The sequence below is a fragment of the Leiobunum rupestre genome, chromosome 8 (genome assembly GCF_980474605.1).
Source record: "Leiobunum rupestre chromosome 8, qqLeiRupe1.1.hap1, whole genome shotgun sequence".
Taxonomy (NCBI): Eukaryota; Metazoa; Arthropoda; class Arachnida; order Opiliones; family Sclerosomatidae; genus Leiobunum; species Leiobunum rupestre.
In genome coordinates this window covers 28,366,636-28,508,974 of record NC_143391.1, presented here as the reverse complement: position 1 = coordinate 28,508,974, position 142,339 = coordinate 28,366,636, and the positions used below count along the sequence as shown (strand labels likewise).

General features: G+C 37.8%; 10 protein-coding genes across 19 annotated transcripts in view; 6 read left to right on the top strand and 4 right to left on the bottom strand.

Moving 5' to 3' along the window:
* LOC149933023 (histone deacetylase 4-like) overlaps positions 1-38,525 on the top strand; it is an 81,548-nt gene extending 43,023 nt beyond the window's left edge. For 3 of the 10 annotated variants that reach the window (XM_090155658.1, XM_090155656.1, XM_090155660.1), the window contains exons 2-23: positions 22,971-23,033; positions 25,012-25,388; positions 25,565-25,670; positions 25,745-25,868; positions 26,448-26,605; positions 29,033-29,164; positions 30,384-30,499; positions 32,809-32,940; positions 33,031-33,350; positions 33,422-33,623; positions 33,696-34,170; positions 34,233-34,366; positions 34,441-34,558; positions 34,627-34,784; positions 34,851-34,906; positions 34,972-35,059; positions 35,124-35,243; positions 35,302-35,518; positions 35,582-35,651; positions 35,736-35,884; positions 36,137-36,287; positions 36,938-38,524. In XM_090155658.1, the coding sequence (XP_090011784.1) occupies positions 22,971-23,033; positions 25,012-25,388; positions 25,565-25,670; positions 25,745-25,868; positions 26,448-26,605; positions 29,033-29,164; positions 30,384-30,499; positions 32,809-32,940; positions 33,031-33,350; positions 33,422-33,623; positions 33,696-34,170; positions 34,233-34,366; positions 34,441-34,558; positions 34,627-34,784; positions 34,851-34,906; positions 34,972-35,059; positions 35,124-35,243; positions 35,302-35,518; positions 35,582-35,651; positions 35,736-35,884; positions 36,137-36,287; positions 36,938-37,010 (3,539 nt within the window). In that variant the 3' untranslated portion in view covers positions 37,011-38,524. Of the gene's footprint in view, positions 1-22,970; positions 23,034-25,011; positions 25,389-25,564; positions 25,671-25,744; positions 25,869-26,447; positions 26,606-29,032; positions 29,165-30,383; positions 30,500-32,808; positions 32,941-33,030; positions 33,351-33,421; positions 33,624-33,695; positions 34,171-34,232; positions 34,367-34,440; positions 34,559-34,626; positions 34,785-34,850; positions 34,907-34,971; positions 35,060-35,123; positions 35,244-35,301; positions 35,519-35,581; positions 35,652-35,735; positions 35,885-36,136; positions 36,288-36,937 lie in introns of all 10 variants that reach the window. The other 7 variants (XM_090155664.1, XM_090155657.1, XM_090155662.1 and 4 more) reach the window with 7 other exon arrangements.
* Positions 38,526-75,121: 36,596 nt separating this feature from the next.
* LOC149933022 (ESF1 homolog) lies at positions 75,122-78,762 on the top strand. Its single transcript, XM_090156734.1, has 10 exons — positions 75,122-75,209; positions 75,748-76,106; positions 76,170-76,265; positions 76,325-76,503; positions 76,627-76,935; positions 77,012-77,222; positions 77,289-77,632; positions 77,686-77,782; positions 78,098-78,315; positions 78,373-78,762. Exons 2-10 carry the CDS (start codon positions 75,755-75,757, stop codon positions 78,646-78,648), a joined length of 2,082 nt encoding a protein of 693 aa, XP_090012860.1. The 5' UTR covers positions 75,122-75,209; positions 75,748-75,754; the 3' UTR covers positions 78,649-78,762.
* On the bottom strand, positions 78,663-80,056 carry ND-PDSW (NADH dehydrogenase (ubiquinone) PDSW subunit). The gene is made up of 4 exons (XM_090156735.1): positions 79,816-80,056; positions 79,603-79,738; positions 79,407-79,543; positions 78,663-78,863 (listed from the first exon to the last, which is right to left on the bottom strand). Exons 1-4 carry the CDS (start codon positions 79,901-79,903, stop codon positions 78,754-78,756), a joined length of 471 nt encoding a protein of 156 aa, XP_090012861.1. The 5' UTR covers positions 79,904-80,056; the 3' UTR covers positions 78,663-78,753.
* A 99-nt stretch (positions 80,057-80,155) lies between these two features.
* Positions 80,156-88,115, top strand: LOC149933020 (uncharacterized). Its single transcript, XM_090156733.1, has 16 exons — positions 80,156-80,324; positions 81,665-82,212; positions 82,303-82,423; positions 82,502-82,924; positions 82,984-83,148; positions 83,218-83,757; positions 83,825-83,964; positions 84,027-84,138; positions 84,216-84,290; positions 84,352-84,513; positions 85,690-85,823; positions 85,887-85,950; positions 86,013-86,183; positions 86,258-86,358; positions 86,425-86,578; positions 86,642-88,115. Exons 2-16 carry the CDS (start codon positions 81,731-81,733, stop codon positions 87,068-87,070), a joined length of 3,273 nt encoding a protein of 1,090 aa, XP_090012859.1. The 5' UTR covers positions 80,156-80,324; positions 81,665-81,730; the 3' UTR covers positions 87,071-88,115.
* Positions 88,116-94,595: 6,480 nt separating this feature from the next.
* RpL3 (ribosomal protein L3) lies at positions 94,596-97,277 on the top strand. The gene is made up of 8 exons (XM_090155814.1): positions 94,596-94,711; positions 95,109-95,301; positions 95,366-95,534; positions 95,795-96,117; positions 96,192-96,454; positions 96,627-96,722; positions 96,898-97,017; positions 97,192-97,277. Exons 1-8 carry the CDS (start codon positions 94,709-94,711, stop codon positions 97,234-97,236), a joined length of 1,212 nt encoding a protein of 403 aa, XP_090011940.1. The 5' UTR covers positions 94,596-94,708; the 3' UTR covers positions 97,237-97,277.
* Positions 97,278-98,014: 737 nt separating this feature from the next.
* On the bottom strand, positions 98,015-99,324 carry nopo (TRAF interacting protein no poles). The gene has a single exon (XM_090155402.1). The coding sequence runs from the start codon at positions 99,207-99,209 to the stop codon at positions 98,112-98,114; it is 1,098 nt and encodes a 365-aa protein (XP_090011528.1). The 5' UTR covers positions 99,210-99,324; the 3' UTR covers positions 98,015-98,111.
* Positions 99,325-99,366: 42 nt separating this feature from the next.
* On the top strand, positions 99,367-101,611 carry LOC149933017 (uncharacterized). Its single transcript, XM_090155403.1, has 6 exons — positions 99,367-99,388; positions 100,216-100,496; positions 100,567-100,635; positions 100,707-100,961; positions 101,032-101,234; positions 101,295-101,611. The coding sequence occupies exons 2-6, from the start codon at positions 100,218-100,220 to the stop codon at positions 101,428-101,430; spliced, it is 942 nt and encodes a 313-aa protein (XP_090011529.1). The 5' UTR covers positions 99,367-99,388; positions 100,216-100,217; the 3' UTR covers positions 101,431-101,611.
* LOC149933016 (FAD-dependent oxidoreductase domain-containing protein 2-like) lies at positions 101,506-108,792 on the bottom strand. The gene is made up of 8 exons (XM_090155401.1): positions 108,471-108,792; positions 108,181-108,385; positions 107,301-107,467; positions 107,081-107,238; positions 105,945-106,223; positions 105,630-105,878; positions 105,002-105,331; positions 101,506-102,151 (listed from the first exon to the last, which is right to left on the bottom strand). The coding sequence occupies exons 2-8, from the start codon at positions 108,383-108,385 to the stop codon at positions 101,602-101,604; spliced, it is 1,938 nt and encodes a 645-aa protein (XP_090011527.1). The 5' UTR covers positions 108,471-108,792; the 3' UTR covers positions 101,506-101,601.
* A 5,016-nt stretch (positions 108,793-113,808) lies between these two features.
* LOC149933015 (putative sodium-dependent multivitamin transporter) lies at positions 113,809-117,076 on the top strand. The gene is made up of 13 exons (XM_090156107.1): positions 113,809-113,965; positions 114,030-114,372; positions 114,439-114,504; positions 114,568-114,687; positions 114,745-114,899; positions 114,959-115,099; positions 115,178-115,316; positions 115,394-115,610; positions 115,674-115,828; positions 115,904-116,118; positions 116,234-116,331; positions 116,395-116,483; positions 116,557-117,076. Exons 2-13 carry the CDS (start codon positions 114,034-114,036, stop codon positions 116,590-116,592), a joined length of 1,770 nt encoding a protein of 589 aa, XP_090012233.1. The 5' UTR covers positions 113,809-113,965; positions 114,030-114,033; the 3' UTR covers positions 116,593-117,076.
* Positions 117,077-117,665: 589 nt separating this feature from the next.
* Positions 117,666-136,743, bottom strand: LOC149933014 (uncharacterized). The gene is made up of 12 exons (XM_090157223.1): positions 136,593-136,743; positions 136,239-136,533; positions 136,091-136,173; positions 135,658-135,822; positions 135,083-135,405; positions 134,867-135,011; positions 122,659-122,962; positions 122,507-122,589; positions 122,281-122,448; positions 119,778-120,103; positions 119,506-119,712; positions 117,666-117,785 (listed from the first exon to the last, which is right to left on the bottom strand). The coding sequence occupies exons 1-12, from the start codon at positions 136,741-136,743 to the stop codon at positions 117,666-117,668; spliced, it is 2,370 nt and encodes a 789-aa protein (XP_090013349.1).
* Between the last annotated feature and the right edge of the window lie 5,596 nt (positions 136,744-142,339).

The window sequence follows — 142,339 nt, the reverse complement described above, 5'->3', positions numbered from 1 at the left end:
TTTGTCTAAAAATTAATTTAAATGAACGTGTTCGCGTTTCACTACCTTATTTCCAAAACCAGTTAACTCGAATAATTCGGTTTGTCTAAAAATTAATTTAAATGAACGTGTTCGCGTTTCGCTACCTTATTTCCAAAACCAGGTAACTCGAATAATTCGGTTTGTCTAAAAATTAATTTAAATGGAAGTGTTCGCGTTTCACTACCTTATTTCCAAAACCAGGTAACTCGAATAATTCGGTTTGTCTAAAATTAATTTAAATGGAAGTGTTCGCGTTTCACTACCTTATTTCCAAAACCAGGTAACTCGAATAATTCGGTTTGTCTAAAAATTAATTTAAATGAACGTGTTCGCGTTTCGCTACCTTATTTCCAAAACCAGTTAACTCGAATAATTTGGTTTGTCTAAAAATTAATCTAAATGAACGTGTTCGCGTTTCGCTACCTTATTTCCAAAACCAGTTAACTCGAATAATTCGGTTTGTCTAAAAATTAATCTAAATGAACGTGTTCGCATTTCGCTACCAGGGGAGCGTCAAAATTCTAATAGGGAATTCTTCTCTTGAGAAGAGTTCTTCAGGATAATTTTTCTTCCTGTGAAAAGTGTCAAGTGGTTTAAAAATTAATTAAAATAAAGGGTTCGCATTTCAGTGTATTAAGTTAATATACATAATGATTGAAAATTTGTTTAAATTTAAATTTAAAATTTAAAATATAGTTATAACATCATGCGTGCACTTAAATGTCCGTGACATCTTGTTATATTGATTCTCACGTGTCATGAAATCATCAGATTTGTAATATAGAAAGAGATTGCTTTTAGCGTATCGCACGTACTTCTCATAATACTACGAATCACGCACGACAAACGTTTTTAACTTGGCGGGGGGGGGGGTGGCAACGCGAGTTACATTATTTACATTCGCAATGCCTTCAAACTGCGAACAAATTTCTAACGTTCTGACAGCGAACAGTTTATTGATTTAAACTTTACTCTTCAGTTAGCTTCCAGAGAACTGTCAGCTATAACCCAAAAAGACTGTCAGGGAATTTTAAGAATTTTTTTAAAAATGAGGGAATTTTGAGTAAAAATAAATAGTTTTGTTATTAATTCGTTGATTATTATTTAGTCCTTTAATTTTCTTTCATGTTAAACGTGCTAACTCCAATAAAGAAAGGTTAAATTAAAACGCGATTTTATTAAAATATAAATTGATAGAAAGAAGAAAATATCAAGTGCCAAATTCGGATTCTGAAAATATTGTGGAATTAATAATAATCAGCTAGGCTAATACCCAAGACACCACCTTAGGCGACTTTTGAAGCCTTTAATTCAGGTGGCCGGGTTACAATGCGTAGGAGGGTGGTGGCAAGCCCTGCATGCCACGCGAGCCAACAGCTCCCTACACTCACTATTACCGTTAACCTCAACAAGTTTTTATGGAACGGGAAACATAAGAACTCGAGGGAAAACCCATTAAACCCGCGGGGAGAGAACTTGCAAACTCAACGCGGAAGGAGTTGTTCCGAGTTTTAACCCAGTGCCACAAGTTGGGATCGAACCCGGCTCCTCTTGCTGCGAGGCGAAAGTGCTAACCACTCCGCCACCCCACTATCCAATTGCCGCGGTATTGTTATATAACTTAAATTTGAAATTATTTTCGACTACTCCTACGCATTAAAATAATTGAAAAACAAAAAAAAACACTATTGCGTTGTGAAAGGATAAAATTATTTAATTTAAAATACGATTACACGACATGTTTCGAAAACCATTCGGTTTCATCGTCAGGTGTGTTAATGAAGAAATTTACAAATATTCATAAATCTATCGCAAGGGGGTACAAAAAATTAAAGATTAAAAATTATGAGGGGAACTATTTTAAGGGGGGGAGGGGTTTTAGTTATACAATAAAGATTGGGAGGAGGTAGGGGTTTAATTCCATAATGCAGCTAAAAATCTACCTGGGCCGCCATCGCTGTCGAAAACTCATTTTGCAGTAATTCCCTATGTAATAGTGTTTTTTGTTTGTTTTTCAATTGTTATATAACCCCTGTCAATATAGAACTTTCCAACGAGAGTTTGATCTAATAATTTTTCACCCTTTACGTTGAATAAGTAATGACGTCCGTAATTGCACACGCGTATAATTTTCCAACCTGTAAAGGGCTCTACCCCGCGTGACTTCCTAGTTACTAGCGGAAGAACACTTCGCTTATGACTGCGACGCTTTGACCGGCCTCTCCCCCCCCCCCCCACCCAGTAAAGTACCTATACGTTTTCGAAGCGCGTAGCGTACGTGATTATGTGACAGAATATTTTGTCGTCCCGACCTTTCTGCGAGAAACCCGTACCACCCTCGCGTTTAATTCCTATTTCAAACAGCGACTGTTCTATTTTTAGCCTTTGTTTACCAGCACGAACGGAAATCGCCTATTTTGAATAATCTTTTTATTTTTAGACTACGCGAAAAACGTTCCGCTGCTATTTCCGGATTAATAGATTCATATTTGCTAGGTAAAACATATTCCAAAGTGCTATTTAACAGGTGGTAAAAAGTGATAAATAGTGGATTAAAACGTGAAATATGTAAAATATAGCAGATAATGGTAAGTAAGCTACTATCAATTTTTTACAAAAACAAATTTAAATCGACCTTTATCAGCAATTCAGTGTGACCTGCCATACCATTTTTTATGTTAAAAATGTTGCAAGATTTCAGGGACCCCAGAGGTCCTATAATTCCTATAAAATCCTATATTTTCCAAAATGTCCTATAACATCCTATATTTTTAGCAAAATCCTTCAAAAGTCCTATAAAATCCTATAATTTTGATATTTTGCCCAATGCCCATTTCAAATCCAGCCACTGAGTTAAATTGCTAGATTTAGCTATAGGATAAATTCCTATACCAAGTCATTCTAGTCTATACTTTTGTTATTGTTAACATGGTTAGCTACTAGTATATTTTTGTGATAAAATGGTTAAATAGTTTCTATTTTTTAAGTGAAAATCAAAGATTTATTTCTCTAAATATAGATTTTGTTTTTAAATGCATAAAGTTAGTAAATTTAATAGCATATATAGTCCTATTAAATCGTATAATTTTGTAAAAATAGTCCTATAAAGTCCTATATTTTTTGAAATATAATACTATTTTTCCTATAAAAAAATTGAAGATTTGAGTGGGGGCCCTGAGATTTTCCTTTTACCGCAACATTATTCACTATTAACCTATATCTACCATTAATTACCGAAATTTCGGTACTTACCATTAATTACCGAAATTTCGGTACTTACCATTACTTCACAATATTCAATTGTGTGGTTTTTTTTAGAACAGTAACATTTCTGAAAAATATGCGAATGGTTTCGATATCGATATAGTTCTTAAAATGATTTGGTAATTTCAGTATCCGTTTTGGCATTCTTTTCGACAACTTTCGCATTTTGGCATATTTAACTAAAAACCATTTATGAATTATAGTAACCCATGCTATAGCGAAAACAATTGTCACCCCCCTTTTTTTTCAAAATGGCGGCCAAATCAACTGACTTGTGAGTGATAGTGATATAGGTAGTTATGTTTTTTTTTTAATTTAATTATGAACAGGGTTGCCACACGTCAGGGAAAACAGGGAAATCAGGGAAAAGTCAGTGAATTTAAAAATTGGCCTAAAAAGTCAGGGGAATGTGAGGGAATTTTAAGAAATTTTAAGAATTTGTAAAAAGTCAGGGAATTCAATTTTCTTTTGACACTTTTGGAAGGTAAAATTTTTTATTCTAGATTTATGACAAATTGTATGATTATCATTTATTTCGTTGAAATTTTGGCTAATTTTTTCAACATTGCAATAACCTTTTTACTAAAATATAAGTCCATTTAAATATAAAATATATAATAAAAGATTTGGCCTTAAAAAGTCAGGGAAAATCTCTTAACATGGTCAGGGAAAACAGGGAATAGTCAGGGAATTTGAATCTCAAAATTTTGTGGCAACCCTGATGGAGCATAAACGGATTTCTATTGTATAAATATAATTCCGGTATGTATTAATGCACCGTGCGGGGGTATAGAAATCAATAAATGATTGTATAAATTCTGTAAAAGAACCTTGTGATAAGAAAGGACGTCACATTTTCCTAAATCGAAAAATCGTCTGCTAGCGCAATCTGCGACTTGATTTCGAACGTAACTAGCGGCAATGGCCCCTAATTAAATCACCTTGAAACTTGCAAAAATCGTGATATAAAAACATGACGTTATTTACGTCATAATTCAATAATTCTTTGACCTTCTGAAACCGTCGATTTCTCTTTAAAAGTATACTTTTCTTTAAATGCCATTAAAAATACATTTATCTTTGAATGTACTGAGATAATCCTATATTCGATTGGCAAATACAGTTTTTTATTTGGGTCGAAATAAACGTTACGCAATCGTAAAAGCAGCGGATAACGTATCCGAAATTTCGTTTAAATTAAACTTTAGCCGAGTTCACACTAGACTCTTTGGAAACGTTTTAAAACGGTTTCGAAAGAGGGAATTGTAAAATTTTGGTGTCGAATGTATTTATCGTACGTCTATTAATCAAATTCAAATTCAAATTTATTAATTTTTTTTTAGTAATACATAAGTTGTTAGAGGGCCAAGTCTTCAAGCGACTTATAGCCCTGCCACATGCTATTAAAACAACAAATTTAATTAAGTAAATTTTTTTTAACATATCTAATATTAAACCGGAAAAAAACAACATTAAAAAAACACTTTAAAAAAAAACATATAATATTCAAACACTATCTTACAGTTTCATACAAAAGTTTTATTCATTATTATATTTTTAAACGCATTAAAGACGGCGCCCACTGTTTTTATTCCCTCAATACTGATGTGATACATATTATATAATATTACGCCTTGATAAAAAATAGTTTAGTTTTTTTGTAGTGCGGCATAGTGGCGGTTTTAACAAATTTTTTAACTTAGTTAGACGGTTTTTAATATTAAAAGTAAATAAAGGGATTGACACGGTAGTAATATTTTTATAGATAAATTTTAAACATGAAATTTTATACATTTGTTCAACATTTAAGAGTTTATTTTTAACAAAGAGAGGTTCCGATGGTGCCAGCCAATTTAAATTGTAAATTCCTCGTAAGGCCCTTTTTACCGAAAATGTTTAGTTTGATCTTTTGAAATCGTTTCCAAAGTGTCTAGTATGAACGCGGCTTCTATAAAGTTCAATTACGAATGTAGTACGTTTCGTGTAAATTTGTAACTTAACCTCCCTTCCCTTCGTCTCGAAATGGGAAAGGTTCGCCAAGAATGAATTAATGAACGGAAGAGAAGTAACAAAAACTCTTCGTCTTTTGTACGCGAGATCTACACACAGGGTGCTGCGCCTCGCCTCGCGCCAGAGTATTACGCAGCGTTCGTACGGACGAGGGAGCTAGATGCTCCGTAAAGAGGAATTACAGCCAGTGGCTCTCTTTCCCCCGTTGGTTCGTACGGATAAGACTGTACACTGGCCCTCGACTCAAGTGGGCCCCAAATTGCTTATAATAGTTTTTTTCCTAAAGGTCCTTTAGACGCGTTTGACGTTGCAAATTAATGTGCACGTAGAACCTAGTACACTTTAAACGTTATTTGTTGTCCTATAAATACAGTGTTGCCACGGTACCTGGGAAAACCTGGAATTCCTGGAAAAGTCTGGGAATTTAATTTCGGTTGCAAATAGGAAACTTTTACTAAAATATAGGTTAAAAATTTTAATACAATCTTGGCACAAAATAATTCAGGGAAAATCTCCGGAGATGGTCAGGGAAAACCTGGAAAAGTCAGGGAATTTGATTGTGAAAAAACCGAGGGGTCGGACATGTACCAAAATCCCGTACACTTTGTCTAAAATCGCAAAATCTTTTAACTCTCTCTATGGTAAATTAACATTGAAATCCCAAAATCACTTCAAAAAGTAATGATAAAATCGGCAAAATCTCTACGAAAACCCGAAATCCCGTACAAAATAATGGCAAGTGTCCGACCCCTCGGAAAAAACTGTGGCAACCCTGAAATAACCATTTAGACTTTTATTCCATACCCCGCCCACCACCCGGTAAAGGGGCCCCTCTTTAGTCTCAAGCCGAGGGCCCCCGAAGAAGCCAGCCCGGGCCTGACACCGGCGAACCCTCGATACGCCGAAGTTTGTCGGTGAAGTTCGCGTTGATCCAAGGGGAACTCAACACGCGGTACATCCTATAAAGAGATTCGGTCGAATGTGTGGGAGTAAAGAACGAGAAGTCGAAGTAAACAGCCTCTTCTTCAATTATGAGAAAGAAGGGGGGGTCTCGCGAAGAGGTTGAAGAAAGGGGGGGGAGAGAAAAGGTGGTGGTAGTAGGCGTAGCGCGGCTGTTACTAAAAATAGCGCCTTGTTTCGGATCGATCGTCCCCCCCCCCCCCCCCCCCCCGCCGTCCGAAGAGCGCGGAGGGGATTGTAGGCCGCCGCCGAAACGATACGCGCTGCCGGAGGTCGGCCGGAATAAAGCTATTTTTAGAAGACGGCGCCCCGTTCGTTCTCTCGCCGGAGATTCGAGGTGCGGGTCGAAGGAGGATCCCCGGAACACTCGGGATTTGGGACGACGAGCTGGACCGGCCCTATCCCCGCTATAAATATTCCTTGGCCCGGGTGGAAGGGGGGGGGGGTGGCAAACGATGACCTTCTCTCCCGGAATCTTCGATTTTTCCGCGTCTTCGCGCGTTTCATTCTGCCAAAGATACCCGTGGAAGAGCGTGCGCCAGAGAGAGAGGAAAGAAAAATTGAAAGGGGCTATTTTTAGATTATTCTCGATGTAGAGAAATCTTTTAAACTCTTTACAACCCTCTCTCCGTCGTCTCCTAGAGCTGTTTTCCTCGCATGCTCATTTTTCTTCCGAGTGTAAAAGACTTTGTCTCGACGGATGTCTTACAAATTTTTCTTTAAGTTGTCAAGCTAGTTATAAATTCTTCATCCGCTTCTCCCCCCACTTTTACGTACCTTTTTTTATTTTAACGTTAGTTATACGTTTAATTTAAAATATTTGTGAAAAGCAGAAAATCGTAACACTTGCCTCGACTCTTGACATTATATCTCATGTTTGATTAATATTAAATCAAAGACGTTCTTCTGAAAATAGAAAACGATGAAAAATTAACACGAACTTATTTTAAATGTAAATTAAAAGATATAGCGAATATTGGTCAAATATTTGGCATTCGTATTTTGCGGCAAATCCGCGTTTTATAGGTTATTAGATCATGAACTTATTCGTTATAATGATTAAAAACGTATCATTACTAGATACAGGGTTGGACTTGATTTAATTCAATTTTTTTATAGTATTTTTGAAAAAGAAAAACCTGGCCAATTGCTATAATTTAGGTTTAAATATAATCTTTCTTGTACTCACCCCCCCCCCCCCTAATGTTACATTGGATTCTACCTGTGGGTGGAGATTCTGTCGAATTTGTTTTGTAAAAAACCAAAATAGGTTTTAAAAAATAAAAACATTTATAAGATTATTAGCTTAAATTTAATAAATTCATTATAGATATATATAGATTAAGTCTTTAAAAATTAAAACAGTGGTTTTAGGTAAAATTATGATACTTAATTATATAAAACTTTGAAATTTTAATTAAAATCAAAAAAATCAATAAAAATCTGATTTAAATAAAAAAATCGATTTATTTGATTTTTTTAATCAAAAAATTGCCAACCCTGTATAGATATGATTTGTACGCTCGAAAAGCGTCCTTAAATAGAGGAGGGTCGACATTCGTACAAATCCCGTACACTCTAAACAACCAGACATCAACACGAAATTCGTGCTCTGAAATCTCAAAATCAGTTTCTGATTTTTAAAATCACTTTGAAATTCAAAATCCCGCCAAATTTTCAAATGTTGGACCCCTGGTTTTAAATACGTTAAAAGCCGACTACATAAATCTTCGGTTTACTCCGTCGTTCACTGGAAGTAGGCTTACTGCAATAGACGTGTGCCATGCAGTCAGCCTACTTCCAGTAAAAGACAGAGTAAACCGAAGATTGACGTAGTCGGCCTTTAAACTATTACTTTTGGCAGTATGTATTTATTTTTTATAATGATGAAGCGGAAGTTCTAATACGCGTCGAATAAAATCAAAACGTGTAGAGAAATGTTTTAATTTTCCTGAAACGGACGGAATATGGGAATTGATAATGCTAAAACGCGTTCTAAAATCTTAACGCAATTTTTTTAAATCTTTTTTGGCGTGTTTTGTATTGTCGGCGAAAGGTCGAAGGTCGACGGAAAAGAGGCCGACTTTCGTTCGGCGGAGTTAATTTATCGTTAAAAGCAATTTATTCGGAAAGTGGGAGTGACCTTTCGCCTTCACCCCGCCAGCCGGTACCTAAAAACTCTCGGCGCTTTACTAATAGAGCCAAAATTAGGAAATATTTAGTCTGCTAAATTCATTTAGTAGGAGAGCGGACGACTCGCCATATTGTTCAAATGTTAAAGTTCGTCAACTCAATTAGACTTCATTCCTACGCGAGAAGGGGGGGGGGGAGGCGAAAACGCGAAACAAACTATCGGAAGAAATAAAGGTTAAAAGTCAGAGTTCATTTTCGGTAAAATGGCGGTGAAGTATTATATGGTTACGCCTCCCTTTTTTCCTTCCCTCCCTTTCGCGATACTCCGCGTTTTGTTCGAAGCCAATTTCTTCCAGTCTGATTCGGCACAAACGTATATTACCTCACCAGAGAAGATTATTTTTGGATATGGATTATACGAATTTATCCGTCTGACATTTCGGACGAAATTGCGAATATAGTTCCGCTTCGTGAATATCACCGCGTCACCAAACGTTATTTGTCCCTACGGAGGAAACGTATAGGTTTATAGGTTTATTTTGCCGTACAGAGGTACACCCTTTTGAAACAGGGCGGCTCCTAGAAGGAGCGCGGCACAGTATACAAAATGAAAATAAAAGAAAAAATTGGAAAAAAAAACAAAAATACAATATGATTACAGGAATGCAAAAATAAGTAGAAAACCAGAAATGTCGCGATAATGGCGGCCAACTGTTAAAGCTACGATAGTGACACGTAGCGTTATTATCAACCAAACAAAAACTCTAACGTCGTATTTTTAAAAAACGTTGACTTTTTCCAACGATCGGCGTATTTTTGTCATTCTATTTCTATACAGGGTGTTTCAAAAGGTGATGCAAAAATTTTAAAGAGTTGTAGGGGGCGAGTTGAGAATTATTCCTGTTTTTTTGCCATTTTCCTGCGATGAGTTAAAAGAGCGCCAGATAGCTTCAAAGTGTGGCCTACTAGCTCCTGGAAGTAGGCTGCAACAAGTTCAAAACCAAGCAGCGGGGAAACGCGAACATTAAGGTTTGGCTTCGTGTGATAGGTAAAAAAGGACTTTGTAAACAAATAGAGGTAACCAGCGTAAAAAAATAAACTTAAACAGTATTTGAAGTCCCCGCTGCTTGGTTTGGCGCTTGTTGCAGCCTACTTCCAGGGGCTAGTAGGCCACACTTTGAAGCTCTCTGGCGCTCTTTTCACTCATCGCGGGAAAATGGGACAAAAACCGAGGGGCATGTCACTTCCTTGACGCACACCTCGAAAGATTAAATCCGATTTAATCGTGATTATTTTGATTAAATTCCATTTAATCATGATTATGTTGATTAATTCACGTTTAATCGTGATTAGAATGTTTAAATCTGATTTAATCATGATTAAATGATTTAATCATGATTAAATGATTTAATCATGATTAAACGATTTAATCGTGATTAAACGATTTAATCGTGATTGAAACGATTTAATCATGATTGAAACGATTTAATCATGATTGAAACGATTTAATCATGATTGAAACGATTTAATCATGATTGAAACGATTTAATCATGATTGAAACGATTTAATCATGATTGAAACGATTTAATCATGATTAAACGATTTAATCGTGATTAAACGATTTAATCGTGATTGAAACGATTTAATCGTGATTGAAACGATTTAATCATGATTGAAACGATTTAATCATGATTGAAACGATTTAATCATGATTGAAACGATTTAATCATGATTGAAACGATTTAATCATGATTGAAACGATTTAATCATGATTGAAACGATTTAATCATGATTGAAACGATTTAATCATGATTGAAACGATTTAATCATGATTGAAACGATTAAATCATGATTGAAACGATTAAATCATGATTGAAACGATTAAATCATGATTGAAACGATTAAATCATGATTGAAACGATTAAATCATGATTGAAACGATTAAATCATGATTGAAACGATTAAATCATGATTGAAACGATTAAATCATGATTGAAACGATTAAATCATGATTGAAACGATTAAATCATGATTGAAACGATTAAATCATGATTGAAACGATTAAATCATGATTGAAACGATTAAATCATGATTGAAACGATTAAATCATGATTGAAACGATTAAATCATGATTGAAACGATTAAATCATGATTGAAACGATTAAATCATGATTGAAACGATTAAATCATGATTGAAACGATTAAATCATGATTGAAACGATTAAATCATGATTGAAACGATTAAATCATGATTGAAACGATTAAATCATGATTGAAACGATTAAATCATGATTGAAACGATTAAATCATGATTGAAACGATTAAATCATGATTGAAACGATTAAATCATGATTGAAACGATTAAATCATGATTGAAACGATTAAATCATGATTGAAACGATTAAATCATGATTGAAACGATTAAATCATGATTGAAACGATTAAATCATGATTGAAACGATTAAATCATGATTGAAACGATTAAATCATGATTGAAACGATTAAATCATGATTGAAACGATTAAATCATGATTGAAACGATTAAATCATGATTGAAACGATTAAATCATGATTGAAACGATTAAATCATGATTGAAACGATTAAATCATGATTGAAACGATTAAATCATGATTGAAACGATTAAATCATGATTTAATCGTTTCAATCATGATTTAATCGTTTCAATCATGATTTAATCGTTTCAATCATGATTTAATCGTTTCAATCATGATTGAAACGATTAAATCATGATTGAAACGGTTAAATCATGATTGAAACGGTTAAATCATGATTGAAACGATTAAATCATGATTGAAACGATTAAATCATGATTGAAACGATTAAATCATGATTGAAACGATTAAATCATGATTGAAACGATTAAATCATGATTGAAACGATTAAATCATGATTGAAACGATTAAATCATGATTGAAACGATTAAATCATGATTGAAACGATTAAATCATGATTGAAACGATTAAATCATGATTGAAACGATTAAATCATGATTGAAACGATTAAATCATGATTGAAACGATTAAATCATGATTGAAACGATTAAATCATGATTGAAACGATTAAATCATGATTGAAACGATTAAATCATGATTGAAACGATTAAATCATGATTGAAACGATTAAATCATGATTGAAACGATTAAATCATGATTGAAACGATTAAATCATGATTGAAACGATTAAATCATGATTGAAACGATTAAATCATGATTGAAACGATTAAATCATGATTGAAACGATTAAATCATGATTGAAACGATTAAATCATGATTGAAACGATTAAATCATGATTGAAACGATTAAATCATGATTGAAACGATTAAATCATGATTGAAACGATTAAATCATGATTGAAACGATTAAATCATGATTGAAACGATTAAATCATGATTGAAACGATTAAATCATGATTGAAACGATTAAATCATGATTGAAACGATTAAATCATGATTGAAACGATTAAATCATGATTGAAACGATTAAATCATGATTGAAACGATTAAATCATGATTGAAACGATTAAATCATGATTGAAACGATTAAATCATGATTGAAACGATTAAATCATGATTGAAACGATTAAATCATGATTGAAACGATTAAATCATGATTGAAACGATTAAATCATGATTGAAACGATTAAATCATGATTGAAACGATTAAATCATGATTAGTATGATTTAATCGCCATTAGAAATTAGATCGAGAATCAAACACAATTGCGATAGAACCATCAATATTAATAATTAATATTAAATTAATTATAAAATCTCAAGTCGACCGATTATATTGATTAAAAGGATTGAATGCCGATTAAAAGGATTAAATCGTGATTACCCCGATTTCATTTCGATTACCCCGATTTCATTTCGATTACCCCGATTTCATTTCGATTACCCCGATTTCATTTCGATTACCCCGATTTCATTTCGATTACCCCGATTTCATTTCGATTACCCCGATTTCATTTCGATTACCCCGATTTCATTTCGATTACCCCGATTTCATTTCGATTACCCCGATTTCATTTCGATTACCCCGATTTCATTTCGATTACCCCGATTTCATTTCGATTACCCCGATTTCATTTCGATTACCCCGATTTCATTTCGATTACCCCGATTTCATTTCGATTACCCCGATTTCATTTCGATTACCCCGATTTCATTTCGATTACCCCGATTTCATTTCGATTACCCCGATTTCATTTCGATTACCCCGATTTCATTTCGATTACCCCGATTTCATTTCGATTACCCCGATTTCATTTCGATTACCCCGATTTCATTTCGATTACCCCGATTTCATTTCGATTACCCCGATTTCATTTCGATTACCCCGATTTCATTTCGATTACCCCGATTTCATTTCGATTACCCCGATTTCATTTCGATTACCCCGATTTCATTTCGATTACCCCGATTTCATTTCGATTACCCCGATTTCATTTCGATTACCCCGATTTCATTTCGATTACCCCGATTTCATTTCGATTACCCCGATTTCATTTCGATTACCCCGATTTCATTTCGATTACCCCGATTTCATTTCGATTACCCCGATTTCATTTCGATTACCCCGATTTCATTTCGATTACCCCGATTTAAACGCACCCAAAATGGAAGAGACCTGCCCTTCGGGAAAAACAGGCATACTTCTCAACTCACCCCCTACAACTCCTTAAAGTTTTTGCATCACCTTTTGAAACACCCTGTATATTCTTGGAATCATAAAAAGGAACAAAACCTTATCCCCCCCCCCGCAGTCGCGATCTTCTATTATTGATTTTTTGACTCTTCCGAAATAGAGAGACCGAGAAAGGGGCCTTTTTCGCCGATTGGGCCGCAACCTACTTCGCCAGAGAGCGAAGCGGAAGGAGAAGGTATTACGCTTTCTATTTTTAGAAAAGTCGCCTTTGCAAAGCCGAACTCTCTCTCTCTCTCTCTCTCTGCCCGCTGATCCATCTTCACTTCGGCACCCCCCGTTTCGCAACCCCTGATCTTAAGGTCCACCCCGGTAAGCCGGCTCCCGCGTCTTTGCCTCGGCGGACTACGCGGATTGAGACCCCCCCCCCTCCCGGTTTCTCTTCGCCCACTGCTGGCATTCAGTGAGTAAGAGTTCAAAGGTCAGCTTTCCCAATATAGATCGGGGCGCGTCTAGCGCTTCTCTCTCTCTCTCCCCCCCCCCCTCGCGGCCAACCCTTCATTCAATGCTCTATTTATATCTGGTCTCCCTGCCCCCTCGAGAATAGAACATCGGTGGCGAACAAAACACCAGCGCGGGGCTATTAATATCACCGTATCGCTAAACGTAATATGTCCTCGACGTATTAGGTTTCAACATGATTTTCTATCTAAATTACGTTAGGCCTTTCGCCTCGCCGGTTAACCCTTTTGTTTTTCCGATTTCGCGAAATTTGGAACTGGATCAACTTACTAGCTAAGAATGTAGAAGATCTATACGCTGCCTTTTCGTGTTTTTTTTTTTGGTTTCACATTTACCCCGGGTGGATTTCAAACGATATCTCCGTTAGTTACCATGGTGATGGTTTCGTTGGGTCCAGAACATAATCTATTCCGCTAGGTGGCGCCCTTAATCGTTTTCACCGCTAGCAGCTGCTAGTTAGATAATCCACGATTTAAGCCTCCCTGGTACAGGTTTTAGTTTTAAGAAATTATAAAATAGTCTTAGTCGATAGCTACGCCGCAAAATTTTCGTTTTGAAAACGAAAACATTTGAGAGAGTTGGCCGTTTTCGGTCTATCGAAATCTGGCAGCCTTGACTGCCTTCCGGCCTGTATCTCCATACCGAAAATGGCCGACGATTACGCCGCCGAAAATATGTTACTAAACTGAACGGCGGCGTTTTTGACCGTTATTTTGAATTATCGAATAAGACTATTGAAATAAAAGTGTGAAATATATGCAAAGGTATTTACAAATTTGATGGAATTAGATTTTGAATTAATTAATAAATCTTTATTTTCCCGTTTACTGAAATGAAATAACATTATTGAAAAAATAAAAATCGGGGTTCATACAGCCCAAGAAATCCTGAAAAACTGAAAAATCAGTGAAATTTAAAGGGTTCAGAAAAATTTCCCGAATGAGTTCAAATTTAGATTGAAATATTTGACTTTATTTCTTCTTGTATATGATAATATTGAACCAATTTAACTTAAATGACAATTTTGAAATGAGTTACTTAATAAATCTTAGTTTTATTTTATCTTGAACCTGGAAATATCCGTGGGATAACCTGGCAGGGAAATTGGGTTGCCAATTGCAGTATGAACACGGTAAAACGATATGTACGAAATAGTTTCAATTTAGCTCAATTGAATAGTTCTTTTTATAAAATAACCTTGGCCATATTGTTGAAATGTTGCCTCCCCGCTTCAGCTGTTGATCCGTTTTCTCTCCCACTAAAGAGTTTATGAACTCATTCTTAGGCATTAGCTGAACTATTCCAGGGCAACATTTCAACAAGTTGGGCAAGCGTAAAGACATTTTATAAAATCAACTATTAATTAATTTTTATTTTTCCACCCCAACTTTGGTCCCTTTTACACCAGGGAGGGGATTATTTATATTTTTATAACAAATATATAATAAAATGAAATAATCAAAGATATATATGTTCAAAATATTTACAAAAATGCTCAATTTAGTTCAAAAACCTTAGTTGGTTTCCTTTTCCGTGCGCTTCTCTCTAACCGAGGGGTAAGGCACTCTGCGAACTCGGTGTACACTGCCGTACCTTTGACAGTGCTAAATGGAACTCGCGAACTCTTGAAATGGAACTCGCGAACTCTTGAAAATATGTACCTTTAACAGTGCTAAATGCACGAACTCGGTGTACAGATTATCTGAGACTGTCGTACCCGAGGGTCTTACCTATCGTCTCTAACCACCATGCCTTCAGAATTGTGCCGCAGTGCTGTCGTTTCTTTGATTTGGTGTCGAGGGAGAAGCTAACTTCCAAGGCACACTATGACTTTAGTGCGAAATGCTGTTCGCGATGTCGACCCATCAACGTAAAAAAAAATATTTATATAACTATTCCGAAGGAAAGTCTTATTTTAGTTCAATTTATTTGGTGTTCAAGCAGAAGTTCACTTCTAGGGTTCAGGAATTTTGTAATTAATTATATATCGGGATCTTACCTTTTCTTTGAAAATATAATTTATTAAATTCAAGAAAATACAGAGGTTAATTTTGTAACACTAGCTTATAATAACATGATCTTAAGAATTCAAGTTTCTTGCGAAATTTGGTAGAGGTAATGGCCATGGCTCAGAGGCGGGAGGGAGGCGTGATTGTGGAAGGGGGGGGGGGTGGATCTTGCCTTCAACTACAAAGATGACGTCACGTAATTGTTACCTAGTTATTAATCTTTGCAAAAGAGCCTCGAATTAATTAAAATAAAATGAAATAAAATACTTATATTGCTCTGGAAGAAGTTACCTTTCAGGGTTTATTAAACAAGTTTGCCTGGAAAAGTCAGGGAATTTTATAAAATAAATCTAAAAATCAGGAATCGGGGAAATTGTAAAGTCTAGAAATCGGGGAAATTGTAAAGTCTAGAAATCGGGGAAATTGTAAAGTCTAGAAATCGGGGAAATTGTAAAGTCTAGAAATCGGGGAAATTGTAAAGTCTAGAAATCGGGGAAATTGTAAAGTCTAGAAATCGGGGAAATTGTAAAGTCTAGAAATCGGGGAAATTGTAAAGTCGAGAAATCGGGGAAATTGTAAAGTCTAGAAATCGGGGAAATTGTAAAGTCTAGAAATCGGGGAAATTGTAAAGTCTAGAAATCGGGGAAATTGTAAAGTCTAGAAATCGGGGAAATTGTAAAGTCTAGAAATCGGGGAAATTGTAAAGTCTAGAAATCGGGGAAATTGTAAAGTCTAGAAATCGGGGAAATTGTAAAGTCTAGAAATCGGGGAAATTGTAAAGTCTAGAAATCGGGGAAATTGTAAAGTCTAGAAATCGGGGAAATTGTAAAGTCTAGAAATCGGGGAAATTGTAAAGTCTAGAAATCGGGGAAATTGTAAAGTCTAGAAATCGGGGAAATTGTAAAGTCTAGAAATCGGGGAAATTGTAAAGTCTAGAAATCGGGGAAATTGTAAAGTCTAGAAATCGGGGAAATTGTAAAGTCTAGAAATCGGGGAAATTGTAAAGTCTAGAAATCGGGGAAATACGATAAATAAAAAATTGAAAGTCCACTTATTGTACAATAAAATTTTATTTAAAATTTTAAATTAAAATTTGACGACTAGCATCATATCAGGAAAATTGGGCTCCAATGCAAGATAAGAAAATGGGCCCCTGTGACATGCCAATTTTTGTGGGTTCCAATGTACGCGATTGGGTGCGTTGGCCTATTACTTCACTGGCTTCCAATATCATGATAATGACATCACGTTAATACTAGATATAACAAGTTGGTAGAACGCTCAACTGTCGTTCAAGAGGGCTCGGGTTCGAATCCCGGACGATTAAAAAATTATACTACACCCAATGACAAAAAGAGGGCGCTTTTGGAAAAACCTTTTCCCTGATTCTAAGAAACTGCGTACGCAGTGATTACCCTGCCTCGAAAATGCGAACGCGTTCGCAGGCCTGACAGACAGACCCACAAACCCACCCACCCACCCACAGACAGACAGACAGACAGACAGACAGACACGGTGGTTGTATAACCCCTCCTAGGGTACAAAGTCCCCTCGGAGAGGTAAAGATATACATGCATACCGCGTTCTTTCGTGACACAGCCGATAGGACAGTCGACTAAGTAAAAGTTTATGGACCCCTATGCACCGTATTGGCTGCATTGGCGTATTTACGCCACTGATATCAGGTCTGATGATGCTCCCGAACGGGTGGCGACACTAGTCGTGAACTTTCAATTTTTCATTTGTTGTGTCAAGGAATTTAATTTCGGTTGCAAATAATTTTTTTTTAAATATAGGTTAAAAAGATAATTATGTCACAAAATAAGATGGTTAGGGAAAACCTGGAAAAGTCAGAGAATTTTAATCTGGAAAAACCGGCAACTCTGTATTACGTTTTAGTATCGCGAATAAGTACAAATAATAAGTGAATTAATTGAATGTAGTTCTTTATTCTTTGGACCTTTTTCCTCAGATGCCATACGGGTCTTGTAGAATTTTAGGGGTTTCTTCCAGGGTATCTAACAAGACCCGCTATATTTAATTAGACTGAAGAATTTCATTTATTTTACTGGTAAACTTTAGTTGAATATCAGGTTGCGTCCTATCTATAACTATCACTACTATTTATATTATTGACTACAACTTTTTTCTAGTTTTCTACAACTTTATTTTGGGTCTTTACCCGTTGACGATTTACAGTTTATCTAGCCTATAAGATGGGGTATTTTCGGGTTATTCCCAGAAACTTTCCATACCTAACCCACCGGATTCTACGTCGCCAATTTTCATCTCCCGCTTGTTACAATGATTTCGAATACAAAAGAAAGGATATTGGGCCTTTCACAAATACATCAACATACATTTACAATGAGTTATTTATTTTTAACATTTATTTTTAAAAGATATACATATAACAATTAATTTTACTCATTTCAATTACACTATTAATACTAAAATTTAAGTTTAAACAATCAATTAATTCTATTCTAATTTAAATTCAACGCGTTTTTCAAGTTCTAATTTAAACTCGACTTTTTACTTTTCAGTGGCGCTTTTCTTAAACGAGAGCTTAAAGGAAGTATAACCCAGGCAGGAAAGGTCAAGCTTCAAACATTACTCACTCGTGTCGCGACAGTCTAGAACGTAGTAGAAAATTCCACTTATAAAGATATTTCAATACATCTCGCCATGTGTAACATAATACTCATAACATTTACATTTCAATGCCACCTTCTTTCACGCGGAATATAACAGGGTTGCCACACGTCAGGGAAAAGTCGGGAATTTAAAAATGGGCATAAATGGTCAGGGAAAGGTCAGGAAATTTTAAGAATTTGTTAAAAGTAATAATAATAGTCAGGGAATTTAAATCTGAAAATATTATGGAAACCTTGAATAAAAGGACCCAAAAATGCTAAAGTTCTTATAATCCTTGGGCTATAGGTGTTTCCTAAAATATAACCATAAAAAATTAAAAGTATAACATATTTTTCTCCGCGCCACGAGCTAAAGTTTTTTAATACAATATTAGTTCGCACGTTTCGCACATGGTTTTCAAATTCCAACATCTTGATCGACCTCGAGTGCATGCCCTCAATCTAAAATATTAGCGCTTTAGCTAGTGATGTAGAAAAAACATTTACAGTGGCGTAGCCTGAAATTCGTCAAGGGGGGTCAAACTATTTTAATTTTAAGTTGGTCAAAGTTAGGCCCAAGGGGGGGTCTGGACCCGGAAACCCCCCCTTGTCTACCCCAATCTTAATCAGCTATGCTAATACCCAAAGCACCACCTTAGGCCTAAGTCATCAAGCGACTTTTAAAGCCATTAATTCAAGTGACCGGGTTTTATTGCGTAGGAGGGTGGTGGTAAGCCCTTCATGCCACGCGAGCCTGTAGCTCCCTACACTAACTATTACCGTTAACCTCTACAAGGTTTTGTGAAAGGGGAAACCGAAGGACTCGGGGGGAAAACCCCTTAAACCAGTGGAGAGAGAACTTGTAAACTCTACGCGGAAGGAGTTGTTCCGAGTTTTCACCCAGTGCCACAAGCTGGGATCGAACCCCGGCTCCTCTTGCCGCGAGGCGAAAGTGCTAACCACTCCGTCACCCCACTTCTATTAAAAAGGTTACCATGGGAACGAAAATCACGTGATCGCTAGGCACGAGCTAAATTACAGATTGTCAAAGCTAGGCCGCGCGTATTCAAAATCGGCTTCACTAACTTTCTTTTCCCATCAGTAAAGTTGATGACGCGTTTTTCCTCACGGAGTTGGAAGTGACGTCATTAACGTTATATCCCACGAACAAGGTTTCATTCATTAAAATGCTTCTATGGCATACTTACGAGTGGTTAGGTTACATCGTATGTTCTCGCTGCAGAATGAACAAGATGTCACCTAGGAGCAACAGCGGCTAGCCTTTAAACACGCTTTGTGTACAAATTTCATTGGACGAACCTTTACGCTGCACGTTTTACGGGCGGGGGGGAAGACAATTTACGAATTTTCCCCTTCCGACGGCAGCAGGCGCTAAAGCGTCTAACCAATGAAAACTGTACACAAGCAAATGCACGACCTTTGACGGGTTGCGTTCTCCTGGTGTGGGGTGCTGTGTTTGTTGCTCCTAGATGTCACGGGCATTTAAGTACACACAATTCCCCCATGTATTAACTATATTTTAAATATTAAATTTAAATTTGAACCAATTTTCAGTCATCTTGTACATAAATTTAATAAACCCAAGAGGAATTTTATCGAAAATGAATTGTTCGAGTTGAACACGTTAATTTAGTTTTTCACTCAAGCCTAATTTTATCAATTGGTACGGAATTCAAATATGACACTAGTGCGTACGCGGGTTATGTGGTCCCCTTAATTGGCCAGAAATCTCACTTAAAATTAAAATTTCTTAATGCAACCGAAAACTTTGTTCCATAAGTCTTTAAAAATATATGTATGTAAATATTAAATTCGAATAGCACCAAGTTGTGAGCCCCGAACTCCAAAATTCATAGCTAACGAGGGCATGATATTTGCTTTCGATTGAGATATCACTCAGCGCCGGCCCTAGCCCTTGGTCAGGGTAGAGCGAGATTGTTTTTCGATTGTTGCCACGCCGCCCCGCGCCTCTCAAAAGGAATTTTGGCGCCCCTTTCCACCTGGCCGCTGTCCTGGCGCCTTGAGCGACCGCTCCACTTGCTCTACCCTAGGGCCGGCGCTGATATCACTGGCCAGTTATGTGGAATATGCGGCATCGGCTACACTGCACAAATTTTCTACTTTATTCTGGGTATTCGCTGTCAGAGCTATATTCCCTTTAAGCAGTTGAAAGAAACTTTGGCTATTTTGGAGGTTATTTACTTAACCTTTTGCTAATTATTTATCGACGGTGTCGGAGCGATTGGCATCGGTCTTTTCCGGCGTCGCGGAAATTACGCATTGGCGAGAGAGAGCCGGCGAATAAGAATCGTCTGTTGAACACCGAAAAGTACAGAGAAAGGCGCCGACATCCTCTCATTTCTCGTTATCGACATCACAATTAAAAAGTCTACCCGGCCGCGCTTTTCCGAGCTCCGAAACGGATTAGGCTGCCTGCTAAAGCCGCGTTCACACTTACCCCTTAAATCGCTTCGTTTAGATAACTAGTTTTCGAAACCAGCGTGAGAAATCGCTTCGTGTTGGTTCGGGAAGCAACTCGTCCAAGTCCGCTCGCTTAGAATCGCTTTCAAGACGACAAGGCGGGGAATTCAAATTGCTCGTATTTTCCAAAATAATGGGAATAAAATTCTAAATAATGTCCAATAATATTACTGTATGTATAGTAAACATGATTAACTAATGGTTTTGGGATACATTTTAGTATTTTCAAAATTATAGTCATAATTTGAAATGGCGTTAAGCCTTGGCTATAAGCGAACCGGGGTGAACCAAGAATTATCGTCAAAACTGGGTTTTAGGCTCTGGTGTGAACGTGGCTTGTTCCAAAGCGGCGAAATCGTACGTGTGGGAGCTCGCCGAGATAAGCGACACCGGGAAACCTCGCATTCGTTTCTCGGTATCCAGCGGGCTTTCGTTAAAGGACATTTTATTAAGAAATCAACGCGGGGATGATACTCGGAAAAGAGTTAGGCCTAATTATACGCATTTTTCTTTAAGGCGCGCGTGGATATATATCTTCCGAGAATTATAAGGAGGAAGAACTCGATCCGTAGAAAATGTAGAAGAGGAATAGCGACTAAAACTAGCGGTTTGTTGGGGTTAAAGGGGAACGGCCAAGCTTTTCCAAATATCGCCTTATTTGCATATCAAAAGATCAACAAGATGTTCAATATACTTACACGTACCTTATTTGGTCTTGAAAAAAATAGTTTTGGCCTAAAAAGTTGAAAGGCAAGTATTTGGGTTAGAATTTTCGCCGCCAGCTTAGGGTGTGTCCAGTGGCGTAGCTGAGAACTCAGACCCCCCCCCGCGCATATATTTCAATAGGGACCCCCTTTTCAATTTTTTTATGGTGAGCAGGCCGCCCCCTCCCCACGCTATGCCACTGGGTGTATCGCCAGCGCCAGCACGACCTTAGTGAGCGATTGGCGAACTAGCCCAACTTTTGAAATCTCGCTATTTAGGATTAGGTGTCGTATAACTGGAACGCGTGCAATATAAAAAAAAAACTTAAAAACTTTCGCGTCACCAGCAGCACGCGCTTATATTTTATTCTATTTTATTAAAAATTAACCGCTTAATATTTTTTGATGTGGTTTTCGCCATAAATTATAGTTTTAATGGGCTATAGACTATCTAACTGGTTAAAGCTTGACCGTTCCCCTTTAATATATATTTAAATCGACGAAGCTTAAGTAACCCCCCCCCCCCGCCCCCAAGAAGTTAAATCGTTCGAGTTTCTATTCCTCTTCTATATTTTCCATTACTCAGGACGCGGTACAGAGACTTTCTTTTCCATTGTTTTTGGTTTTGTTTTTTTTTTCGCGCAGCCGATACTTGGCGAACCCGTACTCTCCGACGATGTACGCGAGAGAGAGGGCAGTGGAACGGAGAGAGAGAGAGAAACATTTTCAGATATTCTGGCATCCTTCCAGTAAAGCGCCGCGAAAGTTAGCCAGCCACGTGTTTAAATTTGTATAACCCGGGTCGGACGAGTTGATACTTCCGTGGAGGCTCGCGGGTTGGGTAAAGTCGCCATCTTCTTTCGTTGAACGCGAAGCGTCAGTTGATTCAGAATGGATCGTTTTTGTTTTTTATTTACGCTTTGCCTTTATACTTGTATACGCCTTTAGGAAGGGAGGGGGAGCTCTAAATTTTTACTCGTCGAGTTTTTTGACAGTCGCTAAGGCGAAAGACGATATTCTTGTCCCGTTATTACGCAACTCTATTGCAAACACCTCGGAAACGTTGCGTGTGCTCTCTGGGAATTGATCTCGCTGGAGCATCTCCTTCATTTTTGGGACTCGTACTTTTCGTCTCTCTTGCCCGTATATTTCGCTGTCCATTACGCGTATTAACGGTCTCTCTTCTGGAGAATTGCCGCTTATATAAAAACCGAATTGTCAGATTTTTCCCGTCTATTTTTGAAATAGTGATGGTTTGTTGTAAGGGTTTTTATCACCGGAAGTAAACACTTGTTGCGGCGCATTTTTATCGGGTTTTAGCACATTGTAATTGAGTCACGCGTGCCTTCCCTTCTACCGTATTTCTAGCGGCCACGCTTAAAGTATACGCTTGTTTTGTTTTGAATCAGTTGATACCTCCCACATACGAGTGTATCGAGATAAACGTATATCTCTTTCGTTTGTTCCGTATTTTAATTTTTCAACAGGCTAGATAGCTTTTCGTTTTAATTGGTTTTTTGTTTTTGTTTTGTTTATTTTCAGATAGCCATAACCCTCACCAGCGAATGGAAATAAACTCGCGCTATAGCCTTTTATCCAGATCAGGTATGGCCTCACCGCGTTTCTTACCTCCTTTGAAAAGGGGCGTATCGAAGTCAATCGGATAGGCTGAAAGCTTTTGACAAAGGCAGGGCCGTGCAGTGACCTTTCGGGCCCTGGGGCCAATGTTGTCTAACTGGCGAAGTTAAAGACGATGGGCCCCTAAAAAGCGTGTTTGTGGGCTTTTTCCGTCGGGCCCCGGGGATTTTGGCCCCGGCCTCTGCACGTCCCTGGACATAGAAGAAGCCACCATTTTATTTAAAACCGCCAAGCATTTTCAATGTTTCCGTCTTCCCCGATTTGAACTTTTGTTTATATTTTTATGTAAAATATCGCTTAAAATAGCGTTAGAAGTTGCCTCTTCGGTATTTATTGCTCTCCCTCGAAAAAGTTTGTTTAAATTGGCGCCATGTTGTAAAATAAAAGTGTGAAAATCGGATTTACAAGTGTTTGTAACTATTTCGATGGCTAACCTTATTTCCCGCCTGGAATTTTTCATTACACGTCACACGCGCCTTATGTTTGTCGAAAGTAGTTTTTTTCGACTTAATTGGGTGGTGTCTTACGTCATTTGACCTCGAGAGAAAACCGCGAACGTAATAACAGGCTCGGCACTGCAGCTGTCTATAACGTTTGCGACGTATCGCCCCTACCAACGACTACTCTTGTCAGTTCTTTATATACGCCTTACGTACTAATAAAAGAACATAAATATTTGTAACTATTTAACTCGGTGGCGCTGACGACGACGGAGGGTAAAGTTACAGTGTAGACGGATAATTTACACGTCGTGTCGAATCAAATCTATTGTTAATAGTAACGGGGGGGGGGGGGGGGCTATGATTTCTTCAAATTGTTTGTGTTTACGGTGCCTCTCTTTCTCTCGCGCGGCCATTGACCAAATTTCCTTCTACACTTTATAATGATAGACCCTGTATTTGGCTCGCGTGAATTGAGGAACGATTGGGGTGAACACCGCCAAAAGTGGACGTTGCGAGTAAAGAACAACTACAGATTTGACTTATACGAATAGAAACTGAAGCTTTCCCGGCTGCGTTTCTAATTATTTCTATAAAAACTATAGAAATTTTAAAGCTATGAGAAAGCATAGCGCGATGTTACTCCGCCTTCCACAGTTCAAAAAAGCCAATTGCTTTAAGACCCCTAATTTTATTGAAAGCCAGTAGCAACTAGCAGCAACAAACACAAGGAGAACGCAGCTAGCCTTTAAACACGCTAACGAAGGGCTGTGTACGAATTTCATTGGACGAGCGTCACGAGCCTTTACGATGAACGTTTTACGGGCGGGGGGAAGACAATTTCCGAATTTTCCCCTTCCGACGGCAGCAGGCGCAAAAGCGTCTAGCCAATGAAAAACGTACACAAGAAAATCCACGACTTTTGACGGGTTGCGTTCTCCTTGTGTGGGGTGTTGTGTTTGTTGCTCCTAGGTAGCAATAACATATATTCCGAGAAGGAGTTCGAAAATCCAAGTTTCTACTCCTTATCTTGGAATTTAATGGCCAATTGAACAGCGGAGTCGCTAGGGTGTTGGCTAGAGGGGGCACTTGGGCCACCTAAAACATTTCTGAAACCTCTTCTAAAATTTTCGAAAAAACTCCTAGCAAAATTTTCGAGGCGTATTTATACTACTTGTGTGGTTTTGTGGATAGTTTTGCCCCGATCAACAACGAGACCTAAGCCAAAATGTACCGTTAATATGTTTTGCACTCTTCGCCTTAAGAGTAGTCCAAATGGGCGTAAAATATAATTCCAAAATTTTGAAATACACTACGTTGGCCCAGTGCTTTTGGCTTGAGCTACCCCGAACCTGAAACCCTGGCGACATCACTGCAATTCGATGGTGGTTTTTCGGATCTTTCTAATTGTAATGATAGTTTTTGAGTAAGGCGATTATTTGAAATCAGATGTATGGCGGGTAGTGCTTTTCGCGTATCGTCATCCTGTTGTTTTTCATTGTCAGATCTCGCCGGAGCCGGTTACGTAACGACAGCAGCGGCATTCCTCGGTGCAGCCGATCGCTCCGGTGGCAGCGATGTCCTGGTAGCCACAGCTTCAGTGGGAAGCGGAAGTCCGGGAGGAAACTCTCCCAGTAGCGCCAACAGTCCCGGAAGCGGACGCGGTGGAAGCGCATCGGTGACGGGAGCCGTCACCGCCGCCACCATCCCGACCACCCTGCTCGTCAACCCAATGTTGCAGGAACACCACCTTCAGTTTCAACAGCAGATGCAGCAACTGCGCCGCCAACAGCAGTTGCAGCAGGAACTGCTGATTCAACAGTTTCAGCAACAACAGCAGCAATTATCCGAGCATTACGCCAAGCAAATGCAAGCTAGTTTGGTGAGGACACTTTTCTCTCCGTTTTTCGCCCGGTGAAAGAATACTCTGGGAGTTGGGTTGGGTTAGCCAGTTGATAAGTAAGGAATTCTAGTTGGAAAGATTTTTTTCTCTTTTCCGTCGCGCCATTCTTCGTCGGTCCTCGACTGATCTCTTCGACCACCTTCATTCCGCTAAAGGAGTATTTGGAACAGCAAAAGAAACTGGAAGAACAGAAACAGGAGCGCGAAAGGCACGAACGCGAGAGGCTGGAAAGTCTCAAGAAGAAGGAGAAACACGAACAGAGTAAGATCTCGTCCTTCCACGATACAGCCGCGTCCGACGACCTCCGACCTCATTAACGCGGCTGTATTTTGCAGGTGCGGTCGCGTCTTCGGAGGTGAAACAGCGCCTTCAGGAATTCGTCCTCAACAAGAAACAAAGAGAAGCCGCGGCGGCTGCGGCCAACAGTGCCAACAACTCGCCGCCGAACTTCCGGAACTGGTAAGCGGCTCGGCTCGATTCCTCCGCCCGCTCCCGACACACCCAACCCGAAAGTCTCGCTAACCGACAGTACCTTCGTGGAATGCTAACTCCCGCTATTCCTTCGCTTATAGTGGCCAGCGCTTAATCTAATTAGACCAAGCGCGCGAAGAGGCGCTTAAGCCGATTTATGGAACGAAAAGTAGACCTATTAAGCTCTTAACTTTTCCTAACGCTACTCCGTAGCCACGAGTGACTCGAACCAGGTGTTTTTTCACTCAAAAAGGATTTTCCCCCGGCCGCCGCCGATCGTCGTTAACCATATAGGTTTGGTGGGATAGTCCGACTAACATTTCACGCACCCATTTCCCCGCACTGCCTGAAACCCGATTAACCAATTAATACAATTGTATAAATATGTTACTAACTACTGGATACACTTGCCTTTTTTCCCTCTCCGTCCCTTTCGCCGATTCTTTTGTCTGTTGTCTCTCTCGGCATCTCTTTCTTCCTTAATGTCCGTGTTCGACCACGTCCGGGGACTGCTGTCTCTCGATGACTGGGGACGGTGAACAACCCTCTTGTCCAAATCGGACGAAGGTCTCGTCAGCACCAGTCCCTGGATCAGTCGTGCCCTCCTTCTTCGGCCGCCGGATCTCCCGCCGGTGCCTCGTCTCACACTCAATCTGGAATCTCTTCTCGATACAGGCACGTCCTGCTCGGCAAGTACGACGATGACTTTCCGCTGCGAAAAACAGGTCAGTTTGTTACTACTCGTTACTTACTTTTCTCGCGAGACGCGACTCTACGTTACGCGTTGTCCGAAATATATCGTATTCGACTCCCCTTTACCGTTAATAGGCGCTTCAATAAATGACGCTCTCTCTTTTTCTTCCCTCAAATACGTGCATGCGCGAGTCACTGAATAAAATAGTTAGTTTTATTTGTAAGGCTAAAGTTGATAGCACGCGCGAATTATTTTCTTTCAGGAGGCGCGTGCAAAATTAAATGACACCTTTTATATTGAAATATTAAGCTCTCTGCATTACAACTATTCAAATCGCTGAACAGGTTTTATTTAAGCGTCTATTCGGTGTTCGTTCGTAGTGTCGTAGCGCTTGCTTATTTCGCCAATCCAGGCCGACGTCGTATCTAAACGCCCCCCCCCCCTCTTAGTTAGTGCTGATCATTTTGGAACTACGTTTACGGTTGCATTAACAAATTTTGAGTTTAAATGAGAATAATGGTCAATTCGCGGGACCCCACAACCCGCGTATACTCCGACTTCCATAATTCATCATTTTCGCATTTCGGAATAGCGTCGCGCACCTGTTTATATACCGCTATAGCAAGAACATCCTAAATCTATACGTAGGTAATTCTTATATGAGCTCAAATTAACGTAAAATTAAACGCTTACTGTCTAGCCTTCGACAGTAATTAGCCGTTTTAGTTTACATAGAGCCACGAAGCGGTCACCTTGAAAAGCTCATTAACCATTGGCGGCGCTAGGGGGTAGGCCAGGTAGGCCACTGCCTACCTTAAAATTTTGAGGGGTCCCAAATTGATCTAGAAAGGGTCTCAAAATTGTCCCAAGAGATAAAATTATTTATAAATAACAAAGAATCAAATGTCGATAATGTATTTAGAAATTTTTTAGGTATCTCCTAGTAAATAAAACCAGTTCTGTTATATTTGGACTCGTTTTACTGTTGTTAGAACTTTTTTGTTTGTCATTTACATGTCATTTACATCACTACTTTAGGTTATTGAAGCATTTCGTTGAGAAAAGGGGGGGGGGGGGGGTCCCGGGTCGGGGGCCCATTTATTTGTTTTTGCCTACCCTCTCGAAAATTCCTTGCATTGACTAGTGCGGCTGTCCCATGGCAAAACCTTTTAACCAACACGATCGTCATTTTGAGATATTTGACTTTTTCAAAACCTAAGTTATAAAATTTTAACGTGGTTTTTAATGCGAAAATTATAAAATCCAAAACCATTTTTTAATTCATAAATAGTTAAATATTTATGACTTTTACCTGAAACTTTTACAGTACTTTTGTACATGCCTTAGTAAAACTGATGCGTAAAAACCTAGTTTTTCAAAAATTTGGTGGTTATAAGGTTTTGCCATGGGACAGCCGAGTGGATTTTCGTCTGGTAAGCAGGCTCTTAGGTAAATTGAAAAGGCTAAAATTCGCTTTAATCTGTTGTAGAAATATTCAGCTAGAGACTTTTTTAAAATTGAGCAGTTTATTTGAATTTTGCCTTAATGGTCAGGGAAAACCGGGAATATTCCTGGAATTTAGATGAAACAATTTCGAGGCAACCCTGAAAAATGTGTGGGAAATGATCCGGAAAACGTCTTGCGTATTCAGGGTGACATTAATGGGTTCTTGGCAACGGCTTTAGCGTGGGCGCAGATTTCTCTCCGCGACTGATGATGTATTTTATTTTCGTTCCGTAACCCGGAGCTTTTCGGAGAGTCAAGTTCGGCTCGAATACATTTGCCTCGAATCGCGCTCTAATGACTTTCGCGGACTGACCGTGAAAACGATATTTCGCGCACACACTCGGTTTTCTCTCGGACATGGCCGCGCATTTTTTCGATTATTTAAACATGAATCTCCAAAGGCAGGCAGGCAACTGGTTAAAACGGGGACGCGTTTCTTAATCGAGATTAGCGCGTAGCGAAAAAGAAAGAGTTTAAACGCATTTCCGCATGCCATTTGCTATTTTGTAACGATAGAAACACGCACGCTAAATGTATGAGATTTCTTGTTTGTTTTGCGAATGTACTCGCGCCGTTGTCGCGATACTTACCGACCAGAAACTATACTGACTAACGTTTCCTACTTGGATTCTCGGAAGAGGCGTACCGTTTATTTTTCACCCGCCGATTTCTGGCTATAGTAAATCGATAATTAAACCTACCAACTGACTGAAGCCCCTTACGGTATACTTCGCGGAAAACACGTTTCTCCACTTGGCATAGCTTCCTTATTTCGCGTAACACTCCCCCGTCTAACCCGGAGGGCAATAGGGTATTTTTTAATGGCCCGAGTGTCCTTCGAATACCCGTGTATGATGAGATTTCTAAATTAACAAATAACTCGCATCCAATTTATCCCCGTTTTCCCCACTTCCGTTTCCTTTTCTATATTTTGTAATTCCGCGACTTTTAGCGTCGGAGCCCAATCTTAAGGTTCGATCCGTTCTGAAGCAAAAAGTGATCGAGCGTCGCAGCAGCCCGTTGCTCCGGCGCAAGGACCGCGCCGGAGGACCCATCCCGACCAAGAGGAGACCGCCTTTAGCAAGTACGAGAACGACTCAAAAACCAACAAGTTTTAATCGTCCGTTTAGTATCCGGAATGGCCGATGGATTCCCGGGGGTTATTGTTAAACACATTCGCGTTTCTTTGTGTATTTGCTGCATTTGAAATATTTGAACATTTTAACATTTTTGATACTAAACGCATGTATTAACACTAACAATCCTACACGTTGAGGGGGGCCAAAAGCGCTTTCTAGTTCCAGATCTACCATTTACAGCCCAAGAACTATTTTTACGTATAGATTCGTTAGAAAGAAACGTAATAACGTTCCACTAGCGCTTAAAATAGTTTTGGTTATTTTTACGTTATTAGTGGAGTATAAAGTTCCGTATTTATGATAGATCATATTTCTAGAAGCTTGCGGTGATTGGCCCTTTTTACGTTAAGAACTAGTACTAGCTCGTGCTAGCGGACGAGTTTTCGATTTAGTTTGTACCTAGCTTAATGATCTATTTATCAAGCCTCGCCACTAGTTTTTCAGTGAATTCGCCATCTTTATATTTAATTTCTTAAAATTAGTTAACTATTTAATTTAAAAATATCGTAACTATTCAAAAGCACTCTAGGAGTAAGGTAATTTAATGAATATTATAGCGTTTTCCATTTGACTGCTCTCGAGCGCTCTGGTCAACATTTTATGTTCCATTTGCGTGCTCGGATCTGCTCCGATCAAGTTTCGCGTGTTCCATTTCCCGCTCTCCGGTGCTCCAAGATCGCCCAAAACTGATCTGCCGATTTTGACAGATCAACGGATCGAGATCGAGAAAGGAGCACATTTTTGCGTGTTCCTTTTAGTTTTGTTGGCAAAATGGCAGACCAAGACGCGAAAATTAATATTACTAGCAGATGAAAAACAACAAAGCACGGGAATATGTTAATGTTATGTTTCATTTGCGGTTTTACTCTAGTCGATTGGGGCGAGATCTATGACGTCAGAGACAGATTCGGAGCGAATCTCGAGCAATCAAATGGAAAACGCTTTTAGTTTTACGAGGGTACTGGAACTAGAACTTAAGTGACAATTGTATGGATATCGTTATTTTCACGCAGTCCATCTAGTTGGTTCAACAATCGAATAAACCTTCTAGTTGGACCGCGCCAATGGATCTTTGTTTTTTATTTTACACATGGGGAGGTGAACCTAACAATTATGAAAATCGAGAGAAATGGAATAAAAAGCGTGAATTTCTCTTTAAACCAGTGGAAGGCAGTAGTAGCGGCAGTAGTAAGCCAGATTCCGGACCAGGCTCGCCGCCCAACGGCACCAACTGTCCCTCTTCCGTTCACTCCAGCAACGGGAGCACGCCGATTCAAGAAGTAAGCGACAAAGTTTCTATTACCTTTTCAGAGCGGAATGAACCTAGGTCCTATTAGCGATCCTATACGTAATCTCTCGGATAAAAATAAACTGTTTTTATCTCTCTTCCGAGGCAGACTCGTCGGAATATATTATTTCTGCCCCCGGGGAAAAACTAGTAGAATTAAACGGCGAAAGGTATTTCATCCGCGAGATGATCTCTCTCCTTCTGGCTGCGGTGACATTGGGAAAGGGAAGGGTTATTATTCGAGATGGCAGAGTGGCGTCTTATCGCGCAACCTCGCCGTCGGGATGAAACCAGTTTCCCTTTTAAACATTCTAATTTCCTCTCTTCCTCCTCCCTTTCAAACCTGTATTCCCAGAGACACCCAGTATTCGAAACGCTCGCGGCTACGTTTTCTCTAATTGTCGTTGAACGTTCGCGCCCCACCTCTCCATTACGAGTTCTTTTAAAGGTTGTTTTCCGTTTCTCCACCTCCAGCAGCGTCGAGGACCTCGCTACTTATTAGCCCTATTTTTGGCCAACTCTTCTACTTTGTACGCTTACATTTTCCTCCGAAACTAGGTAATAAAATCGAATGGAAATTAGGCGTATCTACGTATTTCCCGTCTCTGTTTTTTTTATCAGCCAATTACTCTATACGAATGTTAGAGTCGCGAATATTCTCCTTTTTACCTCCTCCCTTTTTCGTCTCCACGCAAAATTTATTCTTGGATGTTTGTTTACATAGAGCGGACTGACTCTGAGATGATGATGAGGGACTAGAATGGGGATGGAAAAAAAATCGCGAATTTCCGCTTCTAGCGAGGCGCCTTCAACCTGAAATAGCCTCAAATTATTTCGCCTTTTGTTTCTTTAATAGACCTTTATGGCAATATAAAAACGAGGGGCGGCTAGGAAAAAGGCTGCGAGGGGGGGGGGGTGGTAAATCTCCATCGTTTCGCTATTTCCATCCGAAAAATGCCGTAACGCTCCGCCGCCACCGCCACTTTTATATTCTTTACGGGCCGACTTTTTCTCTACGAAGATTCCCCGTCCTATATTTAAGAAAACATACTTAAAAGCCACGCGAAGAGGCTGCGGATCCCGGCGAAGGAATGGATGGGACGTTAAAGGATGGGAAGGGGGGGGGGAGGGCGAGGAGATTCAGAACGTTAACTGCGGGAGCCCATTGGAAATGGAGCAGTGGACCAAAAATAGCATCCTCTCTAAAAATTAGGTTGGGGTGGCTTGCCATTGAAATAGCGTTGTGTCTATTATTAGGAGGTGATGGAAGTTGGCGCAGTTTCCACGCTACTATTTCGGGGTTTAGGAGCCGAGATGCATTTTCTACCTCTCACACGCGCGCTCCTCTCTTCTCCACTGGCGTTTCGTCATTCCTCGCTTAAATGCTACAAATCTTTTTTCCCTCTTCAAACTAATTAAAGAATTTTGAATACTCGACCATTCTATTTACGCTGATGGAGCAACTGAAATATTTAACTACGTAGACGAAAAGTCCCCCTTTTTTTTTCGTTAAAAGACATAACTAACACCTAACCCCGTAGCTCGATAATAGATTAGTTCAGAAAAAATGTTATCCTCACGCGGTGGGGTCAAATCGTCGTTTTGACGTATTTGAAGATATATTTGGGGGCTGGTCTCTCTGTGTCTGACAGAATCGCTAGATTTAGCCAGACAAATACACCTTTCTTTAGCCTCGGATTTTATTTTGGGATGGTGGTATAACTTTTAGGAGCGTTTCCAAAAAAATAAAGATCAGAGACTCTTTATTTTTTTTATTTGCGCGTGTGATTTCAATCTCGAACACCTTCATCCATAAGTTTTTCGAGCTGATCTTTATCCGTTTCCCTTCATCATCTTTACGCGTTTCTCTTTCGCTTCTTTTTGTCATTTCAACAAACACTAATTAGTTTTTAAAGAACGCTTTGACGCTATTTTTAGTTGATTACTAACGATGGTAACTTGCAAAACACTGTCGTGGTCTTTAATTGTAATCGTGTAAAGAATATCCAGACATAATTCATTTCAAGGTGGAGTGAAAAAGTCTTTAGGACCTATACTGTACCTTACCCGTCCTTTGTGGCTGTTAGTAATATACAACGAGACTATTTGGGAATTTTATTTTTTCCTGTTTTAATTATTGCTTAACATATCTGGCTAATTGTGTCAGTGACCATAAGGCTATTGAAAAACCTGATCTACCCGTGTAAATTTCTTGGTGCCTAGTTTTAATAACCGATAGTGAACTAGCTATAGAGCCCTAAGTTTCCTTGATAAAGTAGATTAAAATCTCTCTTCTCATAGGAACCATCCACGTCACCCTATCAAATGGGCGAAGCTGGTAGTTTGAGTGATCTGACGTTATATTCCTCTCCCTCAATGCCCAATATATCTCTGGGAAGGCCGCCAATTCATGGTGGTGGTGCAATCACTGTGGTGAGAGTTTTGTTCTGTACTATAAGCTTTTAAAATCTAGTTTTAATTGGAAATGAATAATGAATTTATTACATTGTTGAATGTTACTAGGATGGTAAAGGAGGCGGCGGAGTTATCCACCAACCTTCAGAAGCCCAATTAAGAGCAATCGCGACTGCTCGTCTTGGAATGCCCCTGACGTCGCACATTCTACATCCCACTTCTGTACCTTTTTATCCTTCCTTACCAGAAGGTGAGTTTACGCCACCAACCAGTCCAAGCTACATGCCACAAATGAAAAATTTAGATCAAGCGAGCCGTATCAGTGGCACAGTAGCTGGACAAGGTCCGTCAATGCCTGGTTTTTATCCCACAGGCACAATGTTAACCAATGTTCAAGTGGCTCAAGCTAGACTTCATAGGTATAATAGGTAGGCTGCAACATTATATACTTACGTATAAACATTGCGGAATATATTTAATGCTCCTTCCGCACTTGTAGTCGCTCTCTCAGAAATATCCACCGTCCACTTGGAAGAACGCAATCCGCACCATTACCCCTTGGTCACCCCATGCTGAACCAGTCTACATCGGCCGTAGCGGCTCAGCAAGGAATTATTTTATCAGCCCAACAAAGTGAACAGTATCTTAGGGAGAAACAGCTTTACGAGCAACAGCAACAACAGCATCACCTACTGAAACAGGTGGTTATTCTAGAACCTAGCCATATTTCCTTTACTCGAAACTCTCGTTTTAATAGGCATTTTATTTTTTAGCACATTCGTCAAACTGTTTTAACTAGAGCAAACAGTAAAAATCAGGTAGAAAATGTAGAAGAAGAAACTGAAGCCGCAGTTGCTCAAGAAATGAAAGAAGCTTTGTCACCCGAGGCAACTGTACCAGCACATTCATCATCACCACCGGCATCCTCTTCACATCATCCCGAAGTTATTGATTTAACGGATATCAGAAATCAAGCTGAAAAAAATGCGGCAGCAGCTGCTGCAGCAGCAAGCAGTGAATTAGATCAGCAACAAAAAGATAGGGAAGCTTTTCTGCAGCAACAAAGAGATCTCATGTCCAGACATACTTTACAAATTAGCGAAGGTTCCGCGTTTACTCCTCGTCATCATCATCATGGTGCGCGCCCATTATCCAGGGCTCTCTCTAGTCCACTTGTCGCCCTCAATCCAACAGGATCTGTCAGTCCTCAGGAGACTTCTCCAGCTGTTCGACACACATTCACCACAGGTACAGAATATTACAAATTGCACATTTCGTTATTGTAATTCTCTACCTTTTTATTTTGGCAGGTCTTGTTTATGACAGTCTGATGTTGAAACATCAGTGCATTTGCGGTGATAACTCTTACCATCCGGAACACAGTGGTAGACTGCAAAGTGTATGGGCTAGACTGCAGGAAACTGGTCTTGTATCAAGATGCGAGGTATTTTATGAAAATACACTTACATGGTATAGAGGTGAAAGTTGTTACATAGAATTTTCATTATTTGTTTTTAGAGGCTAAGATCTAGAAAAGCCACTTTAGAAGAAATTCAGTCTTGTCACAGTGAGGCATATACACTCCTCTTTGGTACGAACCCACTTAATAGGCAGAAGTTAGATTTAACCAAATTAGGTAAGAGTTTCAATTACATTTACAAATCGCCCTTTACATAGAATTTATTAAAAAAAAATTTCCGTTAGGTGAACTCCCGATTAAGAATTTTACAATGTTACCGTGTGGTGGAATTGGAGTAGACTTAGACACAACTTGGAATGATTTACACACTGCGAGTGCCGCTAGAATGGCTGCCGGTTGCGTAACTGAATTAGCTTTTAAAGTAGCAACAGGGGAAGTCAAAGTAAGGCAGCTTGCGCTATAAATATTTTTCATCAGATTGTAACAGTATTTTTTCTTTTGTATTAAGAATGGTTTTGCTGTGGTGCGACCACCTGGTCATCACGCGGAGCACCAACAAGCCATGTAAATGTTTTATTTTATTTATTTTTCATTTACTCCCTGTCTTATATAAACTTTTTTCGTTTCAGGGGTTTTTGTTTCTTCAACTCAGTCGCTATCGCAGCTAAACTGTTGTTACAAAGATTAAAATTGGAGAAAATACTCATACTGGATTGGGTAGGTGGTTTATGTTTTTTAAATCCATAAGTTAAAGGAATTAATTAATACACCATTGATACAGGATGTTCATCATGGCAATGGACTTCAACAAATGTTTTATGATAATCCACGCGTTTTGTATATTTCACTTCACCGTCATGATGATGGAAATTTTTTTCCGGGAACGGGAGATCCCCAAGAGGTGATATATTATATGATTTTTATTACCTTGCGGAATCTCATTGTAATGTTAATATCAGGTCGGCGTTGATGATGGAAGTGGTTTCAATGTGAACATAGCATGGTCAGACTCTCTGAACCCTCCAATGGGGGACTCTGAATACATAGCGGCGTTCAGGTGTTTGGTTATGCCTATTGCCAAGGACTTTGATCCTGATATTGTTTTAGTAGCTGCTGGATTTGATTCTGCCACAGGCCATCCCCCGCAGTTAGGAGGATATACAATTTCACCTTCGTGTATGTTTTTTTAAATTTCAACCTGATTCTGTTGGTTAAAAAATAAAAAAATTCTTTTAACAGGTTTTGGTTATATGACCAAACAATTAATGCAATTAGCAAAGGGAAAAGTAGTTCTAGCCCTGGAAGGAGGGTATGTTACGCTACTAAACTGCAACAAGGAATATCTTAACTCAATATTACGAATGTTTATAATTTTGTTTCGTTCTCTTTTCAGTTATGATCTGCCAGCCGTTTGTGATTGCTCTCAGGAGTGTGTAGCTGTCCTTCTAGGAGAGGAAGGAACTCCTTTAAAAGAAGCGGAAATCTCCAGGAAGCCATCGACTAATGCCATAGAATCTTTACAGAGAATCATTTCCATACAAGGTTATTGAAATTTTATTTTCATTTTAGAAAACTACTTAGATACGTTCTCTCGTAAGTCCACTAAACACGTTTGATTTTTCTCAACCTGGTTTTATCCGTAATTCTTCTCATAATGGCTCAATTTGTATCCCAGAATTTATCTTGCTTTTCTAACCTATTCTTTATTATTGGTGTCTGTCTTTTCTCCAATTTGTAGATGTCTCAATATAACATCCGACATCCTCATTATTGGTTCTTTCTAATATTTTTCAGCTCATCATTGGCCAGTCATTCGTAGATGGGCGCACACTATTCAGTTTTCTCACTTGGAAGCCCAGCAGAAGGAAAATGAAGAAGTGGAAACGGTAACTGCATTAGCCTCACTCTCGGTGGCCGTGCACCCAACATCTGCTGCTCACCTCCAGTAAGTCCGGGTTTGAGACGCAAAGAAAAAAACAAAAAACCAAATAAATAGGGACAATTCTGGGTGAGTCAGCATCCCATGATATTTTCCAATATCCTCCCTTCATTCTACGTTTCATTTTGAAAAAACAAAGAAAAATTATTAAAGAGTATATTTTCAATATTAAGCCAATTGGCTTAAAAATGGCTAAATTTACCGTAAATTCGAGATCTGAGGTCGCTTATACTATTAAGTAAGGGATATGGTTCTTTATTGGAATAAGATTTATAATATTATCATTAACGTAGTTTTATAGCTTCTTTGCATGGGAAAGCTTTTTTGAAAAACGTTATGGTTTATTTCTTTGCACAAAGGAAAGATATTGAATTTACTTTTATATGAGATGATCGAAAGCTTGTCATTACTTTTGTCTTTTAAATTTGTGTATTTTATTAGTGACAGTAGCTTTATTATCATTATCGGCATTTTTTTTGTTTTTTTCTATTATTTTTAATAGTTTGTTTTTTTTTTTCATTTACAAGCTAGAATGTATCCATTTTATTTAATGAACTCTGATATGTTCTGGCTTTTTTTTAACTCATTGTTTTGTGGAATTTTTTAATGTAACTATGGACATTATTTATTTTTCCCTTTTTTAACCCGAAATATAGAAGGAACGAGTCCCTGAGTCTTGAGGATACCCCGGAAGAAGAGCCGATGGAGCAGGATCAAGAGATTAAGTGACCTACCTTTTCTGAGACGAGGATTTTGGGCATATATATGATAGAGGAATTGGTTGAAGAGGTCTAAACAATGATAAGATTCCTCTGAGAAAATTCTACCGCCTTGTTTATGTCAGGTTGGAATATAAAGAGTCTGATATAGCCTGATTCTCAAACGAGGGTTGAAGTCTCTCTGCCAGAGCAGCTCTGTGCTCTGAACAATAATTAGGTCTATCAATTAGTCCTTTTTGTTTCCATAAGGTAAAAAAAGAAATGTCTCGATGTATTGGTGACAATGTTACTAAATGTTTTAAATGGGGCACAAAATAATTCATCTGTTTTATGACGAAACTTTTCCCATTAGTTTCATGTTTGAACCACTTAACAGATGGTTTGTAAAATATTAACTCTCATTTAACTAAAAGTATTTGACTACTTGTATCTAATTCTCTCTCTATCTTTGTCACTCTTGCACTTACCAATTAAGTAGCTGTTTGAAACACATTGTTACATCAAAATGTTTTCCTTTGTAATTTTAAAGGAGTTTTTGGACTATCTCGTATAATTTAAAGATTTTTTTTAGATTTTTGGGTTAAGAAATAATTTACGTTCTTTGTCACGTTAACAGTACAATATTATAAAATAAACCTGGCCGGATCAGGTAATGTATCGGAGTTTTGAATTAAACTTTCCCTCCGCGCAAAGAGACCATCCATTCAGTATTGATAAAAATTTACATATTTTCTAAGATAAGCATTATCCCGCCAACTGGATACACTATAAAATTCAAGCTTTCAGACAATTTAAAAAAAAGGTTTATAAAGCTTTTTCAACTCCACTAAATTATACTTATGACAACCCTTTGAAAGAGCATTTTTATCAATTTTAACACTTTCTTCACATGAAGCGTTTAAGAATATTCCCTAAATTCCCTTTTTAAACCTTTAACTTTGTTAATGCTCTGGGAGTAAAATAATTTAATAAAGAATGCCCCCCCCCCTCCCCCATTTTTGCTTTATATAGCTTGTGAATACTTATGGCCATTATCACTTATTTCATTTCTGTATATCAACCATATACTTTAAGATTGTATATATTGAACATTTGAACTAAAAGAGGACTTTAAAATTTTGCTAAAATTTCTTCCCCGTTTAAAGAAAAATAAGTTTATCTAAATAGGAAGATTACATAAAAGTATATAAAAGCATTTTATTAGAATATGATACAAAAGAAATACATGTATCTAGTCAAATTGGATTGTGGAACATGTGTTATATATATATAAATATATATATTAAATAGATGTATATACTGGATAATGTTGATGTACATTTCCAAACTTTATTTTAGCTTGTTTTACGCTACATTTGGTCTGCCAAAATGATAAAAAATGTGTTATTATATTGTTGCCTGTTACTGTTAATGTTGTAAAATTATACACACTAATTGATTGTGCAATTAAATGTTTTCTCTTGTTTTTCGTATAAGTATATCAAAGGTGTTATTATTTTTAAATTGTAAATTTAAAAGGTTAATTGTCTGCCTTTGTTTCTTTATGAACAAAAGAATATAATGGATTTTTTATGAATAAACATTGAGCAGCACTGATTTGCTATTTATGTTTTCAAAACAACAGTAACAAACTTTATGAATTATTAACCATGGGAATGTAACCACTTGTGTAAAATATAATAACCTAGGGAAAAGTTTTAATGGGCTTCTATTTTGCCATGGCAACCGAATATATTTTTGACAACTGAATGGGAATTTCATGGATTTTGAAAGTATATTCGAAAATTTAAAATCTTTTGAAAAAAAATTTAAACTTAAAATTTATAAATATTTGAGTAAATTTAACTAACAAGGAGAGTACCCGAGGTGTTTATTGCCGATTTAGTTCAAAGTCGGCCGTAATGTGGACCTATATGAGATATGAAATTTCCCAAAAGGAGACGTTGCACTACCCATTCGATTTGCCATGGCAACCGAAAATGTTTTTGACAACTTACAAGCAAAATAACATTTTTCCCTTATTTTACCCAAAATTTGTTACAAATTTACCCTAAAAATGTTTCAATTTACCCAAGCTTGATGAAATTTACCTAAATGTGGTCCAAATTACACATTTCGTGATTTTCAAAATTTTCTGTGAAACCGAGAAAATCCCATGCTTTTTTAAATGGAGATTTTATCGTTTTAAGTGGTCAAAAACATTTTCGGTTGCTATAGCAAAACGAATGGGTAGTGCAACGTCTCCTTTTGGGAAATTTCATATCTCATATAGGTCTACATTACGCTCGACTTTGAACAAAATCGGCAATAAACACCTCGGGTACTCTCCTTGTAAGTGTGGACATAGAGGAATAGCCCTGGAGTGGTATTGATAGTTCTGATTGGGATAAGCACTGACATAACTCTTCAGAAATCGCGTAAAGGGAGATGTAGAAACGGGAGGGTATGTCGAGGTAGACTTTTATCTATTCATACATTCCAACAAAGGCAGCGCGATCTACCGGTTAGGGTTTGAATTCTTTAAAAAGTCTACCTCGACTTTCCCCCCTTTTTTCCCCCGCCTCGAACTGGCACTACGCTGTCGGATTTAGCGCCTTCTTTCCTTTCCCCTCCTCTACTATTCCTCCATGGTGTGGATAAATGTGAGAACAGAATGAAAGTTAATAAATAAAAAAATACCGCTTAATAATAAATATTTAATATTTTTTATACATTGGATAAAATTAGGTGAATCTGATGAAATTGGGTTCAATTTGAAAAATTAACAATTTTGTTTTTTTTCGGGTTAAATTAAGATTAATTTGGAAAATTTCAAGTATATTGGTTAAATTAGCTAAATTTGAGTGAGATCCAATAAAATGGTGAAAATGGATGAAATTGGATAAACTTGAAATTTGAGTTTATACCAGGAAAATTAAACCAATTCAAATTTTGAATATTTCAAGCATATTTGATAAAATTATTTAAGTTGCTTAAAATCCATCAACGTTTGGGAAAATTGGGTAAACACATATTTGGTTTTATCACGGCCAACTTGAATCTCTCGCGCTACAGCGGCCATCTGATTCGTTGACGTTTCTGTGTTAACCTATGAGCAAAAGATGTGTATGACGTGAGCGCCCCTAGCGGATTATTATTTTTAGAATAGATTTTACATTGAAGTCAATATAAAAACCGAGCGTGGCGCTGAACTCCTACACGTTATAGTACAGTTTATAGGGGAAAAATCCTCGCTCGCGGAATTTCGACGAATGTGTTGGCCGCTGTAGCGCGAACAGCGCGTGATCAAAATTGGCCGTGGTTTTATTCACTTTTAATTATTTTAAATGGAAAAATTAGTTATATTTTAAGTGTTAGATTTTTAACTTTGAAGGTTAGACTTTTTAAAAATGTAACAATTAAAAGGTTGAAAATTTAGTACTTTAAAGGAACACCGTCATTTAAACTCGATTTATTGGGTATTTTATAAGAAAAGTTATTTCACTAGAAAATTATATATAATTTGTAATAATTGGATAAGTATTCGACCCACAGCTAATGAAAATGTAAATAACTCTCGCGACCCCCGCCAAAAAAATTACTACCCCCTTTTTCTTTCACTTCCCCTACTACTAGCGCCAGAGCGGTCACGCGCGAAATTTCAAAACACAGTTAGCAGGTACGCTAGGAGAAGGATGGTCTTTACGTTTCTCGCGAGTACCGCTAGGCGGCGCAACTGTCTTACGGCTGCCGAACAACACAAACTGCCCAGCAGCTCAAGGTTCGTAAAAAAGGTGCCAACACCTATCCCTCCATAGTATACACTCTTTTTTGCGCCTTTATTTTACCCCTCTTACTTGCCTCCCACTCGTCGGCCATTGCCTCGGCCCTAGCATCCACTCTTTGGGTATCCCTAATGGAGGATGGGGCTGAAAGGGGGAAAACCAAACATGAACGCGCAAAGGAAAATACCGCGAAAAAGAATGTGAAACTTTGTTGAAGTTGGCTGCAATACATAAACAGTCAAATGGTTGACCATTTAGTTTTAGTCGTGGAGGGTTTTAAAGTTTCATATTGAAATCATATAATAATGGATCCACATCAAGAGATTACAGATTATGTAGTAACTCTAAGAAACTAGTACGAAAGCTTTTTAAGATGTTTCCATACTGAAGACATCAATGTTCTTGAAATTTATCACCGAAAATTACAAGAACATTTTCAGGCGAGCTTTCGTCACAGCCGGCGTTCCTTCCGTCCTTGAGCCTCCGGGTCTATCGCGGGACGACGGAAAAGCCCGGATGGGTTGACTTTGGTTCCCTGGTCTGGCGGGAAATCTCTAGTATGGGATTTCACTTGTACGGATCCCCTGGCTCCATCGTATCTGGCCTCTTCCTCCTCAGCCCCTCTCTGGGCCGCTACCCAGGCTGAATTCCGGAAGAAGGCAAAATACTCCGGCTTGGAGGACCGCTACATGTTTCGGGCCGTTGCCATTGAAACTCTTGGATCTTTCGGGGGAGAAGGCTTAGCCCTGACCCATGCCATAGGTCGGCGTCTTCGTGAGGCTACAGGCGAGCCGCGTTCAGTTGCTTTCCTCCTACAAAGAATAGCGATGGCCGTACAACGAGGCAACGTGGCCTCCGTGATGAACACTTTTCCTCCGGGGGCTCCCCTAGAGGAATATTTGCATTGTTAAAAGTATTTTTCTTGTACATATTTCTATTTACATAATAAAAGACTTATACTCCAGAACATCGATATATAATTGGACGATTTTTACTTGCCTTAAACCAAATTGCAAATACAAACGAAATCTCTAATAGATTACCTGATTTAATGGGAACATTACTAACGGCATTCAACTCTCATTTCGATAAAATTCAAACAATTCTTGCCTCACAGATCGATCTCAGTTCCAACCCTTACACCCAGTAGCGTCGCTAAGGGTGGGCTGAAGTGGGCTTTAGCCCCCCCTGCATTTTTGAGATGGGCCACATGTTTATAATTAAGAGGCCACACATTTTAATTTAAGAATTTTCTTTATCTCTAGAAATTTGTTTTATTGCCAAGAAACGTTTTTCTGGAAAAAAATCTTTCAAAATCAATTCGTTTACTCAAAAAGATAGTAGGGAGCGGAAATAGAGAAAGTTGAAAAGAAAGGGGCTTAAGGGAATTTAAGGAAATATCCCAGGCATGCACGTGTCCCCTCCAGGTCGGATACAAGGTCAGTAGGGGGTCCAGAAAACGCGACGAGAGCCGCAACAATAAAACGACCTTGCTATTCTCGCTTCCTGCAAAATCTGGGGTTTTTTCGATTTCACCATTTTTGCGAAATATGGTCAATCCAAGGTTCCCGCTAAGGGCCACAAAATTCTTAGGGGCTACAAAATAATTAGCCCACCTGTGAAAAAACCTTAGCGCCGCTACCAGCTTGTAACATAACTAGGGAACAAATATCTTCAGAAATATATGGCGTGCCATCCAGGACAAAATTCTCAAATTAACAAATTTATATGTCGAAACGCTGAATCGAGTTTTTTTTTTACATCGAAACCACGAATCGCATTTATTTTTACAAATATATCGACGTTTTACCAGATTTATTGGAAGCTTATAATAACAACTACCACAAATCTATTAAATGCAAACCCGTTGAAGTGAAGAAGGAAAATTCTAAACAAGTGTGGCAGAACTTATACGGGAAAGTCAATTTTTCACCCCCAGTCTCGTTCCCTTTTGAAATAGGTGACTTGGTTCGTATAAGCAAGAATAAAACCACATTCGAAAAGGGTTACAAAGCAAATTATACCGAGGAAATATTCAAGGTAGTGGAGCGCTTACCGAGAGACCCTCCGGTATATAAACTGGAGGATTTGAAAACTGAGCTCATTTCGGGTGTGTTCTACAAGGAGGAAATACAGAAAATCGGGAAAGACCTCGACAACTGTTTGTTTAAAATTGATAAAGTTTTGAGAAAAAGGACTAAACCCGACGGAACGAAAGAGCTTTTAGTACGTTGGCGTGGTTACAGCTCAGATTTTGACTCTTGGGTGCAAGAAATTGTAGTACTACGAGTTTCTATATAACGTTACCCTCGGACTCATCTATAGGTTATTTCAGGAACAAAACTTTAAGCAAGTTCAGGACGTATTTACCGGAACCAATAAAACTTGAGGGAGCGTACGAAGTTGGACTAGCCGAAATAAGTTATCCAAGAACGTGGAATAACGTTAATGAAGAATGTTTAGTTCAAATTTGGAATACTGTAGAAGAAAAAGATACTATAGACTCCTTGGAAGAACCTATACCCAAGAAGACTAAAAAAACAGTCAATCAAGAAGACGGCAAAGAACACCGAAAATTTTGTGAAGAGATATCTCGAAGATGAAATGCGTGATATAAGCATACTTATACCTCCCGGATATTACGGCTCTACCGAAGAATTAGATTATGTCACTCGATGACGATGGACAAAAAATTAACTCAAGGGTCGAGTTTTATTACAACAAACCTAATCGGCGAGTGGTAGTCGAAATTAAAGGAATGAACCAAGTTTACATACCACATGAAATCGCCATCATATTAGGATTCACGAGAACTCCAGGCAAAGATGTAAATGTAGTGACTTCCATGACGGCACCTTTTAGCTGTGATATGGACGCTGGGTTCATTCCTTTCAAACGTCGATATATTTTTGCGTATCTTTCTCCGTAAAATATCGGTTCATTCGAGACTTCAATGTTCGATTGAATCGTTCTATAATACTAGATTTTACTTCGGAGTGCGTTGCGAAAAACTTGATTCCCCTACGTTTTAATTCACCTTGAACTTCTTTGCATAGAAACTCGTTACCGTGATCAGTCTGTACAACCTTCGGCTGTCGACCTGATTCTAAAATAGATTTGAATGACTTTACCATAGTAGATCCTTTCTTATCCTTGGTAGCCACAGCGAATGTGTATTTGCTAAATACATCGATACCACATAAGATATATCGGTATCCACTATTGTGGTTTTTGATATCTTGCATGTCTGCCAGATCAAGTTGCCATTGTTCGTCTATCCCATACACTATCGTCTTGATTCTTCGAAAATTGTGTCTGACTGGTCTGTGTAACGTGTACGTATCTTGTCGTTTTAAAAATTATCTCACGTCGTTTATGGTCACTTTAATACCCTTCGTCCGGGCAGCCCGATAAAGACCACGAATGCCTCCGTAGCTACCGGCGTCCTTAAAGTTGAAGTATATTTCTTCTAGCCTATCCATTCATCGTACAGTTCATTTTCCGTTCATGATACCAGTACGCGAACTCGAATAGCTCGAAAACGATAATAATACATAATAACAAAAACGCCGTTATAATTTTGGGTGATTTTAAGTATGATATCGATAAAGATATAAATACACCCATAAATACCCAAAGTCTCTAGCAATTGCTTGATTAAAGGCGTCGATGACGTATTTACTGTTAGTTGGAGAAATCTGTCTAGCTAAATGAAATATCGCCGATTTGTCACGTGGTGTCTTGAAAATTATCAGATAGTGCGCGTTTAAATTTAACGTTCTAATTTCCTTCCCGGGATAATACAAATTTTGCATAAGTACAAAAACCGACGTGTTTTTATGATGAGAATCTCTTATAAACAAATTTGTGACATCCTTGTTATTTGATATTTCACAAGGTAAATCATCAAGAATTACAAAATTCTTGACATTTGGGTCTAAAATTTTAACGTCTAATAATCCTTCGTGAAATTCAACTGTGGGTGTATCATCTAATACCGAATTAAACAGTTTAGGTTGATATTCCGTATAGCACCAAATAATTATCTCTGGTGGGGGTGAAATACACGTAGCTTTATATTTGATAAGACTAGCCACGAAAAAGGATTTCCCAGACTGAGTGCACCCGCGATCAGACCGTTAAAAGGATGTTGCAACCTGAAATCCATTTTAAAGAATGACACATTTTTCCCTAATCAACTAGTTTTTATTCACAAAAGTTGTTTAGCGTTACAGACTATTTTAGCAATCATACATTTACAAAATTCATCATTTAAAAAGGTTTTTAAAGTAAAATTTTTATAAATCTCAATGTAGTCAAGATTTCTTATCGCAGTGTTATAGTTCATAGTAACACGCATATCCCAGTCTTCAAGACAGTTGTGTTGAGTCTGTGAGGGATGGTAGCAACACTGGCGGATAAAATACTGTCCTTTAAAAGGTTATATATCCTATTTGCTTCATTTAGGTATGTTACAACGTCCTTATACATATCCATTAACACTTTGGTGAGAGCGTAACCAATGGCGAAACCCTTCTTGGTTGGGAAAATATCCCCGTACAATTCACCGTACCCTGGAACCATATCCCGGATATCCAAAATTTTTCGATTCTGATACGTTCTTAAGTCAATACGTTTCGTCTCGGAACCGCTGAAAAAGCACGATGATACTGGGGCGTCATCCTTCTCGAAGAAAGCTAATATTTCGTCCTTCTTTCTGAATAACTCATGAAAATCGGATTCATCTAAGGTGATTCCCGTAGCATAGCTCCACACGGGTTGAGGCCCACCACTGTATAAGTCCTGGGACCGGCAGGATTACCCTACTCAATTTCTTGGAATACCATGCTTGACCAGGGGTGGACCCGGCTGATTGAGCATTCAAATATAACCTGCCTAAACAAGGCTCATTTAAAAGGCCTCATCGGCGTTTTGAAAAAATCGGGCTGTGCTTCAGGTAGCTCGAGCCACACAGGACCTCCTCTCCGATATTATACAATGAGCGCGTGCGGAAGCTAGCGCTGTAGCATAGCCAACGCGCACCTATGCTGGTTGGCGACCTTTTTTCAGAAGACATTAAACTTTATTTAATGAAAAGATTTGTATTACTATAATACTACGATAAACATTTTACTGGGTGGTATTTGACAAGAGCGTATCCAGGATCTTATTTCGGCCCCATCTTACTTGGGTGGGGGAAAACGGGGAACTTGCCTCCCGTGTTAGAGGAATAGGACGCTGATAATTTCGGTTCGTGTATTTCTGATATCTTGATGTAGGGACACTTTGGGATTGAATTGGACCAGGACTGCGGCGGTAATTGGAGTTAACGTAAGGACTATTTATAGACGACGTGTTGAGTTCGAAATGGTCGAAGAAGAAGAAATATCAGACGAAGTCCTTGACCGAAATATTTTATTTCTGTTAAATACAACTCAGAACGTCGGAGAAACATACGTAATCGGTGGTCTAAGAAGGAATGGCATTGCTAGAAGGGTTCCACGATGGCGAATGAGGGAGAGATTGAATATTTTAGATCCGGTCGGAAGAGCTCTACGTTTGAGATGTCCTATTATGAGAAGAAAATATAAAGTGCGTGGAGCTAATGCATTGTGGTGAGAACAATGGTTTTTGGCAGTTTCACTCAATGTTTATTAATTTTTTAGTTATGGTCCGAAACCGATCGGTATTATTCGATATAGAGATTTTACTGACATATCGGTTCCTTGCAAAATTATCGTTATTTTTTAAAATAAAAGCCGAGATAAAAGTTAAAAACCCCGATAATTTCACGGATTTAAGCCGATATTCTTTCTATGAGGCTTTAGTAAATTTCATCTTTTTTCTTTTTCTAGTAAATTAGAAAAATATTGATATCGGTAAAATATTAAAAAATAATATCGATAATTTTTTATGAATATTGGTATCAGATAAAGTTCGATATCGGTTTTGTAGAATAAGGCAGTGTTCAGACTATACAATTTTTAAATGACAGTTGATCCACCAAAGTGGTACAAGTAATTGCGTGTTGAATCTACAATAGTTTGAACAGAAAATGTGGTAACATTTTTTTAAGGCAGGAGCGGCTCCATACCATGGACCATTGAATCTTTAGAAGGACTCCCAGGGTAAACAATTTTATTCGAGGCGCTAAGTTGCGCTAACGGGAAACGCTACTGCTGGACATCAGCCGCTTAGTGAAGCTCTTCAATAATTCCGTCCAGTTCGCTTAAGCTTGACGCTTAGAAGTCGACTACAGCGAACCCAAGTTTGTCCAAATTGAACTAGAAATATGCCGCGACGGTTAGTTTCCCAGTATAAATACGTACTTTAATGAGCCCTTCCCAAGGTTCGTAAAAGAGCCCTTCCAGTAAGACAAGTCCTTCTACAGATTCATTGGTCCACGTCCAGACGAACATTAATTTTGGGGAGACATGGCTATAAATTAAGACGAACCACCGATGGACTGAATTCAAAGATATCGCGACAAAGTAGACAAGACCATCACAAAAGGGGCAAAAATATAAACCCTAACAGAAATTAAAAACATTTAAAAGACCCACGCCAAACTCGGACCTGATGGACCTTCGAGTCAAATAGGGCGAAACCGGTCTACTGTTGGTAATTCTGGCATTTTAGTTTAATTTCTATATTGTTTTCGACTCTAAGGCCTATCAGGTCCGAGTTTCGCGTCTTTCTTTAACTCTCGAAGACCTATCGAGTGACGTGTTAGTCTTTTAAGTGTTATTAATATCTGTTAGGATTTATCTTTTTTCCCCTTTTGTGATGGACTTGTCTACTTTGTCGCGACATAGCTATATATTGCCATGCGAAACGGGCGCCGATCAAGGGATTTTTAATGATGGTGTAGGCGCAACCCCCCCCCCCCCCCCAAACTTTTGGTTTTTGCCCCAGGCGCAAAACTATCTTACTGCCGCCCTGCCTACTTTGGCCGCTATATATTGCTGGTGCGGTGTAAGTGATCTAGAATTTGACCTTTAAAAATTGTTAAAGGGACTCCAAAGTTCGGTGGCACAATGTGTCAGTAAAGTGCGAAATATACGGTTAACTCTGCCCGCCTCTGGTAAGGCCGAGTGAGGGGTTGGGGGGAAGCAAAAGCATGGTCAATTTTCTTTTTTATGCCACCGAACTTTGGAGCCCCTTTAAGTGTGATCATCGCCTAAGACTATTTTTTGTTCTCTTTAAATCGGTTAATTTCACAATTTTTCTCTTTTTAGGCATATAGACAGTAACCATAAATTGATTTGTTGGCGATTGGTATTTCATGGTTTGGTTGATGGTTTTAGTCGGCTAATAGTACATTTACACTGTGCTACAAACAATAAAGCAGACACTGTACTGCAAATTTTCGAAACCGATGTGAGACAATATGGCATGCCATCAAGAATCCGTGGAGACAAGGGGGTAGGAAACACTCTGGTTGCACTCTTCATGATTGAAAATCAAGGATTGAACCGTGGATTAAGCGTCCATAATACTAGGATAGTATGACTTTGATAAATTTCGCTATCGGGAGCGCGCTCATTTTCATAAAAATGGGGGTTCCTCGGGTATTGTTTTAAAATTTCTTGGTCTGTGGTCAGACTCACTACATGGCGGGCCCGCCGGCGTGAATCAAGTGAAAATTGCAAACACAACTTTCCCACGCTTTGAACGAACCTCGGAAATCTCCAGTTCGCGGGTTGTTACCTTGCTGTTTAGTACTGTAATTTTACAATCCCTTAATTTAACTGATAAAGCGTGGTTTTTGGATAAATTAATTATGGCTGAAGAACATACAACTAATGTTAATAGTTCTGAAGTTCGGGAAATATTAACGGCATTGTCAAATCCTCGTCTGCTAAGCGTTTTGAACAATATCGTTGCTCCAGGGCCGTCTACAACTTCGGTACCCGTCAACGTTTCAAATCCTATAAGTAATTTTACATCAGCCAACGATGAACTGCGCTATATATTTCGACGAAACATTCAAAATTCACCCAGAAGATCAGGAGATAATCTATAATTCACCGGATCTTCACGCCCCGCCAAAAAGAAAAAAATTAAAGGGTAATTATTTTTAAATCTTCTAACAAAGTTGTTAAATATTTCGTTTGGTTTTAAATCTAGAGCCGTTTTATTTCAACATCCAACTTTTCAATCACCAGTAATTTTGTTGCCTGACAAAAATCTGAAAAAAGTTCCTCGTGGAAAGATTAAAAAAGAACTTAATGACAATGGATATGTACTATTTTCTGTTTCTCCGAGCCTCCGAGGAAAGACTGGAGTGAGCGTGACGTTAGAAACGAGATTTTTCGACTTTTTGCTGATAAGTTGACTGGACCCCTCGAGCGAGTAAAACATAATAGCCAATTTAATGTTCGTCTTAAAGACTGTGTAACCCTTGGGAAAATATAAACTATCACCGTGCCGTTTAAACAACACGTATGACGTCATATCTCCTGACCCTTCTCAAAGATATTTATTCACCAAGGCTAGGGAAGATCGCGACCAATGCAAATCGTGCCTTTCGTGGGATGAATCAAATCAGGGACTACGGTTACATGGAGCTCGGAGCGTCGACGTTTATTTTTCTCATGTAACCGCACGAACGTCGACGTTCGGAGAGATACGTCGACTTAACGAAAACTACCTCGAACCGTCGATTTAACGCCTTACGTCGACGTTCGGCGCTGCATGTAACCTCTTTACGACGACGTTTCCTTGGCCAGTAGGGATTTTTCCTACCGCATATCCGACTGTTCCGAAATAAATTCGTTTTAATTTAAGTTTTTTATATATTATTTACTATTTATATTTATTTTTATATTTATATAATAATTATTTAAATATTATTTTATGTACTTAATTTTATTTCCTATTAATTTATAAATAATTTCAAATATTTCGAAACAATTTACTAACTACAAATTGCAATTTATAATTTATGAAACTTTTTAAATTATACTGAAAATATAATGAACATAATTTATAATTAATTTATATAATAAATTAATCAACGTATGAAAGATGTCATTTTATATATTATTATTATATGAAATACTTGATATATTTATATTTAAAAATGTATTATTTTTATAATTGAATAGCAATAGAAACTTTACTTAAAATTATATACTAATAAAACGCGAGTAAAGCATATTTTTAAGGAGCGCGAAAATACCCTGTTTTGGAGGGAAAAATCCGAAGTATTTTTTGAAACGACGATCATGTAACCGGTCCCCTTTTTGGAACGTCGACGTTCGTCGAAAGTCGACGTTCCCTTACGTCGACGCTCAGAGCCCCATGTAACCGTAGTCAGTGAGAGGGAGTTACATACATGGGAAAGGGAAAAAGGGGAGAGATTCGGATTCAGAAAGGAAACAACTTTGTTCGCAAAAATCACAAAATCTGTATTTAGAGCAAAATAATAATATACCCTTGAAAAAATAGATATAGGGGGAAACAATTCGCGATATTTTCGATTTTTTAGGAATCAACGATTACTGCTAAACTCTTAAACGGCTTAGTTTAAGCGGGGGTTTTAAATATACACTCTTGACAATAGATTTATAAATTAACTTTTATCTCACGGCTTTCGATCGGATCGGTCCCTATAGTTACTTTAAAGGGAAGAATCCGGGTGCAAGTTCATCGCGACATTTTCCCGACTCAGCCGAACATTTTCGGGGAGATCCTCTTAGGACAGCATTTGAGGTCCACGTCTTTCAGTTAAAGGGAATATTACCGGCAAAGCAATCTTTACGGAAGACCCCTTCAATTTTTCAAATTACCCTGTACAGTGGCGCCAAAAATTTCTAAAGCCAAAGGCAAGAGCGGCCAGAGCTGCAAACGTTGGTGTTCCACACCAAATACCTGAGGTTATATTCCCTTTAAGACTTCAGTCCAAAACCCTGAAGAGCTGGGAGAACTTTGCTTTTGGGCTGCGCTCCTTGACTTCACTTTTTACAGTGGTCATTGGCTTAACTAGTTGTATGCCTTGGCTGTAGAACGGTTAATTTTTCGTTGGCTTGTGGATGCTACTAGTGACGTAGGTTAGCCCTTCCCTACTTTAAAAAGGTCGCTCGTGGTTGGCTTCACGTGGTTGCGGGGGGTCAGAGGTCTTTTGGCCACTTTTACTTCCGTTTTCGAAATAGACATCCGGGGATGAAACTCGGTCCATGACATTGGGTACAAGCGGGGGAAATTGGTCGCTGCAATCGAGGGGCTAACCACTCTCTGAAAATCTGTACACCGATTACACAAATATGAAAATGAGTACAGCCTTTGGTAGTGCTAAATCTGTACTCACTTACGTAATCATTTTAGTGCAGTCAAAGCTACAGACTTGTACACCGATTACGGGGAGTGATCAGCCCCTCGGCTGCAATACCAGTTCTTGTTGCGGGGAACGTGGTCTTGATCTCGGAGTAGGCCAAATTCGCTTCTTTTGTATCTTAATTTAGGGTTACCTGAAAGCCGAACGGAAGGTAGCCAACTCGAAAATATCTGAGGGACTTAATTTTATATTCGCGAGCGAATACGTTCTGTATAAATTATTTCTAGTTCTTATGTACCGTTCAAAAGGTATTCAAGTTTAAGTTAATGTTAATTCTATTTATTTTATTATCAATTCGGGATACTTTTTATCAGTTCGGGGTTGAGATTTCCATTCTTTTGATATATTAATTATGTATATTAATTAATTATTAGTATGAAAAGGGGCAACCTTAACATAAACATCATAACAAGATGGTCAAAACCAGTAAAATATAAGGCGGGGAATTTGTTTATTTTAATCGTTAAAGTAGGTCAAGAGTGTATAAAACATTATTATTAACCAAAGATATAAATAAAAAAAGGTATTCCTGAGGATAAGATAACCTTAAGGGTTACAACTGTCAAGGACGTTTTCATAAGTTTAAAATTAAACTATCATGCACCACGGTCCTTTTTCGGCGGGGGGCGATAGCTCTGATAAGGAAATTTGAATACAAACTTAGTCGAAGTTGTAAGAGCAGACGCTACACGGAGGATTTCAATAAAGCTTGAGAACCATTTCTCCATAACTTAAAGGGAATATAACCCCTCTTGTTTGGACGGTGCTGGTCGAGCTTCTATTATTGACTGTTTACGACTAGGGCTTTTGAATTTGTAGGCGCTGCTAAGAGTTTTATACAGTAAAAAATATTGGGGTCTTCCATAAAGAACGTTTTAGAGATTATACTTCCTTTAAAGTAATTTAGTGTCATGTAAATTCAGCAGGTTAGGTAGCTCTACTGTATACTTAATAATCTGTAATAATATCTAACTTATCACCTTTTTCAGATTCGATTTTCTAAAAGCAATCGATTCATATTTATCAGGAGTTAATTTAGTCGATTTGTAGGGACTACAGCGCTTTCCTAAACAGCATTTTTCGAATCAGCGCTGCTTTCTATAGCACTAATAATATAGACCTATTGTAATACATATTTTTCTGGAATTTCGGCAAATTTCATTACCTAATGGTTTCTGCCGATAGTTAGTATTGCAAACTTCAAAATCAAATCAAATCAAAATTTTATTTCGTGTTGCCAGAACAAAATAAGGAAAAAGAGACATATGGCCAAGTCTTAAAAGACTTTTAGGCCTTGAACCCGACAGAGAACGGTTTTTGGGTTACATTTATTCTATATATATATATCACTAATAAAGAATACATAAAAAAAAAGAAAAAAAAAGACTCGTTAATAGGTAGTACATATCGTTTAGTTTAAGGATTCTGTGATTATTATTATATTTCCAATTTAAATTGTTATATTTTAAATTTATAATTCCCTGATAAAGTTTTTTATTTGTTTTTTGAATACTGTTATGGTTATTGCGTTTTGAACTTTTCTGGGTAAAGAGTTATATAATTTAATGCCCGTGTAATATAAGGAATTAAGTTTTCTTGATGTATTTGCCGAAGGTACAATTAGTCGATCAATTGACCTAAGGTTATATGTATTGGTGGGGCCAAATTGAAAGATATCATTTTCAGGTTGGTTTAAAGAGTTAAAGATAAAAATTAGGCAGTTATATTTATATAATTCTCTTATATTGTACAATCCAAGTGATAAGAATATATTTCTAGTTGGCTCGTGGTATGATTTTTTTTATGATTCTGACAATTCTTTTCTGTAGTTTGTGGATTCAGTCTAGGTTTGCGTCTGATGTATTGCCCCAAGATGAAATACCGAAGATTATATGAGGATATATTAAGGCGTAATATAGTTGCGTACATAATTTTTCACTAAAGATGTAACGGTTTTTGCTGTAAGCAATTTTTTGGGCAATCTTATCGATATGTACATTCCATGTTAATTTTTCATCGAACCAAATTCCGAGATATTTATTTTTATCTACTCTAATTAGGGCTTTGTTATTAATGGTGATATTAATGTTTTGAGGTATGATTTGGTTTTTGTTACAGAAAATCATATATACGGTTTTAGTTACATTTAGTTCTAGAGCGTTACAAGTTAGCCATTTATGGATTTTATCTAATGTAAAGTTTGTGTTATTAATTAAATGATTTAAGTTTGTATCTTTTTCTAGAAGAAGGGAGTCATCAGCGTATAACGTGAGGGTGTCATTTTCGTCGATGTTAAAAATGTCGTTAGTAAATAGATTAAATAGAAGTGGTGATAAGATGGACCCCTGAGGGACCCCGTTTTTGATAAATTTTGAGTTAGACAAAGTATTGTTTAGTTTAGTCTTATTACTACGTAAATGGAGGTATGATTTTAGCCAGTCATATGCTGGTCCACGAACACCCAGAATGTATAATTTTTTTAATAAAATATCGTGAGTGACTAGATCGAAAGCTTTTCGGAAGTCCAAAAATACCCCCACCACATATTTACTTTTTTTGTAAACTCGGTTAACCGCATGTTCAACTCCCTTGTTCTTTACAAAACCGAATTGATTTCTTGATATAAGTTTGTATTTGTAACAGAAATTAGAGAGACGCGAATAATAACAACTGTCAAAAAGTTTCGCGAATACAGACAAAACAGTGATAGGACGGTAATTCCCAGGTTCATTTATATCGCCCTGTTTATAGATTGGAGTAATTACACCTTTTTTAAGAATGCTCGGATATGTTCCGGATTTAAAGCTTAGATTGATTAAGTATACAAGTGGTTTATTTAAATGTTCGCTAACAAGTTTTAAAAATTTTGGGGAAATTCCATCTTCGCCAGATGCTGCGTTTGATTTTAGAGTCCTCAAAATTTTATTTATTTCATTTGGGTCCACATCGAGGAGGACTAGCGAGTTAGGAGTGTTCTTTATTTTGGTATACATCTCTGAGTTCGAGATTGGGATGTTCGGGGTAAGTGAACAGAAAAAATCGTTTAGCTTGTTTGGAGAAAGATTAATAGGTGTTTTTTTAGTACTGTTTTGACTTAAAAGACGGTTTACCAGCCCCCAGGTATCTCTATTTTTTTAATTTCAGATAACAAATTATTATAATAATTATGACGCGCGTTTCTTATTAAATTAACACATTTGTTTTTAAATTTACCTAACCTAACCTAACCTAACCTAACCCCTGAAGTTCATATGTATGTTATACATTTTCCATCGTCAATTCATATAAATTTTAAGAAACCGCTGTCTTGACCAAAACCGCTGTTTTAAGAAACCGCTGTCTTGACCAAAACCGCTGTTTCAAAATCGCTAATTTGAGAAACGCTATATTCAGAAACGCTGTTTTAAGAAACCGCTGTCTTGACCAAAACCGCTGTTTCAAAATCGCTAATTTGAGAAACGCTATATTCAGAAACGCTGTTTTAAGAAACCGCTGTCTTGACCAAAACCGCTGTTTCAAAATCGCTAATTTGAGAAACGCTATATTCAGAAACGCTGTTTTAAGAAACCGCTGTCTTGACCAAAACCGCTGTTTCAAAATCGCTAATTTGAGAAACGCTATATTCAGAAACGCTGTTTATGGAAAAAGCTGTTTTGACAAACCGCTCTACTGAGAAACGCTTAACCAAAAAACGCTGACTAAACAAAACGCTCTTTCGACAAACCGCGGTATTGAGAAACGCTATTTCAACAATCGCTGTTTTAACAAAGTGCCGTTGCAACAAAATGCTGTATTGAAAAACGTGCTTTTGAAAACGCTATTTTAACAAATGCTCTATTCCCTACATACCAATTTAGTCAATGGTGAGGAATTCAATGAACATAACATTTTCCTAAATTGGAGAAGAACGCCTCTTTACATATGTACTCCTAAACCTATTCCAATTCCTGGAAAACCGAAAAAAGTCAACTTGTTGATGGATCTCACTGATGATGAAAGTTCAGCAAATGATGGCAATGATCGAGTTACCAGATCCTGGAATTCATTCTAGTGACTCAACTACACCATCTTCATGCTCAGCTACTCAAACAAGTCAATCAAACTATTCAGACTGCAACACAGATCGTTCAACTACTTCAACCACTTCAGCTTTAAAATCAACTACCCAAACAAGTCAATTAAACTATTCATACCGCAGCACAGATCGCTCAACTATTCAATGCTCAGATTTCGAACCAAATCATTCAAACTGTTCGACTCACAATCCAGATCACTCAACTACCTTATCTCTATGCTCAGATGCCCAAAGTCAACCAAACTATTCAGATCGCAACTCATCGAATTCAACTGTATTCGAAGACGTTTGTAAGCAAATATTTAAGAAAAATATTTAAAATATATTTATATATTTATAATTTTTAGCTGGCAATTCTTTACAACTTGACACCTCAAATTTCGATCCGGATGTTTATAAAGATTATGTTTCCCTTTTTCCTGAGGAACTTCCTTTACTATCTGAAGAAATAGATTTCTCTAAGAAAACTCATGAAGTTACTGTCTTGGATCCATCTAAATCTCTAAAAGACATTCTAACGGATTTAAAAAGCAATATAAACCACGAAAATAGAACAGAATTTTTCAATATTCCCAGATCGATGGTGTTCGAGGAAGCGAAAATTACTTTTAAGAGGAAGGGCTATGACAGAACTACATCTATTAATGTAATTTTCACGGATGACTAATGCCAAGCGGAAGGGGCGGTAGACCTGGGTGGGCCCACACGCAAATTTCTTCGATGTTTGGTTGTAGAGGTTATGTTGTCAAAGGTTTTTATAGGGCCAGAAAATTCTAGAACCATTGCAATGAATGTTAGGGCAGAACGAGAAAATTTATACTATTTGTGTGGCCTCAGCCTATAGCCCTTTCTTTGGTTCACGGGGGACCAGGACCGCAATGTCTAAGTCCAGTAATTTTTCAGTGCCTTTATAAAAATCCTATATTGGTAGATGTATCCGCTGCCGACGTATATAGGTGAGGATGATTTCAAAAGGAGAATCGAAGCGGTAGAGAATAGTAGTAGAGAAGTAGAAAATGAGGAGAAGGTATTCGATTTGCGAGTATTGTCGGGTACATACAGTCCAATACTTAAACTCTCGGACAAATACAAAATCTCTTCCGAGTTATCCCACTATTTAGTAGTAGATCGATGCTTTCAAAATATACAGCAGTTTAAAAAGGGTTTGGAGACTTTAGGGGTTTTAAACGCTATCGCTGCATACCCAGATAAATTCCGAGAAGTAATGACTTATACCAAATGTCATAAACTGACCCGAGAGGATATCCTTAAGATTTTTGCTAACATCAGATATTCCGAAAAAGGATCCAACCGTTTTCGAGTCGAAACTATTATTGTTAGTTATTTGTATAATTGCAATAGAAAGAGGCGAAACTTTAGTATCGTTTGAGGAATTGCTTGTATTTGCCACAGCTGCTGATAAGGAACCGCCAATGGGCTTCGATCCCCTTCCGAAACTTAAGTTTCTACATGAAAATCCTACTAGTAAATATCCAATTGCAAAGACTTGCTGGCTAGCTTTAATCTTGCCAATAATTCACGAAAATTACGAAGATTTTTGTAAATAAATGGACGAAGGAATTAAGAATAGTTTCGGTTTTGGGATAGGGTAGGTGTAATCGAATTTCGTCGTCCGAAAATTTTTGAAAATACTTATTTCTAGTTATTTTATGAAAGTGTGATATTTGAGAAGAAAATGTAACATTTAAGATTTTAGAATTGTAACATTTAAAATTTTAGAATTGTAACATTTAAAATTTTAGAATTGTAACATTTAAAATTTTAGAATTGTAAAATTTAAATTTTAGAATTGTAACATTTAAAATTTTAGAATTGTAAAATTTAAATTTTAGAATTGTAACATTTAAAATTTAAGAAATGTAACCATTAAAAGTTAAAAAATGTAACCATTAAAAAATTTAAAAAGTAAAAGTTAAAAATGTGACAAATTTAAAGTTAATTTTTTAATTTTAAAGTGTTACATTTTCAACACGTTAAAGTTAAAACTTTTATTTTAAAGTTAAAAGTATAACTTTTAAAAATTTAAATCGAAATAGTTAAAACTGTATAACCTAGTCATAATAAAAATGTTTTTTCGATACAAAGTATACTTTCAATTTTTTTAAATCTATTTGAGAATGTTACACGATGTATGAAAAGAGGGTATGTATGGGGCGGCAAACCGGAAAAAACTAAATGAACTAACTATCCAGAACGAGATTTCTCCGTTTATCCGGAATGAGATTTGTAATTTATCCAATAAATAACAAATCTCGTTCTGAATAAATAAAAAATCTCACCCTTAAAACTTGAAAATTTATTATTTAAAAGTTAAAAATGTAAAATTGAAATAGTTGAAACTGTAACCTTGTCATAATAAAAATGTTTTTCGATACAAAGTATACTTTCAATTTTTAAAATCTATTGTTGAGAGAGAGAAAAAATGATACTCGAGCGACAGAAACACGATGTATGCGAGAGAGTGAAAGACGATGTAAGAGAGAGAGTAAAACACGATGTATGCGAGATAGTGAAAGACGATGTAAGAGAGAGAGAGAGAGAGAGTACAACACGATGTATGCGAGAGGGTGAAAGACGATGTATGCGAGAGAGAACAAAACGATGTATGCGAGAAGGTGAAAGACGATGTATGCGAGAGAGTAAAACACGATGTATGCGAGAGGGTGAAGGACGATGTAAGAGAGAGAGAGTACAACACGATGTATGCGAGAGGGTGAAAGACGATGTAAGAGAGAGAGAGTACAACACGATGTATGCGAGAGGGTGAAAGACGATGTATGCGAGAGATAACAAAACGATGTATGCGAGAAGGTGAAAGACGATGTATGCGAGAAGGTGAAAGACGATGTATGCGAGAGAGTAAAACACGATGTATGCGAGAGGGTGAAAGACGATGTATGCGAGAGAGTACAACACGATGTATGCGAGAAGGTGAAAGACGATGTATGCGAGAGAGTGAAAGACGATGTAAGAGAGAGAGTAAAACACGATGTATGCGAGATAGTGAAAGACGATGTAAGAGAGAGAGAGAGAGAGTAAAACACGATGTATGCGAGAGGGTGAAAGACGATGTATGCGAGAGAGAACAAAACGATGTATGCGAGAAGGTGAAAGACGATGTATGCGAGAGAGTAAAACACGATGTATGCGAGAGGGTGAAGGACGATGTAAGAGAGAGAGAGTACAACACGATGTATGCGAGAGGGTGAAAGACGATGTAAGAGAGAGAGAGTACAACACGATGTATGCGAGAGGGTGAAAGACGATGTATGCGAGAGAGAACAAAACGATGTATGCGAGAAGGTGAAAGACGATGTATGCGAGAAGGTGAAAGACGATGTATGCGAGAGAGTAAAACACGATGTATGCGAGAGGGTGAAAGACGATGTATGCGAGAGAGTACAACACGATGTATGCGAGAAGGTGAAAGACGATGTATGCGAGAGAGTAAAACACGATGTATGCGAGAGGGTGAAAGACGATGTATGCGAGAGAGAACAAAACGATGTATGCGAGAAGGTGAAAGACGATGTATGCGAGAGAGAACAAAACGATGTATGCGAGAAGGTGAAAGACGATGTATGCGAGAGAGTAAAACACGATGTATGCGAGAGGGTGAAAGACGATGTAAGAGAGAGAGTAAAACACGATGTATGCGAGAGAGTGAAAGACGATGTAAGAGAGAGAGAGAGTACAACACGATGTATGCGAGAGGGTGAAAGACGATGTATGCGAGAGAGTACAACACGATGTATGCGAGAAGGTGAAAGACGATGTATGCGAGAGAGTAAAACACGATGTATGCCAGAGGGTGAAAGACGATGTATGCGAGAGAGAACAAAACGATGTATGCGAGAAGGTGAAAGACGATGTATGCGAGAGAGTAAAACACGATGTATGCGAGAGGGTGAAGGACGATGTAAGAGAGAGAGAGAGTACAACACGATGTATGCGAGAGGGTGAAAGACGATGTAAGAGAGAGAGAGTACAACACGATGTATGCGAGAGGGTGAAAGACGATGTATGCGAGAGAGAACAAAACGATGTATGCGAGAAGGTGAAAGACGATGTATGCGAGAAGGTGAAAGACGATGTATGCGAGAGAGTAAAACACGATGTATGCGAGAGGGTGAAAGACGATGTATGCGAGAGAGTACAACACGATGTATGCGAGAAGGTGAAAGACGATGTATGCGAGAGAGTAAAACACGATGTATGCGAGAGAGTGAAAGACGATGTAACAGAGAGAGAGAGAGTACAACACGATGTATGCGAGAGGGTGAAAGACGATGTATGCGAGAGAGTACAACACGATGTATGCGAGAAGGTGAAAGACGATGTATGCGAGAGAGTAAAACACGATGTATGCCAGAGGGTGAAAGACGATGTATGCGAGAGAGAACAAAACGATGTATGCGAGAAGGTGAAAGACGATGTATGCGAGAGATTAAAACACGATGTATGCGAGAGGGTGAAAGACGATGTAAGAGAGAGAGTAAAACACGATGTATGCGAGAGAGTGAAAGACGATGTAAGAGAGAGAGAGAGAGTACAACACGATGTATGCGAGAGGGTGAAGGACGATGTAAGAGAGAGAACAAAACGATGTATGCGAGAAGGTGAAAGACGATGTATGCGAGAGAGTAAAACACGATGTATGCGAGAGGGTGAAAGACGATGTAAGAGAGAGAGTAAAACACGATGTATGCGAGAGAGTGAAGGACGATGTATGCGAGAGAGTAAAACACGATGTATGCGAGAGGGTGAAGGACGATGTAAGAGAGAGAGAGTACAACACGATGTATGCGAGAGGGTGAAAGACGATGTAAGAGAGAGAGTAAAACACGATGTATGCGAGAGGGTGAAGGACGATGTATGCGAGAGAGTAAAATACGATGTATGCGAGAGGGTGAAGGACGATGTAAGAGAGAGAGAGTACAACACGATGTATGCGAGAGGGTGAAAGACGATGTAAGAGAGGAAGTACAACACGATGTATGCGATAGGGTGAAAGACGATGTAAGAGAGGAAGTACAACACGATGTATGAGAGAGGGTGAAAGACGATGTATGCGAGAGAGTACAACACGATGTATGCGAGAAGGTGAAAGACGATGTATGCGAGAGAGTAAAACACGATGTATGCGAGAGGGTGAAAGACGATGTATGCGAGAGAGTACAACACGATGTATGCGAGAAGGTGAAAGACGATGTATGCGAGAGAGTAAAACACGATGTATGCGAGAGGGTGAAAGACGATGTATGCGAGAGAGAACAAAACGATGTATGCGAGAAGGTGAAAGACGATGTATGCGAGAGAGAACAAAACGATGTATGCGAGAAGGTGAAAGACGATGTATGCGAGAGAGTAAAACACGATGTATGCGAGAGGGTGAAAGACGATGTAAGAGAGAGAGTAAAACACGATGTAAGAGAGAGAGTAAAACACGATGTATGCGAGAGAGTGAAAGACGATGTAAGAGAGAGAGAGTACAACACGATGTATGCGAGAGGGTGAAAGACGATGTATGCGAGAGAGTACAACACGATGTATGCGAGAAGGTGAAAGACGATGTATGCGAGAGAGTAAAACACGATGTATGCCAGAGGGTGAAAGACGATGTATGCGAGAGAGAACAAAACGATGTATGCGAGAAGGTGAAAGACGATGTATGCGAGAGAGTAAAACACGATGTATGCGAGAGGGTGAAAGACGATGTAAGAGAGAGTAAAACACGATGTATGCGAGAGAGTGAAAGACGATGTAAGAGAGAGAGAGAGTACAACACGATGTATGCGAGAGGGTGAAGGACGATGTATGCGAGAGAGTAAAACACGATGTATGCGAGAGGGTGAAGGACGATGTAAGAGAGAGAGAGTACAACACGATGTATGCGAGAGGGTGAAAGACGATGTAAGAGAGAGAGTAAAACACGATGTATGCGAGAGGGTGAAGGACGATGTATGCGAGAGAGTAAAAGACGATGTATGCGAGAGGGTGAAGGACGATGTAAGAGAGAGAGTAAAACACGATGTATGCGAGAGGGTGAAAGACGATGTATGCGAGAGAGAACAAAACGATGTATGCGAGAAGGTGAAAGACGATGTATGCGAGAGAGAACAAAACGATGTATGCGAGAAGGTGAAAGACGATGTATGCGAGAGAGTAAAACACGATGTATGCGAGAGGATGAAAGACGATGTAAGAGAGAGAGTAAAACACGATGTATGCGAGAGAGTGAAAGACGATGTAAGAGAGAGAGAGAGTACAACACGATGTATGCGAGAGGGTGAAAGACGATGTATGCGAGAGAGAACAAAACGATGTATGCGAGAAGGTGAAAGACGATGTATGCGAGAGAGTAAAACACGATGTATGCGAGAGAGTGAAAGACGATGTAAGAGAGAGAGTAAAACACGATGTATGCGAGAGAGTGAAAGACGATGTAAGAGAGAGAGAGTACAACACGATGTATGCGAGAGGGTGAAAGACGATGTATGCGAGAGAGAACAAAACGATGTATGCGAGAAGGTGAAAGACGATGTATGCGAGAGAGTAAAACACGATGTATGCGAGAGAGTGAAAGACGATGTAAGAGAGAGAGAGAAAAACGATGTATGCGAGAAGGTGAAAGACGATGTATGCGAGAGAGTAAAACACGATGTATGCGAGAGAGTAAAACACGATGTATGCGAGAGAGTGAAAGACGATGTAAGAGAGAGAGAGAGTACAACACGATGTATGCGAGAGGGTGAAAGACGATGTAAGAGAGAGAGAAAAAAACGATGTATGCGAGAAGGTGAAAGACGATGTATGCGAGAGAGTAAAACACGATGTATGCGAGAGAGTGAAAGACGATGTAAGAGAGAGAGAGAGTACAACACGATGTATGCGAGAGGGTGAAAGACGATGTATGCGAGAGAGTACAACACGATGTATGCGAGAGGGTGAAAGACGATGTATGCGAGAAGGTGAAAGACGATGTATGCGAGAGAGTAAAACACTATGTATGCGAGAGGGTGAAGGACGATGTAAGAGAGAGAGAGTACAACACGATGTATGCGAGAGGGTGAAAGACGATGTATGTGAGAGAGTACAACACGATGTATGCGAGAAGGTGAAAGACGATGTACGCGAGAGAGTAAAACACGATGTATGCGAGAGGGTGAATGAATGTAATAGAAATCTAAGAGGGAGAGAGGTCTATAATACGATGTATTCGCAACGTAAGAGAGAGAGCAAAGACGAATTTTGTCCGGTTTGGCGTGCCATACGACAGCACTCTACAACTTTCTCATTGAAACGTTTTTTCTAGCACCTACCGGTGAAAAAATATTTTTTACAAAAACTCGAAATTATTTCCGATTTTTCTGAAATTTTGGATTTAAAGCGATCCCACCCTAGAAATAATACCCTGAAAATTTCGCAGTTCTACCTTTTGCAGTTTCTGAAAAACAATGCCCAGTCAGAGCAATTCAAAACACCCTGTATACAGGTTGTTTGTATTTGATCGCCCCAAGCATTTTTCTCATAAATTATATTTTCTTGAAATGTAAATTTGCAAAAAATCATGGTATTTTTCACGGTTTTGGAAAAATTAAATTTTTACCGCTAGGTAGTAGATGAACATTTCAACGAAAACGTTCTAGAGCGTACTCACAAACTTAAAATAAAGTTGGTTCGGTCGAAAAAGGCCAACTTTTCACGGAAAACAAGCTCGTAGTAGGTGGCATTAAACACTCGTTTTGAGCATAGATATATTATACTTACATTTCTATCGTATACCTGTAGAGACTGGTGGAAACGTAAATTCTCGTTTTCATTAGGGCAAAAACGGCACGACGGTGAACGTCGACGCGAAAAATTTCAGTTAAGCCTAATGCTGACTCTCACCGCTGTGGCGTTTTTGCCCTAGTGAAAACCAGCCTTTATGATGAGAAAACTTTGCTGGCTGTACGTCTTTTTATACCACAATTTGCACTTTGCACGATCCATTACATTATCATGCACTTATATTTTAATCATACCCTTCCTTAGTTTCGTAAGTTTGTTAGGAGTCCGTAATCAAAAACTCGCTTGGCGAGCCTATCTTGATCCATGTGAAGCAGATGACATAAATAGTTCTCGCTTCCCGCTCTTTAAATGTGGACCAAGAAATCTCGCCCTTGATGGAAGCCTTTGACCAAACGAAGTTTCCACCTACGGCCGTCATGCTTAAACTTCGTCTAATTGTTTGAGAATGACTGGGTTGATCTTCAGCACCTCATTGCCATATGACAACTTTCCAGATTGTACGGGTAGTCAAGCAGATGTTGTACGAGTGGTAGCCTTTTTCAACAGAGATTGTTTGTGGACGTTTAGATAGTTTAGTTTAGCTGTTTCTAGATATTCGATTTTTGGGGCGCATTTCGAAGGACTGAAGAAACAAAACCCCCATCCCTTTCATTTTTCTTTTTGTGTACGAACAGTAAGATTTACTGAGGGAGGATGATAATCTTGGGGGACTTTCGATATCTCGAAGATGGTTCCATTATTGCCTGATTTGTTGGTTTTCGTGAATAAATTATTAGTTCGAAAACAAATTATTAGTTCGAAAACAAATTATTAGTTCGAAAACAAATTATTAGTTCGAAAACAAATTAATAGTTCGAAAACAAATTATTAGTTCGAAAACAAATTATTAGTTCGAAAACAAATTATTAGTTCGAAAACAAATTATTAGTTCGAAAACAAATTATTAGTTCGAAAACAAATTATTAGTTCGAAAACAAATTATTAGTTCGAAAACAAATTATTAGTTCGAAAACAAATCATTAGTTCGAAAACAAATTATTAGTTCGAAAACAAATTATTAGTTCGAAAACAAATTATTAGTTCGAAAACAAATTATTAGTTCGAAAACAAATTATTAAGAAAGATCAAATGTGTTTAAAACGTATCAAAGACAATATAGACATCGTACCCAAGATTCTAAAGGCCCAAACACACATACGGTTCGCAAGCGATTTCGCCTGCGAATTTTCGCGCACGCGCCCATGCGCCATGACTTACATTATATTTAAGTCACGCGACGTGACGCGATTTGCCAGCGAAATTTCGCGTGCGAAGGCTATGTGTGCATTCGCCTTAATTCATTGCCTTGCGCGTGGTCAATAGCGTTTACCGACTTCCTGCCGGAGTTCCGAAAAAATTCACTCCATAGTATGCCATCGTAGACAACTAATAGATAGCGACTGACACCTAAAATTGTAAATTAATCCGAGGTTGCGTTCAGTAACGATAAACGGTTTTGCCGTTTAATGCGTATTCGCTACTTTTCGCATGAATTAGACCTTTTGCGGCGTCTGAAATTGAAGCTCGTAAAAATGTTCTGGTAGCCCTGTTGATGAAAAGCTGTTTTCCATACAGTATCTACCACTATCCTACTGTTAATTATATTAGTTTAAAAAAATAGATAGATTCATCTTTAATGCCGTCGCCATTGAAACTTTGGGCTCTTTTGGAAAGGAGGGTTTAAATTTCGTCCATGCAATCGGTCGAAAAATTCGTGAAGCTTCGGGAGAAAAACGTTTGTTAAAATAATGGAAACTTTTCACCTTTAGGGCTACAAGCGTTCTTCGTGGCGTTCCCCTTTAACCTGGTAGCTTTTTTGACATCGCGAAGAACATTATAATTGCTTTAAAATATTAAGTACGATAACAAATTGAGGTTTTTAAATCCATTGTTTTATAAGCCTATTTTGCGCGGGAAGATCGCCTATTTGTTACCATGACGACGCATTCTTTTCGCGTCAAACCTCGAGAGAGCCATTGTCTCCTACTTAAAAATTATACTAAAAGTCACCAACAAATGGTGTCTAAAGACTACGGTCCATAGTTGAACGGGCTCGTCTCACACTAAGAGCCCGAGCTCAATTTGAGACTGAACCCAGGCTTTATTATGAGAATAATACGAGCCCGAGAAGAGACCAAAACGTTGTGGTTATTTAATTTGAGCCCGAGATGAGACCATTTTAATATAGCGTACTTGTGTGAGCTCGAGATGAGACCATTTTAATATAGCGTATTTGTGTGAGCTTGAGATGAGACCATTTTAATATAGCGTATTTGTGTGAGCTCGAGATGAGACCATTTGAATATAGCGTATTTGTGTGAGCTCGAGATGAGACCATTTGAATATAGCGTATTTGTGTGAGCTCGAGATGAGACCATTTTAATATAGCGTATTTGTGTGAGCTCGAGATGAGACCATTTTAATATAGCGTATTTGTGTGAGCTCGAGATGAGACCATTTTAATATAGCGTATTTGTGTGAGCTCGAGATGAGACCATTAAAATATAGTAAATTTCTGTGAGCCTGAGCTGCGTCCAATATAATATAATGTGTTACTACGAGTCCGAGCTGAGACTATTTTTTTGTAACGAGCCCGATATGAGACCTTTTAATTTTTAAGAGACGGTTATGTGTCCATTTTTGCACGATCATGTTCCCCTTGGCCACTGGGGAGCGCTGCCGCGCAGAAAAACACGGGCCGTAGCCGTAACGCTTTCTTTCTCACCGACACGACCAACTTTGATTACGTGCGGTTTGCGTGGTAGGTAAAGAGCGAATAGCGCGTGCTCACAGTTGGCCGTGTCGCCCTTGAAGAGAGCTCTGGTCTACCATGGCTATGTTCAGTTAAGCTTAACGGTCTTACGTTCGAGTTAATTCTGTTGATACTTTTGCTGAACGCATTTTTAGGATTGTTGTAATTTTTATAAAATATCGTCTGCTGTTCCGTCCGCAGCTAGCCTTCCCGTGTGCTGTGACGTCACGATTCCGTTTAACGACGATTAAACCTGCTCTTTCAATCGTTGAGTTCGTTGAGCTAACGTTGCCAACGTGACGTCAAAACCGGAAATTACAAAAACCGTTCAGTGAAAAAAAGTTGTCAACGTTGAGACCGTTGAGCTTCACTGAACGTAGCCTAGGTTAATACGGAAACGTGATTTCACTCAATCATTTATTGATAAGTAAAAAGTAAACTACCTTCTAGAATTTTCGAAGATTGTTGTAGTGAAGAGAATTCCAGACCTGGGGCGTGATTCTACTCTTATCGTTAGCTACTTAACGAAAATAATTTTTCGTTAGCTAATATAATTTCAATGGAGCCAACGAAAATTTTCTTTCGTTAACTCCTAACGATAAGAGTAGAATCACGCCCCTGGTCGCCCGACTGTTTCGTTAGACTTAGGATTTATATATAAATATAAAAAAATATTAATATATTATATTATATTATAAATATATAAGTATGAGCCCGAGACAAGCTCAAATGTTTAGGGAGAGGAATTTTGAGTTCAAGACGAGCTCTTTTGTTTAGGAGAAAAAATATATGAGCCCGAGACGAGCTCTCGTGTTAAAAAAAATATTGATGAGCCCGAGGTATAATACAAAATATTTGTAAAACTTATTCCGTGATAACTGCCATATATATTCACCGATAAATCTTAAATTTTCTACATTACATTATCTGAACGATGTAAGCAGATTTTTATATTTCGATAGAAAAACAACGCCATTTTATAAAATGGCGGATTCAAATATAAATCATGGTGCAATAAGTTAGGTAATTTGTATCCGATTAACCTGAGATTTTCTACGTTGCATTATCTGCCCGAATTAATTCGTACTGTAGATTTTATAGAAATCCGACACCATTTTGGAAAATGGCGGATATCAATAAAACTCATCGTGCGATAAGTTCCGTAAATATTCGTCGATTAATCGGAAATTTTCTACGTTTCATTATCTGAACGAGTTAATTAGACCTATGAGTTTTCCAATAATAATCCGACGCCATTTTGAAATATGGTGGATATAAATATAACTTAAGATGCGATAACTGCCGAAATTATTTGTCGATTTACGTGAAATTTTCTACATTATCTGACCGAATAAATAAGCCCCTTACACTATGGTATAAATATGACGCCATTTTAGAAAATGGCAGATATCATAATGCGATAACTGCCGAAATTATTTGTCCAATTACTTGAAATTTTCTACTTTACATTACCTATTAAAGATAATAAATCCTATTAATTTTAATAAAATTCGAGGCCAATTTGGAAAATGGCGGATGTCAAAATGTCTCACGGTTATATAAGTTCCGTAATTATTCGACGATAAATCTGAATTTTTCTGTTTCATTAAGTCCTTTCTATTTTGAAAGAATTCCGAAGCCATTTGGCAAAATGGCGCTTCTCCGAGAAGTTCCGTAATTATTCGTCAACTATTCTGAAATTTTCTATTTCTGACCGAGTAAATTAGTCCTATTTCTTTTGAGATAAATACGCCGTTCTTCAAAATAACGCACATCAATGTATCCCTTGGTGCGATAAATTCCGTATTGTTATTGTTATAAAAAAATTATAGGAAACTTCATATAAAATGGGTAAATTTTAATACATTTCGGCAAAATCCTATAATATTGGGTAAGTTCTTATATCATTGGATTAAAAGAAAATAATTATGGTTAAATTCATCATTTAGTCATAATTTGGGTAAATTGAAATATTATTAAATTTGTTCAATTGGCTGTAACGGGGTGCCTATATGGGATAATGGGAAACCCCGATTGGGCCTAAGCTCGTTTACAGGTTGATGCGGCGTAGGGAAGATGGCGCCATTGGTCTAACGGATTCCTTATCGCCGTTCAAGGGTCAGGCGAGCGCGGGCTTTTCAAGGATATAAAGGAGGAATAGGATATATCGAGGAATAGGAGAGAATCAGGACTACCTCCTGAACGTACTACTTCGACATTAATTATCCGTTGGCTGTTGTGTTTAAATTTTGAAAGAAAGAATAAAGACCTTTTATCAACTTAAATCAAGTTTTATTCCGTTTCCTGTTATCGAACTCACGTAGGAGACTCCTACAGCAACCATCCCCTACATGGCATTGTAGAATTATTGGTAATTCGGGAAATTTTTGTTAATTCAGAAAATGGTTGTAATTTGGGAAATTATTGGTAACTCGGGAAATTATTGGTAACTCGGGAAATTATTGGTAACTCGGGAAATTATAGGTAACTCGGGAAATTATTGGTAACTCGGGAAATTATTGGTAACTCGGGAAATTATTGGTAACTCGGGAAATTATTGGTAACTCGGGAAATTATTGGTAACTCGGGAAATTATTGGTAACTCCGGAAATTATTGGTAACTCGGGAAATTATTGGTAACTCGCGAAGTAATTGGTAACTCGCGAAGTAATTGGTAACTCGCGAAGTAATTGGTAACTCGCGAAGTAATTGGTAACTCGCGAAGTAATTGGTAACTCGCGAAGTAATTTGTAACTCGCGAAGTAATTGGTAACTCGCGAAGTAATTGGTAACTCGCGAAGTAATTGGTAACTCGCGAAGTAATTGGTAACTCGCGAAGTAATTGGTAACTCGCGAAGTAATTGGTAACTCGCGAAGTAATTGGTAACTCGCGAAGTAATTGGTAACTCGCGAAGTAATTGGTAACTCGCGAAGTAATTGGTAACTCGCGAAGTAATTGGTAACTCGCGAAGTAATTGGTAACTCGCGAAGTAATTGGTAACTCGCGAAGTAATTGGTAACTCGCGAAGTAATTGGTAACTCGCGAAGTAATTGGTAACTCGCGAAGTAATTGGTAACTCGGGAAGTAATTGGTAACTCGGGAAGTAATTGGTAACTCGGGAAGTAATTGGTAACTCGGGAAGTAATTGGTAACTCGGGAAGTAATTGGTAACTCGGGAAGTAATTGGTAACTCGGGAAGTAATTGGTAACTCGGGAAGTAATTGGTAACTCGGGAAGTAATTGGTAACTCGGGAAGTAATTGGTAACTCGGGAAGTAATTGGTAACTCGGGAAGTAATTGGTAACTCGGGAAGTAATTGGTAACTCGGGAAGTAATTGGTAACTCGGGTAGTAATTGGTAACTCGGGAAGTAATTGGTAACTCGGGAAGTAATTGGTAACTCGGGAAGTAATTGGTAACTCGGGAAGTAATTGGTAACTCGGGAAGTAATTGGTAACTCGGGAAGTAATTGGTAACTCGGGAAGTAATTGGTAACTCGGGAAGTAATTGGTAACTCGGGAAGTAATTGGTAACTCGGGAAGTAATTGGTAACTCGGGAAGTAATTGGTAACTCGGGAAGTAATTGGTAACTCGGGAAGTAATTGGTAACTCGGGAAGTAATTGGTAACTCGGGAAGTAATTGGTAACTCGCGAAGTAATTGGTAACTCGCGAAGTAATTGGTAACTCGCGAAGTAATTGGTAACTCGCGAAGTAATTGGTAACTCGCGAAGTAATTGGTAACTCGGGAAATTATTGGTAACTCGCGAAGTAATTTGGGAGATTATATGCCAGTATGTCAAAACATGGTCAAAATCAGTTAAGCCCCAAGGTAAGGTAGAACTAATTATAAATATTTTAACGTTTGGACTTCACTACAGCAAAAGAGTAGGGTTAAAGTATCACTTATAGGAGGCGTAATATTGGTCTATATATTTCTTATTTGTTTAAAGAGTAGTAAGATTATGTGTAGACCCCTGAAATAGCCAATCACTCTATCTTCTCCTTCCCACAATTCTCTCGGAAAATCGTTGCAAAAATTTAAAAGCTGATTTCTTTACTATTTACAAAATATGATATACATTTTTCCGATATTTATTTTAACCAAATAATATATTATAATATAAACTTACCAAAATTATTATAATTTGCCCAATGGTAAATGAACTTACACTATGTAAATTGGATTTAGTGAAAATAGACTGTAAACGAAATTATGTGAATTGCAAAATATTATTGGAATTTTCTCAATATTATTCAAATATACACAATATTATTTCAATTTACCAATTTCATATAAATATACACAATATTATTTAAATTTGCCCACTATTATTTCAATTAACCAAATATTATTGGAATTTGCCCACTATTATTTCAATTAACCAAATATTATTGGAATTTGCCCACTATTATTTCAATTAACCAAATATTATTGGAATTTGCCCACTATTATTTCAATTAACCAAATATTATTGGAATTTGCCCACTATTATTTCAATTAACCAAATATTATTGGAATTTACTCAAAATTGTTCCAATGCAATCAAAATTATTTGAAGTTTCTCAATATTATTAAAAACACCAAATATAGTTTGAATTTCTCCCAATTTATATGAATGTCGACAATGTATTCCTTTCCTAATTTTATGTGAAATAACCTTAATTATTTCAGTTAACCCAATGATATAAGAACTTATCCAATATTATTTTAATTTGACGAAATATACCCATTTTAAATAAATTTTCCGATAATTTTTCTAATAACAATACGAAATTTATCGCATCAAGAGATATATTGTTATGCGCTATTTTGCAAACGGCAGATTTCAAATTAATGGACAAATAATTTCGGCAGTTATCGCATTATGAGATATTGATATCTGCCATATTGAAAAACGGCGTCAGATTTCTACCATAGTGTAAGGGGCTTATTTATTCGGTCAGATAATGTAATGTAGAAAATTTCACGTAAATCGACAAATAATTTCGGCAGTTATCGCATCTTAAGTTATATTTATATCCACCATATTTCAAAATGGCGTCGGATTATTATTGGAAAACTCATAGGTCTAATTAACTCGTTCAGATAATGAAACGTAGAAAATTTCCGATTAAACAACGAATATTTACGGAACTTATCGCACGATGAGTTTTATTGATATCCGCCATTTTCCAAAATGGTGTCGGATTTCTATAAATATCTATAGTACGAATTCATTCGGGCAGATAATGTAACGTAGAAAATCTCAGGTTAATCGTATACAAATTACCTAACTTATTGCACCATGATTTATATTTGTATCCGCCATTTTATAAAATGGCGTTGTTTTTCTATCGAAATCTAAAAATCTGTTTACATCTTTCAGATAATGTAATGTAGAAAATTTAAGATTTATCGGTGAAAATATATGGCAGTTTTACAAATATTTTGTATTATACCTAAAATTTAGACCTATTTATTCAAATTAGCTCGAGTTCACCTAAAATGGTTTTTATCACCCCCCCCCCTATTTGTCCAAAGTAATCCACAAATGTAAAATTTACTATTTTTTTAATTTTTTTAAAAATAATTTTTTATTTTATTTATTCAAGTTTAGAATTTATAATTTTCGCATGTTATTTTACGTAGACTTTTTCTCATTTTATGTTGTCAAAAACATTATTGGTTGCCATGGCAAAACGGAAGCCCAGCGTAACTTTTCCCTTTAACGGGTTTCATGTTACATCTAGGTCTAACAATCCCCCAACTTTGGACAAAATCGGTGAGACCACCTCGGGTCGTCTTCTTGTTAGTTTATAGTAGGTTTTCAGTTTGCCACTGTTAAAATTAGATGTACTTTTGTTTAGAGAAACTATCTTTGCTAAAGGATTAACCAAGTATATTCTTGCTGGCTCTGAGGTCTACATTTAGCGTTGAAATAATACACAATGTATATACTAATTTAAAGTATTAAATATAATTTATTATACGTTTGATTCGCTCGCGTTCTACATGTCGAACAGTCTCATCGGTGTCGTGTTTTCTTTTCAAAGGATTGATACTGGTCTTGTGGATTTAATCCTTATGGTAGTCAATATGAACCTAAATTGAAGTGACCCATTATTCCGACTTTCCCATCATTTTCTCTCACATAACCTTCACAATAGCTTCATTTTCAAGCGATTTATTGCAGAAATAACAAGAGTTAGCTGGGTGGTAAATTTGAAACGTGGTTACATGAAGAGCGGCGGACGCGTTTTAAGTCACCGAAGGCGCAAAATTGTAAGACGCGTTTCGGGTACATCGTAAAACCGCGAATACGACACAACGATTGCTCGTATGTAAAATGTTCATAGTACATACAATACTAACGTAGATATGCACCGGTTTCCCCGTAACCATTGAGCGTAAAACAACTATTTCGAACAGTAACCTGTGAAACGATATGTTTTTGTTTGAGTAATTACTCCTAAAATATTTAATTACGCAATTTTGAACGATTCTTTATTTTTTATTTTAAAAAAACTAACCTGTGAAAAGATATGTTTTATTTGGTGTATTTACTCTTACACGATTGAATTACGCAATTTTGAGCCATTCTTCAACTTTAATTAAACATAAGTCGCTTTAAAGATGTCAAAAAAAACAGCGTTAGCGACGAAGCTAAAGTCGGCCATTTAATCTTAGGTGAAATAGAGTGTTAGTTCACTAGTGCGGCGCCGAAGGCGTAACTTCCGTTGCCAGCCAAACGAAAAGCATGGGCCAAAGGCAAGGTTCTTTAAAAGTTCTAATTGTATACGCAAAATTTCAAAAATCGTTCTAGTTTGTTATCCGATTTCTATGGTTCTGATCATAGATATAGGAAACGTATATAAAGGTCTAGATAAAATATTTCAAAGGGAATGAATACGGAGATGACAGCTAGCAGAAACGCGTAATTTCTGCAGGCTATCCTTATAAGGCGCTATCTATCGGTAAGAAAGCTCGTGCTATCGTCGCGAAAGCCATTGTCTCCTCCTTTAAAATTATACTAAAAGTCACCTACAGATGGTGTCTAAAGACTACGGCCTGCGGAAAGGTCAAGCACTTTGTACTAAAATCATATATATGATTTTAGTACTAACATAATTACTCATAAGTATGCCACTAGCTCTATTTCTTCACTAACGGTTTGTTTCACAGATATTGCTACATCCGTACCCTAAGTAATATTTGACGTCATATTTGATGCAATATTATGAATATCAAATGCTGATTATGCCGTCGCTCAATTAGCTCTACTTCAGTTGATAAACCGACGGCCATTATTTTAGTAAAGAAACCGGTTTGAACAACTAAGGCGTAGGAGCTAAAATGAACTACAATATACTGTCAAGTGTCAAGTGCTGTTAATGCAATTAATGAAGTTTTCGGAGACTCAGGTTCTAAAAAAAATTGCATTGTCAAATAAAAGAAGCAGTTTTATGGAAAAAATAATTGAAATTCAGGTTGAGCTTTTCAGTGATTCTGTATTTCGAGTGTTTTTGCGGTGGTGAATAGATCTCAGTTCCAATAGATAATTTGATCGCCAACGCTTCCAAAAATTATCCAGTAAAGGTTTTTCTCACGTTCGGTAAAATGGGTTCCAAATAAACGACTTCCCACACAAATGAATCCATTGTCTAATATAGGGTGCAGCGTCAGTATTTTAGAGTCTTGTGGTATAAGTTTTCCGGATTCTAAGTGACCGATTTCTTTCTTGAACGATTCCTTCTGAGCTCTTAATATCCAATATAACTCGGCTTGAACGATTTCCTCGGTAGTTAACGGTCCCTTTATTATTTGTTTCGTTCTTATAATTTTGATAAATCTTATAACAATCGCTGTGATCCGATAAACTCTATCCAAAGAGCTATAATTTCCCAGTTTTAGTATAGCTTCTTCATTTGTTTCTTTTATGACTAAAGCTGTGGTTTGAATTTTCTTAGTCGCTTTTAATTCGTTTTCGACACTTCTTAGAGGTTCATCATTGCCCTCGTTAATTTTTGATTTTACGATTACATCCGAGTCCGACATCAAAAATTCAGGCCCTTTCCACCAAAGGTTACACGTTAATAATTCCGACAGTGTTTTTCCGCGTGTCGGTATATCAGCTGGATTTGATCATCCAGAACAATGTCCCCATGAGACAGGATCAGTTAATTGTTGAATTTATCTCACTCGGTTCTCTACAAATGGTTTCCATTTGTCCACTTGTCCTCTTACCCAATTTAGAGTTATCGATGAATCCGTCAAAAATTGAACTTTAGCTGGGATAATCGTCATAGCGTTCCTTACTCTATTTACAAGTCGGGCTCCAAACACTGCTCCCATCAGCTCCAATCTTGGCAAAGTTAATTTTTTAATTAGCGCGACACGAGTTTTTGAACAGACCAAAGCTGTAAAATATCTTCCTGTTACGTCTCTAGTTCGAAAATATACGACTGTGGCGTATGCCTTTTCACTCGCGTCTACAAAACAGTGAATTTTCAGATCAATCTCGAATTCTTCGATTATTTCTCACCAATAATATCTTGAGAACGAAAATTCTTGAAGTTCTCTTAGCTCACAGCACCAGTCTTCGAATTTGGACACTAACTGTGGCGGAAGTTCGATGTCCCACGTTAACCCATGGTTCCATATCTCTTGAAATAAGATCTTCGCTCGAATGCTAAAGGGAGCCAATATTCCAAGTGGGTCGAACAACCTCGCCACTGACTTCAATACCCATCTTTTCGTATTTCTTCGATTCGTTATAAATTGAAATAACGTTCCTAACTCAAATATCATTTTATCTTCAACTTCATTCCAAGCGAGTCCTAACACTTTAGTGTGAATCGAATTAGGTAGACTTATGTTCGTTTGTTTCTCCTACGCTTCTTCGACGACATCAATGACGCTCCTTACATTACAACGCCATTTTTGAAGCTTCATTCCAGCTTCTTTCATTATTTGCGAAGTTTGAGATACCAATTTCCGCGCTTCATCCAATTTCGATGCACCCGAAAGCATGTCATCCACATATAAATCATCCAACAAGACTTCACTCGCTGTCGAATAAATTTCAATATACTTCTTTGTGTGTGCGTGTGCATGTGCGTGTGCGTGTGCGTGTGCGTGTGCGTGTGCGTTTTTCTCCGTTGATAGTTGTTGACCGCAGCCAAAAACAACGGCGCAATTTTCACTAAAACTTAACGGGTACGTAGTTATATTATCTTTGCTCACACTGATTAATCAGTTATTGTGTGCTGGAAAGCTGGTGTCTAAGGTTTTGGGTCGACACCGATTTGTGTCTATCAAAAACAAAAAAACAAAGACGACACTACTTGTCACAAATAATTTCCACGTGTGGTGTATTCATCTTAACATCTATTCGGTATCTTCGTTACATTGCCGTACTGAACTACTTGGATAATTATTTTAATTGTAAGTTCTGGGGCTAATTATTATTAATATTATAATTGAAATGGTACTAATGTAATAATAATAACTTAATTGATATGATACTAATGTAATTAGTTTTCTAACAAATATTAAAAGTTAGTTTACAAAGTAACCTTGAAACTTTTCATTTTTTAAGCACTAGTTAACTTAAGACACTGTACACCATGGAACTAAATACGCTAAATAAAAATATAAATATAGTGTATTTAGTTCCATGACACCATGGTCACACGGGCTTCAATATATTGAGATAATGGGTACGTTCAGTAACTAGTAAACGTGAATTGAACGTTGAATGAAAATTAAATCAACGTGACGTCTAAATTTTTTATTATTTCGGTATTTTTGTTGATTAGTTAGTGAATGTACCCATTGCCTCAAAGATTAATTAACTAGCTTCGCAATCTACGTTTTAAATGAATATTGAGCCTGCCCTCGCTTTAGTATTTTTAACTATAGCTTATGACATTGAGAAGAGAAACCGTTCCAATAATTTAATTTTGGTTATCCAATTTTTCAGGTATAAGATGGATGAAAGATTTGTACATTTGGGCTCAGACCCTCGGTTTAGGCCAGTTCCAAAGAAAGGCCAAAAAGTCAAAATTGACAACAGATTTTCTTCCATGTTCCATGATAAAAAATTCAAACTAAAATACTCTATGGATAAGCGTGGGAGACCTGTTAAAAATTCAACCACTGATGATTTAAAGCGATATTATGAAATGAGTAGTAATTCCTCCAGTGAATACTCCTCAAATGATGATGAAGAACATGATAATCAGATCAATTCATCCGATGATGAAAAAAAAAAAATAGAGAAAAAAGTAAAATTTGCGGAAGACACAAAGCATTTGGAAAGTGATGAATCTGATAATTCTGGTAAGTTCATATTTTTGGAATAAAAGTTTCCAAAACTTGAAGCATTTCTGTAAAATATTTCAGTAAATGAAGATAGGGATGTTAAGGTGGATCTAGCCAGAGGCATTGGAAATGTAGAATCTAGTTCATCAGATGAAGATCTTAGCAGTGATGAAAGCAGTAATTAAATGACTTTTTCAGATATATTTTTTTATGATTAATTGTAAAATGGTTTTAAGGTGGTGAAGAAGAAATATCTCATAATTGGGGAGAATTGGATAGAGAGGCTCCTCAAGATGACAATATCAGTACACGTTTGGCAATTTGCAACATGGACTGGGACAGAATTAAAGCTGTAGACCTTTTCATCCTGGCAAATTCTTTCAAGCCAGCTGATGGTCTCATTAATTCTGTTAAAGTCAGTATTTTAATATTTTAAGAACTGCTGCAATCACTAAAGGAAAATTTTTACTTAATAAATCTTGTTTTAATGCTGCAATCACTAAAGGAAAATTTTTACTTAATAAATCTTGTTTTAAAGATATATCCTTCTGAATATGGCCTGCAAAGAATGAAAGAGGAGCAACTTAAGGGACCTACTGAACTGGTTCAAGAAACTTTAAAAAGTGACGATGAAGACTATACTGAAACTAAGGAAGGGTCCAAATATCACATGGAAAAACTTCGAAAGTATCAGTTAAATAGGCTGAAATATTTCTATGCAGTTTTGGAGTGCGATTCTCAATTAACTGCTTCCAAAATTTATGAGGAGTTGGATGGTATGGAGTATGAGAGTAGCGCTGCTCAGTTAGATCTACGTTTTGTACCTGATGACTTAACATTTGATCATGTTTGTCATTTTATTATCTTATAATATTATTTTCTCCAAAAAGTTTAATTAACCAAAAAATTTCACTTTTAATTAGGATCCAACATCTGTTTGCGATTCATTACCTGATTTAGCTACATACCAACCTGTTTTATTTACAACAACGGCTTTGCAACAAGCGTCAGTGAAGTTGACTTGGGACGAAACTGACCCAGATAGAGTTAGAACTATTGAAAAAGCTTTTTCAGCCGCAGACGAGGATGAGGCAAATTTAAAGAATTATTTGGCTTCTTCATCAGAAGATGAAGGTTGTTTATAATTTTAATATTTTATAAATGAAAGTTTTTACCACATTTCCAAATCTTAAAAAAAAGGTTTTTCGAGTGTCGATGAAAATCAACCCTCAGCTAATCAAATCAAGGAATCTCAAGAGCCAAAAATTCAAGGGGCTAAGAAAAGCCAATCTGCAATTGAAAAATATAAAGCACTTTTGGCTAATTTAGAAGAAGAAGAGCAGAAAAGCAAAGAAAAAGATGTTACTTTAGAAATATCATGGGAGCCTGGATTAAAAGGAAAGGCTGAAAACTTACTCAAAAGGAGAGAGAAAATGAAAGACGCAACGGCTTTTGACGAATTTCTGGAGAAAAAAAAGGAGAAGAAGAAATTACAGAAAGAATTAAGAAACCAACCTGCTGAAAAAGAAACTAAGGATTCTTCAGTAATGTTGCAAAATAAATACCTTAAGATTGAGTCTCACTTTTTTTTTTGTAGGATGAAGATGGTCAAGCATTTAGTGATGATGAAGTTCCAAGTGATCTTGACCTGAATGAACCATTTTTTAAGGAAGAAATGGAAAAAATAAAGACTGGTAATTTCCTAATAAATGCTTTGTCTAGTGATGGGACTAAACTGATATGATATCGCTATCGGGTACTAATATCCCGATTTTGCCGATTAATCAGTTTGCGTTAAAGGGTCGTGACATGCGTCTAAATTGCCGATTTTACCCTTTACTAATATTAAAAATATCTCTACTGATACTTTCAAAAACAAGGTTGATGATGTCACTAACCTTGACCTTTCGATTTGCGAATTTATTGTAAAATATCTGTATTGATAAAAATTAGTTAAATATCGGTAAAATTGCAATATTGGCCAACACTAATATCTTGCAATTTATTAGCTAAGCCAAAGAAAAAACTTAAAAATGAGAAAAGAGGTGTGAAAAAAGATACTGATGAGGGCGAGCTTGAGCTTTTAACAATGGATAATGATGATAGAATAGATTCAAACAAGCACTTTAATCTTAAAAATTTAATTGACAACAAATCGAAGAGTAAAATGAAAAAAGAAAGAAAGTTGAAGAAAATGAATAAGCTCCAGATAGAAGACAACTTCCAAGTAATTTTTCTTTTATGTGGAAAATTGTATTGGATTCTAAATTAATTTGTTTCTCAGGTTAATGTAGAAGATCCACGCTTTACAGCTATTTATGAATCTGCTTTATTCAACATTGATCCCTCGGATCCTCATTACAAGAAAACAAAAGGCATGCAGACTTTTGTTGAGGAAAAATTTAAACGAAGGAAACAAATTCCTTCAGAAGTTACTCCACCAAATAAAATTGCCAAAATGAACAATAACAAAGAGGGACTTAAAATTAATCCATCCTTGTCTCTATTAGTAAATTCAGTAAAAAACAAAACTATTAATTATTCCAAAAGAAAGTTATAGCAGAAATTTAAAAATAATGTATAATTAAACTTTTTTATTTAAGGGTAATTTCTTCATTATTACAACTTGCTCTAAAATGATTTTATTTCTACACAAGATTGAAAATTATTCTGGGGTAGCTAATTGGATATCAGGATTACGCCTTTCCCAGATTAAGCGATGCTTTTGTTTGAAATAACATGCTACAGCTCCTTGGTATTTTCCAAGATCTCCATCTAAAAAATAATTTTTTTTAAATATTACGCTACAAAGATCCGTACCAGGTGTTACAAAAAATTCCAATCATTAAGCCAAATTAAGAACAAATTTAACTATGTATTATTTCTGGATTTCTGTTAGAAATATTCCTTTTGAGTATATGAAATTGAAACAAGCTCACTGAAAAATCATCTTGGACATCATTTTGATTATAAACTAATTGACAATATAAATGGTTTTACACCCAAATCCAATTTAAATTGGCCTATAATAAGTTGATAAATGAGACAAATAATATTCGGCTTTGTGTCTCAACATACATTGGAATGTGGTGTTAAACCTTCATCTAATTGTAACATTGAACATGCATCATTAGCCAGGTATAAGAGCCAAAAATTATGGGCCCTTGTATTTATAACACTGGTTCAAGTCATTCATAATTTCACTGTCCAATAACCCCTCAACGAGCAAAGTGACCCGAAAATTAAATTTTGTTGCATTTAAAGCTTAGCACTATTATTTATCTTGTAAACACCTTTCATATAAATACTGTTATATACATTTAATGAACCAATTTTCGACAGCTAGATTGTACTGCTCCAAATGTTTATGACAACGATCAGTATTTGGATATTCGGAAAAGTAACAATCCTCTTTTCTTCGCCGAATAATATTTAATATTAGACTGTCAACTTGCCTGTAAAATATGAATTTAGAAAAGGAGAACCTAAATAAATTAGGTTTCTTGTAACCAACCTATCTCTTTTAAATTGTTGTTCTGCTTCAAATATGCAAACTGGATCATCAACTTCACATTCATCAACAGTTGGTACTCTACGATATTGACGATGATAATAATTGTATTGGGGCCTATTAGGTTCTACAACGCTTTCTGCAAAAACGTTTAGTTTTAAATGTATAATCTGCAAATCATAAAAATACATTAGGCCTTGGTTAAATATTATTTACCTCTAAACCAAACAGCTGGAGCTTCAAACACGTTGGTAATTGCATTTATGAATCGAGCAAAATTATTGCGTGGTTCTCGATCAGCCATTTTTTACTGTTTGACCTCTCTCAACTTTGGATAAATAATGACCTCTACGTTTGTTTCTTTCCCCCTACAATCTGAACCCCCTACGCCCTTCACTTAGCAACACCACTGATAAAAACTGACGGCGAAGATAATAAAATACAAAATTATGACATATTAATGTTATATTCGATCAAATAATTAAGAAAACAACTCTTATTTTTAAAGTGAAAATTACGAAAATTAAAATGAATAAATTTTATTAAAAAAATAAATAAATTTGTGATTCAAGGAAAAGGTAGCTTTTAAGGGGCAGTTGCCAAATTGACCATAGGCAAAAATGGCTTCGCAGTCGGGTTTATCGCGTTATGTTGTCGGGAGATGATTGTTATATAGCTTGTTAGTTTGATTTTTAATTAAAATAATTATGGTTTGAAGGATCGTGGTAAGTTTTTATTACTATGAAACATTTATTTGGGGGGTATATAACTTATTGTAGAGAAACTTAGTCCTAGAATCGTAGTGCCAAGGCCCTTTTTTGATGGGTCACCATCGCCAAATTTGTAGGCCTAGGTAAGGCTCAAAGCTATACTCATCAGCCTACCCAGTTTCGGGCTAACAACTTGAAATTGTGAAAATCCTTTCCGTGGCTTTAAATTGAACTGGGTAGCTTACCTTTATTGTTTGAAAATAGTAGATTATTATTATAGTATGATAAGTCTGAAATTTTTTTATTTTTTCTATTAACTGTTTAAAAGTTTTTAATCTCCTTATCAATAAAGCTAGTTTTACCCCTGTTTTTGATCTATATATAGGGCTAGGCCAAGTATATTATGGTATGTTTTATTTTATTGACATGTAAACCAATTTTGTGTCTACTTTCTTGGTTCATAGAGCAGTTTAATATCTAAAGTGATAATATCACTTTGCACAATAATTTATTAAACACCTTAATTCCTCAGTTTTTGTATTATTAGTTAACCTTTCATACCCTTAAAATATTTTTCTTAGTTGTGTTTTTGGCTTAGTTTTAAAGTGTAAAGAATATATGTATTTGTACATAAGTTTGATTGTACGAGGGCTGCTTACTGAAAATCAATCAGGTCTAGGTTTTGTTTTGTATCATTCTGTATGCATGGGCCAAATAATGATTTATCATTATTTGGCCCATGCTGTATGCATATTATAAAACCAGGTCTTTTTCCTTTTTGTTTGAGGTAATAAGTACTTTGAAAAAACACTTTAAAAAGGTATTTGTTTTAGGCATTTATAATGGATAGAAAAACTTTTTAGAATGCTCCCGCCAATTAACTAGTTCTTTAAAAAATTGTTTTTCTTCATTTATAATTTTACAACCTGCGCAGTAAACAGTCTTAAGTAAATGGATAATCATACCATAATATTTTGTTTAACAATGTTTATGTAGATCTTAAATTTAAAATTTACGTTAAAAAACCTTATTTGATGCAAAGTATCTTGTATAAGTAAGTCATGGCCTTAAGCAAACGCTCAATCAATTTAAAGAAAAAAATTATTAGTTATTTTGCGAATCCCAAGTGATTTAGTAAAGTGAAGTGCAGATTTCTCTGTAAAAGCAAAATTCTTCCCTATTGTAACTTGTTATCTAGCTATGGTACAACTTGATAAGAGTTTTCATTTATTTTTTGTCAGGAAGTACCCACTTCAGAGTTTCTATAGAGATAAGATATTTTCCCATTAGGCTTTTTTTTCTTCATTGAATGCAGTTTTTGTCGTATAATTGTAATATTTGTATATTAATTTTAGGTACCCTGTTACTCTTAAATCTGTAGAGAAGACAGGGATTCATAAAAAAAATTAGAACAAAGTGACATGTGGAATGTGCCCTCGGAGATGGGCCAGCCCGAAGTGGCCCTATCCAGTAGGGACCTAAGAAGAACTAGTGGCAGTAGCCGTGCTTCCGATATAACTGGACCTCCCTCGTCGCCTTTACCTCCACCAGGGTTGATTGAAAACCCTCTCTTCGAAGGGTCATCTAGTGCTAATAACGTGGCTAATAGCAATAGCGGTGTGACACAAACTGGTAGTGGAAGTAGTTTGAGCAGTATCAATGCTCATCACGGAAGTGCCAGTGGACACCAGAATTGTAGACTCTCAAGTATAGGCAGTGTCGGTATGAATCCATTAGCTGGACCTTCGCACGTATCAGGCTCGGTCAGCCACCCAGCAACAGTGTCTAGGCAAACTTCTGAACCTACGCCTATGGCTCGAAAAGTTGTACAAGATAGAAGAAGCGCATCAAACCAAAACAGGCCCACAAGCGCTACCCTTAGGAGAGCTAACACTGTTAAAGAGTAAGTTTTTCTCTCCCCAACTTATCCAATGTCATGTAACTTTGTTTTTGATCAATATTACTCATTACTAACTTCCTTCTTTTTCATCAGGTATGTGGTGAAAAGTACTACTTGTTTTTTCGGAGTTAATAATGATACTGAAGAAAATAGTTATCAAATATGGACTGAGAGGAGAAAAAGACTTCTCAGTAAAAGATATGGCAAGCTCAAGGTGACTTTCATTTCCATACCTTTTATTGAATGTAAGAAATTACGGTATTAGTATATATTATTGCACTTCAATTTTCAGGAATCTTACAACCACCCTTCAGCGGCTCCACCACTTCAGAGCTCTGCACCAATGCCTCATCATGTAGCTGCAGAAATTCAACAGCAGCATCAACAGCAGCAACATCAACAAAATCAACTATTAAGGCGAGCCACGCCATCTACTATGCGATGTTCTTATACTCCAGCTTCTTCTAGTCTCCACTCTCATCCAGCAGTCAGTGGTGGGGGTATTCTTCATCATCACTCTCAGCCAGGACATCAAAGTGTGGGTTTGGTTGGAGGACCTTATGGAGGACTAGATGAAATTGATAGACCTACAGTTAGGGCTGCTAGTGCAGCTCCATCAACATGCTCTACAACCTCAATAAAGGAAAGGCAACCAACGCGTAGAAAAGAGTCTGTGTACAGGTTAACCTGGGATGGAATGGTGTTCTTAACTACGGTAACTTTAATAAAAATGGTTTTTAATTCTCCAAACTAATCTGCCAATTATCTTTGTAGATGGCCAAGAAAAGGTGGTCAACTCATAAGACTGGAGGCCGACCCAGTGTTACTGGGCGGCAACTTTCTAGCTATGCAGCTTCTGAAGGAGATGACAATGTCTTTTATGATGACGCTGTTTCTTCTCGTGTTGATGTAACTGCAACCGGGCTTCCAAAAGCTCAAGTATGAATAATTTCTGCCATTTCTAATACGCGACTAATTCAACACTGATAGTGACATTTGGTATTGTAGCTTCCAAATACTGAAGAAAATTTCTTTGACCGATCAACTTGGGAGTCTGGTGGGTTAACTGGTGCTACTGGAGGTGGTATTGGTATGACTGCAGCAACCTCCATGCCTTCGGCTATGTCAACTAGTCGCAATAGTTTTTCCCACCAGTTGCCATCGTTTTATCCCTTGCACACTCCGCAACATCATCAACCGATAGGGCAACCCCTTGGTCATAGAGATCATCTAGAACCTTGGTATGGGAGGGTCTCTCAAACCCCTCCTCCCCCTCACCTACCCAACCCCACTTCAACACCCACACCCTCGCCTACCAGTCTCCCCCAAGTGCCTCGAATAGCTGCGTCTACTCCACCCCTGATTCAGTCAGTTCCTGGTAGTAGCAACCAGTCTCTACCAACTTTGGGAGGAGGCATTGGTACTGGAATAGCCTCAACTCGCGATAGTGGTAAATCGGAGCCAGATTTCTGGCAGCGTCCGTCCTCTACGGAAGTGGACTCTATTGTTAGATCAACTGATATTGGAATGAGAAGGATATGGAATAGGGTAAAGAATTAATTTACCTCGCTCTGCTCTTTTCATTTACACTACTAAGTGTCGTCAATTTCTTTAGATACTCGATCATGCTTTTGACAACTCTGACCGTCGTCAGTATGGTATGGGTGTTGTAGGAAAATTTTTCAACCGCAGGTTCAGGAGAGACAGGCTCACTTCAGACGTAAGAAGCCAGCTAGACGACATCGATGATCATAGGTTTGTTAGGCAATCTATCATCAACAAAAGCGTGATATTAATATTTCCATTTTGTTTTTCAGGCCTTATTTTACATATTGGGTAACAACTGTTCAAATTCTAATAACTTTGATCACGTTAGCGGTATATGGTTTTGGACCTTGGGGGTTTCATCGAACTCAAAGATCTAGTCTGGTAAAAGATTATTTTCTCAAGTTGATGGTGATATTCTTTAGGTTTTTTATTACAGTCTTTTTAATCAATATTTCTAGGTTTTGGTTACTAGTTTATCATTGCAACAAGTTGACTATTTTGAGCCTGATAATTTTTGGCTCGGGCCCAGATCGGTGAGCTATTTAGTTTAATAAAAACTATGGATTTCGATAAATATTTTTGGTTTTTTTAAAGGCTGACTTAGTCCATTTGGGTGCTAAGTTTACTCCATGCATGAGGAGGGATCGTAACATATTTGACTTTATTACAAAAGACAGAGAGCAGGAAAGAAATACTGCGTGTTGCGTTCGGAATGATCAGTCCGGATGCGTTCAAACCTCTAGAAATAAATGCTCAGTAAGCTGTTTCATTTTATTTTTAGGTTTGAAAAAACGAAATTTTAGAGTAGACATATTTCTTTTAATTTTGCCATACTGAAAACTAATATTTTAACTTTCTAGTTCATTCCCCCTATTAATGAAATCAATCTCGTATTTGCTTTTTAATATGTAAATTAGCTTCATTTTATTTATTACCCAAAAGGCTTCTTTCTTAACCCATGTGCTTTTTAATGTGGTAAGGCTGTTTTCCGTTGTATATTTAAAATGGCCAAAATGGCTGTCTTCTATTTAGTTGATAGTTATACTTGGGATATAATTATCTCATCGTGTTACTTTCAAAACTTCTTATAAGATTTTATAATTGACTGCCATAAAAGAAACTACCCACTATCCGCAATGACACTAACAAACTTACAAAATGCTTCTTTTCTTTTTCCTTTTTACTACTTAAAAGTGGAGCAATGCGCACTTAGTGAGTATAGCTTAAAAAAATACACTACGTTTTTTTTTTAGTGTAATTAAAATGAGGAAACAGTTAAATATCCTTGCGTTTTAAAGACAAAATTTTTTTAGGGTATTTTTGATTTATTATGTAGTAGTTATTGTAGTGAAATTTGCTTCTTCGTGTATTTGATCTTTGTTCTCTTCTTTCTTACCACAATTGACCCGAGGATCGGTGACTGGGGTAGGCATTACATTTATATATATATATATATTTTGTATATATTTTTTATATGGCTTAAAACCTGTATCACAGCTTGTGATATAATATGAAGTTTTTTTTTAAAAGCACGTAGCATGACTTTTTCAATAAAGTTTTCAAAATTTTTCATTAAGGAATCCTCAAAATTTATTTGCAATGTCTTTCCAATAAGTGTTAAGAAAGAGGATTATACTGTTGGACACAATTTCTTTGTCTGGTTTTTTGCTTGTATTCAAATTCTAGCTCATCGTTCTAGGTGGATAACCCTTATAACTAGCCTATCAGGGCATGTTAGGAAATTCTCGTTTTATTTTGAAATGATGTATTAAAGTCATTTAATGAGTGTACAGTTTTTAGCACTGCCTTTTGATTTAAGACTTAAGTTTGGCTATTTTTTTGGCTGTTGCTAATAAGCATGTTTTTTGTATTTTAGCAAAGAATGGTTCAGTTTATAATGTTCTGAAATTCCTATACTTAACGTCATTTTAGGAGAGAATATCTTCGTGGCAAAAATGGGATCCACGTAAACCAGGTCCTCGTAGATGGGTGTCTGATCCAAAGCAGTTAAACAATAGAAGTGGAAATCACAGATTGTCTGGTTCTGTTTGTGGGCAGGATCCAAGGTAATTGAATTTATTGATGTTATTCTGACAAAACTGAATATTTCTTAATAACTTAATTTTCAGGTACTGTGAAGAACCTGCTTCTGTATTTCCTTATGAATGGCCTGATGATATTACAAAATGGCCGGTAACGATTTGTTTTACAAAATTAAGTTTTTTAAAGTCTTCTAATGTTAAATTACTTGTAAGGTATGTCGGCGTACTGTTGTTAGTCAAAAAGCGGCGGAAGCGCATATGACTTGCGAAGTGATTGGTCGTCCTTGTTGCATTGGAGTCTATGGGGAATGTCGCATCACGACTAAGGAATACTGTGACTTTGTTAAGGGCTTTTTCCACGAAGAAGCGGCCCTGTGCTCGCAGGTTTATTTCTCTACTTTGATTGCTTACTTATGGAAACACCTTTTAGCTAAAATTTTGACAATTTCCTTCCCAAGGTTTCTTGTTTGGATGATGTGTGCGGCATGATCCCATTTTACGCTTCCGATGTGCCTGACCAGTTCTACAGGTTGTGGACTTCTCTCTTCCTACATGCTGGGTACTAAGTGTTTCTTTCTGTCATTTTCAAATTAGAGTCTTCATTAGTTTTAATTTTTTTTTCCAGCATCATCCACTTAGCTTTGACTGTGATTGTTCAGTATCTAATAATGCGGGACTTGGAGAAATTAATTGGCCCTATCAGGATAGCCATCATATACATCATGTCCGGCATTGCTGGAAACTTGGCCAGCGCCATATTTGTGCCATACAGAGCGGAAGTAATAAACTGCCTCCTTTTGTTTGGTTTGGTTGTATAGACTTAAACATTTCTGTACTTCAAGGTTGGACCAGCTGGTTCACAGTTTGGTTTGTTGGCTTGTCTTTTGGTGGAGGTGATCCATTGCTGGCAAATGTTGCAAAGGCCAGGAATGGCTTTGCTCAGGCTAGGAGGAGTGGCATTGGCCTTTTTCCTCATCGGTACTTTGCCCTGGGTGGACAATTACGCCCATTTGTTCGGTTTCATCTTCAGCTTCCTGTTGTCTTACGCCCTGCTGCCTTTTGTCTCGTTCGGCACTTACGACCGCACCATCAAGGTGATCTTAATCTGGGTGTGTCTAACTGTGGTCTTGGCCTTGTTTACGGGACTCCTAGTTCTCTTCTACGTCAACCCAATTTACGAGTGCTCATTCTGCAAGTATTTTAATTGCGTACCTTTGACGAGGGATTTTTGCGAAAACCAAGATCTGGTTTTTGGCAGATTAGAATTCTGACACCCCTCTTTTCCTTCGCCTAAGATCTCTCATTCCTTACAAAAGAAACCTGAGAGGCATTATACTGAGAAAAAATCCCTTGACCCTATTATCCACGCTAAAAATTACCTTGTTGCCAATTTTTATCTCAAAGAAGGTGTTAAGCCAGGGAACGTTGGAACCATTTTAAATAAGGACTCCTTTTACGCCCTATTTTAAAACTTTTTGGTTTTTTATACGTATATATAAATATATTTAAAACCTATTAAAAGTAGAAATAATTTTAGGGCATAGTTAAAACAAATTTGAAAAACCAATTGTAAAAAAAGGTACTAGAGTATTGGTTATATTCTGAAATGAAAAAGCCAAAGTTTTATTGCCATTTGAGTTTTATTATTATTATTTTCCAATGATAGAAGTTGAAGGAGACTCTGATACTTTTATATTTAATTTTTATTAAATTTTATCGTTACTTACGCATGCAATATTGTTGCAACCCCAATATGTGTTTTAATTTTATATCGCCAATGGACCCCTTCCCCCACCATATCTAGTCTTTCTCTAACGGGAGAATATTGTTCGGAGAAAAATGGAAATACTGTTTTTGAATATTACATTGTTTGGAAATTTTCCTTTGCCCGCAAAGTTATGCGATAATAGGAAATGAAAACTGGCTAAACAAACTTAAAACGGAATGTGAAACTTCATAATGTGCAAATATAAACAGTGAAACTATGTTGGAACCTAAAAAAACTTAACAATCATTTTGGTTTTTGGTTTGCCAATTCTCAAAGTGCCATCATCATCATGTCTTGGAATTAAAATGAAATACCAAAAAAATGGGAACAAAATTAAACGAAACTGGGGGAAGGGGGCACACCACATTCTAACGTTAACACTGGCTGGAAAAACAGATCAGTGTGGAGAGTGGTGTTTTTTATACCATTCATAAGAAAAAAAACCAAAAATGAGAAAAACCGGTTTCATGTGATATTGAAGTAAAATTGTATATTTGTCACTTTGTGATATTTTAATAAAATACTTTACACTAAAGTGTTTGTGTAAAAAAAATTTAAATAAAATTAATTGAAAATATTATTTTTGTCAGGATATTTTTGTTGAAGGGGCGAGTTAATTTTATTTATAAGTAATGTTTTAGAACTAATTTATGAGATTTCAAACCTGAAACTTGATAGGTTATAGGTTATTTATTGCGGTATAAAAATACACTCTTTTGGAACAGAGTGGCTCCGTAGTGTAGCTCAGCAAGAACAGAACAAAAATTAAAATTAAACAGTAAAAGAAAAATTGGGTTAAAGATAATATCACGAGTACAATTGTTAAAACAGTTAATATGCGTGGTACACTCTGTTTGAAAAGTCTTCGACAGCTGAAATTTTTGCCCTCTTTTTAATTCTGCTAGAAAACTATAATAGATAGTTCGATGAAACCTATTGCAACTTTTATTTATTTTCCAATATCTTTCGTTATTTATCGGTTTCGTCCGCCAAAAATTAATAGTTTGGCCGGAACCGTCAAAACTTATTTTTGACAACTGTTTAAATATTGGTTCTACGGCACTGACTCACGCGTTTTTGAATTCACAATGGTCGATTCATATTTAGAAAGTGGAAAAATTATCCCTCTACAACCAACGGTTGAGAAGTTATAGCGTTTCCAAACTCTCCTCGAAACTAGGAAACACCTAAAATGCATCAAGCGATTATAAATAACGCAACTTCGACGACAATTTGGAAACGCGATAACTTCTCAACCGTTGGTTGTAGAGGGATAATTTTTCCACTTTCTAAATATGAACCGACCATTGTGAATTCAAAAACGCGTGAGTCAGTGCCGTAGAACCAATATTTAAACAGTTGTCAAAAATGAGTTTCGACGGTTCCCGCCAAACTATTAATTTTTGGCGGACGAAACCGATAAATAACGAAAGATATTGGAAAATAAATAAAAGTTGCAATTGGTTTCATCGAGCTATCTATTATAGTTTTCTAGCAGAATTAAAAAGAGGGCAAAAATTTCAGCTGTCGAAGACTTTTCAAACAGAGTGTACATAGGAACTGCATATTGCGAATTAAAATTAAGTATTCTTTTGACACTCTCACTTAAGTTTTGCCACTTAACTAAAATATCTGAAACTATGTCAGAATTATTATTATTTGAATTGTGAATGGTGGCAAAATAGATTATTTTATTTTACTTATAAGATAGGTACAAACAAAAAAGGAATTGTTAAGATAATTCCCCTTGGTGCATAATTCGTAGGCAGCGGTGCATGGGGGGGGGGGGGAGAATAACGAGAATGAATATTGGTGTATATAGCAATGAGCCTTCACACCAAGCGCACCAGATTCAAAATAAAACAAATGGAAAAATTAACAAGCACTAAAAGCGAACAATGCAATAAAATGAACACACAAAACAAAAAATTAAAATACGCGACAAATCGAATAACAAAATCAAAAAAGAAACGAGATAATAATAGTCCGCAGAAAGTTATCAAGTCCGAACAGCGTTGCGAAGTATAGCGCAAGTGGCGGAAATAACGTCTGAAAATCCGGCGTGGACCGCTTTCAACACACCCGTCAGAGAGACGGGAAGAGCCCTCTTATGGAGACTACTAAGGAGACCTCGCCGTGCTGCAACTTGGGATGAACAGGTGAAGAGAATGTGCTCCGCGGTATCTACCGCCCCGCACTTCGAGCAAGAATCCGAGCTGCTCAAATAAAAGCGGAAGAGAGTTGCTTTCGTGGGAAGGCGTCCGCAGCCGAGACGCGCCAAAAGAGTGTCATCCCGCCTGGAGAGCTGCCGCCGCATAATCTCGCGAGAGCCCGGATTAGGCTTCGCTTCCCTGAGCGCGTAGGAGGTGGCGCGGGTCTGCCAGGAGTCCCACCAAGCACTGGTAACCACTTTACTACACGCGGATTTCAATTCAGAGAGCGTAGCCGGGAGGAAAAAGTTCACCTTGGAGGGACGCGGAAGACTGGTGACGTCCACGAGCCCGTCCGCCGTTTCATTGCCCACTACGCGACGTGAGCCGGACACCACAAAAGAGTCACTGAGTAGGAGTACCCGTCGCATAAGTCATGAATAGCGGTGATTACCGGATCATTTGAACGCGAATGTAACATCGTAAGCGAGCTTTTGGAGTCGGAGCAGAGGACTATTGAACTTTCAAGATGAGCGGAAGCGTATGAAAGTGCCAATTGAATGGCCAACAGCTCTATCCTGTTTATGGGATGGCCGGGATCCACTAGAGACCGAGCACCGACCCCGAGAGAAGGAATGGCGAAGGCGGCACCCCCGACTCCCGAGTCCGGGGCGAGAGACCCGTCAGTGTAAATAACCGTCACGTCTTTGGCGTAGATGTCGAGCGTCGCGAGGAACAACTGTCGTAGCGCGTCCGAGCAGAGGTCACCTTTGCGAGTAGTTAGCCAACGGGAGATGACCGTCACCTTGGGAGGTTACCAGGGAGGAGTGGACGTGGGCGGAAGATGACCCCTGGAGCAATGAAAGAGCCAGGAGAGATTGTGTTCCCTAGCCATGTTCCACGCCCGGAGCAGAAAAGGAAGCCGATCCGGGGCGAAGCGATGCTCAATGACCTCCAGTTGAGCCAGGTTGTCCCGAAGAAGAGCGGGATAAAACGTCGGGGTATCCGCTGCGCCACATGGAGCAAGTGTATGGAGGTCCAAAATAGTGCGACGAAAACTCAGCGGTGGAATTGCGGCCTTAGCTTCCATTAGGACAATGGGTGTAGACCGTGGCACACCAAGGATGACCCGTAGAGCAGCGTTTTGGACTTTGTCCAAAGAGGCGAGCAGAGGAGCGGCTGCGGACGCATAGAGGGGGCTGGAATAATCCAGCCTGGAGCGAATGAGGTGGGTGTACAAAAGCCTTAGCACGGCTCTACTGGCACCCCAACCGGTCGCTGAGACAGTACGCAGAAGATTGAGGCGCTTGAGAGAAGAGGAGGCTAGAGCCTCGACGTGAGGCTTCCATGTGAGTCGGTCGTCGAAAATACCACCGAGGTACCTATACGAGTGGACTTTGGTTAAGGGAGTGCCATCGAGACTGAGAGTGAGATCGCCTGGGATGGTAGTCTCCTTTGAGAAAAGCAAAAACTGGCACCTTGAGTCGCTGAAAGTTGAGCCCCCAGAGTGCACAGTACTCCGCGATGTGATCAAGCGATTGCTGCATGGAGCCGTATAAGGAGCGAAGGGCTTGTCCACAGACCCAGGCCGCAATATCGTCGGCGTGTTCCCCTTGGGAAACATGTCTCTGGCATAGTTGGGGAATCCCGTCCAACATTACAGTGAAGAGGATGGGGCTGATCCAGCTGCCCTGAGGAACGCCTCTCGTGACGAGGTAAGTGGCTGAGAGCGTACCATTGACCTGACCTGATAAGTCCTATCCTTGAGGAAGTCTTCCACCCAACGAAGAAGATTGCCGGTAAGGCCCCGGTGTTGGAGTTTGTAGAGCAGCGCCTGGTGGTGAACACTGCCAAAAGCGTCTTTCAGATCTAAGAAGACCGCAAGGCAGTGATTGTTCGTAGCGAGAGTGCCTTGGGCTGCCATAGCAAGGCGGATCGCATTGTCGGTCGCTCGACGCCCACGTCGAAAACCCGATTGCTCTGCAGGCAGAACAGCGTTCTGGTCTAGGAACCAGACCAGTCTTCCTAAAACCAGCTTCTCGTAAATTTTGCCGAGATTAGGAAGCAGAGAGATAGCGTGGTAGGACGCGGCATCAAGGGAGGGCTTCCCCGGTTTCAGAATGGGGTGCAAGACAGCATGTTTCCAACGAGAAGGCATGATGCCCTCCGCCCAAAGGCTGTTATAGAGCGCTAGGAGTGCCGTTCGAAAAGCCGGAGTCGAGTTCTTTATAATGAGGTTGGAGACGTTGTCCTTCCCAGGGGAGGTGTTGCGAAGGCCGGAGAGGACCTCGTATAACTCCGCTTCCGAGAAAGGGACATTGTATCTCGCCGGTGGCTGCTCCAAAAGTGGTTCAGGCTGGTATTTTTGTTCCGGGCCGAGCGTTGGCTGAGGATGGATATCCGCTCTAACAGACTGCGCGAGGCACTCTGCGACTTGGGCTTGATCCGTTTCCACCTTGTCTCCGGTGTTCAACGTAATAGGCGCTTAAATAAAACATCTTCCCAGAAATTGCCAAGAAGTAATATTTCCGACAGCCAGGACTCATAAGTTACTATTTATATAGTGCTTGTTGAAATATTAGAAAGCTGGAAACTTTTCTCGAACATAACAATGTTCATTCTTGATTAATGCCCGGCTTAATTATAACCATGGGTTTACACATTACGGTATTTGAAATTAAGAGTCATATCATTGTGATTTAAAAACAAATTAATTTATACTAACTTGTCGTTTTTCTTTCAAGAATTTGCATTACAACCATTAAAATAATTAAAACAATATGGGCCATTGTACTGTTTAAGTTAAGATAAAGTTTTTTTTCAGACAGCGAGCGTCAAATTACGCGATCTCCGATACACCGAAATATTAAGAAACGAGCACCGATATCATAAAAAAAAATTATACTCGCGCGACAGTCTTATCGACTAAAAATTAAAATCACCAAGAGTTAGAGTGTAGTTGCTAGTCGTTTTACTACCTTGCATGGACATGGTTACAAGTGTTACACCTGAGATTTATTGCCACCACCCTCCTACGCATTGTAACCCGGCCACCTGAAATAATGGCCTCAAAAGTCGCTTGATGACTTAGGACTAAGGTGGTGCCTTGGGTATTAGCCTAGCTGATTATTATTATTATTGAAGTTTTATATTAAGTGGTTTTTAATGAACACGATTGAGTAAAGCCATAAGTAACATAGTAATAGAATATAAATAGTAAATAATATTACACACAATAATAATAATAATTATAATAATAATCATCATCAACATCACCATCATCATAATAATTTAAAAATAGTAAATAGAATATCAGTATCTGATATCTTTCAGTGTCATATATTATAATATAAAGATAAATATAAATATTCATGTAGTCATACATTTACACTAATATAAATATATTCAGTTGTACCTCAATAATTCATTTCCCGTCGTTGTTTAAAGGCAGAAAAATAAATAAAAATTCGAATTTCGCGCCCATTAAAGATAGAAAAGCTCATTGAAATTCGAATTTCCCGCCATCATAGGCGCGCTGGATTAACAATAAGAGGCAAATGTTGAGAGTTTCGAGAGTGTCCCTCTTTCACGGGAGGGAAGCCGAGAAGAGTTACAAAAGAGGGGGAAAACTCACTCTTCGACTACCGTCCTCAACAGAGAGAGGGAGAGGGTAAAAAAAACCTACTTTTCTTTTTTCTCGCAATTTCCCTCTTGAGGGTGAGTGCAAGATTCGAGAGGGATCGCGATTTCCCCCATCTCTGCATAACATCGGTTTTTTGCTAAGCCTTAACATGCCAAAAAAAGTTACCTGGTTAATAGGAAACTTTTTGCATACCATACTGCAAAAGTAATACGTTTAGATCTAAAGGAATTAGTTTTCATCTTTTTCCGAAAGATAATTTTATACGAAATGAATTAACTCTGCCTCCATGAGAAGCCTTAAAATTGCCCGGTAATATAAAAATATTCCGTATAATTTTAATTATTTATACCATAAGAAGATGATAATAATAATAATATTATCTTCTTATACTTAGTTTCAGTAACATTATATATTTTACCTTAAAATATATTATCGAAAATTAACATTAGTATGTTCCTTATACACGTGAGCCGACGATTTCTTATCTGACGCAAAATTATCATGAGGGCAAAAACGCGTCTCCAATTGGCTTATATAAGACTTTTTGGCTAGCCAGTCTAACCGTTTGACCGACCGACCGTAAATAGTTCCTTCCCAGATGAATTTGGAGAGGGGAGTAAAAACCGAGTATCTTTTATTGAAGCAAAGAGTATAAAAACTACGTAACCTAGAGATATAATGACGGTTGAAAGCAGTAAAGGAAGTTGTAGCAACCGGGGGGAAGGCACTCAGTGAATTTGCACTTCAAATTTCGGTACCGCAGCGCCACTACGGCAGTTTTTAGTACAATAAATAATAATACCGGAGAAAAATGGCAGTTACGGTGTTGCGGAGGTGCTAAATTTGGCATTTTGGATATTTAATTGTCTAATATCTGTCAATTCAAAAAAGTGACAGTAATTGGTTACTGTTTCGTGATTTTTTAGTTAGAATTTGTGGATTCGTTGTTTCGGTGTTTATTTTCAAAAATTGAAGAATAAGGCGTTTGTTTTCTAACCTTGCCAAGTCCTAAAGGTAGCCAAGTCCTTAAGGAATTTTCAAGAATGTTGAACTAAATCAAAATGATTGCCACTTAAAACTGCCGTAGTGGCGCTGCGGTACCGAAATTTGAAGTGAAAATTCACTGAGTGCCTTCCCCCCCGGTTGCTACAACTTCCTTTACTGCTTTCGACCGTCATTATATCTCTAGGTTACGTAGTTTTTATACTCTTTGATTGAAGCGTCCATTAGCTAGCTAAAGAAAATTTGGTGGCAAAATAATTCACCAAATTGACACTAGGGCGGCAGGACTATAAATTCTTACTCGCGATAGGATAACCATTTCTTGTGCTGGCGGACGTGGTTGATCATGGTGCGTATATTTTATACTCGTATTTTAAATCTTATTTCATCCAAATTATTTATCTACCTTTTGTGTTTTATCCGTTATTACATGGAATATTGTTAGTTTTACAGTGTTATTGACGATTTAGTTTCATTAATTTGTTGTAATTTAATTTGTAAATGTATACTTTCACTAGCATCGTTAGCCTTGGTTTTTTTTTGGTTCTGTAACGTGGCAGCTAGGGTGTTGTGTTTGTTTCTCTTAGGTGGCAGGTACGCGTTGTAATTTTTTAATGCTTTTAAAAACAACTGTTTAAATACAAACCGCTAAATAATTATCTATCGTAAATTAAAAGTTTTATTTTCTGGAATTATATAACACACTTGTCCTTAGCAATAGTAAGTACTTTTTTTTCGTTTATTAGTCTCATCGTAAGTTTTCCGCGCCCCGTCATGGGTCCATGGGATTTGTTCCTAAAAAGCGTAGTAAGCGTCACAGGGGAAAAGTTAAGGCCTTTCCAAAAGATGACCCATCAAAACCAGTTCACTTGACTGCTTTTATTAGCTACAAAGCTGGAATGACCCACATTGTCCGTGAAGTTGATAAACCTGGCTCAAGTAAGTGGAATCTTGTGTTATTAAGCCCTCATCACATGTACATCAACACATCCTTTCATTGTAGAGGTCAACAAGAAGGAAGTAGTAGAAGCTGTTACTATTTTGGAAGCCCCTCCTATGAATGTTGTAGGAGTTGTTGGCTATATTGAAACCCCGAAAGGACTCCGCGCTTTCAAAACTGTTTGGGCTGAACATCTAAGTGAAGATTGCAGGCGACGATTTTACAAAAATTGGTAAATTTTTCTCTTGTGTGATTGCTGTTTACCTAATTTGATTTTGAGGGAGTTATTATGTACTATTATATGGATAAGATGGACTTTAAACAGGTGTCATCCTTAACCTCTTCAAAATTACAAATTGCGCTCCTCTCGGTTACAAAACTGATGAGCCTAAGCAGATCTTAGGGTTAAGTCTCCGCCCATGTTATTGTAACGTGGAGAGGCTTTCCCATAATAAAAAATTAATGTCGCCATTCTCCGGATGTAAACAAAAGGTACAAGAGCAAAAAGAAGGCCTTCACTAAGTATGCGAAAAAATGGCAAGATGAATTGGGCCGTAAGGAAATTGAGAGGGACTTGAAGAAGATGGCAAAGTACTGCAAGGTTATTCGTGTCATTGCTCACACTCAAATGAAACTAATGCGGAAGAGGCAAAAGAAGGCTCATATCATGGAAATCCAAGTCAATGGTGGTACCATTGAAGACAAAATCAAATGGGCCAAAGAAATGCTAGAGAAACCGGTCCCTGTTAACTCCATCTTTACCCAAGATGAAATGATCGATGTTATTGGTGTAACTAAGGGGAAGGGATTTAAAGGTATGTGTTGAAATTTTTTTTCCCTTTAAATACAATAACGTTTTTAAAGTGCAATTTTTATTTTAAAATTTTAGGTGTAACCAGCAGATGGCATACCAAGAAATTGCCACGCAAAACACACAAGGGCTTGAGGAAAGTTGCTTGTATTGGTGCTTGGCATCCCAGCAGAGTGCAGTTCACTGTTGCTCGTGCTGGTCAAAAAGGTTACCATCATCGTACCGAGATGAACAAGAAGATATATCGTATTGGTCAAGGAATTCACACCAAGGATGGGAAAGTTATTAAAAACAACGCTTCAACAGAGTATGATGTCACTGAAAAGACCATCACTCCTATGGTAGATATATTTTGGACTAATTTTCTTAACTGTTGAGTTTTAGTGATGAAAAGAATGTTGGAGGTTAGGCTATGGCCGGTGTTACATACCAACTAGGGCGGACTGAAATTTATTACGATTATTTTTGGTATTTTTAGTTTTATTTCTTTAATTTTAACCAAGATGTTTCTAGGGTGGCTTTCCTCATTATGGAGAAGTCAACTCTGATTATGTGATGTTGAAAGGCTGTATCATGGGCCCTAAGAAGAGAGTCATTACCTTGCGAAAAGTAATTTACACTTTTTCTCAATATATTCCTGAAATTTCCTATGATGATTGTCTAACAGAGCTTTTTAACCATGAAACCATGTGATTATTTCAATGATAGGCCTGAGGTTTATTATAGTGTTTTTCATTCTATAGTAATCTGTTTAAGGAACTAATGTTGAATATTTTAATTTCAGTCTCTCTTAACCCATACCAAACGATCTGCTTTGGAGAAAATCAATTTGAAGTTCATTGATACGTCATCCAAATTTGGACACGGAAGATTCCAGACTCCAGCTGAAAAACACGCTTTTATGGTAAATTTATTTGTTATAGTAGGATGTTGTTTTATTTAGTGATGATTGCATTAACGTAAAACTTAATTGACGATTAAAATACTGCAATGCCTTCCTTCTGATTTTACGCTAGTTTATAGAAACATTTCATCCGTTAATGAATGGTACTAATTAAACTACTTGGTATAATTTTAGGGTCCTCTTAAGAAGGAAAAGTTGAAAGAAGAAGCCACTGCATAAATTGTTTTGGTATAAAAATAAAAACTGGAATTATTGAAAAATTTTGTTTGCTGTTTACTCATTGGTATAAGTTACAATTGTCATAAGCATATAATATTTATGGTGTCCTCATTTGTACTAAAATTTAAAAAAAAAGGGAGCTGCTTTTCCTTTAATTTAGTAACTATAGAAGGCGCCAGATTTACTTGAGCACGAATTTCATAGGTTATGATGGTGTTTTAAAAAGCCCAGCTAATTGTATTAAAGTACAAGATTTTTTTCCTATAATGTAAACTAAAGTTCCTTTAAGGGGAAGACTACAGTGGCCATTGTCTACTTTCGTGCTATTTCAAGCTGAACTCTTAATTTTGTATTTTAACTTACAAAATTAATATTTCGGTGTTAAACAGCCTCTGGTTTAGTGACTAAAATAATTTTGACAATTTAAAAGTTATTACGTTTTAATTCGGACCCCCCCCCCCCAGAGGTAAACAAGTTGGGCGAGTGCCTAAACTCCCCTTAAGTTATAACCTTATATCTCCTTAACTATTAATATTAGAACTATAAAAATTATTTTAAGCACTAGAGGAAGGTTCAGCCTAATAAGAAAAATATAATTCAATTATGAAATTGTTAAGACAAACGTTCAGCTTGAACGAAAAAGAGGCTTTTACTGAATTCTTCCCCCTTAAAAGCATTTGCTTAAAATTTTTCCTATTAAAAAAAGGGGAGGGTTTCCTGTGTAGCAACAGTTGAAGTTAAAGGCACTTTATTTAAAAATAAAATAGGTCGCAGTTTCAAAGGAACCAAATGCATTATGCATATAGTATTAATTTACACTAAACCGAAAATACTGGTATAATTCAGAACTTTATTACAAAACAACGTCAAAAATATTATTTTCGCTTGGTTAACTTCAGTTTCACTGGAACTGAACGAAAAATGTGTTTGGAATGTCCACCAAAACCATTATAGCCTTGTCTAATTTTGGAATCGTCATTTAAATCCTCAGCTTCATTCTTGCTTAGGATGTTTTTCCCGAGATGAACTAACATTGCATCTTGATCTTCATCATTCTGCTTCTTGATTTTTGACACTAATGCATTCACCATGTTGATTTTAGGTCTTTTACATGGTGTTGGAGTGTTTTCTTGAATGCTGTCATTCATTGCGCATGCAATTGGAGTACCAAATGAAGCCCTTTTCTTCCTAATTTGACCATCATGATCTTTTTCCAATCTTTCTAAACTTTCAGTCAGTTGCTTCACTTCTGCTGTGAGCCCATCTATTTTCCTGTTCTTTTCATTAAGATCAGCGCTTATCATTCCAATTTTTCTTTGAGACTCTCTGAAATCCTTTTGCAAGGTACTTTTGTCTTCACTGGTTTTCTGAAGCTGTTTTTTCAGCATTGCTATGAAAGTTGCCATATGAGCTCCTGTTTGTTGTCCTTCTCCATAGGTGTACATTATTTCATTGATATCGGACTGACAACCGTTAATTATGGCCTCTACACCTCTAAGCAGATGCACTTGACTTTCTAACTTTTTATTTTCAGCACATATTTTCTTGTAATTCCTGCATTCCTTTATAGTTTCTCGCAACTGCAATTTCATGGAATTAACTTCTCCGAAGCAGTCCAAATATTGCCTTTTCCAATCTTCCCTTTCATCTTCCGCTTTAACAACAAAACATTTAAGCTCGCTAGCCTTTTCATTCATTTTTCTTATTTGCATGTCTTTTTCTCTAATTAAAGATTTTAGTTGCGACACTTCATTTTCCATACGGTCTGAGGATTTTTCAGGTTCTTCGGACAAGGTAAAATATAATTTTATAAGCTTATGCTTCATCATATTTTGTCTGCAGGCTGGACAAGAATTTTTGTATTCAAACCACTGAAGAACACACACTTCATGAAACACATGACCACATGGTGTTGTGACGGTGAAATTTTCTCCATCAAGTAGATCGGAACAAATAACACAGGTGGCCTTCATTGTGATTATCGGACAAGTTTAAATTAGATATCCATAAAAATATACTAATAAAAACTTAAGATATTTAAATAACGCCCAAATGAGCGGCAACAACTGAATAACAGAAGTAGCCAATCACATATACAAAAGTTACCGCCCACCGCCTACTGAGTTGGACGTCATCGTCAACGAAGTCAAAGGTCAGTATCATTTCGTAATGTGAATAGAAAAAGCCCCAATTTAAGAAGATGGTCATGCTTTTACTATAGGAAAGACAGTGAATATTGAAAACGGTAGGTTAATGCTATATAATAAATAAAATGATGTTATCCTTTAATGTTTTAATATTTTATTACTTTAGTATGACCAATTAGTTGTAAAGAAACGTTTTTTTTAGTTGTTTCTTTTGTTAAAGTTAGCGTATTAAGCCTTTGCCACATAACCAAAGATCGGCGAAAAATGAGGTACAAAGAACATATTAATCCAAGAAAGAACCAAAAGAATTGACCTAATCTAATATTGGGGCTAGCATTTTATACCATAAAATGTAGTAATATTTAGAAATTGTTTTAAAAAATGTTGGTATAGGTGTATTATCACTTAAGAATAATAACTGGTTTTTGACAGAATTTTGCCATCGAAATTTCTCAAAGACTGAAAAGAATCTGGGAAGTTTGGTATTCTTGTTGCAGTAAATTATATATATTCTTGGAATGTCTATGGTGCTATTGCCACCAATGCACCATAGAGCAATGAATGGGGCTTAAACTTAATGTGATTCATTGGCTGGTCTCTGTCATTAAGTTCTGTGAAAATTTATAATAATGCCAAGATCTAATATGCAATATTAGCCAAGTTTAGCGTACTACATAACGATAAGATAAACTCAAATTGTTTCTGTGTGAATCATCGCTGCTACCCAAATCCTCCTTAGATCTTGGTATTACTAATATGACACTAGAAGAGTTTTATGATTAGTTAAATAAGGTCTTTAGATGGAAATTTTATAAGTCAATTACTTTCTTAGATATGGCACGCCGAAATATTAGTGATGCAAGGCAGATTTTGCTAGAGAAAAAGTTGAAAAGGTTGCAAGGATTGAGAAGAAATAATGTAAATCAATCTCGGGCAATTGGATTCCGTACGAGCAACAACTTCAAAGTTAACCAGAAATTCAACAATAGATTTTTGCCCAAAATGAATGGCTTTCAAAAACAAAAAAATGGAAGATTTAATGCTAATATTAATCGTGCTAATCTAACTCAAAGAGTTACTTTTCAAAAGCAAAACTCAAGGACCCAACAAAAGGTGAGTTCAGTATCCCTTAATAAATAATTTCTGCATATTTATATTGATTCTATGAAAATATTTGTGATAGACTCCTGAGAAGAGAGTTCAGTTCATGGGTACCAAGCTTATAGTCACTAAAAAACAATCTGCAAATGTGGTAATATTCTTATACAACAATTGTCGGCAAATATTTTAACTTTAAATAGGCCATATTAATTTCATTGATAGAAAATGGGTAGGGATGGTACTCCTCAGCGAATGGTCAGTAATTCTGAAAGTATGGAATTAGAAGAAAATGACGCAGAGGCGTTGGAAAATATTCGCAAAGCTCAAATATTGAAAAACCATCTTATTCAGTCTTTTCAAGAAAGACTGCAAGTGCCAACATTAGTAGCTCAGCCACCACCAGTACCCAAAGCAGTCCTTTCTTGCGCTTTACTTGTCACGAACTTACACCCATCTGTTACTCAAGACGATGTTATTGTAAGTTCAAATCATTAGCAGCTTTGTTCGTTTAAACTTAAGGTTCAAATTACCAAATTAATTCTTTCAGGAACTCTTTAGTGATATTGCAGCAGTTTCCAGCGCCAAATTAGGCCAACCTGGTACAGCTATTGTGGTTTACCATAGAGCTGAAGATGCGGAAAAGGCCAAAGAAATTTATCATAATCGTCAACTAGATGGAATTCCAATGAACTGCGAACTAATACCAATAAATCATACCCCTCAAAGTACAAAGAAAAATATAACATCAAGGTGATTAATTTTAAATATATGTAATGCTTTGGATGGTTTTTGTAAGATGTTTTTCTTTAGGTTGGGGAGTAAGCTCGTACCGTTAGGCTCCGCAGGACTTACGAGGTATAACCCAAATAACTCATTGTTTTCTAATAACCCAATTTTTAACAAGACTGGAAAGCAGGATGTGGTTTTTACAGTTAAACTACAATAACTTTTTTGTTTCTCTTAACTTCATATTTTAGTGTATTTCTCTTTTTGTACAAAAATGCTTTGTTTAACCCTTTAATTGGAATGAAAGTAAAATAATGTTGCATTTAGATATTTTATTATCATATTTTTATGTTACATCCATTGTAATTCAATATAAATATACATTAAAATATTAAGCCATGGCAGAATTTACGTTGATATCGACACCTTCTCCAGTCCCCGCTAGGTGGCGACACCACATCGGTAACGAATCCTTTCTTAAAAAGAATGAGACACATTGCTCCGTTGGCCAGTATTGTTTCAAATCTTCGCGCAGGCAGTTTTCTATAAACCGTCTCAATGGTAAAATATGAGTGTGCTCGGATGTCCAAGAGGTCAAAAAGTCTTCCAGAACGTGATGGATCCTGTGGGGCTTGGGCAGGTGCCATTTGGTTCCTTTCGTAAGGAAATCAATCTCGTTGGGGAGTGTACGGTAGAAATAGAGAACGGGGTGTAAAAAATTTGATCTGTGGGCCGCTGTTACATCACCCGTCGCGCGGCCTTCACGAAACGTATCTTCTGTCGGTCCCGAAAATGTCTTGCCGTATTCCATGTCGATTACCAAAAATCCTACAATCTTTCCGCCACTTTCGGTTTCGTTTAGGGAGAGCCCAGTCGCTGACTCTAATTGGGGTAAAAGTCGACAAGGGAATTCCTCCAAATAAGAGCACTGATCGTTTTCCCTACACGCAAATAAAAATTTTTGATAATGCGTATTTTTAAGCCTAGGTTCAGCGACCAATATGTTTAGAGGGAGGTTCGATTTTATTGATTTGTTAAATGGCACCAATCTAAAGGAAGTAGGCGCGAATTTGGGACATCATCTGTTCACTCACGATATGGTAACTATGGCCATTTTCTTGTAGCTTCTGTAAAACCTGGTGCCAGAAATGTGAAATTGGTGGATCCGTTTTAAATATGCAAGTGTATATTCCCTTTAAGTGATGTTTTATGTGAAAACTATTCGCGAACGAAACGAATCTAGAGGTACGGCCAACTTTGATCTCTCGCGCGAACAGCGCGTGATCAAAGTTGGCCGTGCTAGAGGTGTAAACAATTCGTAAGTCCGGAAGCGTTCGAAGAACTTATTTAGACCAAGCTATGACGTCACCAAATAGTCCCGGGACAGTTCAGAACTTGTTTTACGAATAGTCTGAAATTCCATCCTAAAAGCACGTATTAACTAGTAAAAAAAAACTATTGCAGACGAATTCAAGAGAGTTCAGCCTTGGGCTCTCGATGGTACCTGCTTTTGAGTAAGTACTGCTCGGATAGTCCCGAACGATCCGAGAAACGGTTCTTAGTAGCCAATAGTCTGCGCCCGATCAGTTCCACAATACTGTTCCTGGCGAATAGACTGCACAAGGACAGTTCGAGGCGAGCGGTTCGGGACTGGCGAATAGTTTTCACCATAGGTGGCGTAACGGCGCTAGCTTTTCCGAGGTAGCGCCTATCATAAATAAAAAGTAATGAGAACGTTTTATCTTAAATAACCTTATCAATATATCAGCAAACGATGTAAAAACAAGCTGGCAAGCTTTCCAAAATATACCTCTCCTCGGAAGAGTTTTTAATTTTCAGTTAAGCGTAACTGTATCCGTGGTTCTGCGGTAGAACGCTCACCTGTCGTTCACGAGGGCTCGGGTTCGGGTTCGAATCCCGGCTGATTAAAAAATTATACCACACCCAATCAATGACAAAAAGAGGGCGCTTTTAGAAAAACCTTTTCCCTGATTCTAAGAAACTGCGTACGCAGTGATTACCCTTTGCCTCGAAAATGCGTTCGCAGGCCTGACAGACAGACCCACCCACAGACAGACAGGGTGGTTGTATAACCCCTTCTAGGGTTCAAAGTCCCCTCGGAGAGGTAATTATATTAAAATGAATATATCATTATTAATAAGTCAAATTTACGAATAACGATGAGGAAAAACTGATAGCGTCTGCTTTAGCCGCTATCTATCTAGGTTTCAACCAATGGGGGCGTACTGATAGTTTTCAGTCGCGAATAAAAACAAAAGCACAACTCAGGAAAAAATTATGTTTTTTTGTTTATTTACCTGCTTTTATATCCTATTTGGCGTATTTTCACGCGCAAAATAAATTTCAAGATGCACCAATAGGCCTTTCCATAAATTCCAGCTTGTTCTGGAAATTATGCAGTCAAACCTATGGACGAATTCAGTAGCTCTCTTTAGTGTTAGAGCTGGGGAAGCAAGTGACAAAAAAACAGTAAACAAGAGAGCAACGTTAATTTATAGAAAGGCCTAGTGGAATAAATATAAAAGCGGTTTTCTATGCTTCGGACTGCTGGCGCCATCGGTTTAGAATTTGGGTATTTAAAAATTTAAGTCTGTTCTATTCTCAATGTACGTTGGAGTGCACGGAGTCAAGAACTTTTGGTCATAGGCACCAATATTAAAATATACTTTCTTTGAATTAAAAAAAATCATCCTCTAATGACGTTACTTCCGGGAAAGGATCTTCTCATTAGATAAATGTGTATGGGCATATGTAACATTATAATTATAAGTATGTCAATTAGGAAACCGAACTTATTTTCAAAGCTGTTGCGCAATCTAGTTGTAGTTATCAGCACAGAGCCCCCTAGTGTCTAAATATGTCTAAGACGAAATAAACTACTGGATGATAAAATTAGCGAATTAGAAGATTAGTCCATTATAAAAAGGGATAAAAAAGCTAAACCCTAAACAAATTTTCTGCACAAATTTGCTTTACAGTCCATAGGTGGTTCCTTTTAACGAAATAAACTACTACCAAGGACGATAACACGCTACTCAGTTAAAGTACGAGTCCAAATCGGACCTGGACGAGGATGTCAGTGTCGAAAATTGGTACGGTCAGGAAATTAGCATTAAAACAATAGGAAGGGTCATACTTAATGTTATCATAAGTAACATAATAACAATAAGTATGACACTTCCTATTGCTTTAATGCTAATTTTCTAACCGAACCTTTTTACGGCACAGATACTCTCTTCAAGCTGTGACTTGGACTCGCGACTTACCGTTTTGGATGACTACTTTTTGATAAAACTTTAAGCCTAATATTGGGGAGCACGTTCTGGAGTCGCGAGGAGCTTTGGATTTGTTTAGAAGCCCGCATGCGAATCACGCGTGATAAAAAAACATGAGCTTGTTGCGCCGAGAAAAACTTTTTTAATTTTTATCATTTTAGCCTAATATTTCGCCTATCTATCGGAAACCGGATATTTCGGCTTAGCGGAAGTCTCGCATATTTTAGACACTAGAGGGTTCTGTGCTGAGAAAACATCTTGATTACGCAATAACTATGAAAATCAGTTTGGTGGTAAATCTCGTTAATTGTCCTACTTATTGTTATTATGTTACTTATGATGTCATTATGTTACTTATGATGTTATTATGTTACTTATAGTATGGATCTTTTAATAAATGGAAGACCGGACATATTGTTGGTCAGAAAGGTAGCGAAACTTTAACGGAAAAAGCATTCTATATTAATAGTTATAGTATTGACAAAATTAGCTTACCTAATAACTACAATATCGGCTAGAATGCCAAACATTTGGTAGAGTCCCGAAACTTCGTTGATACGTTTGACGATGGTCTGTACCAAATACACAGTTGGGAATGTCCTGATTGGCCAAGGAATGCCATGATACTCTCGCTCCAGCAAACGGTGGGTCGCTCGAATGGTATAGCGGAAACCGTGTATGAATCCACCGGCTGACTTTCGGAAGTCCAGAAAATGACTGGCGGTTCCGACGAAGTACATATCCTCTTGATTCAAAGATTCGTAATTACTTTTAATGGCCGGATACTTCTTCTTACGACCACTGCCTCGTATCGGTGCCACTGAACTGTTACGCGTATTGTTTTTTAGTCAAGAAATCATTCCGAAAGTGGTTGGGTTTATTAATAATACCATAAGTCTATAATATTATAATATAATATTTTACTGAGAGCTAGTAACCGAGTGACGTCATCACAAGAAGAAAATCTCCCCCGAGCGAGGCTACGTGTGAAGCGTCAGCAAGCGGACGCAAAACGGCGGTGAAGCCCGTAATGCAGTCGGTTTTGTGAATAGCTCTCAATAAAATGTTTGCATGTGAAGAATAGGAAGTGTCACACTTATGTAACAATATTATATGATAATACCTTGCAAAAATGGCGCTGTCGAAGGCGAAACCTAGACAGCGAACCACTAAATCGTAACCTTCTCGGAGGGAAAAATTATCCCAGACAGAGTTGCCCGTGATGGTGGATTTGGGAGTGTCGCATTCATTTGGGCGGGTGACGTAAATTTTACCATTCCTCTTTGTCATTTTCAGCTGTTGTACCGGTACTTCGAACAAACCGTCCAAAGATTTTAACTGGTAATTATCGAGGAAGGCGTTGTTTATTCCTCTGCGTAAAACGAATGTACTTATATAATTATCAATCTACTCGAGTCGCCGATTAAATGAACTGTACCTGAGATCACCGACGTAATGCGTGTTCCACGATAACCTAGCTCTTGACCTACTAACCATATGGATGTAACTCGTGTAAGGGTAAGCAGCATCCGCCGTTTCGAAAGCCGCGTTTCCTCTGCCCAAAATCAACATTGATTTTCCCTTGTAATAACTCGAATCCTTACCAGTTTTATTCAAAGCGTCTTCGACGACCATATCCTCGTAGCTGACGGTCAAATTGCGTCCTTCGAAGTCGGGGCTGCTCGATGCGCTCAACCCTGACGCTACTATCAGTACTCTACCAAAATAACGCGCATTTGACCTAATTAAGTAATGTAATAGTAACGAGTATGACACTGAATAGTTTTCTGTTAATAATAGTCTGTCACAGAGCAATGGCTTATTCGGGAGTTCCAAGTTTTTGAACAGGAAATTCGTCACTTTCTACTCTCCCTTCATTGGTAAAATTACTGTCAGGTTAGTATCATGGCGTAAATATGAGCAAATGTTAAGTCTTAAATTCTAAAATAACTAACTACACAAAAGAAGAGAGTGTTTGCGTGTGAATAGTCGATTTTATGTCCTGATAACAGTTTAATCATCTTTCCAAGCGTTTCAATTTTCGGTAAGCCTTCGCTGTTCTGTAAGAAACCGGCAGCGGCGATTTCTCGAGCAATGTTACTTTGCAGTACCAAAGACTAGTAAGAAATCACGGAGAGTAATGAGTCGTTACTCGTTAGCGACGTGATGATAATAGAGAGTGTAGGGAGCTCGGGCTTTCGTGGCGTGAAGGGCTTGCAATTTAATCCGTACCAGCTAAATTTAGGGCATTAAAAGTCGCTAGACGACTTGGGACTAGCTAATTATTATTATTATTATCAGGGCCGGCGTTAGGGCAAAGCGAGTGAGGCGACCGCCTAAGGCCCCGCGTATCACAGTGCTTACCGGGGCCCCGCTTTCAGTGTCAAACTTTTTAGGGTTCCTACCTCATATATTGCTGCCTAGGGCCCCGCACACGGTAACACCGAGCCTGATTATTATAGATTTATGTGGACATTTGCGAAACATAATATCATAAAAAATAGCGTTGGGAGAATATGAAGTGTCATACTTAGCGCTATTATGTTACTTATTGATTAAACAGTGGAAGCCTACTTGCAAAATCGCCGTTTTTCGCTTTCCAGTATGAAACGTCCCGATTGCTCCCCTTCCCCCGGATTCTCGCGGTCCACTCTGGTGATGTTGGTGTTGAACTGAACTTTCAGTCTCAGTTTGGTTCGATAATCGTCCAAATACCGCAATAAATCATCAGCCTACGTAAGCGCAATCCATACATCTTTTGCCAAAAATTCCCATTCAATGATATGATATATACCCTTGGATAATATTCGTCGGAGTAACGGCGGAAGAGTAACTTCGGATCGTGGCTCAGAAGCGAATTCCAATCGTGTCTCAGATTAAACTCCTCGTTGGTTTTTCCCGTGTCTCTCTTGTTGATGCTAATGAGTTTGCGATGACGCGGGTAAACTTGGAAAAAGTTACCTATCGATATTAAAATAATAATCTGAATTGAAGAAACCACTATTGTACAGTTAAAAATGTGTTTTTATTTTAAAACGCCACTACAGCCGTTTCGACGCTCCAACCAGCGTCATCGTCAGGTGAGTAAATAATTAATAAAAAACGAAAACAACCCCATCAATTTAAATATTCGTGAATCAATAGAAATCATTAAATTAAAAAACTCCAACCTCCTAATCAACAATATCGATGGCCCCGCCCACGACAACATCACCCCATATACTAACTTATTAAAATCAATTAAATAATAAAAAATAAAATTAAAATTAAAATTGTTACTCGCGCAAATAATTATCCTATTTTGTTCATCCTCGTACCCACCTGACGATGACGCTGGTTATTGCGTCGAAACGGCTGTAGTGGCTTTTTAAAATTAAAACACCTTTTTAACTGTACAATAGTGATTTCTTCAATTCAGATTATTTCGTTTACGTACAGGTCGGTCTGTCGACAATTAGATATTAAAATATATTATTTTACCCAGAAATAGCTAATTTAATTAAAATTATTTATTAATTTGCTAAGAATAAGATACGTAAAATATTTAACAAACATATAAACTGAAAAACAATAATTCAACTTAATCAAATTAATCACTTTTATAAAAAAAAATCCACAAGTCTGATTTTACCTACACGATGTCGTGGTTTTAAAACGCGTCTGTAAAAACCCACCTGTTGTGTTGGATTTTTCGTAGACCATGTAGTCGCGGCCGGCTTGTTCCAAGAAATAGGCCATTTGTAGGCCGCCTGGCCCGGCTCCTATGACGCAATATTCGTGATACTCTTTCTCCTCAACCGACGGTTTAGGATCCAACTTTTCGCAACTAAACGCTCCCAAACTAGCCAAATATAACATACCTAAACAAATTCCTCGCATCTTTACGCGATGGTCGAAACAGTTTGAATTAAATTTTTTTTATTTATATCCTGGTAATTGAAGAGCTAAATTAAAATAACATTACTTTTAAAATTTAAATACGAATCTTTCGACGGAATTCGAATGTAATGAAATACAACTCTGTTCTCCTGGTAGCTCTCTCTTACGTATTTCGTAGGGGCATTGACGTTGCGACACTTCTACAGGCGTAAATAGGCCAAATTGGCCTACTAATCGTATAATATATTTTTAATTTATATATTTTTTAATGAGATAAATAATTATATAACTGGCACTTTAGTGTTCGATTGTAAAGGTTTACATAGGCTCGATATGGCTCGTATTCTTAGCGCGTTTTGACTTTCTGGAAAACATTTTCAGAGGATGGCGGGCCTCTGCATCCTCTCCATTCTTTATATTTACCAAAAGATACTCGATTTTCATTGGATAAATTTAGTCACGTGTCTCTTTGAACCCGAGGGACTTCGCGGCTCTGTCTGGGCGAGGGAGAAGGAGGATGCTATCTCGTGAAATATGCAATGTTCCATTCCGTCGGATTATCCGATAAGCCATTTGTACCCACAATCCACAGAGATTTGTGCGCGCTATTTTCGCCATAAGTAATGTATAAACATAAGTACGGCACTGAATAATTTCGGTTTATGATAGTCTGTCGCGGAGTGGTGGAGTAAGCGGAATTATCGGAAGAGGGAACTTATCAAATCCCACTTTCTTCGTAGGCAAAAATGTTGCCATCATATGTAACATAATTACTCATAAGTATGCCACTGTACCTTTATTCCATTCAAAAATCTTCACTAACGGTTTGTTTCACTACGAACCAGTAAAAAGGTGGACTACGTTAGATTTTAACCTTTTTAATCATCCTAGTAGTTTTGGGAGTCACACTATTGGCTACTAACATATGTATTTAAGCCAATGGAAAACCTCTAAATTGATATGGAATTTTTTGTGTCGGAATTTTAGTCAGCGTTATTAAAACCTATACCATAGAAGAGTTAGGCTGAGACTCAAAAGAATTATCTGCAAAGACTCCAACCATGGATATATATAATTAATTATATATACCCATGCTCATGTCGCTTAAAGGGAATATAACCTCTGGTATTTCCAATATTGTCCGCTGCCTCCCATGGCTTTTCACACCTGCGGCGCTGATAATCGCTGATTGTGAAGGGGATAAAGGAAATTGATGGGGTCTTCCATAAAGGCTCTATTCCGTTTAATGCGTTTACGTTTTTTTAGGTTGTATTACAAATGTTTTTTTAAATATTTGGAATTAGATAATTTGCAACTATTTTTTCCAATAAACCTGCTTCTTTTATTTGACAATGCAATTTTATTTTGGAACCTGAGTCTCCGAAAACTTCATTAATTTGCAAATTAATTGCATTAACAGCTGCACTTGACACTATATTGTAGTTCATTTTATCTACTAAGCCTTGGTTGTTCAAACTGGTTTGTTTACTAAAATAATGGCCGTCGATTTATCAGACGTAGAGCTAATTGTGCGACGGCATAATCAGCATTGGAGATTCGATGACGTCAAATATTACGTAGGGTACGGATGACGCAATATCTGTGAAACAAACCGTTAGTGAAGAAATAGAGCTAGTGGCAATTATGTTACATATGTTACCATGTTAGTGTGATGGGAATAAATACTAGAAAAAACGCGCATAAAATTTTAAAATAACTACACTCAGGAACAAATCGGATGTTTATTATAGTTATTTTATGTTATAAATTTGGCCGAAATAAACGTTATATTTACTGTTCAAAGCCTTTCAATTTTCAATTAGCCTTGGCTGATTCTTCCAAAGACTACTAACAGCTCGCGGAGAGTTATTGGTACTTAGGCACTTAATAATTTATACAGTCATTACCGAAATAAACTATCATTATAAAATAGCGTCGAAATAATGAGAAGTACGATACTGAACATATTATGTTACTAATGTAGCCAATGTTGTCCGCTGCCTCCTTATTGAACATAACTCTTTAACCTTTAGCGTTAAAAGAGAAAACGATACATCAATCGATAAGAAATATTATACCCTTTCAATCCCAATCTTCATTTGGTCTTATTTAAGTAATTTTCTTTCGATTTTGGCCTAGAAATTTACATATAGTGATTTTGGAGATTTTCGCCTTGAACTCTACATACATTTCTGAAATTATATTTCTCTTACAACTTGTTAGTAATCGTTTTCACCAATTTTTATAGTTTGCAATTTTTGGTGTCCCAGAAGCCATGTACACATGATATTTGAATACAATTAGTACACACGCGTCATCTGTCACCAAATATTTGAGCTTCCACCTTGAAAGGCTCTAGAATCAATTCCGCTAGCCTCGCAGCATAAAATTAAACATACAATGTAAATGGTATAAGAAATATTCAGACTTCACCAACACTAATACAATTTTAACGTTTTTGGGCCGAGAAATTGGGCATTGGCTGTCCCTCCACCGTTATGGATAAGAAGGAAAATGATACACCAATCGATCGTAATTGAAGCACCTTGAATTTGAAACTATTGACGAAACTATGGCGAAAAGCGCATTTATTCGGGATTGTAACGGGTGGGACAAATTCAGTCCGCTCGTCAGGGCGAGATATGTGTATCGGCCACGCCAACGGGGAGATACGTGGGGACATCAGACTATTGTATTTATATACCCCGTACACCACCTAAGTATTACAGGGGTTTTTCATCATTTGTCCCGGCCGAGTCGTCGACCTGTATACAAATTTAGGAATCGCTTCCTAAAAGACGTAGACAAACAAGTATACACCCGTATACTAGTACCACCTACTCACGACTCACTCGTGAGTTCGTCAAAGTTAACAACGATATAACGCATTACGCGTTGAAGATCGTTGATCGTTTCATTATCCAGATTCCGAAGCCCATCCATTTGGAGTGGTCTTCTTATCAAATGGTTCGTTTTGGGACAATTACGAACATAGTGCTCTGAGTCTGCTTCCAAAGCACCGCATATGCATTTGGGCGATGCAATATGCCTCAAGTTGAACAGGTAAAGTGGGAACTTACCGTGTCCACTTAGGATTTGTGTCAAATAGTAGTTCGTGTTGAAACTACTTTGGACCTTAGGAAGGTACTTCTTAGTTACTTTACCTTTCTCACTTACATCCCACGACTCGTGCCACCTTTGAGTCGTCACCTCGTTGAGCCACCTTTTAATCACCAACTTAGTTGGCTTCATTTCCTTCTCCTCTGGAATATCGGTTGCTGACTTTCAGCCCTTTCATTCCCTGCACACCCAGTGTGTGACTTTATCCAAGTAAAAGTGACCTGCGTCACCATCCGTTTCAGCACCTTACGGATTTTATGGCATAGGCCATGACTGTTTTTATGATTGCTTATTGCGTTAATAGCAAAAAGACAATGCGTAAAAATCGTTGCACCATTGACCTTGCGTCCTTAACCAGCAAATACTCTCATGTATGACGTATTTTAAATGGACTTCAACCCCCCCACAGCTCTCCCTTGAAAGTATCTTTAAATAAGAGTCAAAGAGTTGCGGTCGAACTATTAATCGGGCTCCGTAATTGCGCATTTGGTATCAGCAGGATCGTAAATGTTACATCAATCGATAGGAAATATCAAACCTTCGCGGTAACGATATCAATTTGGGAAATTGGTGCCGCAAAAATTGTGCATTTTATATAATTGAGAACTGATATTACGTCTACACTGATTGGTTATTTACGTTCTCCTGTTTAAATAAATAAATAATAATCAGCTAGGCTAATACCCTTGTAGAGTCCAGCCCCCAAATCGGTTAAATTTGTGAGCCAATGATGTTAATGAGGCTCATTAACATAGGGAAAAGATGTGTTATCACCGCAGTGATAAGATAGAAACAAGTGGGTCACGTGACCCAAATAATAGTCTTACACGAGCCCCGCGTCCTCTCCCCAGCCATTTCGCGGTACAGCTCTACCCCAGCGCCAGTCTAGACGTAGTGACGATTCCCGCGTCCTCTCTTTCTCTCTACCGTGCCGTGTCATGACCATTGAGTTGGGAATATTAATCTAGAGGTCCAATCAAAACGTCGGATTTCAGTATTTCGCGAAACAAGTTTTTAAAAATAAGAATACTGTCGTCTGCTCCCATCGGCGTCCCAAATAACGAGAAAACGTTATCATTCTACCCGTGGCACCGTCTATCTCTCAATGGTTCCTTCAAATAAGACGCGTTTTCAAGCAAAAATATTTTTTTTCTTCAAAATAATGGATGGCGCCACGGGTCATATGATAACGTTTGATAGTCATTTTAGAGCAGACGGCACATTCGTATTTTTCAAAAACTTGTTTGGCGGGGAGCAGATTTGATTGGATCTCTAGATTAATATTCCCAACTCAATGGTCATGTCGGACGCCGGACAACGGAGCGAGACCAGGAGTCTTACTAAGAGCCTATACGGCTCGTGTAAGACTAAAAAGAACAATATGTTTTTTAGTCACTAGCCTCGCGGTATATAAAAAGCTGGGCTTTCCATTGTAAAGGCAGTTCTACAATAAACAATAGGCTACTTTCGACTATGCTTCCATTAGCCCTACAACCAAAGAGCTTTAACTTAATTATTTCGTCGACCGATTTCATCAAGCCAACTTTATGCTTTTGCCTATTCATTTATTAGTTCTATTTCGTTATAAAAAAGCAGTTATTGACTCTCTTAACAGAACAGCTCAGAGTTTTTTCTCTTTATCTTTTAGTTCGGCCTTGTTACTTCAAGACATGAGGCACTGAACTTTTTGTAAAAACCAACAAAAATTTCTACCAGTGACGTTCTTAAATTCTTAAGAATGATTGACTAGGTTTCCTTTTAAATCAATTTTCGGGGTGTTGAAGAAACATTTTACAAGGCTAGTTAAGATACCTATTTTTGATCCCTTTTTTTTATTTTATTTTCTTTTATACTTTGTGCCGTGGAATCTTTTTTCTTCCAAGAATGGCCTCCTTATATTGGCTTGAATTTATTTCAAAATAAGCTTATCGGTTTTATTTATTTTATCTACGAAAGAGAAGCTTGGTTCACATGGAAAAATTTTCCCACTCTGCCTTGTGCAAAGCTGTCGTACAGATTAAACTCAGAAAATTGAAATGTACTCTAATGTGAACTAGTCTCTTTTTTTGCTCCGTTTTCTTGACGATCTAGGGTGTAAAGACGCGTATTTCCCAAAAAGCCAAGCACATTTTATCTTTAAATTTTGTCCCGAATGGCGCGCATTTTCCATTGGTTGCTTCAAAACTTTTGTTATGGGGATGGTGGGGGGAGGAATACTACATGTGGGGGCACGGCCGTGGTGGGGGAAAGTGGGTGGCCATTTTTAAAGGGCTCACCGGTGAGCGGCGCCCTGCTAATTTTCAACCGAAAAACATCCTAGTTGAGGCACGGTTCCAACCCCCTAAAGTTACGTAAAATTTAATTTGAAAAATAAAACACCAGTAAAACGTGGCCGGCAGCGGCGAAATACAGAAAGAACTATAATTTTCAAATAATTATTCCAGCGTACCTTTTTTTGAGGTGAGTAATGTACACGTTCTTATTATAAGAATTTTGTGTTTAAATGATATGTTAATTGTTTTAGAAATATGACAACAAATACGTTCGTCGCAGCGGATTATGCAGTATTTATAACGATGCTCTTCGCATCTGCCTTTATTGGGATATATTATCGTTTTACTGGTGGCCGACAACAAACTACAAAAGAGTATTTATTAGCTGATGGAAATATGCCTGTTTTACCAGTGGCCTTCTCACTCATGGCTAGTTTCATGAGTGCCGTAACACTTCTCGGAGTAGCTGCTGAAAACTACGTCTTTGGGTCTATATTTATTCTCATTAATATCTCTTATATAATTGGGACCCCCATTTGCGCTTTCATATTCTTTCCCGTTTTCTTTAAAGTCAAGTGCACAAGCGCCTATGGGGTAAGATTTCATCCCTATGGATATTCATAATACTCTGTTATTCAAAGTATATTTTGTATATTTTAGTATTTAGAACTCAGATTTGGTAAAGTGACCAGATTAGTAGCATCGTTTATATTTATTTTACAAATGGTAACTATACTTTTGTTACTATTTACCAAAATAGCTTTTTTAATTGATATGGTAAATGTTTAGGCATTATACATGTCAATAGTATTATATGCACCAGCTTTAGCCTTGAGTGCCGTGACTGGAGTGTCACATTGGATCTCCATAATATCCGTCGGCTTCGTTTGCACATTTTACTGCACAATTGTAAGTCTTAATTAAATTAAAACGTCAACCTTTGCTAATTTTATTATTGTCCCAAAGGGAGGCATGAAAGCCGTACTGTGGACGGATGTTTTGCAGTCTCTTTTAATGTTTGCTGCCCTATTTGCAGTTATAATAAAGGGTGTAATTGATGTTGGAGGATTAGGAACTGTGTTTCAAATAGCCCATGATGGAGGTCGTTTGAATTTTAACAAGTATTTATTTTTCTTGAAATTTAAAAAAAAAATTTTTGTTAAATAGTTTTTATGCTTAGCTTTGACCCCAATCCAACGGAGAGGCATACTTTTTGGTCATTGGCAATTGGAGGGATTTTCATTTATTGTTCTATTTATGGAGTTAATCAAGCTCAAGTCCAACGTTTGTTGACCATTAAGAATCAAAAAAATGCCCAGCTGTAGGTAAAGGGATGTTGGATTAACTTTTGCAGGTTTGAAAATAATATATTTTCTTCAAAATTTTATACGCCTTTTAGGGCTTTATTTCTCAATTGGCCAATTACAACATTCTTAAGTCTCACTACTTCGTTAACCGGGCTTGTTATGTACGCCAATTTCAGCTCTTGCGACCCTCTATTAAGGCCTAAAGAAACTAATGTTAAAACGCTTGATCAGGTAATTTTGTTGATAATTTGGAAATTGGTCTTTTGATTTCTATTTTGCTAATCTATCTTCCATTTTGACACGTGTAGCTATTACCGTATTACGTTGTACAGTCTCTGGGGCAATATCCAGGCATTCCTGGTTTATTTGTGGCTGGAATTTTTAGCGGTGCGCTCAGCACTGTTTCTTCCTCTGTTAATTCTTTAGCTACTGTGACTCTGGAAGATTTTATCAAACCCATCGTTTTGAAACGCACTGGGAGGGAAATGAATGATCAAAAATCCACACTGCTTTCCAAAATCTTAGGTTAATTTTCTGCTTTTATTTGTCTTGTACTTTCTTTTTTTTTAATGATTCTATCGCAATTAGCTTGTTCCTATGGATTTCTTTGCGTTGCTCTAACCTACATTGTTGAAAAGCTTGGAGGTGTTCTAGAAGCTTCGCTAACCATTTTTGGGGTTGTAGGGGGACCCCTTCTTGGTATTTTCACTCTGGGTATGATTTTTAAGAATGCCAACCAAAAGGTGCGTTTGCTTTTGTTCATTTTGCGAATCAGGATTATGTTAACAGTCTTACAACTTTTTATCTCGTTTCTTTAGGGCGCCTTGGTTGGTTTTTCAATCGCATTGCTATTTTGCCTTTTTATTGGTTTTGGTTCCAAAGTTTGGGGTGAACCACCAAAAAAATTACCATCTACAATTGACGGCTGTCTGTTAAATTCATCTTTCATAATTAACGTAACCGAAGTAACTACATTCGATATTTATAATAAAGAACTTTTGGTTCAAACTGAAGCCATAATTCCCGAAGAAAAGTAAGTTTAAAATTATTACTTTTTGCGGGACACTTTCTATAGTTGCCAGAGAGCTTTTTTTTCAAGGCCATACTGTTTTTATACCTCCTTTTATTTTGGCTGTCTGTTTTTTTAGGACTGTTTACTGGCTTTTTAAGCTCTCTTATTTATGGTACGCTGGTATTGGTTGGTTAACGACGATATTAGTTGGTCTTTTGTCCAGTGCAATAACCGGTAATGCTTAAGGATTTGGTTTATTATTTGTATGTGGAAAAAAATTAATTTGTGCCGTTTTAGGTGGAACAAAATACATTGATCCAACTCTTCTCAGTCCAGTTGTTCGTTGTTGGAAAATATGTGGTGTTAAGAAAACCCCTTTAGAAGCTGTATGTTTTTCTGCAATCCCTATTTATAACCTCCAAGGTTAAAAATTATTTATAATTTATGTGTTATTTGAAGGCCTTAGAAGAATACGAAGAAGAAACTAGAATGTGATGAATTGTTGTATCCAAAAATAAGTCTCGTTTGTCCAAGGTCGAAAGAAGGGTGAAATCTGTAAAGTTTTATAGCACCTCTACTGTTAAATTGTTGTTGGCGCTAGAATTGTTTAGAAGTTTATCTTGGGCTTCCAAAAAGAAATTACTGAGCTGTATAAATTACATATTGAATGAAGATATATATTTAGTGATATGTGAGAGATTTATAACAAGTTAAAGATTAGATTAATGAAATATTAATTTTATACTTTCTAAAATCAAGATTCTTGTTGGATCATAGGGTTCCTTAAAATACGTGTTCATTTAATTCTTTACACATTATACAGCCTGAATTACTTAGATTACAGTATTATAATTGTGTCTGATATGAAGTGGATCAATTATATGCACAATTGCCAGTTAAACAAACTATTTTTTATGTTAGGGTTATTCAAATTAATATTGTTTTATTTAATCAAATTTTTATACTCATGTGTTTAATTTTTATAAATTATTTTCAGTTGCTCATTAAAAAAGGTTTGTGCAAAGAAATAGTTTTTGGTTTTTTGGTTGAGCACCATAATAAAAAATTATAATTAGCTGGCTATTTTTTAGGCCAATTTATCGAGTAACTTTCAATGCTATTAATTCGAGTGGCCAAGTTATACTGCGTAGGAGGGAGAGTGGTGGCACTCGAACCAACCGCTTCCTACACTTACTATTATCATTAACCTCAAGTTTTTATGGAAAGGCGAAACTCCCTTACCCAGTGGAGGGATAGTTTGCGAACTCAATTCTGAAGGAGTTTTCCCAAGCTTCCACCCAGTGCTTCAAGTTGAAATCTAAACACCGCTAAGAGGTCAATTGCGCCACCTGGTGACCAATGCGTCGACGAAAAAAAAATAATATAAACGTTAAACAGTCCGCCGAATTCTGAGTACAATGAAACAATTCGCATTGAACGAGCTAAACTTAAAAGAAAATTTTAAAATTTGATCTTTTGACCTCTGTGACCTGATAAACCAATCGATACATCGCTATTTGAATTCCCCAGGGCGAAAGCTTTTAAATGCATATCCTGTTGACAAGTTTTCAACCAGGGTTCAAGTTTAAATGAACTTTAATTAAGTGAAATTTGGCCAACATGTGCCACTTGGTGACAAATGGGTCGTCGACCAAAAACATGATATGCGTTTGAAAGCCCGTAGAGTTCTAAGAACAATGAAATTATTTGCATTACAATCAGACGTAAATCAAATTTACTTTTAGCATAAGTAACATAATAACGATAAGTATAACTCTTCCTATTGCTTTAATGCTAATTTTCAGTATTTTCTAACCGAAACTTTTTTCGGCACTGATACTCTCTTCAAGCTGTGACTTGGACTCGCGACTTACCCTTTTTTACGACTACTTTTTGCTAAAAATTTAAGCAAAATATCGGAGAGCACGTTCTGGAGTCGCGAGGCGCTTTGGCTTTGTTTTGAAGCCCGCGTGCGAATCACGCGTGATAAAAAACATGTGCTCGTGGCGCCAAGAAAAACTTTTTTAATTTTTATCGTTTTAGCCTAATATTCCGCCTATCTATCGGCAAGGAGGATTCCCTTAATCCTCCTTGCTATCGGAAACCAGATATTTCGGCTTAGCGGAAGTCTCGCATATTTTAGACACTAGATGGTTCTGTGCTGAGAAAACATCTTGATTATGCAATAACTATGAAAATTAGTTTGGTTGTAAATCTCGTTAATTGTCATACTTAATGTTATTATGTTACTTATGCTTTTAGCAAGAACGTATATATGTATAAGAACGTTGAAGGATCAAATTGGCGCCTGGTGCCATGATTTAATCGGTTTCAAAATAATTCCGCCCTAAAAATCGCGCGCTAAAGGTTAAAACCGTTTCTAGTTCAAGCGCGCGCTGCACGCGGATTTTAGGGCGGAGCTATACTGAAACCGATTAAATCATGGCCCAAGCGATGCCTTTTGTTCAACGTTCTTATACATATATACGTTCTTGCTTTTAGTAATATCAGTCTAGCTTTGTATTCCATTTTAGGCGTTTTTACACACAATCCCTAAGGGATTTGTGTGTACTAAGATCACGTACTGTGGAGCCGCCACCGCTGCCGAATTTTACATAACTCTTCAACAATTCTAGAAGGGTCAGTGATATGTCAATCGAAAGCATTTATCATGTCCTCGGTAGCCCATTTTACATTTTTGGAGCCGAAAAAGTTAGCCATTTTCCCATTTTAGTGGTTTTTTGCAATTTTTTTTTAAATGAAGACCGATTTGGTTGAAAATTATACTGATCATTTCTGAAAAAAAGTTTCCGGTTGCATTAAGAAATATTAATTTTAAGTGAGATTTCTAGCGTACGCACTATTGTCATATTTGAATTTCGTGCCAATTGATCTAACTCGTTAGCGTTTTGCTACCTTATTTCCAAAACCAGGTAACTCGAAAAATTCATTTTGTCTAAAAATCAATTTAAATTAACGTGTTTGCGTTTCGCTACTTTATTTTCAAAAACGGGTAACTCGAAAAATTATTTTCGATAAGATTCCTCTTGGGTTTATTAAGTTAATGAACAAAATGATTGGAAATTTGTTCTAATTTAAATTTAATATTTAAAATATAGATAATACATCGGGGGGATTGTGTGTACTTAAATGTCCGTGATATCTAGTTTTTGTATGGGAAAAATAGGTGACTGATACTACTGTACATGTTTTTAAGAAGAAACTTGGGATAATGGTTCAAAAACAGCACCGCCTTTGTACCGGAGTCCCCTCTCTTCTGTCGTCAGATCTAGCCTACAAAATTAACGCCATGGTTTTATTTTAAGATAAAAAAAATTTGTGTAAATGGATGGTGGTAGCGGCCCGCGAACTGCTTGCGAAGCAACAAAAGAAAACCAGGTAAATTACAACGAAGGAAAATGCTGCTATTGGAAACAGAACTCTGGAAACGGCGTCCAGTTTGCTTTGGCCATGGAGAACGATAGTGCTGGAATTCGGACCCGTTGTCGCCCTAGGCTTCTTTTCAAAAGCCACCTTCGAATTTATCCTCGAACCTTCAGCTGGTTCCACCGCTGAACCTACTTGGGCAGTCGTTGTTTTTGGTTTAGATTTAATCTAAAAAAATTCAGTGAAATGTCATTGATTGGCAGACGTTGGCTGTCAGCCTCTTAAAACCCTACCTCGAATTCTTTTTGGTTCAACGAAATTGCCAGCGTTAATTCTATTAGGGAACAGAACACCATTATCAGGCACCCGAACAACCAGACGTCCATGGCCGTCAAATACGCGACTTCAGGCAGACTGCTGCGAGCGTGGACGATTTGCGTTGCCAACGTCAAGAGAGCCGTTACCCCCAAAGTAACTCGACCAGGTATAGCCTTGACGTCCAACCAAAAGGACATGAACGAAAGGCCAACCACCAGCAAACTAGGAATGTACGTGTTAATTAAACTCGCCGTGATGTGTCTGTCAAAGTCGAAGGCGCATTCCAAAACAGTCGAATTACCTGAAAAAAAGGTTTTTAGAGATACGTAAATACCATTTTTGGTCGATCAAATACCAAATAATTTGGTTTAACAGTTTTAGTTTTATCAGAAGTGTATAATATATCTCTAACGAAAGAAAGATCCATTTAGGCTATTAAAATTAAACACGTACCTTCGCAGGCTTGACGCGTATTCCTTTATGCCCGAATTTCCTGCCAAATTGCGGATGTTTACACCACATAATAGATGAAGATATCTTAATCATAAATACGTACGTTTTTCTTTTTTCTTCTAAATTTTTTGAAAAATCACCGGGTGCAAGACAAGTTGATCTCATAGGAGATATATTTATAAACTTCTGGTTTTACTTTTAGGAAAGATTAAAACACACTAAGACTCAATAATCTGAGCAATAAGAGACCTATATCTTCTGATTGAAAAGCATCACTATCAATCATGGTTTCTTTTGATGACGTTGAAACTCGATAATCAAGACTATTTGAAAATCCAATATTTTGTACCATTTTTTCCGAATATTCGTCTATTTCATCAGGAAAAACGAATATTCGTGAATAGTTTCGATTGAGGTCTATTTGATTATTCGATCGAAATATTTGGTGTAACCAAATATCTTGGGCGTCGCTAGTTTTTTATATTTATTTATATCCTACATCAGTCAGACTGCTAAGCTTTTATAAGCTTATAAGTAATTTTACCGGATAAACAATATAACTGAGAATAGAGAAAGAAAATATATAAAGATAAATTAACAAAAAGGAAACAGTAGTCAAGATTGAAATATTAAAAACACTGACAATATGCTCAAAATAATAAATTAAAATTTTATTTAAAATGATTTTACCAAAGAAACTGCTACTTCATGGTTTTATAAAAAAAAAATATTTAATAATCGAGAGAGCTTTCGATTCGTGGTCCTTCATCAGCCGCGTCTTCGGAGGGCCAACAAATTTTAATTAATAAAAATTTCTTTAAATATAAAATTTTTATGACCATGTTTTTCAGTGCTATCGTAAGTAACATAAATGATCTATAAGTACGCCAATTAGCAAAAATTATAACCGCAATTATTTCCAGAGCCTTTACGCAATCAAGGTTGAACTTTCAGCACGGAGCCCCTATTGTCTAAATCGGAACAAGGCGAATTATCTACTACCAAGGATAATAATATACTTCTCAGTTCCCTGATTTTCAATATCCTGTTGGAAGGGAGCTTTTGGTTCAGCAAAAGAAGAAACAAGCAGTGGCGCCGATCGCTTTTTCCCCAATGGGGGCCGAAGCTCACTAATAAACTTGGAATGAGGCTGCTGGCAACACTTTCTTGCTTAAAAGTAAATGGCCTTTAACATCGGCGGTTTTACCAATGGGGGCAGAGCCCCCATTGATTTTTCCCAATGGGGGCTTCGGCCCCGCCGCCCCTATGGGATCGGCGCCACTGGAAACAAGAGTTTCAATTGTCGATTTTAAAGACACAATGGTATCTACTTTAGACGTGAGATCATTAGAGATCCAATGTACTTAAGGTTTCGTTGTGTCCATAAAATATCGGAAAGTTACATTTGCAACTTAGAAAGAGCACCAGCAATGCCAATGGGGACTAGTTTAGTATAAGTGGAGTTACTGCCATCACTTTGGCATGGAGAGAAATTTGAATTAAGTGAGGGGCTGGTTTTTGTGGCACCATGCACCTCTAAACAGTTTTGTCGGAGGTACAGTAGCAGAAGTCGGGACTGCACAATGAGGGCACCTCCCATCAGGCTTGAATTTATTAAGCTATTCCCATATAGTCAATTTGATACCAACTTATTGGTTTACATACACTAAAGATTTATATACCCCCGTACCGTAAGAAGATATCCAATGCGTTATTGTTTCAATCGAAATCTACTTTGGGTCAACCGCCGTGGCATAAAACCTACATGAAATCCTTGTATTGACCGCACTCTCTGTAAACAATACAACTGTAACAACTCTGCTACCCTACCCCTAAGCCTTAGCTCAAAACCGCTATTTTCCTAGGGTTCATTCAAATTAGGGAAAAACAACCTAAATAAAGGGCATTTCCATAACATTTTACCAAACCGTAGTTTTAAGAAAATACAAAATATTTTTAGAATAATAGCGGTATTAAGCAGGAGCACTTGCACGTTGGTTTATTATACAAGTTAAAATGTTTTACCGGTTAAAAATGACGTGTTGTATGATTTTATTCGTGGTGGATATCCCAGAGTAAATTGCAAGGGTTGGACGTTACTGGCCATTGAGACAGCTGGTATTCGTTGTAGGTATTTCGGCGTAGCGTCTTCTCCTATCCAACTCAATCTGGCCTCGTTGTTTTTAGTACCATCTGTAGAAAGGTATCGCGGTTAATATTTCTACTTGTTGAAAGCGATTCAGTTACTTACATAAAGACAATAAGATACTACACGTTTGAGTGTCCATAGGGTACATTCTGAAGTCCATCGGACAGTCAATCGTAAGTCGGTATCTTCGGTAATATATACGAAAGTAATTTTATCATACGGAGATATTTTCGAAAGATGATTACGAATGCTACCTGCTATAACGGTAAGTGTAACCTCCGGGGATGAGTTTGAAACCCCGGTTGACCGCTGTCAAGTCGTAAACTGACGCGATTTTTTCATTGCGGATGATTGTTTCCGGGGTCCAGATGCATCTGGAGATGTATTTCGGAATACGCTGCGTAACGGCGATTTTCTCGCGCTCCAATGAGTCCAATCCCAGAGTGGGATCTAACCAAAATTCCAAAAGCGTCAACTGCATACCCAATTCCATTTGTTCCTCTTTGATGTCGTAGATTGCGCGAAACGAAATTGCCACGAACACTCTAATGGAAGTCACTTGAAAAAGGGGAGTTTTTACGTTGATGATCGTAAAGGCTGGTTTTCATTAGAGCAAAAACGCCACGACGGTGAACGACGACGCGAAAAATTCCCGTTAGGCCTAATGCAATATTTTTGCGTCGACTCTCAACGTTGTGGCGTTTTTGCCCTAGTCAAAACCAGACTCAATGTTCCCCTTCGCTATCTTACTATAAGACATTGTGTTAAACGAGCCGAAACATTGATTCAAAGGGTATATTTATTAAAATTTATAATATATCTCTTTGGAAAGAAGTATCCATCGCCATTAAAATGAAACACGCGCCTTCGCTAGATCTTACCCAGGCTCAAAATTTATCGCCTGTAGAAGAAAAACGTAACAATTACACGCGGTTGAGGTATTTTATTATCTTTTAAGCCACATTTTCGAGCGAAGCACGTTAGCAGGACACGCGAATGAATAGTTATCTCTAAGAAATATATTATATTCTTCTTACAAAACGTAGTTCTCACTGTTTTGGTAGGAGAAATTTTCATCGTCGATACATATCTTAGGCTTAAAACTTTTCCAGTCTACGAGATTTTCCACTTTGGCTGGGACAATACCAACGAGGAAAAGTACCGTCAAGCCACACTGGTAATAGAGCATTTTAAACAAACGATCAGAAACGTACCACGTCCACTTCTCAATCCACGCTCTCACTTAGTTTCGATCCGGTCTTATAATGTTGGAATTATTTGCTCGCGTGTACTTGGTGAGTTATTCATCATGCTAATATTTTCACGGTTTTGTGATAGTAGAAAAGCTTTCAAATTTCGGGAATTTCGGGGTGGCGACCGTTGTTAGACAGTCTAAGCTCCAGTCACGTCTGGACTTAACCCGTCTATTATAACCTTTACCCTGTTTAAACAAGGGCCACACCGGCGTTTGAAAAATTCAGCCCGAATTTAGCACGTGGTAGCAAACACGACCAATCCTATTCTTGAAACTAGCGCGTGAAACAGGTCAAATTCAAACGCCGGTGTGGCCCTTTAATTATACTAGTTTCTTTCGACTGTTAAAGCAGAAACAGTCAATTTGTTTATACGCTCGGTTTCCCACCACACGCGTAACGACCTCGAATGCACATATAAACTGGAAAATAATATTAGGTGAAATTTAATCTAGTATAGCTATCTACTTTCCCTCTCTCTTGATCTAAGTAACTTGATCACGCACTTTGTTTTGAAAATATAATACTATAATAGTTTTTTCTTTAATTTACTTTTTCAACGATTTAATTAAAATAAGCAGACTGCTTTGAATATGAAATATAAATTGTAATCGAAACACGTAAGAAATTTTGTGAACAAACAGGTTGATTGTAGTCAGCGGCGGCGATCGGAAAATATTTCTGTGGGGGCCCGAGCCATTATTTTTTCATCCAAAAATGCATATACTTAAAGCTGAAGCAAGAAAATGTACAGCTCTAAATGTCTATATATTTTTAAAAGCGTTCTTTCTAATATCTCATCCGGCATAAAAGTTAAGTCGATATCTTTAGAAAAATATCTGTGTACATGGCTAGATAATTAAGCCCTTCTTGGCCACATACTTAACGAAGCTATTTTAGGTAACATAGGGTACACGACGGGGCGATTTTCTGTTTGGACGAATCTATCGAAATCAATTTTACGGTTATATCATCTTAATGCTACTCGCATCTGCAATCTCAAAATAACTTCTATCAAAAAAACTGAATTCGGACCCAAATAAAGGCAGTGAGATTATAAATTTTACCCTGGTTGCTATTTTTCCTCAATTTAATTTCTGTGGGGGCTCTGCCCTCGTTTGTTTTTCCCTGTGGGGGCTCGAGCCCCAGAGCCCCCACGGCATCGCCGTCACTGATTGTAGTGCGGCGAGCATTTTACGAACCTTGCCCTTTCCTGAACATTAACTTGAGATCTGCTCTACTGATGAAAACATTCAAACATTTTCAAGATCGCTTTGACGTCACTAAGCCGAAGCTTGCGATTGGTCAACGCAAATCGACCAACGTTACGGTGCGGAAAATCTGCGGAAATATAGGAATGCGGTTTAATGCACATGCGGGGAAAAACGCAGAAAAGCCGCTAATTTTCCGCATGGAAAACCGCGCGGAAACCCGTTTTCCGTGCGTTTATCGCCAGTGAAAAGAAAACCAAGCTTACTCCGGAAAATATTTTGTGAAAAGCAAATGATTAAAGTTTTGGACTTTTTTTTTCGAACCCTCTTGGTGCCCCTTGTAGGCTTGGTGCCCTAGGCCCAGGCCTATTCGGCCTATTGGTTAATCCGGCCCTGGTTACTGATCACATTCAGAGCCGTACCTAGTCCAAATGAAGCCCTAGGCCAAAAACCAAAATGGCGCCCCCAGAACCTTAAGTAGAAATTTAAATGAAAATCATCGATTTTATGCCCCTAACATTTTGGCGCCCTGGGCCCCTGCCCCTCTCGCCCTACCCAAGGGACGGTTCTGATCATATTTAGTTTAAAAAATGTTATTAGATGGGCGGATATGCGCGATTCCAACTTAATGGCGGCCTTCTAGCTGGTACATCTCCCTCCTATCCGATCGTGGTTCTATCATGAACTAATTCATGATTTACCATGGCTTAATAGTTGTTTACCTTTTTTATGATGAATAATTTAGAAGTTTTCTAAGAATTATACTTATTTAACGTTATAACATGGATGGTTATGAAACACGTTTGGGGCTTTCTTTGTAAACAACAATCTGAAAATTCAAATCGAAACCGCTGAAATAATAGAGATATAAAATAAGTAGAGGCCCAATGAAATCTGAGGGTTTGTTCCGCTTTGCTATCCCCCTTCACGAGCTATACGTTAAAGGGAAGAAATACGTGGCGCCACAAACGGCCATCTAAGAAACTAAACTCCCTTTGTGGCTACCAGCTGGGCGTTACGACGTCATTGCAGAATGTAAACAACGTCGATACTTCGAGAGAAAAAACCAGGATACTGTATTTTAAAACTAGCCAAGAAGGCCGCCTTACAGGCAGGCCCTCAGCTAGTTGTGTGTTTCGAGGCACTCCACCCCAGTACGCCTCCCCAACCCCTTTTTCCCATGGGATAATTTTCATGGTACCCTTTTCCCCAAAGTAAAACCACCCCAGTAAGGCCCTATCTCCCCTTTTTCCCCATGTGATTATTACCGGGGTACCCCCGTAAGGCCCTTCCCCACCCTGTTCCCCATGTGATAATTTCCGTTCATCCCCTTTTTACCATATGATAATTACCGTGGTACCCTTTTCCCCATAGTAGAACCACCCCAGTAAGGCCCTTCCTCCCCCTTTTTCCCATGTGATAATTACCGGGGTACCCCTCCCCCTTTTGCCCATGTGATAATTACCATGGTACCCTCTCCCCCTTTTCTCCATGCGAGAAATTCCGTTGTACTTCCCTCCCCCTTTCCAATGCGATAATTTCCGTGGTACCCTTTTCCCCGCAAAAATAACTCGGACTCGCAGTCGTACGAAACTCCCCTGTATCCAATGGCTGATGCATAAAGGCCACGGGACTAACGTACGCCGAGAAAGCCACGGGACTTTCAAATCGGAACGACCCCGAAACCCCCCGCCCCTCCCCGTTTCCGAAACTCACATGCCTCCTGAAACTACCCCATACGACCCCCCCCCTCCGAAATTCGCAGCGGAAAGAATCAAAATTTCGGGTGTATTTCGGGTTGGGACAAACACGGCCCAACTCTCAGGGGCGACAGATTTAGAGAAAATAGACGGTCAAACTACCTCAGCTAGTTGTGTGTCTAGAGGTACTCCACCCCAGTAAGTCCCCCGTGCCCCTTTTCCCCATGCCTGAATTACTGGGGTACCCTTTTCCCCTCGCAAAAATAACATAAAAACTCGTCTTTCTCTCTCGACCCAAAACCCTCATATGAGGCACCTCATCCCCCCTTTTCCCCATGCCTTAATTACCGGGGTACCCTTTTTCCCTCGCAAAAATAACATAAAAACTCTCCTTTCTCTCTCGTCCCAAACCCCCCAGTTATGCACCCTCCCCCTTTTCTCCATGTCAGAATTACCGGGGTACCCTTTTCCCCCGCAAAAATAACAAAAAATTCGCCTTTCTCTCTCATCGCAAACCCCCCTATACCCCTGTAAGCCCCCTGCACCCAATGGCAGAATTGCTCCCCACTAATGACGAACATAAACAAATACGCTCGTCCCTTAAAATGTGAAGAGTCCGAGAGACCGCCTCGCAGAACGGCGGAACGGCCGGGAGTGTCGAAAGCTTGCCGCATTCCTCCTCCCAGCTTTGAAAATGTTACCTACTGCTGCCCTGACTGAGTATAAAGACTCCAAGAAACCGAGCTCATAGGTTTTCTCGACCACAGAATAGCGTGGAAAAAGAGGAGCCACTACCCATACGCGCAGATTTTACCACTCGGCCGGCTTAACAGGGTAAGGCAGTCCCGATTTCCTTAGTGACTAATCCAAACCCCGAACGTCGGTGGTTCAAGGTCGACTATAATTACTTCAGCGTGGGAGGCGGGGCGGGGAAGGGACGGCGCTGGCACCTCGCTATCTCTGCCTATAGGCTAGTCGAACCACCACCAGTGACAAAGCGAAAGGCAGTCCCGGTTTCTCTCTGTCCCGTGCCGCCTGTGTCTTCGCCCGGTTCGCCGCCCCGCCTTTGGTACCCTTACTGACTAAGCAAAAACAAAAAAAGGCTATAGTTGAGCCACTAAGTGAAAGGCTGCAGCTTCTCTCGTCGCCCCGCGCTGTCTTTCTCTTCTCCGCCCCGCCTTTGGCTTCATGACAGACTAAGCAAACATTCCTGAAAGCTCAGACGTACGATGACGACCGACGTACCAAGCGCTCCTTATAAAATAGATACAGTATCCTTGATTAAATACAATTATCAATCATAATAATATATTTCTGATAGACTGGCATTGCAAACAAAATTGTCCTTGGAAAAGGATTATAGTGGTAAGTTTTCTTCGAACTGCTTCTTTTGATTATATCGTTGTGTATCTGCTGATTTTTCTTAATCTTATATTTACAAGTATCCTATGGGGACTTTCCAATGGCCGTTGATAGCCACAGCTATAAATACAAAGGCTGATGTGTCTTGAGTTTACGAATCCGGCGTTTCATTAATAGATAATGCTATTAAAAGTTAATGATCTGATTTGTCACTCATATTTTAAATGTAGTTAAAACTTGGAACGATATTGTTTATCCATTCTTGTAGAGGGTTGGGATGTGGTAAACAAAGGTGTTTTCTCAAGAAATCGTATGCTTTCGTAGCATAAAAATGAACTGTCATGGCAAAGCTTCGTAGTAACCGAGGGTATTGCTGATTTTTTATTCATCAATCCGGTTTGGTGTAAATATTTAAACAGTTCTATTGAAGTTGGACCTAATCTTTCGTCTAAATTCAATAAAAGCTTTCGTTTTCTCATTTCATGAACAGTTTTTTAAAGATGAATAATCTTCATTATCGTCCATTTCAGTAGATTCAAAATCCATCCATACTGACTACAAATTTTAAATAACGTAAATCACGAAAACTATTTTCTTCTGTATATTCTTTATCTGAGGATCACACTTCTAACTCGGGAGTGTCGAGACCATAGAATGTTTCATATTGGACATCCGAAGACCTTTTGGGAGTTTCAATGCTTCCGTGCAACAGTAGGTGCTAGATGTATATTATTAATCTCGAAGTCTCCGAACTGACCAAATCATTATGTTAGCTGTAAGTCCGCTATAAAGTTGTTTTTGTGGCAAAATTGAACTACAGCGGCCTCATGTAATTTTGCTTTTTTTTGGCGGATAATGTAGCACTTGACGCGTAGATTACGAAGTGTTTTTTGGGCCGCCAATGATAATTTTTTTAATTAACTTAATTTTAAAAAATATTCATTTTAGGGGATTAGTAACGTTTTTCTAAAAAATAGTTCCGTTGTGTATCCGTCGACACAACTTTTCTGACGCGCCCTAGCCCCATTCCGAGCATTGACAGTGGGCCTTCTGTAATCGTACCTAGTGGCATCGTAATTAGTGAAATCTTATCAACTTGAATAGTAACACCCCGTATTGGCGCCTGACGGCGCCGCGCACTCACTTCGCTCAAGCGCTGGGGGCGCGCGGCGCCTCCCCAACCCCATACTAAAAAAAGCGATGGGCCATCTATAACGCGAACTAGAGGACAGTACCAAGCTTTACGCATCAAGTATATACTTTTAATATCAACCTGAAATAAGCGTTTGTGGCCCAAAAATACAAAACACCTAGAAAATGAACAAAACCTGTAATTGATTTTATAAAGTACGGGAATATCACTTTGTGGCCCAAAAATACAAAACACCTAGAAAATGAACAAAATCTGTAATTGATTTTATAAAGTACGGGAATATCACGTGGAAATTATTAGGACACCGAAACTGTGGTGTCGGTGAACATACGACGGAATTAAGTACAACGAAACACGTGAAAATGCCCAAAAGTTTGAATTTTTTTAAATTAAATTAAAAAACTAAATAATCATTTGCGGCCAAAATAAAAAATACTCTCGGCATCTACGTGACAAGGTCTATCAGGCGCAACCAAAATTAATATAAAATTCACTTCACCCGTTTTTGTATATACCGCTATCACTAATATTATTAAACCCTTAAGATTGTATACTTTTCTCCCAGTTTTATTGAAGCTAAAGGGAAAATACAATTTGGAACTTCACAAGCTTAAACTATTTTCAAATTTATGTAAATTTACATAAGTACTATAATAAAATTATTATAATTCATTCAAATGTGTATGTAAAACAAGTAATATTCCAAACTTCAAAAAAATTTACTTTATTTATTATAATAAAGCCTATTACAAGTTGAAGAAACTTCCTTAGAGCCTAAAAAGTTTTGCTTTCAAAAGCTGTAGTTAGTTTCTCACGCCTATTTAGTTGCCTGAAAGCAAAATCCATGTAACGTCTTAAGACTTGTGTATATAGTTACGTGGATTTTGCTTTCAGGCGACGATTTCTAGTTCCTCCAAAACGGTGTGGTGGCGCTACGTGCTTCTTCCCTATAACGCATGCCACGGGGGGGGGGGATGAAATTTCCATAACAGAAAGCAGCTCTTTTTTCCCCCTGCCTGGGCCTCTACTTATTTTCTATCTCTATGGCTGAAGCCGTTAAAAATGTTTCCCGACAGATGGCGAAATATCAAAAATCAGTTTCCAGTTTATGACGTTCGAATCACCAGGATAGAAAATATTTGCCTGGCAACGTTAACACTGTTTTTGGGGTCTTTATAGCGAAATGTTATCTGTACCGTCCCTGTTGTTAAGTAGTCCATGGTTCTTGTCTCATTTCTATTTCTATGGCCCATCAGCGAATGTTACTAAATTCGAAAACGATACGCTGTCTACTAACTCGAAACTGACGACGGCAGATTTAAAATTATAGAAAGTTCTGGATTTGTGAAAGCTAAAAGGTAATTTATAAATTGTAGGTTAAATCGATTAAAACGTTAAGTGTTTCTTTTTTGTCCGGCAATTAATTTTATTATTTCTATATTATTGCGGTTTTTAAACTTTTACAATATTAACTATTATCAAATATTTTATTCTATAATTTGGGGCCCTAAAATTAGACTTGAGTTCGGGGGCCCTTAAGTCGATTTGTGATCCCCTAAGTGAAAACAAGCCTATCTCGCCTACCCCTAGCGCCACACCTGCTTAGAGGTCTCGCGGCCCTGGCTGGAAAATGGCCCAGGTCGGCCACCCCACCCCCAAGCAAGGCCTGTATTCTCTTCTAGCACTCGAGTGGAAAAGTGGCACTCGAAGAAAAACGAAACACAGCCTCAAATGTATCTGCATGAGCGTCGCAAAATTCAATGAAATTGGTACGTAAAAGTGAAATGAGGGCGCGATAAATCGCCTAATAATTTGGAGGGCCAATGTTAGGGGAGCTAAATGGCGTATTTACCAGACCTGATTTAGAAGACAAATTTTGCCAGTTCCGCCAAAAAGTCTAGCGATAGCCTTGCTAAGTCTAGCGATAGCCTTGCTAAGTCTAGCGATAGCCTTGCTAAGTCTAGTATAATCCGAAATCCATCGGGCAGCTCAAGCTCACTCGATTTGCCACGCCATAATATTCTATATTTTTTTGATACTGTACCTTCTGAGTCGGTACACGTAACCCGCGGGTAACAATTTGAACTCTCTATTGAGTGAACTGACTTCGTACAAGTAGACGGTTTCTCGTTGCAGGAAATGTGATCCTGAGCCAAATGCTTCACAATCCCAAACGTGGGTCCAACCAAGTTCCAGGAAAATAACTTTGAATCCCATGCAGGTCCATTTTATCTTCTCTGATGCAGTAGCGGCCCCAGCAAGTTTTTCTGGTGGTGCAAGATCTCATTGCGAGGTCAGGCGTTTCGGTCTTGCGGTCAAAAGTTGTTGGTCCCGTCGTCCCGATCCCGTTTCGGCGCCCCCACCTATGACGGCACCCGGTGCGGTCGCACCGTTCGCACAGCCCAAGGGCCGGCGCTGCTCTGATGTCGTAGATTCCTTGTTAAGTTAAAAGGAACCACGGCTATCAACTGCATACAAAGAGTGATAAAATACGCGAATAAGTAGAAAAGTCCAGAATGAAAAAGGATAAAACAGCTAAACCCGAATCAAATTTGAAGAAATTTCTCGCACAACGAGACGGATGAAAATTTGAATTGGATAAAGAAGACGCGGAGTTTTACCGAAATTTTTCGTGTGTCGTCTCTGTCTTAAGCCTAGTTCCCACTTGGCGAAAAAAGCAGTTTTCGCGCTGTCAATTGACGCGCACGACTAAATTTGGCGAAAATTTTCAAATTCTCCACCAAAATCGCGCTTCCACTGTTCGAAGCGAACGTTCTATTTTTTCGCTGGCGTCTCAGCGAAATAATATTTCAGCCAATCAGAGAAGGTCTCTGACGGCCCAAATTACTCACTTGAAAAAACACAATTCCTCATTTCTTGAATAAGGTTTTTGAAATAGCCCTGTTCGTGTCTGTTTATGAATATATCGCTAATCTAAAATCTTCTTTGATTTTTGGAGAATTTTTTTTCATATATTGTATAAACCAATAAGATATGAAGTAAAATTAGATTTATTTTATTGAAATTCTCAACAGTACTTTCCATTTGGTTCATTTTGAAGCGATTTTAGGCTTAGCGATTTTAAATATTCGCTCCATATGAGAATCTACCCCCTAGCGATTAAAAAAATCGCGTTTTAAAAAGTAATTCGTCGAAATATTTAATATGTTAGGGACAAAGCCTACATTTGCTAGTGCAAATGCGGGCTTAACAAACTAATACCGTAGTTGTATATTGAGTAAACCGAGCTTTAAAATTTTTATTGGCGAAATTTTGTCTTTATAACGATTCAAAACGTTTCGAAGGAGTTGTGAACCAGGCTAGATCGTTTTAAACCGATTCAAGCCGTTTTCTACCGTTTACGTGTGAGCGTAGCTGTATTGATGCAAACGCGAGCGTGCGTATCAATTACTTTAGCTTATATAGTCTTTGGTGCGTATGAAGCCTAGTGAAAACTACGCGAAGTATTTTTCAGAACAGAAAAAGAGCCGACGACGTCGAAGACCAGAAAATAAGTAAATGGGCTGGAGACAATTGTGGCTCGGTACTTTGGCCGTTAATAGATTTAGATTCCTTCAGGTATTTATTTGGACACACGTTCTGGGTAGCTTGGATTTATTAATAAATAAAGCTGACATATTGGATAAAAGATATACCCTCGCATTATTATTTTGAGACAAAATCTGCACGCGAGGAAAAAGCTATAGATCGCGTAATTACCTCTCCGAGGGGTTATACAATCACCGTGCCTGTCTGTCAGGCCTGGGAACGCGTTCGCATTTTCGGGGCAAAGGGTAAACATTGCGTACGCAGTTTCTCGAAATTTTTGCGTTCGCAGTTCCTCGAAAGGTTGGCAAAACCACCGTGTGACGGTGAGCGTTAACGGATTGATTTGCGGTTAGGTTTGGCCAGGTTGGTCTTTTTTCGTCAACGTTCACCGTATATTTCGTTATTGTTATGTGAATGTTGAGCTCGTGTTGTGACAGTTGTGGGTGTTGAGTTTGTTGTGTTTGTATGGGCGTTTTCTCTACAAATTCTTCTTAATGACTTTGGGACGGACCGAGTGCTGAGTGTCCAATGGCAGGGTTTCCACCATTTGTACACGGTATTCGTCCTAGTATCTATATGCGATCGCATCGGGCGGGATTTGAACCCGAGACCTCCTGTTTGACAGGCGGACGTTCTACCACAGAACCACCGACACTTGTTAGGCTTCATTGAAAATTAGACCTTCAGCTTTATCGGAAGCTTATTTAATAGAGTACGAAATTTTGGTTTAATTGAAATAGAATTTAAATTGAAATTATTGCATCGAAGAAATTCTACTTTAGCGTTTCTCTATTGATTAAAAACAAATGCGCCACCCAGGTTTCGAACCCAGGCCATTCGGATTGGCAGTCGAGCGCTCTACCACAGAACCACCGATAGCTGCTTAGGTTCACTGAAATTAAGACACTCATCGTAAGCATAATAGGTAATAAAGTCTTTTTTTATGAATGAATTTATGAAGGCCTAATCTGTTTTTTTTTCGAATGAAATTTTAAAGGTTAAATCTTGTTTTAGCGCAGTCAGCCGAGATAAGAGGGTTAAAGGGTAGACCCGGTGGGTGGTCCACTTTGGTGGTTTTTTGTTATTTATTTACGGGTATTATTAACGACCTATATTATATAGTTGTGTTAATTCAAAGGCGATAATTTAATGTTTATTGCTTTAAGAGCTGGCGGTTAGTCAAGTGGCTCTCTGTGCTTTGTTGATGGTAAGGTTTTTGCTTCTTGTAAATATATTTGGATATCTACGATTTCTAACGCAGTCAATGATTTCCTGGGTGTGCGAGTCATTATATGATATTGGAAATTGGACGGCATTGGTCTTTTTCATGCGGTATGTGTCACAACGTCAACTGGAAGTCTACGAGTGTTGAAATAAAATGAGCGTTAAAGATGCGGCAAGTATTTCGTAAGCGAGAAAAATACAAATACCATCTGTAGATATTTCTTTCATTAAAATTTGCTTAGTATTATATTCAACTGATAAACATGTACTGTAAAAAGGGTTAAATTCAATTGTGCATTGTTTTAGTAAGTCTAACTCGCTGTTGTAACTACTTAATTTATAATATTCTGAATAAATTAAACTCGATTGTTTCGTCTCAATTATTTAAATTAAAATTAAAATTTTACACCGGGCAGGGTTTGAACCGAGAATACGTTTTTCGTAAATAACTCTGAATTGCGGAGATATCTTTGGGGGTCGTGTCGAGAAATTAATACCACTAGGGACCATTCTTCCGAGGAGAGGTATATTTTGGCTTGCCAACTTGTTTTAAAATTGATTTATTCGATTGTCGGTTTTCATTCGAAGATCTATTGGGTGCTAGATTCGCTTCTTTTTGTTTGCTCGAAGACCTATTGGTACGAGCTATTTGTAACTTTTTAAATTTCTTCAAATTTGTTTAGGGTGTAGCTTTTTTATCCTTTTTCATTATGGACCATTCTACTTATTCGCAGTCAATAGGTGGTTCCTCTTAACTTTCAATTTTCAAGGCCTACATTAAATAATTTTGAACACTAAGAATTTAAATTAAACAGGGTCATTAAATATATAACCGCCTTATTTCGATAAATGAATTTTTTGTAGAGAATAATGCGTAATTGTATTGGAACTTTTGGCGCACCAGCAATAGTAACCGCAGTAAAGAACGACGAAAATGAGTGCGACGAAGGGGAACACACGTCGAGACGCGCGATCAAATTTGTTTTGGGAATTTAGGAAAGGTATCTTGCCGGAGTTCTTTCCGGCTTCGTCCAACGCCGACACCTTTTTATTGAAAGCCAACTTAACGCTATTTCTTGGAGACGTAGTATCCTGGTGTCTATCCTCGGGTACCGCCGGCTCAATTAGACTAGTTGTTTTTTGTTTTGATTTGGTCTAACGAATAATACAATTAAGCATCGGTTTATTTTCGAGCTACCTTTCATTGTCGTTGACTCGGTGCTTACCTCTTCATTTCCGTGAGATGAGTGAGCCAATGTAAACTCTATTAGAGAACAGAAGACCATTACGAGGCAACCGAACAACCAGACATCCATGGCCGTCAGATATTCGACATCCGGTAATCCACTGCGGGCGTGGACGATTTGAGTAGCCAAGGTCAAGAGGGCCGTTACCCCCAAGGTGACTCGTCCAGGTGTGGCCCGGACGTCTATCCAAAAGGACACGAAAGACAAGCAAACGACGAAGAAACTTGGGATATAGGTGTTCACCAGACCAGCCGTGATGTGTCTGTGAAAGTCGAATGTGCATTCCAGAATAGTTAAATTACCTGCAATTTTAATTTAGTATTAATATTGGGACCTCTTTGCAAATTAGATTCATCTGAAAGATATATCCGTTAAAAGCCAATTATTATTATTATTATTATTATTATTATTATTATTATTATTATTATTATTATTATTATTATTATTATTATTATTATTATTATTAAATGGTGGGGGGAGTCGATGGGTTTTAGTTAAATGTGAAACTATAACATCAATATTCAAAATTTCGGCGTGTCAGGATTTAACTATACCCGTTACGAGAGATGTGTTGAACGATCGTATTTTTGGTGGATATCCCATGGTGAATTGCAAAGGGCGGACGTTACTGGTCACTGAAGCAGCTGGAATTTTCTCGATGAATTTGGGTGTCCCTTCTTCTCCTATCCAACTCAACGTCGCCTCGTAAGGCAGAGCAACTGAAATATTTGAGTTATTCGCTATCTTTATATGTCTACCGCGTTATTCCGTAGAAGGTATAACGAGAAATAGCAACTACGGCTAGGTAACTTCCAGTAATATTATGACTCAAGCTTCGTCTTTTGAATTATAAATTAACCGGAAATTTCCCTCACTAACCTCTAGCTTTAAAACATTGAGATACGTTTTAAAATATCGTCGAAGTTAGCAGTTGCTTTTCCCCTTATTTTCTACGATTGTACGTGAATTATTGCGCTAGTGACGTACATATAGACACCAAGAGACTGCAAGATTGAACGTCCATAGGGAACATTCTAAAGTCCATCGGACAATCTATCGTAACTCGATATCTTTGAAAATGTCAGGTCTGGTTAGAAACTGGTTTTTGAAACTTCCGTGTTCGAGTTAAAAATACCTGCTATAGCGATAAATGTATCCACCGGGGGTCAATTTGAAATAACGATTTATCGACGGTACATCATATATGGACGATACTTTTTCGTTGCGGATGAAGATGTCCGGGGTCCAGATGCATTTGGAAAAATACGGCGGAATGCGTTCAGGTTTGCCTATAGACGCGTCTTCAAAGCCCAAGCCAGGGTCCAACCAATATTCGTAAAGAAACATTTGCATGGTCACTTCCATTTGGTCTTCCTTGATGTCGTAGATACCTCGAATAGAAACACCGACGAAGACTCGGATAGTGGACACTGTTAAGGACGACAGATTTAAAAGTTTTCTCGCTTATGTATCGGTTAGAATACTTTACTATTGAAATAAGAGAATTGTTCGTCGTCAACGCAGATCTTCGGTTTATGTTTTTGCCAATCTATAGGGTTATCTTCGCTGGCTTTCGCGACGCTAACTAGCAATAGAAGCGCGAAATTATACCATTTGAAAGATAAATTGCGAAAAGCCATGGACTTCAGCGTATCATTCTCCGCAAACGTATTTACTAGTACAAGCGTAACGCAGATTTTATTTAAACCATTTTCGATATTGATTTGGTATCTAAAAGAAACCTCATGTAGAATATATTTAGTTCCATTTGCGGATTTTAGCCTGGCTGGCGTATTGTATTTGTCATGATTCCTTTCTAACACGCAACGAATCCTGAGATAACGGCAGTTGCTAATGTGATATTTTCGCGATGACTGTTTCACGTGCTATTTGGACACTAACTTCAAAGAAGTAATGGTGATTTTAAATTACGGCTAAAAATGACGAACCATCGAATTTGGCCAATGGGAATTCTTCAAGCTGATGGGCGTGGAGGCATTTGTGGCCAATATTATTCGTACTTTTAATTTTGTTTGAACTCGTTCCCGAACTTCAAATGAGTTAATCAAACAAACTTTGTAGCTACCGTACGAATATTGTAGGAAAACTGTTCTCTCATAATATTTATTTAGTACGAAAAGATAATAACCCGATAGTAATGAGGTTCGTGTACGCTAAAATGACATTTTTCATTTCATTTGGACCTTAATTCATAATTTATATCGCGAGGGAGCGTTTTTATTGATTTTTGGTTTCTTTGTTGAAAAGAACTTTGATAATACAATATTCTGATTATCTTATGAAGGTTTTCACGTTTCAGAAAGAGCAAGAACAGAGAGAGTTAAACATAGACTTTTATAAAAAAAAACAATCACCGTGTCTGTTTGTTGTTCGCTGCGGAAACGCGTTCGCAGTAACGGGGCAAAGTGCAATAAAACAGCGTTCGCAGTTTCTCGAATTTTGGAAAAGTGTTTAAATAAATATTGCTTTTAAGACGCCTGAATTAAAATTCGTGTTGCGACGTATGGGGGTGTTGTGTTTGTGTAGTGCTTGCTGTGTTTTTGTTGTGCGTGTACGGGGTTTATTGACTTTTAGGACGGACCGAGCGCTAATGGTTACGTTAAACGTCTTAGCATCCAAATGGCAGGGTTTCCGCTAAATGTTCACGGTACACGTCTTATTATGATCTAGTTCTAACGCTATATAGAGAAACAAACTTTGGGGAAAGTAATAATAATAATCAGCTAGGCTAATACCCAAGTCCGTCTTCCTTTACGTTTTTATGAAATTATTTACGTCAATTTAATTTAAAATACAGTTGTGGCCAGGAATCGAAATCGAGTCTTATTTTTAGATAACGAATATTTTACCGCTAACCTATTGACCTTTACGTCAGATATTTAGACAAACAGCCTTGGAGAAAGTCCGTGTTCCTTTACGCTTTCTTAAACTTATTTACGTCAATTTATTCTATATTTTTTAAATTAAAATTAATTAATTATTTTAATTTAAAATACCATCGTGGCAGATGGATCTTTTACAGCTGAGCCATTGACTTCCACGTCATCAAATTGAAAATAAATAATATCATAGACAAACCATGGAGCATCATAAACTTATGCATGGAGGGATAATAGGATAAATTTTAATTTTCCGCGCTAGGTGACGCTAGCATCTCCTTTCAAAGTAAACTTACATAGTCCAAAGACTGAGTCGGCCCTCCTTTTATTTCTCCATGGATAAACTTTTCCGAGGATAGGTATATTTTGGCTTGCCAACATGTTTTTACCTCTCCGAGGGGACTATTATACAATCATCGTGTCTGTCTGTCTGTGTGTGTGTGTGTGTGTGTCTGTGTCTGTCTGTGGGCTGCGAACGCGTTACCGGGGCAAAGTCCAAAACGCGTTACCGGAGCAAATTCGAAAAATGGTTTTTGCAGTTTAAAAGTTGGCAAAACAACCGTCTGACGGTGAGCGTTAACGGATAAATTGGCGGTTGGTGCGGTTTGGTTTTTTTTTTCGTTAACGCTCACCGTCGTGACGGTTTCAACTCAGTTTCATTGGAAATTTTATTATTGTAATGTTTATGTGTAGAGTGGGAATGTTGAGTTAGTGTTATGGCGGTTGTGAGTGTTAAGTGTATAGTGTTTGCGTTGGCTCTCTAACTTCTTCTTATTGACTTTTGGGACAAACAGGGTTACGATAATCGTCTCAACGTCCAAATAGCACGGTTTCCACCAATTGTTTACGGTATTCGTCTTAGTATCAATTTGCGATCGCATCAGGCGGGATTCGAACCCAAGACCTCCTGTATGACACTTATTACGCTTCATCGAAAATTAGACCTTCAGCTTTATCGGAAGCGTTTATTACAAATTAACAGAGTATTAAATTTCGGTTTTTATTAAAATAAAACGAAATTTCATGTTCCATTTAAATTATCGCATCGAAGATATTCTAATGTAGCTTCTTCTCTGTTGATTAAAAACGAACGCGCCGCCCAGGTTTCGAACCCGGGTCGTACTGCTTGGCAAGAGAATGCTTTACCACAGTACCACTGACACGTGTAACTCCTTTTCGCTATTATGAATTTATTAATTTGGTTCTTTCTTGTTTTTTTAAGTCGTATATTTTTATCTACTGTGTGTTTAGCGTATTTATTTTTCAAGTGTAATGGTTCATTTATGAAGTAAATGTCGAGTTGTATACATCGTGCTCTTACACTTATGTTGGTCTGGTTTTTAACTGGGTCGTCACTACTGCGTATTTATTTTAAACGTTTTCTTGACGGATTAAGATGTTTAATGCAGTTCATCAATTGGGTTTGTTTGTTTTTATTTATAAAGAGCCCTAACTATTCCGTCTAGGGTCATTTATTGTACGTTGTAAGCCGTGTATTGCTAACGGTAAGGTGTTTTTCGTTTTTTCTTTCACATAATTGTTTCAACTTTCGGTAATTGGGTTTATTTATTACTGATTTCAAAGTACTTGTTTCTTGGTTGAATATTCTTTTATATTTTTCTATTGGTTAATTTTGTTGTTTAATTTTATCGAAAGTATTGATAGTTTATAATAAATAAAATTTTCGTATTTGGATTGACTTGTACATGCTTCGTTGGGTTGTCGTGGTGAATCGACGTAATTTTGTTAAGAGCTTCCACTTATAATTTAAGTTTTCGCTTAACATTTATTTTCGTATATATTTCATTTTTATGGACCTATAATACTGTTTGTTGGGTTTTTCCCTTAAAGTGGTTTTTCGCACTTTTATACTGTACCGAAAGTGTTGATAATGTGAGTGAAAATTTGTGTACGATGTTTTATTTCCATTGATCCAGACTAACACTATTATCTTTCACCTTAATTACTAAAGTGGTAAAACCTTTAGAATTGTGTAATTTCTAAATAATTTTACATTATCGCTGTGATAATTAATAATTGTTTAAGTAAGTGTTTGATAAAATTTAAGTCGTTGTGAAAACCTGGTCTAAAGAACAATAAACTATTTTGTGTTGTGTTTTCTTTTTTTTCACCCTTACAAACTGAATTAACAACCTACTACCAAATACATTTTCGATGTAGCAGCAACGGGATTAAAATATCGTAAATTTTCGAATATATTAGTGAAATATATAAAACATATTCAATTTTTAAATTTTTGGCCCGTTTTCTTATTTCCTTCTGAAAAATCTATCGCCATTATAACAGTTTTGATTAAGCGTAGTTATAGTACTGTGGGACGACGCGTGGGGAATGAACTAACTCCCCTCGCTAGGTGACGCTAGCATCTCCTTTCAAAGTAAACTTACATAGTCCAAAGACTGAGTCGGCCCTCCTTTTATTTCTCCATGGATAAACTCTTCCGGGGATCGGTATATTTTGGCTTGCCAGCATGTTTTTACCTCTCCGAGGGGACTATTATACAATCATCGTGTCTGTCTGTCTGTGTGTGTGTGTGTGTGTGTGTGTGTGTGTGTGTGTGTGTGTGTGTGTCTGTCTGTGGGCTGCGAACGCGTTACCGGGGCAAAGTCTTGTTGTTTTTAAAAACGGCTTAAATTATGAACGATATAAATCAAAAATGCAATAATACAGAATAAAAACAAAGTTAATAATAATAATAATAAATCGTTAAAATACAGTCTAATTTTAAAAAACTGTTTCAGGGTAAATTATTTTTGATTCCAAGGTAACTTAGTAAGGCTTCATGACTAGCTGCGCGTTTACTTACTTGTTAGTATTGAGACGCGACTTTTCACAATGCACTTTACTATATTAAAAATATTTTTACTTTTGTCGTTGATCGAAAAGTTTTCAAAAATAACCACATTTTCTTTGGAAATTGAATAGTAGTGTTCTAGAAGCACGCATTTGATAATTATAAAAATGAGGTTACCAAATTCATGTTCCCGGTTTTGGACGAGGAGTCATTGAGTCAATAATCACCAGAGTTTAGTGCTTGTGACTGCAGAGCTCCTCGATCCAAAGAAGAGCCATTTCAGTGACACCCTCAATAAGATGGCAAGTTAAATAAATGAAACTTAGGTCACCCAAAGCCGAGCATAAGTGACATGACGGGGTATCAGAGCCGTCCGAAAAATGGTACAGCAGAGGGAGAAGGCGCCACTGCATTTTCCAAAGCGTGTTGTCAGGGAGGAAATGCGTGAGGCCATCCATATGAAGCGAATTCTACATTCGTGGTTAAGGGGTAAACTTACTGTGAGGCTTGGTACTAATTTAACAGAAAGACTATCATCAAAACTAGATACGGCCCGAAAGTATACTCCTTGTGAATTTTCTCGAAAGCCGCGATCTTTAAAACATGTTGACCGGTAGGCAGTTTTTGCTCTACACTGGACCAATTGTGATTGAAGGCATTGTTAAAAATGATGTTGCTAAGCACTTTCGGTTGTTACAGTGTGCAATTTATATTTTGGCCCATCCAGTTTTGGATAAAACTCATAACGAGTATGCTAATGAGCTACTCAACCTCTTCGTTTCTAACTGTAGTAGTTTCTATCATTCTACGGCATTGAGATACATGTATTAAATGTTCACGCTTTGCGCCATGTGGCCATTGATGTAAAAACTTTTGGGCCATTGGATTCCTATAGTGCTTTTGCTTTTGAAAATGCATCGCAATTTGTCAAAAATAAAATTAGATCACCTCACAAACCATTGCAACAACTTATTAAAAGACTAGGTGAGTCACCAGCGTTATGGCGTGCATCCAAATATAAAACTATTTGCCTTAAAAAACCATTTATTTGCAATATCCGAAATATTCCTGCGGATGCCCAATGCTTTAAAAAACTTCAAACGCCTAAATTTATTGTATCAGTCTCAAATGGTGATAATTGTTTTTTACTGAACACCTGTGAAGTTATTGTTGTTGTATGTATTTTCGAATCGACGACTACTGGAATTCAAGTGTGTGGAAAAGTTTGTGAATTTGTTGAAGATCTATTTGACTATCCTGTTAAGTCATCCCAATTAGGCATATTTAATGGGAGGCTATCGAAAAAAATCACAACATACCCTTATTTCAGACTAATGCAAAAATGTTTTTTAATACCTAATGATAAACGAGGTCTTGTAAGTATAATTCCCCTACTACATGATTTTTAAATAATTCAAAAACCTAAATGTGCATTATATGGGACGATTCAAAACTCGTACACGATTTCAGGAGTACGTGAAGGTTGTAAGTTCGTAGGAAATACGCAAAGAACATTGCAAA

What these genes read in the sequence shown, in the direction of transcription:
- LOC149933014 (XM_090157223.1), bottom strand. Translation starts at nt 136,743, where the DNA reads ATGGCTTTTCGCAATTTATCTTTCAAATGGTATAATTTCGCGCTTCTA. An exon ending in CATCTCACGGAAATGAAGAG is followed by an intron (nt 135,012 to 135,082) that starts GTAAGCACCGAG and finishes ATTATTCGTTAG; the next exon opens with ACCAAATCAAAACAAAAAAC. An exon ending in TAGCAGCATTTTCCTTCGTT is followed by an intron (nt 117,786 to 119,505) that starts GTAATTTACCTG and finishes CATTGTTCTTAG; the next exon opens with AACTCTACGGGCTTTCAAAC.
- ND-PDSW (XM_090156735.1), bottom strand. Translation starts at nt 79,903, where the DNA reads ATGGCTGATCGAGAACCACGCAATAATTTTGCTCGATTCATAAATGCA. An exon ending in TCCAGCTGTTTGGTTTAGAG is followed by an intron (nt 79,739 to 79,815) that starts GTAAATAATATT and finishes ACGTTTTTGCAG; the next exon opens with AAAGCGTTGTAGAACCTAAT. An exon ending in CGAAAATTGGTTCATTAAAT is followed by an intron (nt 78,864 to 79,406) that starts GTATATAACAGT and finishes ATTATTTTTTAG; the next exon opens with ATGGAGATCTTGGAAAATAC.
- LOC149933020 (XM_090156733.1), top strand. Translation starts at nt 81,731, where the DNA reads ATGTGGAATGTGCCCTCGGAGATGGGCCAGCCCGAAGTGGCCCTATCC. An exon ending in AAGCGGCCCTGTGCTCGCAG is followed by an intron (nt 86,184 to 86,257) that starts GTTTATTTCTCT and finishes TTCCTTCCCAAG; the next exon opens with GTTTCTTGTTTGGATGATGT. An exon ending in TCTCTCTTCCTACATGCTGG is followed by an intron (nt 86,359 to 86,424) that starts GTACTAAGTGTT and finishes TTTTTTTTCCAG; the next exon opens with CATCATCCACTTAGCTTTGA.
- LOC149933016 (XM_090155401.1), bottom strand. Translation starts at nt 108,385, where the DNA reads ATGCGAGGAATTTGTTTAGGTATGTTATATTTGGCTAGTTTGGGAGCG. An exon ending in CGAAAAATCCAACACAACAG is followed by an intron (nt 107,468 to 108,180) that starts GTGGGTTTTTAC and finishes TAATATCGATAG; the next exon opens with GTAACTTTTTCCAAGTTTAC. An exon ending in GAAAAACGGCGATTTTGCAA is followed by an intron (nt 106,224 to 107,080) that starts GTAGGCTTCCAC and finishes TTATTTTGGTAG; the next exon opens with AGTACTGATAGTAGCGTCAG.
- LOC149933017 (XM_090155403.1), top strand. Translation starts at nt 100,218, where the DNA reads ATGGCACGCCGAAATATTAGTGATGCAAGGCAGATTTTGCTAGAGAAA. An exon ending in ACTCAAGGACCCAACAAAAG is followed by an intron (nt 100,497 to 100,566) that starts GTGAGTTCAGTA and finishes TATTTGTGATAG; the next exon opens with ACTCCTGAGAAGAGAGTTCA. An exon ending in AAGAAAAATATAACATCAAG is followed by an intron (nt 101,235 to 101,294) that starts GTGATTAATTTT and finishes GTTTTTCTTTAG; the next exon opens with GTTGGGGAGTAAGCTCGTAC.
- RpL3 (XM_090155814.1), top strand. An exon ending in CGACGATTTTACAAAAATTG is followed by an intron (nt 95,535 to 95,794) that starts GTAAATTTTTCT and finishes TGTAAACAAAAG; the next exon opens with GTACAAGAGCAAAAAGAAGG. An exon ending in TAAGGGGAAGGGATTTAAAG is followed by an intron (nt 96,118 to 96,191) that starts GTATGTGTTGAA and finishes TTAAAATTTTAG; the next exon opens with GTGTAACCAGCAGATGGCAT.
- LOC149933015 (XM_090156107.1), top strand. Translation starts at nt 114,034, where the DNA reads ATGACAACAAATACGTTCGTCGCAGCGGATTATGCAGTATTTATAACG. An exon ending in TTATATTTATTTTACAAATG is followed by an intron (nt 114,505 to 114,567) that starts GTAACTATACTT and finishes GTAAATGTTTAG; the next exon opens with GCATTATACATGTCAATAGT. An exon ending in GCCATAATTCCCGAAGAAAA is followed by an intron (nt 116,119 to 116,233) that starts GTAAGTTTAAAA and finishes CTGTTTTTTTAG; the next exon opens with GACTGTTTACTGGCTTTTTA.
- nopo (XM_090155402.1), bottom strand. Translation starts at nt 99,209, where the DNA reads ATGAAGGCCACCTGTGTTATTTGTTCCGATCTACTTGATGGAGAAAAT.
- LOC149933022 (XM_090156734.1), top strand. Translation starts at nt 75,755, where the DNA reads ATGGATGAAAGATTTGTACATTTGGGCTCAGACCCTCGGTTTAGGCCA. An exon ending in TGATGAATCTGATAATTCTG is followed by an intron (nt 76,107 to 76,169) that starts GTAAGTTCATAT and finishes AAAATATTTCAG; the next exon opens with TAAATGAAGATAGGGATGTT. An exon ending in AAGAAACTAAGGATTCTTCA is followed by an intron (nt 77,633 to 77,685) that starts GTAATGTTGCAA and finishes TTTTTTTTGTAG; the next exon opens with GATGAAGATGGTCAAGCATT.